Genomic DNA, 144,179 nt, shown 5'->3' on the forward strand with positions numbered 1-144,179 from the left:
TATAATTTTGAAGACTGTAATAGAATATATTTTATATGATTGTAAAGAATGATTTTTAAAAGTGTTCTCTGTTTAAAAACAATTTTTTTTGACTTCCAAGAATTTGGTTGTCAACCCGTAGCTTTCACTAGACTGATAAATAGGAAACTCCCAGAAATATATCCATATACGGTGGTGTAGAGTTGAGGGCAATTTTTTAAAAATTTTCCCTAAAAGATTATCTTAATATAATATTTTTTGTGGAGATGGTGACAATATAGTGTAGCAGAGGCTGCTGTTGCCCAGCCTGTATCCTTGCTACCTCACTACTTCAGTGCATTTCTGCAGACTTCCAATAGCTATCATCTGCATCTCCTTGCCTGAAAGTGAATCTCTGACTGCTAAAACTTAAATTGTTTTTGTACACTGCAGACTTGGTATCACAGAATTAATGGCTGACCAAAACAGCCCTCTACCTATAATTGATCTGAGTTGGTGTATAAATACCCCAACTCCCTCACCCATCGGGGAAATGACCTTTAGGTTTCCCCAGGTAAGTTAAGCTCCAGTTGCCCACAAAGATAACTTGTTTCATAATGTCCCCTCGTTGGCTTATTTTCTGCCCTGCCCGATGCCTACTTTATTACTTTAATTTCCTGAAATATCTCACAAATAAACTACTGACTCTCGAATCATTTTCTAAGTGTCAGCTTCTGGGGTAACCCAAATTAAGACAATTGGTACTGTAAGTGGTTTTAGAAAGCAGATACTCAGGCTAAAATTCTGAAGTTGAATCATTAACTGGCTAGATACTTCTAGAACCCCATTACTGGTAGTAAATTGGGTGACAATAACCTTGAAAATGCTGTGGCATTACAATAACCAAGACTCTCACATGTGGTGAATTAGGATACAAATGTAACTAAATGCATGGGCTCATGCAATATCTCGAGAGATGTGGGGACAATGATTATTATAGGAGCTGTGGAATTTTTTTGGTCATTAAATAATTAAAAACAAAAACCTGAAGGTCAAGTTAACTCACGGTATTATTAGAGTAAGGTATAAAACGGTAAACCATAAAGCACTGGTAATATTAAAGAGCTTCTCACCTCCTGCAACAAAGAGAGCACACTGTGCTGCAAATCAGGCCCAGAATATGAGTCTGAGGAAAAAACAAAGTTATAAATTTATAGAGAAGACCAAATTCACACCCTGACAACTCTTATGACTCAAGTCAGAGCCCTGATAAAAGAAGAGTGACCTTTAAGACCTTGGATGAGAGATCTAGGTAGACTGTTTGAGGCCCTTAACCCCCAAGAATTTCCAGAATAGAAGTGGTACACTCCTCTTATCACACAATAACAGTATCCCTTTTACTGGAGACAATGTCTGATGTCTTATACAATTATATGTTTTTCTCTTTCAGAGCTTCTCCTAAATTCCCTCATTGCTTCTGTACCAAGAACTATGATTATAACTCAGTGTGGCCCAACTGGGGAAGTGCAATCTCTGTCATGTCAGTTATCTATTGCAGCATAACAATTCACTACAAACTTAACAGCTTAAAACAACAGATACATATCATAGTTTCTTTGTGTCATGTTAAACAGGTAAGGAAGACTTAATTCAAGACTATCTCAATAAGTGAAAGAAATAGAACTCAATTCCATTGAAACAAAAAGCAGGAGAGTTCTTAAGTGCTAGGAGGAGCTAGTGAAAAAGTACTGGAGGATCTTATGGGGGAGGTTGGTCAATGTAATCACCCCATTGATGTTTGCTAATTGGTATTTAGTTTATGGAAATTAGGCTCCTACCCTCTCACAGAAATTAGGATTAACGGCACTATTTTCCTTGATGATTACATTTCAAATGGTTCGCAGGACCTTTAGAAAGTAGATCTTTAGAGTCTCAAGAAGATTTGCATCTCAAAGATACAGAGAAGGTTTTACAATTACAACTTTTCTAAAGTAAATGCCTATAGTCAGGAAAAAAACCTGTGAGAAGTTTAGTCCTGCTAAGGAGAATGTTGACACTGTCTCGGCCAGGGCTCACAGAGTGACTGATTTATTGTCAGTGGATCCCATATGTTACCTTGGATCAAGGAACCCATTTTACAGAAAATAACAGGAACAATAGACACAGGAGCTCATGGGATCTTTCAGTCCCAAATATACTTCATCACTTAGAAGCTGTCAGCCTAAGTTATGGCCTCTTAAATGCATAGCTGAAACACCAGCGTGAGGATGATGCTAATTCAGGGTCGGATGCTTCCTTCAAATTGTGGCATATAGTTGAACCATAGGACATAACATGGTGTTATAGCTCTATTTATTAAAATAAATAAATCTCAGAAACAGAGGATAGAAACAGTGGTTCTTTTTACCACACTTTCTGGGGCTCACATAAGGAATTTGTACTTTCTGTGCCAATAACTTTAAACCCTGCTGAACCAGAGGTCCTGGTTTCCACGGGGATTCTTATAATAGGTAAAACAGTAAAAGTTCCAGAAAATCTAATTGCAAGACTGCTCCCTGATCATTTGGGGCTTCTCCTGACTAAAGACCATTAAGCAAAACAAACAAAATGTTACTATGCTAACGTGATTATCATGAGGAGATAGGACTGTTGCTATGCGGTAGAAGTGGGGAGAATTATGCCTAGAATTGAAGATATTCCTTGGGCAGTCTCCTGGTGCTTCCATGCTGATTGTTATTTATTGATGAGTAATTATGGTAAATAGGCATTACAAGAGCATGTTATTCAGGGAAACAGATCTCATGGGTGAAGGTGTACGTTTACCTACTGGGCAAGCAACCAGAGCAGTGAAAAGGCTGGCAGAGAGTAATGGGAATATAGAATCATAGTTGAGGGGGTTGTGACAGGGTTAGTTTGTTCCACTCCTCCTTCCATTATATTGTTTTCATGAAACTGTGACTGGCCACTGCATGAAGAAACAGAGATAATATTGAGATAGTGAGTGAAATTAACATGGGGCATGGGAAGATCTGGCCAGGGCAAGTCAACTGTTACAGATGCTTTAGTGCCCCACCCATACACCTTCAAGCCTTGTCATTTCAGTGCATACTAATTGATTTCTAAATGCAATCATTAGTATCTCTTTAACTAAGGGCTTTATTTGCAAGCTTTACTGCCCTGGTACACAGTAGGCAGGAAATGACAGAAAAAGAACACTTCTCAGGTTAGTCCTCAACCATTGACTCTGAGAGTTAATTTGGAAATAATAAAACAAAAAAACAAACAAAACAAAACAAACAAACAAACAAACAAACCAAAAAAAAACCAGCTCCCATGGTCCTAAAAGGAAACATGTGAGCCCAATCTACAATGTTTCCCAGACTTCTCTGGTTGTGTACAGTGGCAACTTGCGTGATTAAATGCTTGTCTCAAGCTCTGGCCCTGGGAAAATCTAAATTAAAACAGTTTGATAGCAAACTGACTGGGGGTCTGAATTTCATTTGGAAACATTTCTTTGTAGTGCCTTTTCCCCTCTTCTTTCTAATTTTCCCCTCCTTCATTTTGCAAACCAAATTTATGTTAGACTATAATTCATTTTTGCAACTTGATAGTGGTAAAATCTTTATAATATTAACTAGATAATTTCTAATTTGTTATTCCAATATCTTCCTTTTCCTCATCTGTAAAATTGTATGCTAACATTCATTTTACAGAATATTTATCAGTAATAAATAAAGTATCTAGTTCTACATGTGGCATATACTGGACTCTCATTTTAAAGAGTCTATATTTATTTAATGATAAATATCTTGCTTTAATACATTACAATCTAAAGAAAAGGTATTTCATACTTATACCTGAATAATAGATACAGTTAACATTAATTGTGTATTATATGATAATATATACAGCATATGTAAAAAGTAGTTTGTATTGGAATATATTCACTAGAAGACATGTATTTGAATGTTCATAGCAGTGTTATTTATTATAGCACCTAGTGAAGCTACCCAAAAGGTCGTTAAGAGTAGAGTGAACAAACAAATTGTAGAATGGTTATCTAACGGAATAAATACTATCCAGCAATAAAATTAACAGTGTACGACTATTAGCAACAATATGGAATATTCCCACAAATATTCCATACTGAGTGAAAGAAGCCAGTCACACAAAACATTACTTATTGTCTTTTTTGTTCCATTAACATAAAATGCAAAAATAGGCAAAATAATCTATGCTGTCAGAATAATAATAACTTTGAAAGGCAGACAGAGGTAAGAAGAGGGCTTGGGGGCTTTTGGCGTGTTGATAATGTTCTGTTTTTTGATCTGGGTATTGGTTGTAGAGGGGTGTTCAGTTTGTGAAAATTTAGTGAGCTTTGCACTTAAAATATATGTACGTGTGTGTGTGTGTGTGTGTGTGTGTGTGTGCATGTTAATAAAAAGTTAAGGAAAGTAGACCAGAGTTAAAATCAGAAATGTTATTCTACAACTTATATGGCATAACCAGGTTTTACAAACAGTAGAGTACCTTATTTAAATACATCAAAATATTTCCTTTGACATTTATCATGATTTCAACTGAAACACTTTATTACTGCCAGGTAATTGATTTCTATTGTGTCATCATTTCTTAGGTCGTTATATGGTATTTGAAACTCCAACATCTATACAATATGCATCGGAATACTTTTTTAACTCAGTTAAAATTCATGACAAGCTTGACAGATTCTGATTCAAAACAGTAAATGTATCCTTCAAATTAATTTCCCTGATATTACTTTGAAATGCTTTAAAATTGGCTTTCAACTTTTTAATTTCATTACATAAATCATAAGAGACAGACAATATTTCTTGGCTACTTACATTCTCATTATATTCTCCTTTCTTCTTTTGACTTTTTTCTTACATTTTGGTAAAAAAAAAAAAAAGAACAAAAAAAACCCCCCAAATTAGTAAAAGTATAGCAAAAATTATACTACATCTCAGTTGTCTTTCTAGAGGTGCTAAGTAGAGGTTTAAATAGTTTCTAGGCAAGCACTCATAAGACTTTCTGGGTTATAAAGTGATTATTCTTTTTATCAGATTTTATTTAGGTATTTTAGACAAATTAGTGATGACTTGTCATCTTCTACTTGTCATTCATTCATTCATTCATTCATTCATTCATTCATTCATTCATCTATTCGTTCATTCATGTTTTAGCCCCAGGTTTTCTTCTCCATGCAAGGTCAGCTCCTGGAGCATTTTGCTTCCAACTGCAGAAGGCCACACCTAAATTTATGCTGCTTTCTTCACCTAAAAAAACTGCCAACACAAGATCCAAAATTTATTTCCTCCATTAGTTTAACAAAGACTCGATCTCTTTGGGGTTTTAAATGACACACCAGGCACTAGACAGAGATCATGGGGAAACAACAACAAAAAAACCCACTTTCCAAACAAAGTGATAGGAGCTAAAACTAAGTTATGTATGGAGAACAGAAGCTCTTAAAGGTATGAATAAGTGCTGGGTGGCAGAGGAGAGGGGATGGTGGTGTTGGGAAAAGAGATCTGGAAAATTTTTACTAAAGTGATAAACTTGTTGAAAAAAGGCTTCCTTCCCAAGTGGTAATGACCTCTTTGAGAATAGCCAATGTAATATAGAAAGGCATACAGCAAGCTTTATATGCCACTTAGACCATTATACCAAAGGGATGGATTTGCTTTGTATCAGTCTGCCTGCAGTTGTTTACATACCATTAAACCAATTTGTCACCATGGGAATCATGTTGTTAGGAAGCATAGACCACATGGAGAGGCCAGGGATAGATACTCTGGTCAAGAGTTTCAGCTAAGTAAGGTCTCAGCTAACAGCCAGTATCACCATTAGATTGTGAATGAGCAAGTCTTCAGATGTTTCCAGAACCCAGACTTCCAGCTACCCCAGCTGACACCTAGTAGAACAAGTATGAGCTATTCCCACTGAGCCCTGGAACCCGTTCCAAATGATAGGTTGATGAGTGCAATAAATGTTTTTGTTGTGGTAAGCCACTAAGTTTGTGGTAGATTTTATAAACCTGGCTGTAGTAGCTAGAATGATACATATGACCACGTGAGGCAAAGTAGCTCTGAAATGAAAATCTGAACTTTCTCTTGAAAAAGCTTGCAGAATAGTAAAACAATATATAGTAATACCTCGGTTTTCAAACACCATAAACCCAGAAGTTAATGCTTCGGTTTTCGAACACGCCTCAGAAGTCGAACACGTCACTTGGCTTTCACTAAGTACAAGATCCCGAGGCCTCGCTGTCAGCTGTTTTTGAACGTTTCAGAACTCGAACAGTCTTCTGGAATGGATTACGTTAAAAAACTGAGGTACCAATGTAAAAATAAACGGATGAATTTCTATAGTATAAGGCATAATATATTTGAAATGTGTAATCATAAAGGCACAATAGTCAGGAAGGTTTTTAGTTTGAGACAGGAAATGTAGAGTCTGCAAAGAGATAAGAGGTATTTGCTTCACATCTTTCACCAGGGCTTCGGAAACACTTAGGGCACCTGAAAAGTGTGTATGCAATTGGATTGGAGTCCTATTAGAAAAATGAGCTGCCCTATTGTGTGTTTATTACAAACACTAAGATAAATAACACTGTCGCTGTAACTTGAGGGTTTAACCCACATGTATGAAATATCCCCTATCAGAGCAATTTATGGGATGGGTAGTTAAGGAAGAGTAGAACTCAAAGCTGCTGAGAATTAGAAATACAGATTTTATTCTTCTCTTTTCAATTTCCAGCTGAGTGCTTCTCACTTGCTGGTTCCAGTGTGGATGCCTCTAGGAGAATTACCTTATGACTACTAAACCAGAGTCATTATTTTGAATTGCCTTACATTTCTAAGATGTTAATTCACAACTAGAATTTTCCAAGTGATGAAGTGGTCTCTAGGCTAGTCAGAACACAAAGTGTAAGAGATTCACAACTTAGGCATTTCTCAAAAAACATTAGAAAGCCAAACCTGAGAACTATACAGACTGTATAATGCCTTTTCAGGCAAAATTTTCTTAAATAATTTTTGCATGGTTGAAGTTCACCAGATAATTGTCTATTTTTCAACATTGAATTAAAAACAGAATTGAAATATCTAAAGAATAATTTTCAATACTTCAACATTTAGGTATAACTAAGCAATATGACTCTTAACTTTCTTATTCAATGTGCCCCTCCCTTGGCCCCCATTCTAAGAGCAAAACACTAAGAAACCATTGATCCAATTTGTTCTATCATGATAATTTGTTGATATTTTAGCACTTACTTTGGCTTAACCACTCTAAAAACATGGTTTTTTTCCATTATAAAAGCTAAACCTGATGAATTAGCCCACAGAGTCTCATTCAGTATAGACTTGCCTAAGGTCCCATATTGATGAACAGCTGTATAAACATATAAACAATTCTGCCCTCTAGATGGTGAATTACTGCAATGAGAGATGTGATATTTCATCAAGAGTTAAGAGCATATATGTGAATATTTGCCCTATTTTTGATGAAAATAATAAAAATTAGTTATAATGCCCAGTGTTTGTCAACTGAAGCAATTTTGCCTCCCCCCAGGGGACATTTGGCAATATCTGCTGACATTTTAGATTGTCCGAACTGATTTTCATCTAGTATATAGAGGCCAGGAATCCTGCTAATATCCTGTAATATAAGAACAGCCCTCCATAACAAAGATTTGTCTATTCCAAAATGTCAATGATGCTAAAGTTGAAAAACTCTGCTACATACCTCCTGTTAAAATGGATTATAAACAATATATTTACTTACACTTTCCATTTTTAGATGACATAGTTTGTCTTTTAAGATAATTCAGAATGAGTTTGAATAATAATATTTCTTAAAACAAGAGCTATTTATTGATCTACTGACGTTCCAAAGGCATTTGAAAGAAAAATAAAAGGTAATTTAGGTGAATAGAGATAAGTGCAATTTATGTCTGAAGTTTGCTAGTTGAACTTCTAGGCATAACACTAAGTGGAGGAATATTGAAAAGATTAATTTGATACTCTTTGTAAAGTGGTTTGAGTGTAACTCCTCTTGAGTGTAGAGGAGAACCTACTCCAAATAAGGAGGAATGCAGGGGATGACCTTAGCAGCCTTGTCAAGGTATCACTACTCCCTAGTGACAGAGATTCTTATTTAGGTGAAAGCATGCACATGGCTTCCTTTCCCATCATTTCAGGCAGTTAATTTAAGAATCCACTGGAAGAAGCAATTTAAAGACTTGATAAATTGGGGGTTGGTGGTGGTGGTGGGGGGTGATGAAAGAAAGAAAAGAAAAGGAAATAAGGAGCTTACAAATGTTAATATTTAAAAGAGTCTCTGCCTGGAGATATTCCTTTCTAAGTGATGGTGTTTGAGAAATCTGCCTCATGGCCCAGGTTTTCTTCTGTATTCTGCACTTGGCTTACCTCTCCTCTATGACTTAAATGAACTAACCTTGAAGACAGATGACTCTTTTGTATAAAAGACTGGAAAATGAATTGGATGAGAAAGTTATAAATAAATTTCTATTTTTAAAAAGACAGTTACCTTTTCACAATAATGAAAAATGGCTCTCTTTGAACTCTAAACATTTGAAATTCTGAGAAAGCCCATTTTATAATGTAAGGTGTACACTATAGATTTATATTTTAAATGTAATTTTAATAGAATTGAGAAATCCTGCATAATAATTCCATTTACCTCTGTAAACATTCTCATTTTCTCCTTTAACTCAGTAGTTGGATAAAAACAGACCCCCAGGACCTCATTTACTTGTTATACCTATCTTATTTACAAGCCAATTAATTTACATTTTTAGCATTTCAATTATGGAGTTCCATTAATGCCCTGTAAATAATCTATAGTGAATAGCTTTCTAAATTCAAACTATTCTGAAACTAAAATTTTAAGTGTTCTGTCATTTGATATAAACCAAACTATGCTAATAAGATACGTGACATACACCTAAATATGTACTAAAATATATTTTTAATCCAAATGAAACAATGTATTATTCTAAAAAAATCATGCAATTGTATTTTTGGATCCTTAAAAAAACACAATATACAAATGTATATGTACCAGTGTCTAGAACAGTGCTTTGCCCATAACAGAAGCTCAGTATTCATGTGTTATTCTGATGGGGACGATTCTTACCTGTTCCCAAAGCCTTATCCCTCTTCTTACTGAGCACTTGCCTGGATAAGTGAATACAGCCATGTAATGGAAACCTAGCTAATGGATGTGAGCAATGTGCACTTCCTGGTCTGGCACATAAAAACTTCCCCAGGCATGTGAATTTCCCTTCCAGTTGCCCATCAACCACCGGGAGAGATCCCAGGGTTACGTGGATCCTTGAATTTCTGCCTGAAGGAGAACTGGATGGCTAAGAGCACTTCCTTCGGTCTGTTACATGAGTGAGAAATGAACTTGTAGAGTACAAGTCATGAAACGTGAGGGTTTATGGGCTTTTATCTGTGAAAGCATTCAGCCTTGTGTTACCCTGGCACTTTAGAAATTAAAAATCTCAAGTAAATTTTCTCTTACATATGGAATCATGGAAATAAACTGTTTGGGAAGTGTGTGTGTGTGTGTGTGTGTGTGTGTGTGTGTGCGTGCGTGCGTGCGCCTGTGTATGTGTGCGTGTGTGTTGTGTGTGTGTAAAGGACACACACACAACACACACATATCAAATATATAATATATGTATCAAAACATACATATTTACATATCTATGTTTTGATAATTTCAACAAATATTCTTTTTATGATATTTATTATTGTTCATTGTAGAAAGCTTACCAAATCTAAATTCAACGAGCTAAGGGTTAAAAGTCTGTTTTATTTCACTGCTCTTCTTTCCACAATGAATTTTAGAATCCTCTTGTTCATATAAAGCTGCCTGTTTAATCCTTACGCTGTTTTGTTCTCTCCGATTTTTTCTTCATTCCTAATGACTCAACTTCTAGGACTTCCACTTGGTTTCACTTTTTATTCCAACTTTAACTTTTCTGCCCTTGACTTTTCTGCCGCTAGTAGTCGGGTATCATAAAACTTTTACCACAAAAGTACTAAGCATTTGACTTATTCTAAATATTACATAAACCTGGACTATATTCATTTTGAATGTTCTCTTTTGATTAGATCAGTATCTCAGAAACGACTCACCTGATATTCACCTTCATAGAGAAGTTTTCTTTTTTTCCATTTAAAGCAGTTGAACTGAACAAAATGGTTTCTGTTTTTCTTTTATTGTCTCAGAACTGTTAACCCAAGTACCGTATATAAAACCATAGGTAAGAATTTCAAAATTATATGCATCTGGTGACATTTCTCTTCACAACGTGAACACTACTGCATGTTCTTTCCCACTGTAGTAGCTTTTACAAGGCACACAATGTCACTGGCTTTTATTTCACTGAGAAACTCCCATGCTCACAAAAGGCTGACAGTTCTCCAACTAGTGAGATTTCAGAGGAGATGGTGACAGCGTGGTTAAGCCAAGCTTCACAATGGATCGTCCTTACAGTGTTAACATGAAAAGTCGGAGAGCAGAAGTTAGACTGAATAGAGTCCCAGATAAAAAAGGAAATAAAGCCCTAAAACTTGTGTCACATAACACTTATTTTCCTGAGTAAAAGTTACTGAGATATAATAAAGAACAATGGCTTTAAAGTCAAAAAAACCTAGATTCACATATTTTAATGCTCTCAGTTTTAGTGTTTTCATCTTAAAAAAAGAGGAGACAAGAGTATCTATATAATAGGATCATTATGAAGGTTAAGTGAAAAATAATGTGTGAACAGTCCAACTCTGCATCAGTCACTCAGCACTAATACTTATTAAACGCTGTTATGTGCCAAGTACTCTTCTAGGCACATAGACAATCACCAAGGTCCCATGGGGCATACTTTCTATGGGAGAAAGTGAGAAAAAAAGAAGACAGATAAGTGAAATGTATAATATATTCAATAATGAAAAGAAAAGGAGATAGTGAAAAGGAAGGAGGAAAATAATGTAGAGAAGGGGTAGAAAGAGTTGCATTTGGAATGACAGCATGGCTTTCGAGTCAGGATAATCTCACAAAAAGGCGACAGTGTAGTAAAGTGAGAGTGAGCCATGTGGATACTGGAAGACAAGCATTTTAAAGAGAAGAAAGAACAAATACAAAAAAGCATGCCTGACATATTTCTGGGAACAGCAAGGCAGTCTTGACTCCATCTGAGTGAGTGAGGGTAGAAATACTGGGAAATGAGGGTCAGAAGTATCATGTATGGTCTTGTAGTTCTTTGTCAGGGCGTTGGCTTCTCTTGTGATGGAGATGACATGCCTCGAGAATATTGAGCAGAAAAGTGACACGATTTGACTTACCTTTTCATAGGATCTCCCTGGCTGCTGCTGTGAGGATATGGATAGAACGGAAACAAGTACAAAAGCAGATCAGTTTAAAAGGTTTTTTGTAATCCTGGTAAAAGTTGAGGATCATTTGGCCCAGAAGGGTAGCACTACAAGTGATAGGAAGTAGTTGCATTTTGTATATAATTCAAAGGTAGAATAGGCAGGACTATCTAATAGGCAGGGATTGTATATGGAACTTGAGAGACAGAGAGGGGTCAGGGATGACTCTTTTTACATTAATAACTGAAAGAATATTAGTTCTTTTCTCTTTTCCTTTTTTGTCTTTCTCATATTCGGGGCTTACTGATTGACACAAAATGAAAATTTATCTTCTCAAAACTGGATTTCCAAAAAGTGTATAAATGGACAGTCTGCTAGTAAGTGACATAACCAGAGGACTCTAGGTGGGAATTGGAGGGACAAAGGCCTCGACCACATTGTTTTTTTGTTTTTCTAAAATTTCAAGTTGCTTTATTGATTTGAGATTTTCTGGTTAAACACAGGAGTTCACAGCTATAAATCTCCATTTAAGCACTGTTTATGGTTGCATTCCATTTGTTTTTGTACGTGTTGTTTCCATTTATCTGAGTATTTTCCAACCTAACTTGTGATTTTTTTCCCTTGTTCATTGGATATTTAGAAGAGTGTTTTTAACTTCTGAAGTCATTTTTTTTATTTCCTTTTTTATTATTCCTCTATGGTTGGGAAAAGTACTTGGTATGACTTCTATCATTTTTAAGTTTATTTAGGTTTGTTTTATGACCTAATGTATGGTAAATTCTGCATAATGGTTCATTTGCAATTGAAAAGAATGTGTATCCTGCTTTTATTGGATGAAGTGTTCCATAGATATCTGTTAAGTGTATTGGGTTTATAGTTTTCCCCATGTCCTCTTTTTCCATGTTAATCTTCTGCCTAATTTCCCTGTGCTTTCTTTTTTATTATTATTATTACTTTCAGATATACAAAGCAAAATAATAGTTAGACATTCACAACCATCACAAAGTGATAACTCCCTTTCCCCAAGCTACTACGCTCTGACATCTTATACAGCCGTTATAATCGACTGTCTTCCTTATGCTATACTTCCCCTCCCATGACTACATACATATCTATTAATTATAGTTGACATACAATATTATTCTACTTCAGTTTCAGGTGTACAGCACAGTGGTCAGGCATCTACACAATCTATGAAGTGATTCCCTGCTAAGTCCAGTGCCCATCTGACACCCTACATAATCTTTACAACATTGTTGATTATATTCCCCATACTGTATTTCATATCCCCATGACTATATTGTATCTGCTAATTTGCTGTTTCTAATACCTTCACTTTCTCCCCAATCCCCACCCCCTTCCCATCTAGCAGCCCTGTACATTCTTAAAGGTAGAGTATTGAAGTCTTCACCTATATGGTAGAATCATCCATTTCTCTCTTCAATTTCATCACTTCTACTTTATCTATTTTGGATTTCTTCTGTTAGGTGTGTATAAGTCTATAATCTTTATGTATTTAAGATGGATTAATCCTTTTATCTTGTTTCTTTGACTTAAAATTCTTAAAATTTTTGTGACAATCTGTCTTAAATTCTATTTTTGTGTGATGTTAGTATAACCAGTCCAGCTCTCTTTGGGGTCCTTTATGAATGGTATATCTTTTTTATTTTTTATCCTTTTGCTTTGAACCTATTTGTTTATATGAGATTAAATTTTGTGTCATGAATACAGTGTACAGTTGGATCATATGCCTTCATATATCCTTCCAATCTCTGTCCTTTGATTGCAGTATTTAGTCCATTCACTTTAATTATCATTACTAATAAGGGGGGTTATGTATGCAAAGTTGCTATTTATATATTTTAAGTCTTTTTTGTTTGTTTGTTTTCTCTGTGCCTATTTACTTTCTTCTTTTGTTTTCAAAAGAACATATGTTCTGGTATACCATTCTAATATCCTTGATTTCTTTACTTTTTTATTTTTGGATTATTTCTTAGTGGCCACCCTGGGAATTACTTAACTTAAACAATCTTGTTCATATTAAAACCAACATAATTTCAAAAGTATACAAACTTTTTCTCCTATTAGCTCTATAACTTTCTCCCTTCCATGTGCTATTATTGCAGTACAAAGTCCATCTTTACATGTTATAAGTCTATCCTTAAACAAACTCTAAATAAGTAGCTATTTACAGTAAAGTGGATTTCAGGAAGTATTTTGACCTCTAAGGCCATGAAGAATGTAATGAACTCTCAGAAACTAATTTGGTACTAGTCTAGTCTGCTCCACAAAAGAAAACAGATTTTTGTTTGACTTTAATATACATTAAGATTCACCATTTAACCTGAAAGTAGAGTTCAGTGTCATGCACGCATAAGTTATCATCCAAGGTCCAGAAAATTCTACAGGGGGTTAGGGAAAAGGATTGTTAAATTGCAGCCATATAATACAATTTCCAAATCTTGACCTACTTATGCAAAGGTAACAAGGCGCTTTAAGGTAAGATAGCCACAAATGATCAGAAGTTTCTCTGTTCTTCTTAACCCTTCAGATCCTATGTTTGAGGGTCCAAAAGACCTCACTCAGGTTCAATGATTACTAAAGGAACTCATGGAACTCAGAAACACTATTCATTATAACAAATTACAGTTGCAGTTCATTATAACAAAGGGGAAAAAGATGGTAGATCAAGTTCAAGGAGACACCAGGCTCAAGCTTCTAACTTTCCTCTCACAGTACGATCATGTGCACAAAACTTATTTCTCCCAGAAACAATATGTGAAAACATACACAGAGCATTGCAAACCAGGAAAGTTCACCTGAACCTTGGTGTGACCCATCACAAAGGTATGGTTGACCTTCATCTCCAGCCCCTTTAGAGGTCAAGTTAATTCTGTGTGGCCCAAGGCCCCCACAATAAATGATGATGTCCGCATGAACTCTCTGGTGTGACCGACCCAAGCGCCCCCATGTGAACCAAGGCACACTTAGCAGGGAGGATATTACAAGAGCTTAAAAGTTACCTCCCAGGAGCGGAGCAAGGACTAAACCTTTCTTTGGAATGTATAGAGTATATGAATACCCAGACTTGCTGAAGTAATCCTTTACTGCATAGGATCCCAGCATGAGAAGCCGTGAGACTGATCTGAGTTTCAGGTAAGTGGCCCATACTCTTATAGAGCCTGAGGTCTCACATTTATGCCATAAGAAATCTTTTTCATCACGCTAGGACAAAAATGTTTCACCAGATTTTCATAGTCAAGAAGGCGATTTATTTCCCTGGGCAATTCATTTCCTGAAATTCAATGGCTTTGTGGTGAACTCCATAAGCCATCTACAAAATAAATGCTGACTATATACCTACTTATTGGGTATCTGGAAATAAAAGCAATGCAGTCCCTTCCCTCAAGAAAGCCATAGTCAGGTGTAAAGACAGCCAAGAAAAAGTGCTTAAGTACGACAATGGAGGTGCTGTGTAAAGCAAAAGCAAAGGGCATAATGATACACAGTGGAACTGTCCCTAACTTGGTTAGAGGAGGCAGAGATCACTGCTAATAAGAAGTAACATTTTGTGCTTTAGATTCCACATATGAGTGAGATCACATGGTATTTGTCTTTCTGACTTATTTCAATTAACATGATACCCTCTCGGTCCAACCATGTTGTCACAAATGGTAACATTTCATTTTTTATGGCCTAATAATACTCCATTTTATGTATGTACCACACCTTTTTTATCCAATCATCTATTGATGGGTATTCGGGTGGTTCCCATATCTTGGCTATTGTTAATAACACAACAATGAACATAGGGGTGCATGTATCTTTTCAAATTAGCATTTTGAATTTCTTCAGATAAATATGAGAACTGGAATTGCTAGGTCACAAACAGAACAGAAAGAGACGCACAGATTCAGAGAACAAACTGATGGTTGCCAGATGGGAAGGGGGTTGGGGAGCTGAGTGGAAAAGGTGAAGGGATTAAGAAGTACAAATTGATAGTTACAAAATAGTCATGGGGATGTAAAATATAGGATAAAGAATATTGTAATAGCTACATATGGTGCCAAGCGGGTACTAGACTGACGGGGGGGATCACTTCATAAGTCATATAAATGTCTAAGCACTATGCTGTACACCTGAAACTAATATAAAATACTATTCAATGTGAACTGTAATTTTAAAAAAATAAATTATTAAAAAAGAAAGAAAAAGACCAAAAAAAGCATTACAAAATCCTTAACACTTTTGCTACATCAAAAAACAAAACAAAATAAACAAACAAACAACAACAAAAAAGTGACATTAACTCTGAAGTTTAAAAGACAAATAGGAGAAGGAGAGAAACAGAAAAGCACATAATTGTTGGAAATCAGTCCCTCCACATTCATGGAGTTATGAGATAAAGTGAAGTGCTTGGGGGGAACTTTGAGAATGTTTGTTTGGATGAGGAGAGGCGTGCTGGTACCACCTAAAGCATGACGACCATAGAATCTTGTGGAAGAGCCAGAACCGTGCAGTATCTAAGGCTGATCTATTCTCTGACATACTAAACTTTTAGCTGTATTATTCCCTCACCAAAAAAAGTGGAAATTCAAATAAATAGCAACAATGAAGTTTTAATTGAATAGTAACTGATTATTCTAAAGTTATTTAAGCACAGTCTTTTACTTTGTTTCTCAATATAATCCATGATTTTGTTCTAGAGTATTACATTTTCTGTTTGTACACATATAAACAAACGTAGAAATCAGTACAATAATTTGAGAGAGACTGACAATATTCTTGGTGTGATTAAAAAGGGACAGAGCAAGTGAAGCATTTTGCCTGGGTGATGAGACTGGGCTGTACAGGTCGAGCCCTTAGATTTCTCCTCTATCCTAGGTTCTCAAGTTCTGGGTTTTGAAGTCTGCTTCCAATTTCTATCTTTACTTCATGTATTTGAGCCCATGACAGTCAAAATCCTAAAATAAGCACAAAGTAAGTAAAGGGACATCTCTGAATCTCTGCACACAAAAGACTGAAGGGTTTTGAAATTTATTTCTTTAGCAAAAACGTTAAATAACATCTATTGCAAGATTAGTTTCTTCTCCCAACGGAGCTGAAATGATTGCCAGAATGAACTTCAGAGATTTTCTCAATGTCTCAACTTTAGATAACAATTAGAACAAGTTAATTGGTTCTGCATACTCTTATCCAACTCTTGCAATAGCTCTGGAAAGATTTAAACATGATGACGAATACATTTTAACAAATATGGGTAATTCTCCTTATTGGTCTTTAAATGAATATGTGCTGTCAGCTGAATTCAGTGGCTGTTTGCTGTTTTTGAAAGCCAGAGATTAATAATAGCCTACTTGAAAGAATAGATTTATTCTCTGGCCTTGCTGGCAGAATAAAAATGTTAAAGGCTGATTGTCAAATTCATTGGTAACAATTAATTCCCCTGGATAATGCATGTGTTGTGGCCTGTTGTGAGTGCAAACGGTCAGTGTTCATATTAATCTGAAACACCAGCCCTGTAAGTGATGTTAGAGCTTGGTTCAAAACATCCACAGTGTTCACAGCTGACTGAGGAGGAGACAGAGGTGGTCAGCGGAGATGGGAGCAATTCTTAAACCCAGGTGTAATTTATCGGGAAAGGAAATGATTTTGAATGACTGTTTGATTCCTTATCCATCAAAAATGATTTCCTGTCAGTCCGATAGATTCTACCTCATGCTGAGAATAAGCAACAACAGGTGATCTTTATAGGAAAGCAATGAATAGCATAGGCTCTAATATAAAAAGTAACATAACAACGACAACAAAGCAAAAATCAAGATTTAATGAAAACTTATCCAGGCTGGTTTGCAGCAACATGTGCCGAATTACTCTGGACTTCCAGAATAATATAAGTTAACTCTGAAACAAGTAGTTAAGTTAGTGTCAATAAAGTTGTTAGAAGCTCTCCTTCCACACAGACAAATGTCTGTACTTTGTGTCAGTAACACAGAGGGAGATGAGGCTGTACTAGAGAACAGGAAGACACCACAACAGGTATAGCTGTTTGTAGTCTCTGTGAGGCTTTTAAAAATCTCTAGTGAAAAAATTACTGTGTAAAACTGGTTTTGACAAACTATGGCTCACAGTGCAGATCTGTCCTGGTGCCTGTTTTAGTAGACAGCTTTCTTAGAACACAACCACCCTTGTTCATTTTGTGTTTTATCTGTGGATGCTTTCACACTACATAGGCAGAGTTGAGTAGTTGCAACAGAGACTGAAGGCTGCAAAGACTAACATATACACTATTTGACCCTTTTCAGAAAAAGATTGCTGGCCCTAGTCCAGCATTCGTACACGGCATTGTAATGTAGTCACCCATCATCCTGCAGCCCTAGGCAGTTGAGGCCCTGAACTGAAGTGAAGCAGCTCTACACTAGAGATTTCCATGGGAGGGTGGTGAGGGTCTCTCGAAGATGAGGGCACGCTGTCTCCAGCATTACTGATTGCCTATCATGAGCTGACTGTGACGTCATCAAACAGAGTGTCCAAAGTAGGAGAGAGCCACAGTCCTGTCATGGACTTACATGCTTGTGGGAAGACATATATTCAATACACAATTACACAGTACTTGCTCTCTTAAAAATGGCATTTTAAAATGTTTATTGCACAATGAGAGTTATAACGTAGTCTGTGTTGGGGTCAGTGACAGAAATGAGAATGATGCCTGAAGGGTGAGTAGGAGATCAAACGGGAAGTGTGTTAGACAGAAAAAGTCAGTTTGACAGAGGAGTTTGGTAACTTCAAAGAAGAAATGATGTGTCAAAAAAATAGAAATGTGTTAAAAAGCATGGTTAGATAGGTCTAAAACATTGTCTCAGAAAGGAAAGAAAGAAAGGGACAGAGGGAGGGAGGGAGGAAGGGAGGGAGGGAGGGAGGGAGGGAGCGTGGGAGGGAGGGGGAAGAGAGAGAGAGAGAGAGAGAGAGAGAGAGGGAGAGAGAGAGAGAGAGAGAGAGAGAGAGAGAGAGAGAGAGAGAGAGAGAGAGAGAAAGAAAGAAAGAAAGAAAGAAAGAAAGAAAGAAAGAAAGAAAGAAAGAAAGAAAGAAAGAAAGAAAGAAAGACCCAAAACAGAAGCCCTTTAGAGTCTGTGGAGAAGGGAGTTGGCCTAAAATCCCCCTATGGCCTTCTCAATAAAAACTGGAGGCTAATTGTATAAAGAATCTCCACGCCTAATCCACTTTCTAACCTCTAAGGAAGAGTCACAAATAAAAAATTCACAAGTTTGCCTTGAATTAAATGGACTTTAAGCACCCAACAGTTTTCATCTTTCTACCCTTCACAGATTAGCTGCCATAAATATAATAGTTACGTGAGATAAATAGTTCAATGAGTGAGTTCCCAAATATAAACCTAGAATCCTGTAAGGAATGAGGGAATAAATAACTATAGCAGTTATTCAAGCAACTTGTTTTTAATTGGTCCTCACTTTCAGTTTAAGCAAAGTTATTTGCTGTACCTGGAGGGGAAATTTCCAAAAAATGGTAAGACTCTTTGGACAATGACTTCTCTAATTAGAAAAATTATATTCCTTTGTCATTCTTCTTACACCAGAGCCCTCCTTGCCTAGAGTAAGAAATTTGCCCTGGTTATCTCCTTGAAGAGGGCTGAGTGGGTCAACATAGAATTGAGGCTTGATTTAAGGGACAGTATCTGTCTCCTTAAGGTACAAATGGATGACCTAAAACTATAAGAAAACAAGCAAAACAAACACTAATGAAATAAAGGGAAGTCACAGTTCATCCATTTGGATGCATAAGGGATCAGATCAGGGTCTGTTTCTCCTGTGTTGAAATAATGTCTTCTACCCAGCCTTAGTTTATTTATCCATCAACCTGCCTGAGGTTTCTCAGCAAACCCTCAGTCAACCTTCCTCCCAAACATGGTTTCTAATTTGCATCTTGCCCTTTCCCAAGCTCTGAATTTCTCTTCTTTCCCCCTTTCTACTTTTCTCAAGTCATCTCTTCTCTCTACCTTTTTTTTTTTTTTTACAATTACAGTTCCGAGGAGCATTTGAAATCTTGTTCCCCAGCATATGTCATCAGTTTAGCTCAAATAAGATTATAGATCCTATTATTTTCTCCATTTACCCTACTTCTGTTGTATATCAAAATGCAAAACCATGAACATCCACAGTGGCTCAGATCATTCAATGACCCATCACTGGGTCTTTGAACAAAGCAACATGTTTTTTTTTTTTTGTATAGAAATATGTCATTATAATCTCGATTTTGAGATTGCATCTAGATCAGAGGCATCCCTAAGCTCCCTAAACACAATCGATAAGTATTGGTTTCCTAGGGCTGCTGTAACAAATTACCACAAACTGAGTGACTTAAAATAAGAGAAATGTATGCTCTCACAGTTCTGGAGGCCAGAAGTCCTAAATCAAGGTGTCAGCAGTGTCAATATTTTCTCTGAAAGCTCTAGAGGAGGATTCTTCCTTGCCTCTTCCTAGCTCTCATGGTTGCTGGCAATCCTTGGGGGTCGTTGGTTTGTAGATGCATCACCCCTTTCTCTACCTCCATCATCACATGGCCTTCTCCCTGTGTATCTTCACATCATCTTCCCCCTGTACTTCTCTACCATGTTCTCTTTTCTCCTTTTGAAACTTCTAATAAGCTGAAACTTTATATGTCATATTTTTTACCCTCTTTTCCCACATTTTCCTTTCCTTTAAGTTTTTGTTTGTACTACAGAAGCACTCAGATCTGTCTTTAGACAGTTATTTTTTTTGATGGTTTATCAACCATTGTTCAACCCTTCTATTCAGACTTTTTCCTATAACTATATTACTTTTTTTTATTGATGGTAGAATATGTATTTGCTTCTTTCTTAATTATTTTTATGTTTTGTATACCATACTCGTCTTTTGATCGCTATAAATTCTTCTAACCATTTGGACATTTTTACTTTTCATTCAGCTTATGCTAGTGTCTCAAGGTCATGGGCTTTGCATTTTCTCCTGCATTTCATGTACTGATTCCTTATTGTGATGGTGTCTTTTCTTGGCTAGTTTGTAAGTTTGACTCTATCTTATCGCAATGATAGTGTTTCCAGGGATTCCATGTGTCCAGGTCTGTGGGAGCATCCCAACAGCACCAATACATGATCATGATGCTTTTGCCTAACATTAGAGATATCGCTGCTGCAGAACAAGTTTTTGTTGTTGTTGTTGTTGTTTTGTTTGTTTGTTTTGTCTTTTTGTCTTAAAGGGTCTGAAACACATAGTTGTTATGAATTCAGATTCTATTCCCAAGGTTGGTATGAACCAGAAGAATGGTCTCCACTGGGTGTCTCTGAGCCCCTGAGCCCTGAGTGGGGGAATCTTCCATGCTGCTTCCCAGGACTAATGGGTGTTGTTTTAAGCTCTCTTTCTTTTATGTGGCAGGCTTTGTGACTCTTGATACATGCTTTTGACTTAATTCCCCTCTTCATCTCAGATTTAGATCTTTTTCTTTTATCAGTTTAATAATGGCTAATGTATTCTAAAATACTTTTATTTTATATATTTTTTTACCTGTCCATGGGTTGAGGGTGGCTTTTGAATCAGCTTGGATTGCCATATTAATTGATAATATATGCCAGACAATTTGAAGTCACGTTCAAACTGGTCAGCCAATATTCAGCTGTAGCTCTTTAGATAGAGACGCTGAAAGTGGCATAACCAGAAGTGTAGTCACTATGAGCCTAATAAATCTAAGCTTCAGAGGCCCCTGCATGGGCTATTTTTACAGTCCTATAAAATAGTGAAAATAGATGTTTTGTGTTATTTTTTTTTTAAAGACACCACACACACGCACACACACACAATTGTATAAGTGCCAGGCCCGGTAAAACCTGGAACTTCTCCTGGGTATGCTTTTGAGAGATTGAAGTTTTAAACCAGAAAATTCTAAATACTAACAATCATCAATGCAAGCAATTATAGATCTATAGAGAGTGCCCATGACAGTGGATAGAATCTTAGATTTTCAAAATCTTTGTAAGATGGAAAGAGAAATACATTTTCAGTCACAAATGAGCACTAAAAGTTGGCATGATTAAGAGAGAATTTGTTCAAGAAGAGTATGCCAGAATGAGTGGAAGTCTCAAGAAAAGTGCCAAGAAAAAGAAATATATCACACTACACACATACACACACACACACACACACACACAGAGGGTGTCAAAAATGTATATATCTTTGTATATTATTACAATTTTAATACAGTTTTTTTCCTTTTCTTAAAATGATTTTAAGAAAGGAAAAAACTATATTAAAATTGTAATAATATACAAAGATAACAAAAGATGAATGCAAGTCATGTGTATACATTTTTTGACACCCCTAGTGTATACATATATATATACATATATGAACTAGAAAGTCATAATCCTAGTGCTAAAGGAAAGTGATAAAATGCTAGCAGTTGAAGAGGAATGCACTCCTACTCAAATCCAATTTTAGTTCAGTCTTTTGAATCACAAAAATAATCTTTATAATAGAAATGTATTGCAGGCCACAACCAAGTGATAAAATAATCTAAGATTTCCAGCTAGCGAGTGAAGAAGCACATAACAAGATACTAAAGAGACTCCAAATAGTTGGAACAATTACGACAATGAGGGAGAGAGAAAGAGGGCACACTCAGAAAATGGGAGATTAAGCAAATGTTCTGAGTTTTCAAAAGGAGGAGAGAACACATAAGCTAATTGAGAAAATTACAATCTGAGAGTGAGAAACTATTCAAGTAAAATTTTAAATAATTAAAGAATCTGAATGGATTTTATAAAAGTGTATGATAATCTTTGTTATCTAGCTGAATACAAAGCAGTAAGTATATAATGACAAGCCTCCCTCATTCATGTTTCAGATAAAATTTCTAGGAGGCTCTTAGGTAGTAAATACATTCACTGGTCAGTAATATCAATCCACATGGATATAATGGGAACGTCTTTCGTGGAAAACAAAACAGGGTGATTTTAAGAAACCTATTTATTGTTGATTAAATTCTGTTGAAACCTAGAGGGGGAGTTGCTGGTGGAAAGCCATGTGGCTGTTTGAGGCTTTATAATAGTGCTTTGAGTTTTTGTTTTGAGGGTTGATTTTTTTTTTGTCTTGTTTTGTTTTTTTGCTTTTTCAAATTATTCCAATTCAAAAACATTGAAGGCAGAGTTGTCAAATTTTTAAGGGCTACGAAATGTGGAAAAAGCTAATTTAGTAGGAGTAAGATCAACATTCTTTTATTTAGGTCAAAACTAAAGAGAGAGAATTTGTAAAGACCTGTCTTAAAACAACAGTTGACAAACTAAGTAGACACAGCCTCTGGGAGAAACAAAAAGTGGGATCCACCAAATAAAGGAGAGGTCACCTCTTACAGAGAATTTTCCTGACCGCAGTTCTCATTTTGGTCAGTCTCGTGTAAATGAGGTTTCCAAATTGTGCAGTTTGGCTGGGTTAGTATGTATGCAAATAAGGGTACATTCTGTATAGTTCTGATTGGTCAGGACAAATCACAGTCTATTGGTTGAATGACAGCATAGCAATGAGGGAATAAAGAACTTCCTGGTAGCAGTTTACTCAGAGGGTATAAACAAGCTGGGCACAGTGCAGGAAGCAGGGAGTTCAGTCTGAGGTTCTTCCCAGTATATAAAATACGTGAGAGGCACCTGTCAGCAAATGGCCGCTAGACTCTAGTTATTTCTAAAGTCTGGGCTCTCCATCGACCATGGGGAGTCCATCTCAGCAGGCATATTTCTTTTGGGGGTTCATTTTAAATACATGTTTCTTCTCAGAGTCCAGAGACCTTTGGTAATTCTCTTAGCTTCTATTAGTCTAATGCTGAATTATAGTAAAGTTCAATTAGGGTCATTATTGTAGGGGAATCTATAGGTGTCATACAAATATTAAGTAGTAGTATTAAGTATTATTTTAGCATTGTTCTATCTTTGTTGCCCTCAGTGTAAGATGACTGGCAGTCCTTTTCTATGGAGAGGAGTGTATTTAAGAAATAGTGGCTACATCTGATACCCAGCTTCTCTTCCTTCATCTGCATATAAGGATGTTTCCCTGTCTCGGAAAAACATAAGAGAGAACTTTAGTATCATTTAGTGCATAGACTCTGGTGTCTATGCACTAAATGATACTAAAATTGCACATTTCTATTAGAAAATACTCTAACCACTCTGTTTTGCCTTCAGTGAGTAGGATTGATGGCACGTCACTCTGAAGAGGCCTGATTCTCTCTATCATCCCCAATCTCCTTGTCAAAATAAGCACACATATCCAAGTGCTAGAGACTTTGGTCTGGTGTCTTTGGAGTTCATCCAGACCCTTGAAGACTTACTGTCCTTCTTGTCAAGTGACAGAACTGGCTACATCATTTGCAGGGCCCAGTGCAAAATGAGAACACAGGGCTCCTTGTTCAATAATTATTAAGAATCTCAAAATGGCAACAATGGAGCATTAAGCCAAGTACAAGAGCATTGGACCTTGTGCAGCTGCACAGGTCACACACCCGTGAAACCCAACCTGCCAAGTGTCAATTGAATCATGGAGGTGAAACCGGTGTAAACCACTAAAAAAGGTTAAGGGAACATTTTTTGCCAATTTTTTAAACATTCGAATCAATGCAACAAGAAGTTTGTAAGGGAACACAGCCTTGAAATAACTTCAGAAACAATTCAAAATACAGTTACAGCTGAGAGAAATTCTGCTTTAACTCTCTTTGAAGGCAAGACTGAGTATCTGCAATTCTCCCTTCCCCAGGTAGACCTGAACACCAGCGAGCGATGAGTTGCTACTAAATAGCTCTTGTCTTGCACCAGGGAGGGTTCTACTTCTGAGGACAAGGTGATCTTGCAGTGAAAAGTATATTGTTCAATTTGAAAATGATTTTGAGACAAAAACATCCTTCTCTTAATATGTTATTATTTTGTATAATAGGCTCTACTAAAGATTCTGTTAGTCATTTCTTATTCACAGCAAAATAAATTTAAAAAGAAAGCAAAGGAGGAGGAAGGAAAGGAAGAGGAGGAGAAGAGTCTGTGGAGGGAAACTTCAGTGCTTGGGCCACATTCCTTACTTTTTATGAGACGCTAAATGCTAGAATCTAGGAAACACACTTTTGACCAGATCACAGCTGACTATCTAAACTACAAACTGGGAATTTTCAAGAAGAGTTTTACATAACAGTAATTTCATTTGGATTAATAGAAAGGACTTTGGTGTTTTACAAACTACTCAAAAGGCAGGAATTCTCAAACCAGACCTTGATTTTCTCATATTTTATAACATTATTCACTGATCTAATCATCCCACTGTTTTCTTCTTCATTCATCATAATGATCCATGACTTATTTCAAATGCAAATTTAAAGAAGACAAGAAACGTGCCTATTCCTGCTGAATTGCAAGTTTTTAGGCCATTCTAAAATATTTTCTTGAATAAGTATTCAGACTTTAATTTAGTGGTGAAGGAAATCATGTAATTTTCTCCTGAAATGTTTTCTATAACTAATATTCCATTTATATAGAAGAAATTAGAATCAATATCATGTTACATATGAATCCCTTACAATGCTAACCTTAGCCATACCACATCCCTAATTTAACAGACATTATAGAGTACTTGCACACAAACGCACATCTCACTTGAAAAGGAGATTACTTGAACACAGACTTATAGATGATATATATTATATATAATATTGCTTTAGGAAAGAGATGTAACTTGATACTTTGATAGCATCCCCTCTGTCATTGGTTTATATGGGAAAGTATTTCAAATAAGTTTTATGTTATACGTTTCAAAATGACACAATTTTCAAAACAGAGGTCTGTAGAAGCTCCACATCTTATTTAAAAGCCAGAAAATGTGTGTTTTTAATTCATGGTGCTGCTATCCTCTGAAAATAATATTTTATGTGACATCTATCCTAACCTCATTCATTCAATATTTATCGAGAAAATGCCACGTGCTGGATACTGTGTCAAGAAGTTTTGATATTAATATAAGTATTAAATGGAAACTTTCAGACGAAAAGCAAGCCTTTTCATCTTCCTTTGGATCAAACAAAATTTGCTGTAGCCTAGTAACATAATTTCTAGCACATTCAAATGGGCTGAAAGTCTAATAAAAATATTTTGAAACATCAAAATTAATTGGTGCCTATCAAAATATTAACACACATAAGATATATATTAGATACATTTTATCAAAGTAAACAGAACATCATGGTAACAATTCTTTAAATTTGAGAAATATGATATTTCTCTTCTACTTGCAATGCAGATTTATTTGTTTATTTACAGGTCAATTTCCCCCCTAAAATTCAACCAAAAATTCAAACACTAGGAAATGATTAGTTACATTTATTGAAGAGGACTGGACAAATCTGTACACTTGAGATAAAGTTCTACTTCCCTTCTCACACTTTATGTTCAAAAGTGACAGCTGTCATCTCTGAAGCTTCACACTTTTATGTCTGAAATAAAATAAGACTTTTAAGCTAAAATAATTTATCTTAACTAATTTCAAACTGTCCTTACTGTGTTCAAAAATATCTTTGAATTGTATTTATTGTTGGTGTCTTCAAAAATTAATTAGTGTATGCACACATTCATTTATTCTTTCTGGGCTTTAGACATTTGAAATGTCAGGATATGAGTTCACAGAAGAGATGGGTCTGGCTTCATTATCTAGAGCCAGAACACACCATGCCTGTATATCCGTGGTGATTTGGGACTAACAGCAAAATTCTCAATAATGCCTAAAACATCCCAGCTTCAGAGAAAGAAATAGCTTTTGAAAAATCTAAAATCAGCCTGTGATGGGTCTTTTCCCTAAGCAAAACGAGTAAACAAACAAAATGTTTTATTATCAGTGACCCTCCTCCCTTTCCTGTCTAATTTTTTTCTTTCTCTTTCACCAGACTCCCATGCTCTTGACATTCCTAGTGCCTTATCCGCACAGTTTTGGATCTCTTAATATTAATATAGCTATCTCCCTGCTTTCTAGAGAGCCCCTCCCCTCCCTGCCTCCTACACACCCAACAGTTCCTGGGCATGTCCTTCCCCTTACAGCCCAGCTATTTACCCACATAAATCACCATAGAAATTATTGTCAGCTTAGACCCTAACCCTTCTGCTATAGACTGACTATTTGTGCGCAGCCGCCCCCCCCCCCCCGAACCCTGCACCACCACCAGATCCATATGTTGAAGCCTAACTCTCCAATATAATGGTATGTGGAGGTGAGGCCTTTGGGAAGTAATTAGGATTAGATTAGGTCACAAGGATAGAGCCTTCATGATGTGGTTAATGCATTTATAAAAAGAGAACATTTGAGATGTGCTCTTACCCTGAGAGCACACAGGGAGACTGCAAGCCAGGAAGCCAGGAAGCGTACTCTTAACAGAACCCGACTACACTAATACCTTGATCTCAGACATGCGGCCTGCAGAACTGTGAGAAATAGATGTTTAGCTGTTTAAACCATTCGTCTTTCCTTACAGCAGCCTGAGCAGACTAACACAATTTCCATATGACATTTACATTGTAATTAAAACTTCTGGAAAGTGATGTGGGATGGGGCACCGTGATAGCACAAATGCACGCACTTGGGAAAGAGGGGCTTCAAAATTACTTCACTTCAAGGCAGAGAATAGCAAAAGCCCATTTTCTTCTACTCTACACAAACCATGCTTCTTTTTTAAAAGTTCTATTTTAAGGAAAGGAAGAAAAAGAGGGAGAGAGAAAGAGACCGAGATAGAGAAAGAAAAGAAAGAAAGATGGAAGGAAGGAAGGAAGGAAGGAAGGAAGGAAGGAAGGAAGGAAGGAAGGAAGGAAGGAAGGAAGGAAGGAAAGAAGGATGGGGAGAGAGGGAGGAAGGCAAAAGAGAAAAAAGAGGCTTCCTTAAATATACTAAAAAGTTAATATATGCATATAGTAGAACTCGGGCTTCCTCGCCCATGTCAGCAACGTTTTTTCATTTGTTTGTTTTCTCGTTTGGTGTTTCAATGTGATTTTTCTTCTCTTGGACTTTCCTTTACCTTGGAAACAACTTTTCTTTTTCTATAATGTGATTTTTTGGCGGATTTTTTTCTGTATTTCATTAAAAAAAGGAAAGGATTTTATGTTTTCCCATATTTTTCCCTCCTCAATAAAACTAAACCTGGACTAGATTTTATTATTATTGTTATTATTCTCTAAGGAGATAGGTTTGTATTTTCCAACGCAGTAGGCTAGCTCTGAATGCCAAGGAGAGCCTTGTACCAGCCGTGAGGAGAAAACACTGGTGCCTGCAGGGCCCCTGCAGCAGATGCTAACTAAAACGAGCATTTAACTTAGCATGTGTGTCCTTACCAGCAAATGTTAGGAAATGCTGAAGCTTGATTTCCCCCATTTAATGTCTCACTCTGCTGATGACAGTTTTTTATCTGCAGTGTATTTTGCTGTGGGTATTTTGGACACATTTCCTTTTTTTCTGGCTACCCAAAAGAGACAGTCACATTATGCTGAGGCCACAGTTGCTGGGCTTCCTTCTGTCCCTTACACAGTGAGTGGAAATCTCCATGCAGGGGTGAGAGCTGCTGCTGTCCAGCCCAGAGCCACCTGAACCCTGGAGGGACCAGCCTGCCTGTGGCCCATTAGAGAAGAATTCCTCACCTAGGCAGAGATTGGGACATGATTCCTTTGCCATGAAATACTGTATTCTATTGTTTTAACTTAAATTTTCATAAGCAGCTTTTCCATCGAAATTATGAGTACAAAGATTCATATAATGTATTACCATTGCTTCAGAAAGCTCACCATCTCATTACTCGTGCACAGCTCTCTATATGCCCATTCTTGAATATCAGGTCCACAATATGTTACAATGACAACTGGCATGTCCTAAAGACTTCACCAAACTCTGTCTGTGTTTTCTCCCTCCAAATCTACCAGAGCAATTCCAAGATTACTGACTGGGGTTTTATCCAATGAACCTTCACATGCTGACTTTTAAAGAAGTGTCTAAATTACCTGGAAGTTATTGGAAGTTGAGACAGACATAATGGTGCGGGGGAGAGGAGGGAGCTCCTGGCTGACTGAAAAATAATTGTGAATTATTTTAATATGTTTATATGGCTTGATTAGGAAAAATTTCCTGCGAAAACATAAACCTGCAGGGTTAGTTAAAAACTCACTGAAGCAAAAAAATTGGCAGAACAGCTTTTTGAAACTTTGTAGTCAATAGAGACGAACTACAAAGACTAGGTGTATTTTAAACCAATGCTTGATTCCCGAAAAGCATTGAAGATGACAGTAATAGAAATAAATAAGATCCCCCAGATTTCTTTTTAAATGTCCTTGGTAGGCAAAAAATGAGATGGTAAACAAATTGTTTGGCTATTCCTAAGTATTTCCTCATTGGTAATGCATCTCATGCTGTAAGTCCTTTTGTTTTTAAATCAGTATTGCGTTGAAGTAATGTTCCATTTACTAAATATTCCCACAATACAGTTAGCTTAACACATAGGCCTTCCTGATGTGATTAATGAGATCAGGAAAACTTCAGCCTAAAAATATGTCCCTTTCTAATGCCTGGAATTGCTCAATTAGTAATGTCTTTACTTTGCTTTAGTTCATTGACCTTTCTCAACTCATTTTTATTGAAAAATCAAAGAGTATTTTCAAATACCATCCATTTCTTTTTCCATATCTCTCCAAATTTTTCCTCAGTGTTCCCTTTTTTCTTCTATGTCTTTGTCTATATATTGTGGAATAATATATATAAAATAATTTTTTAATTGACAAGAATCTTATCTTTCCTATTCCTACTGCAAGCATCATATTTTGGACCATTTAACATCTCTTGAACATATTAATAAGTTGGGTAAAAATGTAATACATGAAATAGCATCAACAGACCCTTAATAGGATTAAATAAAGCAGGTAAGGTAGACTCTCTTTGGAAGCTGTATAATTTTTTACCTTTTCATATGTATAAGTTAAGAAGAATCTTGTAAATGGAATCTTGACATAGTGCTTAAGGGTAAGAAGTAGGAATGGAGGACATTTTCTGATCAGTAATAATACAGTAATACAAACTAATAAGGGCCACATAGGTAAAAAAAAAACAACATAAAATGGTCCGAAATATGCTTGCAGTATGAATTTTTCTTGTGCCCATTTTCAGTCTCTCCTTTCTGTTGACCCCACTCCCTGTTCCCAGCCAAACACCATCGGCTTTTCTGTAATCATAGATGTGTTCGTTTTTTCGATATTATAAGATGGAATCATATATATACTCTTTTATTGGAGGGCAGTCTGGCTGTTTTCTCTCAGTAAAATTATTTTGAGATTCATCCCTCTTGTTGCATGTATCAATAGTTCATTCTTTTTTTTTTATTTCTAAGTAATATTTAATTATATTAGAATACCACAATCTATGTATACATTCATCTGTTAATGGGAAGTTGGGGTTTTTCTTTTCTCCACATTATTTTCAAATGCAGGCAAATATTTATTGATTCGCTACCAAGTACAAGTCATTATTTCAGATGCATAAACTGCTTCAAAATGTCTGTCAGGAAAAAGATTCCTCTTCTCATGTTCTCTAAATATAGCCTTTACAAAAATTCTGCAGAGAAAACAAACATGTCCATCAGAATAACGTACTTCAAAATATGGGGCATATCTTTGAATATGGTTGCAGAACCTCTATGTTTTATGAATGGACAGCAAATGGACAGTATAAGATTGCTGTCTATATAATCGACTTCTTTAAAACATGAGTAAGGTGGGAGTGGGTGATTCAGGTGATGTTCTGGAAAAAGGAGGAATGCAATCAGCAAAGACTGATACATCACAGTAGCTTCCACAGGAAGCTGCCCTCCCTTTTTGAGACCTGTTAGGTATTATTACTCTGAAGACAGTCAATGCAGGAATCCAGCATTGATTTCAACGGTCTGCATTTTTTTCATTTTGAGACACTTGTTCTTAGCAGAGCAAAGCCCTATGGAGCAGTGGCCAGGCAGGGGATAAAAATATCCCATCTGAGTCTGAGTCTAGTTGACATAGCCTGCATCTGATTCTTCTCACTTCTGCCTCATCCCTCCTTCTCTCCTACCTAGATATGCCAGGTCAAGCAAGGCAATGATCCGGGGAAAGAATCTAGCAATGAAAGGACAAATCTCTTGACTCTGAGCCTCAAGAAGTTTCAGCAAATGTGCTTGTTTATCAGAAGTGTAACATAACCTGTCATCTATACCTCCCATGGGATCAAACAGCATTCTCTCTAAGGCAGCTGTGTGTGCATTTTTTTCTTCACAAGAATCACATAGGAGTAGCCAACAACTATGTGTTTTAAGAGCTGTAGGGTAACTTGGAGTTACATTCTAGTGAGATGTAACACAGAGCCATGCTCTTCTCTAAATCTGGTGTTGGGGAGGAACAATTTTTCTTCTACCCTTCTAGGTTCTTTGACTGGTCTAATAAACGAATTAATCTAAAACAGATTAAGAGAAGAACAACAAATTGAATTACAAACATACCAGGGCCCTGTAAGAATGTGAGACCCAAGGTCAAATAGGGGCTTTGAGGTTCATATGCCATCCTGAACTAAGGAATGGGATAGGGGTCTGGAGCTTCAAAGGGGAATAAGGTAATTCAAGGACAATAAGAAGAGCAGGTGTATGGCAATTAGATGTTTGCCCTGCCATACAGGTAGGTCATTCAGGTAAAAAATTATGTCTGGTAATAGCTCTCTCTCTGGGCCAGACTCTCAATCTGAAATTATTTTGTTGGTAGTTAAGGGAGAGGTAAAAGTTTTTAATTGAATCTGCTGGGTTTTGATTGTCTTCCATTCAAATAGTTTATATGTCAAAGAGGTATGTTTGGGGGAGACTTGTTCTGAACCCCTTCACTTGTCAGATAGGAGAGGAGAGTTTTTCCTCCCAAAGCTAGAAGGGCCTCTGAAACACACTCGCCCTTACTTTCCAATAGTAACTTCCAGAAATGGTGCTTTGGATAAAGAAAGACTAATTATATTTATTTATGTGAATTACATACTATTTATGCCTTATTAACTAGCATACCCTAATAATATGCATAATGATTTAATATCTATCAGTATAAGTTTTTTTTTTTTGGTCCTGTTGAATTTCTAAAATTTTCTCTGATTATGTACATTTAGTTTTATCTTCATAGGCAGTAACTTATGTAGCGTGGTGACCTGCTTACAACTTAAGAAGAAAAGTAAGAGGATATTGCCAGACATATAACAGCACACCCTTACAGGGTTCCCCCCAAGAGAGCAACAGTCCAAATGCTGGTTTCTGACAGGATTTTCTACTTCAAAAGAAGACCACCTTTTCCATTTCACTGAGGAAATACCTATTGTTTGCTCAGCAATCTCTGGGTGCTGTGGAACCACACATCTGGGTAATTAGGCGTTAATCTCAGGTAATGGAATAGCCCAGCTTATCCTGGACTCCATCCGCTCACATCAGGAAGGCTTTGTTAATTTTTAGCAAGACTTGTTCTGTTTCTTTTCTTGCTCTGCGTCTTGTCAAATGGGAGAAACATAGTGTCCCCTTTATTGGATCTGCACTCTCGGGATGCTCTTGTCTGTAGTCATGGGAATAGTTGAAGATACAAAGAAATCCAGACACAAAATACTGCTACTTTCACAGAAAATATCCTGTGGAGAAATAGCATTGATTATCCCTGGGGACATTTTAAGAAGGTTTAATTATGGCTCTTGGAACATCTTTCCTTTCCATTTTGTGTTGTACATGAATAGAAGTGAAAGATGTTTTCACACAGCAAACCCTACCTGAGAAATTCTGTTTGTATGATAATTGAAACAATGAGGAAAAAGGGAAGGGCAATGATAAATAACCCTAATAACATATGGGAGGTAGTGCTTTATATTGACATTTGGGATGATCTTGTAAAAGCTTATTAGAAGAACTGACTAGGAGTTCTTTTTCATGGATTGGGACAAGTCAACCAACACACTTCAGTTTGCCCTGCATGGGTGGGGAGTATACAGGCATCCTGTAACCATTAAACCACCTGTTTTAAGCCCAAATAAGATGTTTACCTGAAGTCCTCACAACCCCCCCACCCCCCATATGTAGATTGTTCAGTTACTTTAGAAAGCAGATCACCAGTCTTCATCTTGGGGCTCATCTCTCTAAGAATGCATGGTGAGAAGATGTGGTCATTGGCCTTTGTCAGTATTAATAAAAGCATAAATGTACAACCCTGGTCTATAGCCTGTTCCTTTTCTCTAAGCTTGAAGACTCCTTAGGGCTCTGCTGGGAAATAGGTTTTCTCTTTCTGCTACCGTTTCCTCTTCTCCGTATTTCTAGATTTCTACTAGATTCCTCCACTGTTCTTTATACTCTACATTTCAAAGTCTCTAATCCATTGATGAGACCCCTCTCATTATACAAGCAGTTACTAATTAATTTCCTTTTGTATAACTTCACTGTCATTTCATGAAATTTAAGGTGAGAAGTGGGGTAAATGTAGGTACTTAGCCAATCTGAACTGTAGCACAGCCACCATACTGCTTTAATAATATCCATTTGCCAAGGCTGCAATAGGGCAGGGTTGGCACTGCCATGATGCAAGGATAACAAATTGTCTAACTTCCTGCCTGAAATCTCACCTTTTGGTCAACAGTAAATATAAGTTGTGGCCCTGGTAATGCCTATCTGTGTAAATATTCATGTATATATCTCATTGCACTCAAGTTGCATCTGTAGGTATGTAACTATTACATCTTAGTCTTGAATTTGATAGCAACAGCTCCCCAAATGTTTATTCAAGTTGCTAGCCAATGTTCATACTTATCAAGCTGAAAAAGCCATTTGGTGATGGAAACTATTTTCTGGTGTCACATAAGAGACAGTGCCCCCTGCAATGAACACAGTCTGTGATGACTCTGCTAATATCTGTCCTCCAGAGTTTTTGCTTGCTTTCAACATGTTTTCTTTTAGTATTATTTTAATTTATTCAACACTGGTTCTAATTTGCCAGGCCAGTGAGAATAAATTTGAAGTCTAACAATTATAAATAAAGTGATGTTAATTATGAGTACAAATAATTATAATTTCTTGAGTAGCAGAATTTCTACTCCAATTACAAAGGGGTTCAAAGCAGTTTAGAACCATTACTAATTGACTGCATGTGTGATCTTTGGTTTTATAGATCTCTTCATTCATTCTTCTATTTTTATACTGGTCTGGCATAATCGTGAGACAATCTTCCAAATATGAGATGCAGGAAATTATCTGGTGTTAATAATAATAATAATAATAAATGTCTTACTGTGTTTCCTCTGTACTAGTGTTGATTAGTGTTCATAAATTCAAATACCTACAGTATGCTAGACGGTGAAGTAAGTGAGTGGGGTTGCTAATAATAAATAAACTTATTTTTAAAAATACCTTATTCTCCCCTCAGTATTGCATTAGGAAAAAACAACAGTCTAAGTTTACTCATTCGAATTCAGTATCAGATTGGAGAGAAGTGGGTCAGCGGTGAATCAGAGAGTAGAAACCTTGTGTGTGTTTATGTTGTTTTAAAATATATTGTGAAATATTGCATATGCACCAGAAATAATAAATAACATTAAAGTAAAAGCTTATGCATCCATTATTTAGTTTTAGAAGCAAAACATTATAAATGCTTTTGATTCCTGAGTATCCAACCTTCCCTCCTCACCCACCTACCCCCAGACATATTCATTATATCAATTTTGGTTGTTACTAGTTCTTTGCATTTTTATAAGTATTTATTTCATAATTAATTGTCTTGAAATAATGAATATAATCATTTTTCATATTTAAAAATTTATATACATGGTGTCATATTGTATGTGTTCTCTTGCTGACTGTTTGGTCTACTGACGTCAGTTGTTTGAAGTGTGTTGAGACTTTCTTTATAGTCTAGTGTGTGGTCAGTTTTCTCAAATGTTTCATGTGCATTTTTTTCAAATGTGTAGCCTATAATTAATGGATATAGGTTTTATATGTGTCTATTAAAACAGGCTTATTAAGTTGTTCAAGTATTCTCTTTCTTTTCTCATGCTTGATTTATCACTTACAAAAACAGGGTATGTTAAAATCTTTCCCTCTAATGGGGATTTGTAAATTTATTTTTGTGATTTCTGTTCAAATTTGCTTTACATATTGAGAGGGAGAAGAATATGCCACCCCAGAATATATCACAAGTACTGTCTCTATAACAGGAGATAGAGAGACATCTTTATCACCAAGATAGAGAACTTACAGCTGAGAAGGTGATATGAACAAACTTTGTTACTTCTTCACTAATTTAATGCCCCAAGCCCAAACTTCTTTGTCTTGTCAATTCTTCACAAATGTATTGTCTCTTTGTCTAAAGGTTTAAAAGCTGCCTACTTTGGCTACTTCTTTGAGTCTCATATTTCTATGATCTCCTGTAGGTACAAAATTATTTTTTTTTCCTCCTGTTAACCTGTCTTTTATCAATTTAATTACTGGACCAGCCTAAGAACCTAGAAGGGAAAAATGGAAAATGTTTCCTCCCTTGCAGTTTGTCGAAGCAATTTGGTATATAGAACTTAGAATTTTAACATAACATAATAATATCTGTTGCACTAAACATGAATTTTTTGTAGTTATTAAAAATCTATATTAAATATAGGTCCAGAAGATTTCTGTTGGTTAATATTTGCTTGGAATAGTTTTTCTATCATTTAACTTTCAATATTTTTATGTTCTTATATTTTAGCTGTGTCTTATATCTATATTTTTATACCCATTCTAATTCTACAGCCATTTTTCTCACATTCTTTCACCAAATTGCAGAGTTATTTTGATTTATGATCAGTTTTGATTACTTATACTTCATAGTTTATTCTTTCATTTCTTCTACTGGCCCATCTTTCTTTTGCCCATCTTTCCCGTCTTCTTTTAAAGTAATCAGTTATTTTTTATTCCACTTACATATATATTTTTCTATGTCTTTAGAATTTGTACATTGTCTTTTCTCTTCTCTTTCTTATGTTCTCTCTTCCTTCCTTTTTTCCTTCCTTCCTTCCTTCCTTCCTTCCTTCCTTCTTTCCTTCCTTCCTTCCTTCCTTCTGTATTCTTCCCTTCCTTTTAATTTCCTTTCATACCTGTGTAAAGGGGCACCTGCTAATAATTCCAAACTATGGCCATGTGGAAATCTATTTGCCAGAGACTCTTGCCTCGTGTATATTTCCTTAACTTTTTATTTTGAAATGAACTTCTCTAGGAAGTTCCAAAGTACTAGGCAATCTTGTGCTCCCTTTACCCAGCCTTTCCCAACAGCAACATCTTGCTTTACTATAGTACATTATCAAAACCAGGAAGTCAACATTGGTGTATAATCTACAGAGTTTATTCAGATTTCACCAGTTTTGCAAGCATACATTTGAGTGTGTATATAGTTTTATACAATTTGATTACATCTGTAGCTTTGCGTAATCACTACATTCAAGATGAAAAACTGTTTCATTACCATAGGACTCTCTTGTGCTACCCGTTGATTTGTCTTACTTTTTTTTAAATAAACCATTTATTAGATGTGTCTTTCTAGGCCTGCGTAGTGCTGAATGAGATAGTAGCTTATATATTTTGCTTTTTTTGAACTCTGAAAAAATAAGATATTTTATATATATACAGATGGATATATATAAATATATATATATTTATATATAAACATAAGTAATCAAAATATATATTTATATATATCCAGATGGATAGATATAAAATAACTTATTTTTCCAGCGTTCAAAAATAATCAAAATATATAAGCTACTATCTCATTCAACACTATGCAGGCCTAGAAAGACACGTCTATTGCCTGAAACCAGCCTGGAGCTGCCTGCTTGCCATTTGGTACACATTACAACTCAGTTAAATAAAACTGTATCTGACGATATGTTGTATGTCTTCATCTAGCATTTGGTGTTTGTTTATCAGGAGATGTAGACATTGGCATTCTGTACTTCTTACTCTTTAGACACTGAAGAAAAAAAGGTAAACATTGTTCATTTTCAGACTTTATCAATTTACTATGTAGAATACTTAGTGTTAAACACAGTAAAGCAAGGTCATCTTTTCCTTCTGGCAATCTGCACATGCCATCCGTAAATCTCTTTCCTCAGGCTCCTGACTCTTGTGAATGTGTCAATGTATATGAATTTCAACTGTGATTCTCCACCAAGGAAGTCCAATACTTATCATTCCCACTGTAGCACAACCCCAGACCTGAAAGTCTGCCCTGGGTCTCTGTGTGTTTATTAACTTATAACTCAACATTAAATACACTTCCTGGGGAAACAACACTGTGTTTACTTTTCTGGCTCTCAACCTCTGAAGAACCATCATAATCTTTTGTGGAAGGATCTCACTTCACATTTCTAAGGTCATAATAACAATACTGACAGAAATTGTGTTCTGGTCCCTTCCTGTGTATGTGGAACTCTGCAACCCACTTAACAAGGATTATTCCATTTCATCCTCACAGCAAGCCTATGGGGTAGGTAACATTAGTGACCCTGTTTTACCAATGAGGAAAGTGAGGCTTCTGGAAGTCAGTGTGCCTGGTAAAGATCACGCAGAGAAATGGAGCTGAATTTTAAGTGAGATGTGAATATATGTAGTCTCATACCCTGTTATGCTCTGGAGAGCTAGTTTTTAGACTTTGTATATTAAAAATGAGAAAATGATGGAATAAATGATAAAAGAGTAAGATTCGGGTCACATTGAATCTGGGAGATGAATACCACACATTCTCTTCTGATCAAGTTCATACAGAGTTTTATTTAAAAAATAACAAAAATCTACAGACCAAATGGCCTTTGAAGTATTACTATTTGGAAAGATAAGCTACATGCAAAATATATTTTCTTCATTAAATTCAAAGGGTAGAAACTGGTCAGTGTATCCTACTATAGCTAAATACAGGGACATAGAAAGGTTTAGTATTGCTACAACACCATATCGTTGGACTGGACAAAAGCTGATAAAGACCATCGTCCATTAAAAGAATAAATCAAAGGATGGTAATTGATTTATATTTAACAGTGAATTAAACACAGCAAATTTCATATTATATCCAACTAAGGTGTGAATAAAGAACAGTTAATGAACAAGGTGATAGTTGGCTAATAGATTCTTTCATGAGATCCGAGATGAGTGCAGGCTCATTATAAAGTGTCTGTTTAGAGTCCATTTTAAAAGATGTGGAATTTGGCAGGCAGTTATCCTGCTAGAAGCATTCATAGTTATTCCCGGTCACGTAGGAAGAATGTAGTGTCTGACAATGATGGACAGTGCAGCAACCTTGCTGCTTGGAAATTAATCTGAAGTCCTCTTCTCGAGAGCTGCTATCTTTTGTTACTACACAGAAGCTTGATTGTACTAATAATGTGTGCCCAACTCCATAAGAGACACAGTGCAAGGCAGAAGCCTAGAATTTCCAAAGAAAAGCAAAACATTACAAAAAAATAACTAAAGAGGAAATTTTAGAGGAATGTATTAATTTTAATTATCAGGGTATTTAATAAATGTTCTGTGGCTATACATCAAATTGCAATAAATAGCTTTAAGCAACACAATATGCAATATAGGAACATATATTCTACATTAGGAAATGTGTCATATGTGCTTGATTAATACCAAAATCAATACTAATACTAATCATAACTCATCAAATATTTATTGAAATTGGTCTAATAATAATAAAAATGATAATAATAATAAAGGAAGCATATAGTTATTGAGCTCTTAGTATAGGCTAGGTATTATGCCAGGTAGTTTATAGATATTAAATCATTTAATCTTCATAATGAGAATGTAAATAATGTTATCATCTCAGTTTTATAAGTGAGACAGCAAAGTCTTTTAAAGGTTGAATTGCCCAAAGCAGTTTTACTTCAGAGCCTATATATTTAATCACTAAATAATATGGTCTCTTTCTCTCCCTAGCTGTATAATGAGCTCATTGACAGTGAAGGATAAAAACAAATAATAATATAGCAGACACCTACTTAGTATTTATATGTGTATGTGCAAGGCATTATTATTTATATATATGTGTGTGTGTATGTGTATATATATGTGTGTGTGTGCATGTATGTATGTATCTTAAAGAATATGTATACATACATTTACATGTATTTTCTATAAGCATACACGATAAATATAAATTGCATGCAATACTAGTATAATTTATAGATACATATAAAAATGGATGTATGTGTATTCATTTGATTTTCACCTCCTATGAGGCATGGATTATTATTATTATTATTACCTGTGAGCTACAGATGAGAAAACTGAAGCACTGAAAGAACGGATCACTTGGCCAAGTTGGCCCAATGACTTACCCCAGGGCCAGAGCCAGACAGGCCCAGTGCTGCACTGCTACCCACAATGCTCTGCTACCCATGCTAGTGATAAGGATCCAAAAACAGAATGAGATTGATTCCAGGGCAGCAAAGTTGTGTGAGAGATTTTCAAAACAAGGACATTTGTTGCTCAGGTTTTGACACCTTTTCTGAATCCCTTCTCCACATTTTCATGAAGAAATCAGTTATCAGGTGCTATGGTCTGAATGTTTGTGACCCCACGATGTTCCTATGTTGAAATGCTAATGCTCAAGGTGATAGTATTAGGAGCTGGGACCTTTGGCAATTGCTTAAACTATGAAGGTAGAGCCCCCAGGACTGGGATTAGTGTCTTTATAAAACAGACTCCAGATAGCTCCCACGCCCCTTCTGCCATGTGAAGACACAGTGGGGAGGAACCGGGAAGAGGGCTCGCTCCAGAATGCAACCACACTGGCATCTTGATCTTGGACTTCTAGCCCCAGAACTGTGAAAAATAAATGTCTTTTGTTTATATGCCACCCAGCCTGTGGTATTTTGCTAATAGCAGCCCAAACAGTCTGTTTAACATAAGGTTAAACAGAGAAAATTTCTTGTGACCGACATGTAACCAGGGCTCGTACAAGACCAATGAAACATAGCAAGGCACCGCAGAGTGAAAGCGAGAGCAGTGGCGCCCTCTGGAGGAGAGGAGTGTCATCACAACCTTGGATCTGACTGGATTGCTTAGGCTATGTATGCTTTTTGGAGGAATAAGACAGAATAATTTTTTTTAAAACAAGGGTTTACATATATCTATACAGTGTATATGTATACAAATATACAAACATATATGCTGTGTATGTGTGTAATGTGTATATGTATATCCATTCTTATCACACACACATTTGATTTTTTTGGGAAAAAAATTAAAAATTACTCCAGCTCTTCTAGAAAAAGGAAAGACCTGAGATTCTCTTTTTAAACTATTGCATTCCTGGATTTTTTTTTCAATTACCGTTGACATGCAATACTATTTTAAATTAGTTTCATGTGTACAGCATAGTGGTTAAACGTTACATTCCTGGGATTTTTGAGAATACATTTTAATCCCACTTAAAATTTATTTGTAGAAAAACTGTCATCGATTGAGAGCCTTAGGAAATACACTCCTGTTTGAGGTATTCAGGAGATTATCTATTTAGGAGTAACAACAATTCTGGGTTAATATCATCACCCAGCTAGCTTCTATTTACTGGGCTAGGTGAGTGCAATCGTGGTGGTGTCCAGGGCGAAATAGAATAGCTCACGTGGAAGTATTGTATCTTACCAACATGGCACCATGAACTCTGTCATTGGGATCCAAATAGATTTTTTTTTTTTTAAGGGGCAGTTAGGAAGGCCAAGTGTTGTATTGTTGGGTCTGGTAGTAGTTGCTGATAGAAGTTTAATGATTAAGAGCAAAGAAGCTGTTGTGACTCCCACTTATCTGCTTTGTGGACTTGCACATGTGTAATTTATTTGTGACTCAGCTTCTTTGTTTGAGATGTAAATAATAGTTTCTATATCATAGAGTTGTTATAATGATTACATCAGTTTCTACCTGTAAAGATCTCAAAACATCCATACCACCTAATTGGATATATATATATATACATATATTCTCTCACTAAAATTACTGGAAAACCCCAGCCCTTCCTTGGTATTTAAAAGCATAAAGAACATTAGCAACATTTCTCTGGAGATTAGAGGTTTGATCAAGGACATTTCCTCTTCTAGTACTGATGAGAGAGTAATGTATGAATCCTCAGGGCTCCATATGCAAAGCTGTAGGGAGGCTTGGCCTGTTTTGTTCCGAGGAATGATGAGAATGTACGTGGATGTGTTATGCTGTACCCCAAAGAGTTTGTTAGTGTGAGGTTATAGCTAATAAATTACTGAAGCAAAACAAAACTTCCCTGGGAAAGTGACCAGCTAGGTACATTTTGCTTTCAGGATGCATGGACCACTGCTGTCTGCATCTGTCTCATCATCTCCTCCCTTCTTACTCCATCGTCCTGGGGCTCTGATGCTGGCAGCTACCCAGGGTTGCCCAACACAATGTTCCCAACCCCATCACTGGAATCTGTTTTCTTGTGTGCGTAACAAATGTGTTGTTTCATCCTAAACCTCATCAAAGTATATTTTTCCTTAACGTCCTGTTTTCGCTGGCTGAGGAAAAGCATGATTTGCTTATACAATAAAGACCGCATCAACTTAGTACATAAGTACTTATGCTTTCCCGAAATACTCCTAGACCACTGCTTTTGCTCAGAGGGTAAGTGTCTAATGCTAATTCTAGGAACAAAGGAATTGACTTCTTTCAAAGTAGGATAAAAGAAGGAAGTTAGCAAGCGGTTTGCATATAAAGGTAGCCGCCTCTGCCATCCTGTTATCTCATAGGTTCTAAAGCATAATAATTAAAATAATCGTTAACATTTTCTGTGTTCCAGGTACTATGCTAACTGCTTATGGACATGGCTTTATTTCCTTCTCACAATTCAGACCCCTGAGGTGGGAGGTGTGAATCATTATTGTGCTTATAGATGTGGAAACTGAGGTTTACAGCAAGTAAGGATTTTGCCAAAGGAAAGCAACTAAGAAATTGGGGAGCCAGTAATCTAATCCAAACGGTTGGAGTCAAAAGCTCTTATGAGTAAGAACAGCCTTGGTTCTGTTATTTCCTCAGTTGGAAGAGAGTGTTTTCAAAAGACACCTAATTCTATTACTCAAAACATATCCTTTATGTACAGAATACCGACACAATGGACGAACTAGATTATGTTACTCTGGAGCACAATTGCTTCAGATCTTTCTGGGGAAGGAGGCAATTTCCTATCAAACAATATGATTATTTTCATGCCAAAACATCATGTTTGCATATAGTCACATTCAGTTTTTATGTGCTGACTTCCCAAATTAGAAGAAATAATACTACGTCTAAGGGACCCTCCTGAGCTACCTGGCTCTGTCTCTTGTGCTCTGACCCTGGGTCTCCAGTCTGCCCCAACCAGGCTCACATACTCGTCCCTGTATTTTCATGTGTCCCCCATCTCCGTTTCGCCAGCACCCACCTATTCAGCAAGGCTCACCTCCATGCAGACTTCTCTTCTTCCTCCACCTAGAAACAAACACACAGAAAACCTCTCTCTCTTCTCTAAACTCCCAAAGTCAGCTAACTGTTCCTCTCTGATGATATCAGGTGTATTAGTCTTCTCGGGCTGACATAACAAAATACCACAGACAGGGTGTCTTAAACAACGGGAATTTATTTTCTCCCAGTTCTGCAGGCTGGAAATCCAAGATCAAGGTGCTGGCAATGTTCGTATCTTCTGAGGCCTCTCTGAGAAGGTTATCTTCTTGCTGTGACCTCGCATGGCCTTTCCTCTGTGTGTGTGCACTCCTGGTGTCTCTTCTTCCTATAAGGACACCAGTCCTATTGGATTAGGGCCCCACCCTGATGACCTCAGTTAACCTTAATCACCACCTTAATGCAGTCACATTGGGGGTTAGAGCTGCAAGCATGAGAATTTGGAGGAGACACAATTTAGTCCATAACACCAGATTTTACTTGATATTCAGGATCATAGTTGTTGCAGCAGTAGCTTAATTCACCAATAGTGTGGGAGCATCATAGAGAAAGTAAGTCTATGCAATTCATCTCTATAACTCCTGCAACATTCGGAACAATGCTCTACAAATAATACTAATAAGCTACTATTGAGTGAGCACAGAGCATTTAATACACCACTAGGCACTTCACACGGGTAGCATCCCATCCCAGCAATAACATTTTGAGGTAAATCAGATCCCCTGACATTAGAGAGGATGAAACTGAAGACTGGATAGATCGGGCATCCTGGTAAAACTCTCATGATTGGTAAAGGGCAGAACTGAAACAGACCTGGGTCTATTCTAAAGCAAACCTCAGTCTCTTTTTCCTCCAAATCTGCCTTTCGTGACATTTGTTGATGCAGACACATGTCACTAGAGTAGGCCATTGGTGGTGACATTTTCTTTTTCCCATTTCCTATGATCAGGAAAATTGAGGGGATTTTCTTTGATCACTTTTGTTCGGACAGGCAGAAGAGGAAGAGATAGAAATGTTAGAAAGTTAAGTATAGCAGGAGCAAAAGGAACTCCTTTTTCAGGAAGCAATATTGAAGTAAATAATAAAGGTGAGAGAAGTGAGGAAGGTGTAAAGAAGGTGACTGACATAAGATTGACTGCATATTTCAACCCAGAATAAAATGGTAAGAATTAACAAACACGCAGGTAGATGCATGGCCTCACAGGGGGTGTTTTTCAGGCAGTAAGAGTCCACCTGCCCCATAACATCCCTCATTATCCACCAATAGTGCCTGAACTGACCATATTGTTGTACCCCCAGTGGTCTGAGATCTTAGAAGATACCAGCCCGGTTGCAGTCCAATCCCCTTTAAAATGTATAAATCTAACCTGTAGGATAATGGTTAACCCATTAAAGTACTAAGATATCACATTGAATGCGAGCTGCAAGATAAACATGTTTTTATTGTTGTTGTTGTTTTTGTTTTTATAATATGACAGTAAATTGTACATCATGACAAAGCAGGTACATATCACAGTTCACAGACCTAGATGTCCAGGCAAAACATGACATCTTGGGAGGCCAGGGAAGGGTTTATCATGGGGTGCATTGGGAGTGCATGGGAAAATGGAAGAAAAGGAAAGGAACCTGGAGGAACAACGGAGAGAAAGACATTTAAACTGAGGGTAGGATGTTACCAAAAAACCATCTGCTAATTTCCTGCAAGAGTAGATCCCTAAAACACTTAGTACATAATAGTTGAGAGTTTTGTGGGTCTAGGATTTCTCAGAGGCAAAGCAGAGAGTGGGGGTGGACTGGGGCCAAAAGTTTGAGACTAGTAGGTTTGAGTCAAGCAGGATAAATAAGTGGCCTTCAGTGACTTTTTCTCTCTTTGCCATTTACACTCAGGAACATGATTTATACAGCCTTCTTCCATGCAAGATCTGAACTCTGGTGAGAAGTCATGCCTTCCATTTTTCATGCATTAATTTTCTATTTGGCTCATATAAGAGTCCAGAAACTCTTACCTGTCTTTCCCTAAACTGTCTGGATAATTGCTTCTATTCTCTGCTTTGCTTGGACTGTGGGAACCTAGCCCATTTAAGGCATTTTTCTTTCAGCTCACACTCACTTGGCTTAAAAAGGTGCTGCTACTGAAGCAAGGTCAAGATGGACAATTAGTCCTGACAATTCACATTGCCCAAGTTTCTGACTCAGTTACTTGACGTTTGTTAAGAGGGAGAGAGAAAAAAAAAAATGGCAGAGACCTCATTCTTCTTAGCTACTTTAAAGTGTAAATCATTAACCACCTGTCTAAGTCTGCTGCAGCTGGCTGCCTCTTTCTGCTCACACCTTCCTTTTTAATGAATTGTGTCATACCATGAGTCTGTGGGTGGGAAGATTTCTCTAATAGCCTCATGGCTAATCCTCTCCACAGCTCTGTGGTGGCTTGGAGCCAATATCCTGCTGTCTCTTGAAATCCAGCACAGTTATTCTAGAGGATCAATTAAGACTGTGCAGCAAATTAGAGGACCAGGGTGGAAGCTTAAAGCAGACTCTTGTACGGCGAGCATCTACCATTGGCTTCAAACTTATTTGGAGACTGTGTTCATTGTAGCGAAGACAATATTGGCAATAAAGGGATTGCGACCTATGTAAAACAAAGGGGGAAGTGATGGAACTATATTTCACTTGCATTCTTCAGAGCTTGAAGAAGAATTTATTTTTATGAGTGAAAATACAGTGATCAGACTTCAACACCCTTGCATATAAATTAAATTTATAGAATTAGAAACTTTTCATACTACTAAGACTATAGTTTTAAAAATTAAAACTGTCAGAAGGTATTTTAAGCAGTCTGTTTATTGGCGAGCAAAAGTGTCTGGATTCCAAAAATTTAAATCAGAAGTTATGGGTATTCTCATATACATATCTACCACTAGGTTAGAAGCCCATTTAGTAGCATTTTAATTGTGTAAAACGCCTGAGAGATCCATATAAATTAGAGAAATGTAAAAATTTCCTCAGAGAATTAGAGAACAATTCTTGTCAATACAAAGTATTTTTACCATGTAGTTGCACAAAACATGTTTATGATAGTTCTTGCAATATAGAAGATAAGACAGATGCAATATAAGCTAGCATATGCAAGGTGATGTATGAATAAGGCAAAAGAAAAAAAAGCGTTAAGGAAATTCCAAGAAACAACAAATTACTTCTAACTGCAGTGTTTTAAAAATGGGAGAACTGGAATTTTTAATTTTAATTTTTTAATTTGAACCTTGAAGCATTGTAGCTTTTGAAGATTTTTAACAGAAACTTCAAGTCTGAAAAATGTCCAGATGTAAAAAAGAGTACAGTTGAACCTGCCATTTTGGCTGGAGCATCTTTGGGCACCAATGGGAGATCAGCTTAGTAAGGTGGACAGCAGTCCAATCTTGCTGGGCATATAATGGCAAAGTATCTAGAGGTATATTTCTTCATCTCCGTTAAAACCGATCACAATCATTGATAGCCAGGCTAAATTTTTTTGTTGTTTTCCTCTGGATTTAGGAGATTTTTCAATACATGGTACCATGGTATGAATGTTTATGTTTCCCACAGAATTCATGTGTTGAAATTTTAACTCCTGAAGTGATGGAATTAGGAGGAAAGGCTTTGGGAGGTGATTAGGCCATTAGCCCTTATAAATGGAATTCATGTCTTATCAAAGAGGCTTCAGAGAGAGTCTCTTTTCTGCAATGAGGGGATATAGTGAAAAGACCTGTCTGTGAACCAGCACATCCTCCCCAAACATCAAATGCTGGTGCCATAATCGTGGACTTCCTAGCCTCCAGACTGTGAGAAATAAATGTCTGTTGTTTATAAGCTATAGTGTCTTGTTATAGTAGCCCTAACAATCTAAGACATACAGGATCTAAAAGCATTCTGTAATTCAGCAAAGCTTTTGTTGACAATCCATCCTGCAAAACTTCACTTATAAATTAAAAAAAAAAAGCAGTTTTCCAAAATTTAAAGGAAAATACATAGCAGTTTAAATAAATAAAGGCATATCCATAAAATAAAATAATAGACATTTATTCTGGTAGGATTGAAGAAAAATATTCAAAATGATTCAAAGATGCTCAGACAGTTTTGGTAAGTAAAGTAGGTACATTATAAAGCAGGTAGTACAGTAAAAATTTCTTGATTTAAAAAATATATGTACATACACACAAGAAAAGGTTAAAAGAGTATAAATATATATCAAAATGTTATCAATGGTTTTCTCCAAGTAGTAGGATTACAGGATTTATTTTACTTTTTTTCAAATTTATATGCATTTAAACGTATTTTACAGTAAACATTTTGTAACATAATGTGAACTTATTTTTTCAATAGCATGATTTATAGTAAAACTATTTCACACTGTTTGCAGTGGTCATGTAGGTTAAGTCTGTGAACACGGGTCACTCTTTACTCCAAGACACAACCCCAAAGTCCTCTGAAATGAAAACGAAAACACAAGGACATCCAATCAAAGACTTTCAGCAACTTACAATTGTCTCAGTTTCCTATCTATAAAAATAGGGACTAACAATTAACTTTCCATGTTCCCTGAAGGTTAAGGATGCCTTATCTTTATTTATCTGCTTCAATTATGTTAAACTATATTACTCATTTTAAAATCATGCATTGGGCACTGGCTATACAGCAAACACTGTTAAAGCAAGAGGGTTGCAGATGAGTGCCAAAGTGAAGCTATTCCATTTGGTTTTTCAAAAGTAATCTCTGTAGCTTCTCAAATTTGAAAAAGTACACTACTTATGTAGATACACCTCAGTTTGTGTATTACATACTCTTGCACAATGGAGAATAACCAGTTTATGCCACAGATATGGGAAAAAATAATTATAACTACATATTTGTAAGTCTGAATATAATAATTGCTAAGGTTTAGAAAAATAATATTTGAAATCAATTTGGACTTTAAAAGGTTTCCATTTTTTCAACAATGTGGTTTTAATTTTTTATAAAAGTGATGCATGTGTGTGTGAGGACAGAGCCAGGAGAGCAGTTTCCAGGCTCTCGGCCTCACGTGGAAAGGTGCTGGCTCAGGTAGTAAATGGCCATCAACTGTGATTGGATGGCCATCAGCTGTGGCTAGTTGGCTGTCAGCAGTAACCAGTGAGCCATTGGCCACTGATATAAAGGCCGTGGCTAAGCTAGCAAGCGCAGAGTGTGGATTGTGGATTGCAGAGAGGCGGGTTGCCGTTACCAAGTGAGATTGGTTGGCAGAGAAGCAGACGGTGGGTTGCGGATCTATGGCTCCTGCTTCCTGTGTCTCCAACCCAGCTGCCAGCGAGACTACAGTGGTATGACTCCCCTATCTATAGTTCGGTGAGTGTTCCTTTTTGTCCTCACCATGTCCTGCGTTCTTATGAGGGGAGCAGGACCAGAGACCCCGCATGATACCCAGGGTTAGGGTTAGGGTTAATGTTAGGGTTATAATACATTCAAACAATAGTGAAAAGTAGAAAAGCACCTATCAACTTTTAAAAGAAAATCACAAAATACTTTTCCAATAATTATTTGTAATATATATGAATATATAAGTAAATATAATTGGGTTATATCAAACTTCTCTTTTTGTAATGCTTTTAAATATCAACATATCACGAACATCTTAATGTTAATAAATATGAATTTATATAATAATTATATTGACTGCTAGTGTCCAATGTCATGAATATAGAAGATAACAAAGTGATAGGAAAGTTGAAAAGTGCATTACAAGATAAAAATTATATTCTCAATTTGGGATGCCTCTATTTATCACTGTATAAAGTTGAAAAGTCAGAATAATTTGGACTAAAGCATAAAGGAATACTTTTTATTTCTGTGTTTGCCTGAACTCTGCAAATAGCAATTCAAGCTCCTACCAGTAAAGATTCTCCTTATAGGTAGAAATCATGGGAAGATATTAAAAATGTGTATATCTTATTTTGCTAACTTGTAAAAGAATTGGAGTGTCTTTAGAGATAGTGAAGTACAAAGGAAGTAGTGCTGGGGTAAGTGAAGCCTTGAAACTGAAAAAAACAGGTGTGGGTGAATGTCTAATTATTACATTGTTTTGTACACCTGAAACTAATAAACAAACAAACAAATGAAAAACAGGTGTGTCTCATTCTGAGCACTAAAATCAGAAGGCATCTTAGAAGGATGCATATTCAACCCAGTATTATGGGTCAGAAAATAGGGGACTATATAGAAGTTAGGTGGCTTATTATAGACACAGACAATGAGAGGATCATGGAGCATCACAACCACGATCTCCCAACTTGAAGTAGAAGATTCTTTTGAGTACACACCACAAATTCTCTTTTGCCTTCCTTTTGCAGGTGAACTTTCTTTTATGTTGTCCTTTATCCTTCTAGCCTGCTCAAAATAAGATTATTTAAAGATGATGAATATTTGCCCTTGACCTAAGAATATTTATTTGGACAAGGACATTTATAAGAATAGCACATCGATCTCTGTGCAAGGCATTTATGGACTTCTTTAGCATATGTTTATATTTTGTTGTTGTATTGTTTATTTGTTTATTTGTGTTTTTTGTTTGTTTGTTTGTTGTTGTTTTGTAATGCTATTCCAACATTCCCAGCTCATCAGATTGAAAGCTTTCTCTTTATCAGGAGTCACTGAATACTGCTATCTGAATCTGTCTGCTTTGATTGAGGAGGTCATTTGTGTAACCATGGAGTAAGAAACTGTGGTTTTCTGCAGCCTGAAACAAGCTTTATCAGAAAGCAAAATTGTCTGAGTGACTAGGACAGATTTGGGAGACCGATAGGGGTCTGTGGTACACAGTGAGCCACTAGGCTGGCATCAGTGATGCAAGATGGCATTTAAGGTAATGAAAACCTCGAATAACATGGTTAAAATGCTTGCCACACTTGTAACAGGCATGACAATGTACATGAAAGCTTTTTAAGATATTGTTCTTGTCACAGGTGAGATGAATTCATAACTCGCCACTGCCTCCCATAAGGGTTTGCTACGTTATTAGTAATACCAGAGAAATATCTTTGTAGCTTTGCAGTGTATTCACCTATCATAATGGTTAGCTGAACAATGCACCTTTAGCATTATCTTTTTGCTTGTGAAACAGAATGTTTAATTAAAATATTTTAACAAAATATGTAAAATTTTCTAATCAGTGTGTTGTATTAAATATTATAAACAATTGTATAAATAACGTGGAAAGTTCAAATAACCCCATGAAATTAAATAATTCAGTTCATTGTTTTTCTCAATATAACCTTGATTTATTTCTGCTATCTTGATTAAACACTAGGATATGATTTATCTTGAGACTGTCCATGGTTCTGAAAGTTCTTCTAGGGATATAATGAAACATCACAGCAGTATTATGGCAGAATCCTCCTCAAGTAATTTTTTTCCAGTTTTATTGAGATATTATTGATAAATAACACATGGAAGTTTAAGATGTATAATGTGATGATTTGATAGATAGATATATTATGAAATGATTACCACATTATTAGTTAATACTTCCATCCTCTCACATAATTCATTATCATGTATGTATGGTGATAACATTTAATATCTGCTCTTTTAACCATTTTCAATCTTATGGTACAGTATTGTTAACTGTAGTCACCATGCTATACATTAGATAGCTTGATGTTATCCATCTTATAACTGCAAGTTTGTACCCTTTGACCAACATGTCCCCAATCTCCTCACCCCCTGGCCCCTGGAAACCATGATTGTACTCTCTGTTTCTAAGAGTTTGGCTATATTTTTACTTATTCCACAAATAAGTGAGAACATACAGTATTTGTCTTCCTTTATCTGACTTATTTCACTTCACATAATGCCTCAAGGTCTTTCCATGTTGTTGCAAATGGCAGAATTTCCTTCTTTCTCATGGCTGATATCTTATTGCTAATAATCCATTGCCAAGCCATGAGAACAACCCAAATATCCATCCATGGATGAGTGCATAAAGAAAATATGGAGATATATGTTTATATATGGACATGTAAGGCCTGAGATTGGGGAAAGAATATTTAAATGGTATGGTTTGTTTTGTGGGTTTTTTTTAAATAGTATATTAGACTATAATTTTTATAGCCTAAATAAAGGAGCCTATAAATTTATTCATAGAAAGTAACTAAATACCCACTGAATCCTGCCAGAGATTATAACCAGTTTTAGGGAAGAATATAAAGATAGTGGTTTTGAAAGGAAGTTTGAAAACAGATTAAGATTCTAATGCTTGTACAATATAAATACAACTCATTATCTGACCTTTTATACATTTATATATTGATTTTTCTCACTATATGACTAACTTTTCTTTCTTCCTTGATTTCAAATCAGAGCAGGGTCCGTATCTGATTTGTTGATAACATTGCCCCTGGCATTTAATAGGTCTGCATAAATATTTTTGAATGATTATATGAGAAGACCTCAATTATCCATCTTTGTACTTTGTAACTAAATTGCCTTTGGTGAACTAAGTATTATTGTCTTCAAGTTGTCTTGGTTAAAAGGTAATTATATGCCATTTCAAAAATCTGTGGGTTTTTTTACACATAATTTTTATTGTGACAAAGTATACATAACATCAAATAATGTTCACCAGCATTGAGTACATTCACATTACTGTGTACACAACCATTACATTTTGGTTATCAATTCTTCCATTGATGTACACTGGGGTTGCTTCCACCTTTTGACTATGTAAATAGTGCTGCTATGAACATGGGTATACAAATAGCTGTTGACTCCCTGCTTTCACTTCTTTTGGGTAATACCCAGAGGTAGAATTACTTGATTATATGGTAATTCTGTGTTTAATTTTTTTGAGCAATTGCCATATGTTCCCCACAGCAGTTTCACCATTTTGCTTCCCCAACAGCAGTGGGGGTTTATTACAGTTTATCCACATCCTCACGAACATTGTTCTTTTCTGGTTTTTGTTTGTTTGCTTTGTTTTTAGTTTTTTTTGTTTGTTTGTTTGTTTTTAAATAAAATTCACCTGAATGGTATGAAACGGCATTTGCTGGTGGTTTCAATTTGCATTTCCATAATGATTACTGATGTTGAACATCTTTTCATGCACTTATTGGCATTTTGTGTATTCTTCCTTAGAATTCTTCCTTCCATTTAAGTCCTTCACCTATTTTTTTTAATTGGGTTGTTTGGTTTTATGTTGTTGAATTGTAAGTGCTCTTAATACATTCTGGATATCAATCCCTTATCTGAATATGATTTGCAAATATTTCCGCCCAATCTGTGGGTTGCCTTTTCACTTTCTTGATAGTGTCCTTGGATTCACAAAAGTTTATTAATATTGATGAAGTCCAATTTATATATTTTCTTTTCCTTTTGTTTCCTGTGTTTTTTGTGTAATAGCCAAGAAATCATTGCTAAGTCCAATGCCATGTGGACTTCTCCCTATGTTTTCTTCTCAGGGTTCTAATTTTAGCTCTTACATTTTTATCTAATTGATCCATATTGAGTTAATTTTTGAACATAGAGTAAGGTAGGTGCACAAGTTCATTTGTTTGCATAGGGATGTCCAGTTTTATGAACATCATTTGTGAAAAATATTGTCCTTGCCCCATAATGATCTTGGTACTGGTAATTTGGCCACATATGTGGAAGTTTATTTCTGGGCTCTGTATTTTACTTTTACCAAGCCATTTTTTTTTTTTTTTTTTTTTTTTTTTTTTTTTTTTAGTTAGTGTGTATCGTCCCTTGAGAAACAAAATATTTCTCTAGGTTAAGGTCAAGATGTTTATTTCCCTTTTCCTTGGAATAGGAAAAAATAAGGAGGCACCATTGTGATCTGAGTAATAAGGAAGAAAAATTGATGAAAAACAAACCAAACAAAAAAGCCACAAATAGAAAAGGGACACTGCTGGGGGGCGGGGGTAGCACTCATCTGAAACGTGAGTTAGGCAGACAAAAGATTGTTTATATTTTTATGTTCTCCGCATTATAAGTTCTCCTCTTCTTTACTTTTGTTATTGAGATATCAATGCTGAGCTTGGTACCAGGGACAGCTCCAGGCTGGCTAACAATGTGGATCAGTCAGGTCTTTCGTTTCTTCTGCTTCTTATTTTATTTATTTGTTTGTTTGTTTTTAAGGTGCCCAAATCACATTGTTTATTGGATCAATATAAAACATGCATAAGAGTAGCAAGGGAAAAGAGATATGGGATAAGTTTACACACTTCAGATGGTGTGGAAGGAACACATTATTGAGTCCTGTGTTACACAATTGTTTCTATGTCCTCTCTCTTTTCTCCTCTCCTTCTCTCTCTTCCTCTCCCCTCTCCCCACTGCCTCCCCCTCTCCCCACTCTCTCTCTGTACCTGCTTCTCATTTTACAATCACCCATCCTCTACTTTCATTCCAAACTCACAGACATACACTATTTTACATGTAAACTAAAGAACAAACAACCTGGTACCCATCCCTTGGAGGAAAAGAAAAGTTTACAAGATGAGACATTAGGCTTTGCCATAGTCATTCAGTGATATCTGTGTTGTTTTACATAAATGTGAATTTCTTTGAAATCTGCTAAAAGCTAGGTAACTGCAGTTTGTGTAGGATTATGCTTCAATCTACGTGCAAGTCAGGATGTTAATTATGCTCTTGATCAGAGCAATAAGACTTGCTAGAGCATGACATCAGAAAAGTGGTTGGCAGCTGAAGAGCCTTAGGTAGGAGTAGTATCCCACATGATGACAGCAATAGAGTTCTAGCTGTCAGCGGGGTATCACCACCCCCATCAGGGTTATAGATCAAAGCATCAGATGAATAAGGCAGCAGCAGGAAAGCATCTGAGAAAGATAAGTTCAGAAAATACTGTAGCCTGAATGATTTTTATAGTCCTTTATATTAACTGAGTTTAATATTTGATAATGTAAATGACCATTAAAAGCTCTATGGCTCATGTCATTTTAAGGAATTTGAGAAATTCAAGATACATAGTTTTGAGAAAAAAAAAAAAAAAAAGAGTCCAGATGAGTATTGACTCAAATAGGTACTAACATAATTGAGGAAAACAATCACATCTTGCTACTGAGGAAAATTTAGTCCTCAAATAGTTAAAACTTGAATATCTGTTATGTAAATGTATAAGTAAATCTCTTCTCTTATGATTTCTTTCCCAGCAAGAACACAGTTAAATCCACTTGATCATAAGAGGTAGTATCATGACAACTTTAAAGAATGTGTGGTAGTTATTTTTTTAAACATAGAGATCTACACACATGCATTTATCTCCCCTCTTTCTATAGTGCTCATTACCATAATACTAAAGGAAGGTAAAAGTTGTAATTCTTCATTAAAAAGGAGTAAGACATTTCATTAATTTTTACACAATAGGAGCAAACAGAGAGAAGAACAGAGGAGACTTCAGCGTAGAACATTCAGGAGGTCTGCAGAGAAAATAAGCCCAACATAGCTCCTGAACTGTTTCAGCTCTGAAAGGGCATAGAGGACAGAAGGAAAAAGAGAGGGTTAATGAGGCTGAAAACAAGTGATTCATTAAAGTCTACTTCTTTGTTCCTCACTACAACAAAGAAAAGAATGCAATGAGCAAACACATTGCAAACAAAATCTGTCAAAGAAATTGTAGTCCATGTATCAGTTGTATTAAGACATAATTTAGAGAAACTGATGGGAGGTAAGGAAGAATATTTGACAGAGCTCTTTTCCTTTCCTAATGAAAGATCATGAAAATAAGAATTCCAGGGAGATTAAAGAACTTAAAGAATTAAATCTATGAAGAGAATAATAAAAAAATAAATAGGAGAATGTGTTTAGGGCTTTGGAATAAGAGGGGCAATCCCCAAAATAATGCATACAGGAAAAGCCAAAATTGCTAAATGAAACTAAATTAGTTTGAGATAAAATTTTAAAGAAGAAAGAACATGGAAAAGTTAGATACTAAGTGGTAGCTTAGCTGAAAACATTTACAACATTTGTGAAGCAAAGGGTTAATATCTGAAATGTATCCAGAACTCCTAAAAATCAATAAAATGAGACAAATAACTAAATAAAATTCGAGCAAAGAATATAAACAGGCAGGGTGTGGATGGTGGGTATGGAAGTCGTTTCCAGTTCTTCCTAGTGCAAACAATGCTGCAGTAAATACCTCACGCATGTCTCCAGGGTGATGTCTTCAAGGGCTTCTGTGTAGGATCCAGTGCAGTGAAACACTGGTAGCAGCAGAGTGTGCATATATTTTGCTTATTTCTTTATTTGTTTTTGTTTTAGTAGATTTTCCTCCAAATTTCCCTCCAAAGTGACTGTGCTAATTTACACTCCTTTCAACAGTGCACATCCATATCCCGGCATCCAAACATTCATACATGTTTTGCCTTTTTCTAGTGTAATGGCTCAAAATGGGATCTCACTAATCGGTTTTGCATATTCCTGATTCGTAGTTGTGGTGAGAATAGTTTTTGTGTCGAGTGGACCACTGTATTTTCTCTTGTCAGGAGTATTATTTTCTGTTGAGTTATTTGTCCTTTTACAGTATTCTGCAATTTATTCTTAGCCCGTTTATTGTTCTTTGTTTGAAGAAGAATGGTTATCTATTGTTTATAATCCACTGAGAGAGTAGTCTATGCATATTATCTGGAAACACGGAGCTAGCTGTTAGAATAAGTAGAAAGAGCAATCTTTAACATACAAGGAATCCTGGCTCTAACTTTTGTTTCCTGTAAGAAATTAACCCCCTGTAAACTTCAGGTCCCTCATGGGTAAAATAAGAATGATAATGCTCACCTCGTAGCTGTGTTCTGAACAATAACTTTTTAAAAATGTCCAGCTATTATTGGCCTATTTTCCTTCCCTTCTCCTTTAAGTAACTTTATCTTTTTTTCAAGTAATCTGTTAGATTACTTTTGAACTTCATTAAACCAAGGTTGAGTCAGTACATTTATTCATTACCTACTAAGTATAAGTTAGTAATTTTTAAGACTATGTGTGATTTCCCATCAAGGACATTACAGTGAGGTTGGAGATAGATTATATAATTGCATTACAGAATAAATTCAGAACTTTAAACCAACAGTAAGAAAAATAACTATGTCTATATTTCTTAATCACTGCACCCTATTAAGAAATATATATTCAATTAGATGTTCAATTAGAGAGGATGCTGAGATGAATAAGACACATACCATCAAAGCACTTAAATTTCAGAAAAAAACAACAACAACACAAGGCTGACTTTGAAAAGTACTGTTGAAGATGAGCAAAAGGACATTCTAAGGAAAAGGAAGAGGGAAAAATTACTCATCTATAGAAATCTTGAAATAGTAATAACAGTATTGTTTGGGCAGGGCCAATACAGGAAGGAAGGCTTTTGTTAAATAAAGATACAGGAGAAGCAAAAGTTCCAGAAACCAGTGGCCTGGAAGGCTTATAGCACTCATGGAGAACGATGAGAATTTCAGGGCTGCATGAACAAGAAGAGGCAGTTGGTGGTGATACTGAAAAAGGCTGTGCTGAACTGCATGTGTCTTGCATGTGGAGACCTGTCTCTCATGCATGTGGGTGTCACTGTCTCCTTCTGCAAGCAACAGCAGAGTAGTTTTCTTTAGGGATGCTTCACTCGTCTCATCTTATGGTCCAGTTAGGATTATCAATAGCATTACCCTTCATTCTTTTCCTCCCCCAACCTCTCTACCAAGTGGTAGAAATGTAACCCAATCTAGGCCAATCAGTCCTCACTTGGTCATTTGAGTCACAATCAAGGAGGCACATGGAGGCTGTTGGAGCTGTCAGCTGATTACAGCACCTTCATGCAAAGGTTCTCAAATCTCACCATCAGCATCTGCCCACCTTCTCATCCTTCTCAAGGCCTTGCTTCTCCTTTACATCAGCGAGCTCTTAACTATCCTGCCAATAAACCTCTGTGTGTGTGTGTGTGGTATTTTTATGAATTTTTTTCCTCATTTTGTTTTGCTTAATCAGAATCAGTTTCTGTTGACAGCAAGCCAAGAGCTGTAACTGTTGAACTTGTCGAATGGACCTGTCATTTGTAAACATTGGGGAACAATTAAAGTTGACTGAAGAGTCCTATGAGAATGACATACTTTAGGGAAACTTGAATCAGCAAGGAATCAGAGTCATAGTACAAGCAAGAGAAAGTGCAGTTATGTGAAATTAGGAGGATTAGGAAGGAGTAGAGGGATGCAAGACATTATGGAGATAAAAATTATGTAATTTAATGGAATGAAAACTAGACAACACTATAAAAGAATGGGTTTGAATCCCAGGTTCTGCTCAGTTTCTGACTTGCTTATGTAATTCATTTATACACAATGAATGCTTTTTTCCAAAATTTTATAGTATGGACAATAATAGCCTTTGTTTCATGTTTTGAGAATTTAAATCATAATATATGCAAAGTGCTAAAAGTTGTGTCTGTCACATTGTAGGTGTCAAATTAATGTTCTATATTAGTTTATAAATTCTATAGGACTAGGCAAGTGATTGACTCTTACATAGGCTGAAGGGCAAAGTCAACACTGACCTCAAGTTTTTGAAACTGGAAGACATAGTAGGTGATGATAACATTCAGAGAGGGTGGAGAAGTTGGTTTGGAAGAGGGTGGGTGATAAAAAAGACTTGTTAAAAATAAGAAATACACTTTTATCATGTAGATTTTTGAAGTAGCCAGGAAATAATTTTCTCAAGACTTAAGAGAATGCTGGGACTTAAAGAAAAGAACTTTAGAATCATCCTCATAACTGTAGAAAATTGAAAGATCTAATAACCATGTGAGTAACTACAGAAAAAGAAAACACTGATGGCACATTCTAATGTGTGTTTATATAAAGGGTGGGCGAAAACAGAGAGTAAGTGAAGGAGACAGAAGGGAACATATCACAACAGCACAGAAGCCAAAAAAAGACTTCCAGACACAAGGTTTTCTTACCCCACTACCTCAAATGTCTCAAGTGCTGCAGAAAGTACAGAAAGTGTGGGGATTAAAAGTAATCCATTAAATTGTCTCATTAGTGAGTCTTCTCAGAGATTTCATTCAGTGATGTCATAAAAATGGACTTAGATATAAGGAACTGTGAGAATAATGCCTCATTTATGTTTCAGGATAGTTCTTATTTATGTCTCAGAAGTTGTTTGTAGTGTGGTATATGGTATAGAAAAAAAAAAAGAAAGAAAGATTGCCCACAAGTAAAATAGTCAGTACCGGAATAATTAGAACTGATTTGAGAATATCACAGCAATTATACAGTTTTATGTAGTCAACAAAATTAATATGTGAACAAACCCTATGAAAATGAAAGGCATTTAGAAGTCACATACCCCAATGCCAACACAGTGATTGAATTATAACTGCCCCAATGTTCACAACATTACAAATGTTGGTAATAATTTTTACAATAAAAATATTTCATCTTAATAAACTCAAAATAAACCCTAGAATCATAGTCTTTAATACTGGCATTTTGGGATCCTGGTAAACACTGGAATTTAAAGACATATTTTGACAAAATTTCCAAGACAGTTCATTTCTTTCCCAGGTCAGCTTTCTCTATAGATAATTATTTTTCTCCTTTCAAAGAACCCATCAGTATTTATTTTCATCGTGATGACTCATTTTTTTCTGTCTGTATATTTTTAGCTCCCTGAATGCAATCATGATATATAAGGGTCACTTCTGAACATTCTTAATGTACTTTGTATTTAGCTCAGCATAAACTCTCAAATAAGCTGAAATGTAAAGCACACAGTTGCAATCATCTGTTCTGAACCCTGGAGAAACAGTGCCCAGCTGTGATCAGCTCTGGCGCAGGACTTGGCATTCTTGCTTGGAGAACTTGAGCCAAACTCTGACTCTGAGGAAGAAGGTCCCAGGTCGACCTCTGTGTCCCCTCATGGATAGTCATAGACTGAATCTACAATTTGTATTCTATTACCTATGTGCATCCATGATTTTCCCTGATAAATATTCAGAAGAGAAAAGACAGCTAGACTATATATATATATATATATATATATATATAAACAATACATAGAAAACTTTCAGTCCCCATATAACATTCCAGTCACATCCAGTTATTTGCATGAGAAGTTACTAATTTCTTCTAAGAGAAAAGAAATGAGTGCTGGATTTTGGATAAACTATTATGAGATTTCGTAGACATGATTAATTATTTTAAATGAAACTCTAAATTAAATATTTTCTGTTTGTTTGCTTTCTTCCTTTTCTTTTCCTTCTTTCTTGTGGCTAAATCCTATACTCTTGTGATCTGAAACCTAAGGTATTTATTTACAAGGAATGTGATGGTAAAGTGTAGCACTAAGGTCACGTTTGCACTGACAAAAAAAAGGACATAGTGATTAGCTAATTATCTTATATATACAAAGGTCATTATATATATATATATATATATATATATATATATATATATATATATATATTATACATATAACATATAATGGATGTTAATGCATTATATATAAAGGACATTAGATATATTATACATATAATATATATAAAGGACATTAATCACCTAATAACTATGTCCTTTGTTTTGTTCATATATATGTATATATATACATTTATATACACATATATTAATATATATAGCTTTTGAGTCTAGCTCTGAGTGTTTAAAATGTGTGTATTAGTGATATTCAACAAAATCAAGTCAATAGGAATACCGGATCTGATTAATTTTATGTTCTTGTTAACTTTTTTTCCTTTCATTCACTTATGCATTCATTGACTTAGCTAACATTTATTTTGCATGTAAGCTACTCTAGAAAACTGGGAAGGTACAGACAAGGGCAATAGATGGCTCTGCCTGAAGGAGCATAATGTTAGGAAAAGTTTCACCGAGAGGAGCCTAATGAAACTGGGTCTTGAATTTTTTATAAAATGCATCTCCTTCTACAAAGACAGTAATGGAATTTTCTTCCTGTTCATTGCTTCTATCTCCTAAATCCTGGTGAAAAAAAGATAACAATAACAACAACAAAAAAAGCTAATTCTTCCTAAATACTCATCGTATGCCATATATGATTTGGTCACTCTGATCTAATGTACCAAATTTCTGTAGTAAAACATTTTGTAAACATTTTGTACGAGTAACCTTGGCAGAGGCCTCTAATGTGAGTTCTACCAGCTTGCGGTGACTCTACACTTTTTGATTCATCAGACATTTTTATTCTACAAAGAAACTGTATGTGTGTTGAACCTAGTGTGCATGCAATAACCTTTTAACACTGAAAAGCTAATACAACTTGTAAATATGAAATGAAGACCTCCTTAACTTTTCCATGCAGTTCCCCATTCCTGCTAACCTACCTCCCATTTCTGTTTTTGTCATGTTTTTAGGACAATGAAAAATTAAAGAGTTTAAACTGGATATATAATGCAAAGAGACTAAAAGGAAGAAGAAAGAGAGTGTGAGGGTGGGGACGTCTAAGACAGGTATTGGTGTTGTGCAACCAAAGACATGATTTGCAGGGAGAAACATAGTCCACAGATCTATCCATTTCCTTCCCCACAGCAGCATTTTAAAAGTGAGATACACGTGGAAACCGTCTCCCCAGAGAACTGCTGCAGCCTGGGAGTGGGCCCCCCTCACTAGTTCCCATTATCTATGCAGTGTGATGATGGCAGGCCTTGGGTTTAGATTTTCAAAATCTGAGCTCTAGGCTCATTTTGGCTCCCTAGCGAGTCTCCTTTGTTTCAAATTTTAGAAATACACTTGTATTCAGTTCTCATCCAGGTAGAACAAAAGCTGTGCTGGCAGGGAGACACAGTTGAAGAAGTTGCAGGTAAACCTTTGTCCTCCTTTCTTCTGTCACATGGGTGGGAATACAAACTATGGATTTCTCTTGTGATCTTTTGTTCTAAGCCACTGGGAGTGGATGTACTTTTCTTTGAATTTTCTAGTTTGTCTCAATTTTATCTGGTTTTCATTTGTTCCCATAATCCAAATACCAGGGGTGCCAAAGAAGTCTAAATGCATGACTTGCATTCAGTACTGATGACTTTTGTTATCAGTATATATTACAATTTTAATAGAGTTTTTTTCCTTTCTTAAAATGGCACCCTCTGTATATATAAACTTATATGATCTTTAAAAAAAAGATGCAATTAATTAAGGAGAAACAAACTTCACTAATTCAAATGTTTTCAACTTAGGAGTTTCCATATCAGAAACATCTCTTTAGCATGAAGGCTAGTGAGCTACAGTCCAGATATTTAGGTAGTTTGGTATTGGGTAGTATGTATGATTCTCCTTTCTTCTCCTTTATCCCACTTGTGTTTCAGGATCCTTGCCTGATGTAGAAGTAAATCTGAAAGTAGAAAAGGCATTAAAAATATATAACTCCACAAAATGGAATTACTTATGTCAAGCACATAAAGTACTTTTTGAAAGCAAACCTTTATTTCATCTCCAGGTGCATGGGAAGGACAAAGAAAATTTATTTTCCATAGGATATCGGAGAAATAAAATAAAATAACCTGTAATATCACAGAAAAATTTACAGTATGTTCAGATACATAACCAGAACCCAAAGGATATAATTTCATAAAATATTGAATGATGCTCATCTCACTTATGATTAAAAAATAATTCCTGGCAATCTGTTCAAATACCCAGGAAAACAGGAACAGTGGTATGCTACCACTTAGTCATTAAACAGTTACCATTAAGAGCAAAACATTAGTCTGATAATTATCATTTTTCCTCTCTCATTTTATCTGATGCACTGAGTTCTTTAATGAATTCAACAAAGTGCGCGTGCAATGACTGAAAAATTCCATTTAGATGCAAGTGCAGGAATGCTGTCATGCACAAACATCTCAAATTATAGGATCTTGTCTCCCTAACTCCCCACTTCACTTTTTTCAACTATAGTTTGCAACCCACTGGTAGATAAATGTAGTGGTGCAGAAGCATATTTTTCTTTTCCATGAAATAGACAAAGTAGAATAGAAAGTTGTAGAGTGCATTACATGTAGAAAGGTAAATACACTTTCCAAAATTGTCTGTTTCAGACATGCACACCTGTCTGTGTGTGTATTGGGTGTCAATATAAAATATATGTCTCACTGTGGATCATCTCAAAAAGGTTTGGAAGCTGCTGCTTATACCACATATTAGCTCTTCAGTCAAATAACTAATTATGATGTCTGTTTTATATATACATATATATATATTTTTAATATATATATATAAATATATATATATATATATATATATATATATATATATATATGAGGAAATATATATATATATATATATGAGGAAACTGAGCCTCAGAAAGGAAAGTAAATTGTTCATTATCTCCCAGGTGTCATTAGAAAAAATTCAGATTCCATTTGTATTTTTAAAATAAAGAATAATCTCTATGTTTTCAAAATACAGACCTATCTTATCAGACATGTAAACCTATCGTAGCAGGTATATCTCAGTCACGTGTGTGTGTGTGTGTATCTCTAACTAAAAAGAAAACCAGAACAGACCCTATGCATTTCTATCATAAGTAGCTCCTAATTATTTTCTTATTCCTAAAGTTGATGCAAACCTATTTGTCCATTATTTTTCATCGATTTTTTTACATTGCTATCAGTCTAATAAATCGTCAGAAAATCTCATCTATTACAATGATAAAATTCTTAGTATGGATTATTTTAAAATGAAGAGGGCCTATAAATATCAAGTCTGACTTTTGCATTTTAGCTTTAGACCTTCTAGAAACTTGGAAAACCACTATAAGTATAACTAATATTTAGGGTTACTCATGTAAATTTCATGAAGTTTAGAAATTTTCCCTTTTAATTCTTATTGAATGACCTAAAAATACTTTCATCTTCTTGATTACCCATTCTGAGCTCCTCTTCTCTGTAGCCTTTTCATTCATTCACTTAAGTTGCCAAAACTTCTATTAAGCATTCTTCCCTGAAAGGCATCGTGCTCATCACTGGACTGATACAAGTAACTAAGACATGTTTATGTAGAACTTTCTGTCTAAGGGTTGGAATATTCAGTGGTTGATTATGAAAATACAAAAATCTGCAAGTAACAGTTCTGTTGCAATTTTCTTTTCTATTTCAGAAATGTTTTCTGTAAAATTCTCTTCTATTTCTATGTATGCCTTGCTATGATGCTAGGATAGCCAGTGTGTGCCCCTCATCATTCATTCCTTTCTCTATATGGTAGGACAATCTCCATAGATGGTTTCTTAATTAAAATTGTTGAATCTTTTTAAGAACCTGCAAAGCAAAATATATTGCAAGAAAAAAAAAAAAAGAAAAAAAACATAGCTAGAATAAAATCAAGGACACTTCTAGAAATTATTTATATCATTATTAATTTGGATATCCAGTGTGCCTTCATGACAGATCCACGGTGGGTGGGAGGCTCAAAGACTCATGCTGTTTTATTATCGCTTGATATTTAAAAAACTCAAAGCCATTTATTTAAGATCATTTCATGGCTTCATTCTCTCCTTCCACATGTATAGCTCCGAAACCAAGAAAGAAGTGGACTAGTTGCTAAGCAACAACTAAAGTATTAGGAGTGGATCTGGAGATGCATCTCTTGTGGCAAGTAATTCATTAACAGGTTTTAAAAACTAAAATGTGCAGTAATGAAAGCACACATTATGTCATATATGTTTTAAGGAAAAGGTGGAACTAAATTCCAGTTTAGCTGTAGGATAATTTCATACTAATAACTTTGTTTCCTTTAAGGGCACATACGAGATATGATCAACAAATATAGTGAATGTTTAAATTAAAAAAAAATTATTACAGTAAAAGATACATTGCCATTAATCCCCCTCAAAATACTCCCCCTCTCTTTGAACACACTCATCCCATCGTTTTGCCACTTTCTGAAGCAGTTCTGGACGTCCTCTTTCAAGAGTGTCTTTAGTTGCACTATCGTGGTTGCCTTGAGGTCCTGAATCGATTCAAAACACTTACTTTTTATGGTCATTTGACTTTGGGGAAGAACCAGAAGTCACACAGTGCCAGATCCAATGAATAAGGTGGAAGAGGACACACCATGTTGTTTTTATTTGGTAGAAATTGCCGTACCAGAAGTGCTGTGTGACACAGAGCCTTTCGGTTGTGATTACAAAATATGGCGAATGCTGCTGTCGAGTGCCATCCAACAGAAAGTCAGGGATCTTCAATATGGGAAGTGGCACATTGAACTTTAGTAACAGTGTGTGACGAGTTTCAACTTGTTCAGAGCAGCCAGTCATGTGTGAGCTACAGTTGACAGAAGGTGTGTTTTAAAATGTGCAATAAATCATCCTCCATCATAACAACACTGTGTCACACATCACTTCTGGTACAGCAATTTTTATCAAATAAAAACATTACAATGTGTCCTCATCCACCTTATTAATTGGATCTGGCACCGGGAGTCTTCTGGCTCTTTCCCAAAGTCAAAATTATTCAGGACATCGAGGAAGCTATGACAGTGCAAATAAAGATACTCATGAAAGAGGACTTCCAGAACTGCTACAGAAAGTGGCATGAACGATGGGATAAGTGTGTTCGAACCTAGGGGGGGTATTTTGAGGGAGATTAATGCAATGTGTCCTTTACCATAATATTTTTTTTTTTATTATTTAAACATTCACCGTATTGTTTGATCATACCTTGTATTCATGGGTTTTGGAGATTCATAAAAGAAAATGCCAGATCACATACCTGTATTGTCTTGAGCGTCAGACATTCTAAATTTATAAGATTAAACTTAAATGGCACAGATGGAAACTGAGATAATTTGGTTGATATCTGATATATCAATAGCCACAGGATAAAGCAGGGGGGAGAATTAAAAGGGGTAGGTTAGAACCTGGAGTCCAGGGTGCCTATGGCTGACACCAGAGGTAAGAAACTGCTATGGTGATAGAGAAAGGAGAGACCAGGAATCAGTGAGGGTGTGGAGGATTTTCTGAGTAGGAGGTGCTGACATGCTTTCATATAGGAATGCAAGTCCATTGGGAGAGATAGCAGCATATTGGTTAAGAAGATTGCTGGTTTTGGGGGTCAGAGAGGTTCAAACCCTGGCTCTTGCACACAGTTTTTGTGTATTTGAGCAAATTACCTAAGCTCTCCTTAAGTTTTAGCTATCTTTGGTGTGGTTGTTTTATTATAATGTTGCTATTGTTATTAATATATTTTAGATCACCAAAGAGAATGAAGGAAACATAAGTCAATAAAATTAGTGCTAGTAATCAAAGTTAATGTCTCTGATATAAAACAGAGAGGGTTTTCTACTCAGGGTAAAGATTCCCCAGAATGTAGATGAATGGCAATTTTGTGTGTGTTTGAGGCCAAGAAAGGAAAAAGACTGCAGATATTTGTACAAATAATTCAATTCATAAGAAAGTTCATGTAACAAGCATGTTCTGATCATTGTAAGAAAATGCATCAAAAGACTTATTTCCATTTATTTCATCAATGAGGGAAATTTAAAACTCTGATTACACATTGCCTTAGGACTTACCAAACATATTGTTCTAAGTAACAACAACAAAAAGTATAGCTCCAGATGGGATTGCAAATGTTTTGGTGATGCTTTGACTTTAAATTGAAGAGGAATCAGTCTGAAAAAAGTCCTAAGACCCAAATCCTAAAACACTATCAGAAATATTTAAGGTTCCTCCTGCCTTCATCCTCATGGCCACTATATATTTATGCAGGCTTTGGCCACTCATTTCTGGAACTTCTTAAAATTTTATATTTTTATATTAGTTGCAGGTGTATAACACATCATAGATTGTGTAGATGCCTGACCACTGTACTGCACACCTGAAGCTGATGTAGAATAATATTGAATGTCAACTATAATTAAATATAGATAGATTATTAATGGAATGTAAAGTACAGCATAGGGAATATAGTCAATGGTGCTGTAACAGCTATATACACTGTCAGAGGGGTAGTAGACTGGGGGAGCTATCACTTTGTGAGGGGTGTAAATGTCTAAACATTATGATGTTTTATACATCTGGAATCATTTATTGTTCTAAATTTATTTTTAATTATAAAAATTCACCTCACTGTAAATTTTTAATAAGATCAGATTTAAAAAATATCCTTCATGACATGTTTCCCACTGTTTTCTATGTGTATATGAGTATTTTTACAGTCGTCTTGAAAAAATAAAATGTGAACAGCTTGTTTCCAAATTCTTCGGTATTTCAAATGATATTACAATGTATGCAATTGTATACTTCTGGGTGTACAAGTTAAATGTTTCTCTATAAATTGGAATGGCCATACTCCCAGTATTTCTTTCTATCTATCTATCTATCTATCTATCTATCTATCTATCTATCTATCTATCTATCTATATCACTCTATTATCTATCTAATCATTCTAAAATTCTATTCAAAGTCAATGCACAATCACTGTATATGAGAGGTTCAATTCCAACATAATTAACTCACAATAGATATTTTCATTATTATTACTACTTTTTTGCCAATCTTATGGTAGAAAATACTATCTCATCGGCTTTATTTATATTTCCTTAATTGCTATTTGTGGTAAGAAATTCATAGTTATTAGTAACTTTAATTTTCCATTCTGTGCTTTGTTTAATATATTACACACTCTCACTAATTTGTTTTTTTTTAATGAATATGTAAGTTTTTTATAGTGGTCTTTTTCTGCTACTATATAATTTATTTTGTGGATTGCAAATAATTCTCGAGTGTTTTGTTTAGCCTTTTAATTTTCTATATTTCTTACAGAGTTACATTTTGAGACAGCCAACTTCTTGTTTTCTATTATGCCTTTTGTATATTGTGACTTGCAAAAGAAAACCTTATACACCCCTAACCATATAGACACATTTACTATTTACCTTTACTTTCTGCTAATGAGTGAAAGGTTATTTTAAATGTTTATCTATTAGTCAGATATGAGTTTTACTTGAGAATAATGAGATGTAGGTAAACAGCTTTCTTTTTCTTGACAGTCAATTATTGCAACATAATTTATTGATAGTTCACATTTATCTCCATGAATTGACAATGCCAATATTATTGTTCATCTCTCTCTATATATATTATATGATAAATATATGATATATATCATACATAATATATATAATGTATATTACATAACATATGTGATATACATAATTATGTACATATAATGTTTAAAGATTATTGAACACATCTGATAATACATTTGTCCATTTTGGGCCTAATTTCATGCTTTTTAAAAATTGCTTTATTGAAATATAATTTACATAACATAAAATTCACTTCTTTAAAGTGTACAACTCATTGGGTGTGTATTCACAGATTCTACAACCATCCATCATCACTATCTAATTGCAGAACATTTTCATCACCTCACACAGAACCCAAAACCCATTAGCAGTCAGTTCCCACTCCCCTCTAATCCCAGACTCTGGGAATCACTAATCTATTTTCTATCTCTATTGATTCACCTATTCTGGACATTTCATATAAGTAAAATGATACAATGTATGATCTTTTGTGTTAGCTTTTTCACTTAGCATGTTTTCAAGGTTCATCCACATTGCAGGGTGTATTAAGAGGCCATTTCCATGTATTTATTATAGTTTTATATAGTATTCTGATACATCTCACAGGATAAATTATCCATCATTGTTCTTGTTAAAAATGTTCTTAGCTATAAGTATACATTTCTTTTTTCCAGTTTCATTTTTATATGTGTGTATCAATAAGTTTGGGGGCTTGTTTTGAATTTATAGATTAATTTGAGTAAATCTGTTACCTTTGCAATAGCAACACTTCTTATCTATGTACATGAAATATTCCTTATCAATCAGAATTACTTTTAAGGATTTATAATTTTCATCACTGAAGATTTCTTCTCAAGTGAATTACTAAGCATTATATAGTTTTGCTTACTATTGGGATCATGTATTTTGTTTCTGTAATGTATTTTAATTGGCTATATCAATGCTATTATCTGAAAATAATGTTTATTCCTTTCCAATATTTTTATACTTTGTATTTTTTATATAGTGTCTTTTTTCATTGATAAATCAGTAGTTATAAATTGGGTACAGTTTGCACTCCCTAGGGGATATTGGTTAATGTCCAGAGACATTCTTGATTGTCACAACAAGAATGCTACTCACATGTAGTGATCGGAGGCCAAAGATGCCAGCAAACATCCTACAATGTACAGAACAGCATCCCATAACTCAGAATTATCTGTTCTAAAATAGTAGTGCCAAAGTTGAGAAATCCTGAGTTAAAGCATTCAGCACCATGTCATATAGCAGTAATGACAGCAGGCACTTTATATTGCTCCTGGATTTAATAGGAATACTTACCATATCAGTAATGCTTGTTTTAGGTTGCTCATAGATGAGCTTTATGAAATTTAAAATGTTTCCTTCTGTTCCTAGTTTGCTAACATAAGCCTATGTGTTTGTGTTTTGATCAAGAATGGGTGTTAAATTTATCATTATTCCTGTAGCTAATAAGATAGTCATATTTTTTCTACCTTAATGTATTATTAAGGTAGAAAATAAATGAACTATAGTGTAATAAATTAGCAGATTTCCTAATTTTTTCCCAAACTCTTATCCCTGGGATAAATCTTGTTCACTTCTCTAAAATTAGTGCTAGATTATATATGCCTTTATTTTAAAAATCTATATTTATAAGCAAAAATGGCCGGTAGTGTGTGTGTGTGTGTATGCATATGTGTGTTTGTGTACATATGTATACCCTCACATATCCATGTGTTCATATTCTTTCTTAGTTTGATTTAGAAGTTGTTTGCACTTTGTTAAATGAGTTGTTAATATAGTATTCTATGCACTGAAAGATTTCTATAATATGAATAACAAGTTCCTCGAGGATTGTTAAAACTTATTTATAAAACTGTTTGGTAATTATGCCATTTTTAAGGACAGATTTTTTAATAAAAATAATACAGAAAATACATTATACAACTTTATTATACATTAGCACTTTAAATGTTCTAATTAAACGTTTTACATATATTAAGGCATTTACTCCTCACAACTTCTTATGAGATAGATAATTGCATTATTCCGATTATACAGATGAGAAACTATTATACTATACCTAGAACTTAAGTAAGTCTGTTTTTAAATGTCTTTGTCCATGTTATTAACCAGCCCAATTATTCAAATTCTTGTTTATTGAATCCCAATGACAAACAACTATGGGAATTTTCTATCTGGAGACATCTCTTCATCAAGTTAGGATACAAAAATGTAACTTGAATTAGATTTTAGTGAAATTAACTCTTCCAAAGCCCTAGGTTCCACATTTGACTGTGCCATGTGTAGTATCTTGATCAAGGCCTTTCCCCTATATGAGCTCAACTTTCTCACGTGTAACATGAGATGCAAGAATAGATGATGTCTTGGGAGCCTTCTAGCTCCAGATACATAAACTTTAATAGATTTTCAGTTAGTGCTGGCAGTAAGATTTATGCAACAAATATATGACAAATAGACAAATATGTGAGCCAGACATGCAATCGATTCAACTAAAGATGGCCCATGCCTTATGTGGGCAGTGATTTAATACTTAGCCAGAATTCCAAGGTGGTTTAGAAATCAGATGTAATATATACATATGATTAGCACAAGAATACTCTTTTAATTCCCAGGTTAACTTCCATTGTTATGTAGCATTTTGTGAAAAAATCTGAGGTTACTTCTGGGCTTGGGGGAAAGTAATATCTGTCATGAGCATGGAATGTGAAATTAGTAGCACATTGTCATTTATTTGCGATCTCTACCCCAGATTTATATACCAGGGGTGCCAAAAAAATGTATACACATTTTAAGACATGTTATCTATGTTCAAGCAGTAGTTCACCATAATCGGAAGTGTCTGGACGCTGATGGTAACCACTTTGAGCACCTCTTTTATTGCAGAAGTCAAACGTGACTTGTATTCATTCATCTTTTGTTATCAGTATATACTGAGTATTACAATTTTAATAGTTTTTTTTCCCTTTCTTAAAATGTGTATACATTTTGGCACCCCCTGTATATATGTAAATATTAATATATTATTTGATGCTATGGTAATAAAAATAGCAGGTCACATATTGTGAGTGATAACAATATGCAAAGAGTCCTTCGGTACCTCAGAAAAAATAAGTAATGAGTCAGTCCTGGAGAGAAATTAGTTTTATTGTTTACATGTGAGTTCATCAGAGTCATGATTTATGATGCATTCACTTTTTGGCAGAAACAGCATTGTCCTTTAGAAAGAAACTACAGAGTAGCTTATTCTATGACATAGTCAAAAGGTAATTCTCTCTTTCTAACTGCTCAGCCAACATAAATATCATGCTTTTTAAAAGTAGTTGAGTTTTGAACAGAGAAATGTTCAAAGGGTTCTCTAGAGTCCACTCCCTTAATCAAATGTTTGATGAGGAGAATGTTTATTTTCTTGTTGGAGATTATGGCTCTTGCTAGAGTAGTAGAAGAATTTTCCTGGCTTAAAATGATAAGCAGTAACACTGTACTAAGAACATATTGGGTGCTAGGATTTTATAAGAATTATCTTTTTTCAATACCTGTAATTAACCATCTTCTAAATGTAATACTGAAAAAGTATGAAATGTTCTTCATATTTGATTAGGGCAGATTGTTTTCTTTCTTTCTTACTCTACATTGAATAGGGAACCTGGTTTACTATAAGCTTATAAGTACCATTTTGAAATATAGAACATTTAAAAGATAATTTATATGAGACATCAAAACCAGAAGTAGTAAATACACATATGTGTGTCTCAGTGTTGCACTTCTTTATTCATACTTAAGTCTTAGGGTCTGCATTTAACTATTTGGGGATAGCAGAAGAACAGAAACAGAAAAACTAACACAATCCCAACCCATCATATAAATAGCTTACCCATAAGAATGACACAAACAGTTTTGCTCCTTTGTAAAGCCACATTAATAATAAATTTCATTTTTTTTAAATTTATTGTGGTGACAATTGTTAGTAAAATTACATAGATTTCAGGTGTACAATTCTGCATTACATCATCTATAAATCCCATTGTGTGTTCACCACCCAGAGTCAGTTCTCCTTCCATCACCATATATTTGATCCCACTTACCCTCATCTCCCACCCCCCACCCCCCTTACCCTCTGGTAACCACTAAACTATTGTCTGTGTCTATGAGTTTCTGTTTCTCATTTGTTTGTCTTGCTCTTTTGTTGTTTTTGGTTTATATACCACATATCAGTGAAATCACATGGTTCTCTGCTTTTTCTGTCTGACTTATTTTGCTCAGCATCATTTTTTCTTGCAGCAGAAATTAATGTAGAAATCCTTGTTGTAATCATTTTCAAAATAAAATGAAATATTTCTCTCACCTGAATATTAGTAACAAGTTAATTGTGGGAATCACTAATTAGGAGTTAAAATCAAATATAGTTTTAATTATGTGTGAATAATAGTTGCCAAGAAGGGCTTAAAAATATGGGATTGTTGCAGAGTATACGCATGGGTAGATTCTCTATAGTATGAAGAGAATCTACCTGTAACTCATCGGTACCCGGTAAGGCCTTTTAAGAGTATTGACATAGAAAAGGAGAGGATCCCTTTGCTTCAAAACTTTTTTTTTCTTTTTGAATTTCCTGGATTGAGTTCCAAACTACTTATCATTCAAAGTTCTCTAACATTTGATCTCAGCTTGTCTATCCATCATTAGTTTCCATTAATTCCCTACTCAAATACTTAAGTCCGTTTTTTGTACCCTAACCAATTGAGGTATTAGTGGTTTAGTTTGAGATATCTTCCCACCTCTATCTGATTTTCAGTGTTGCATCCTTTTTTAAGGAGTATTGTCAGGAACTATAAAAGATCTAAGAATTTTCTCTACTTGAAAGCTAAGAAGTTAGCCTACCACAATTTCATGGATGCTGGAAGAAGACACAAGACTCCTATGTCAGAGAGAAAGGACTTTTTATTACTCATGGCACAGCAAGCATCATTAGGTTTATGTTTGCACTGGTTCTCCTTGCCCCCAAGTCCCATAGAAGCAACATGGAGCAACCCAGGGGGATATTATGTATGCAGAGCATTTGTGTCACAGCCAAGGAACTCCAAGATTTTTGTAATTAATGCAAGAAAGCCTGCCCAAACTTTGTTCCAGAAGGAAGCATTATCTTTATCAATTGGACAGCCTTCTGTTCTGGAAGAAGGGATATACTTCATCTATCTTCCATGGCTATTTAGTGTGCAAAAATCCTTGTAAAAATAGTCCAGAACAAAAGCTGTTTGTACAAACAGCCTCTGTGCCCATAACCCATGAGAAATAAACGAGACCCATGGAGAAATGTCTCCCAATAAGCATTACCCTCATGAAGACTGCCATTTACTACCCAAACCCTTAGTGCAGACTCTCACATTTGTACTTTATCATCAATGAGAGTGTGCTTAGAACAATACCTGGCACCTCCTGAGCATGCAATACATGTCAGTTGTCATCATCGATTGCATTTGTTTCATTCCAAGTATATGGCTATCTCACAAAAGAGAGAATAAATCTTTGATGGTAAGGGCAGTATATTTTAGTATTCTCATGACTGGCATAGGCAGAACAAGTGTACACAGAAGTGCTTCAGACTCTCCCTCTAACTAAAATTATCCCCAAGCTTCTCAGGATGTCTTTCTAAAAGTGTGAGCATCTAAAGTGCAAATATTCTCTGCTCCAGAATTCGACTCCTTTAATTGCTGATGTCAGAACTTTCCACTCCTCGGCCTTCAGTTTGCCTGTCTCTTTTGTACACTGGATAGATGTCAGCTCTAGCCTCTGATATATGCCTAATCCTTTTGGTCTGCTGAGATTTCCTAGATGTATGACCCTAGATACCTCTGTATCTCACATATAGTCCTGAATTTGTCTAGAAATCCTATTCATCCACTGCCCTTCTAGACTGCGTGTATATCTTTCTGGATACATTTTTACCTCACTAGACTTACCTAAACTCTAGTTCAAACTCACCAGTTAGTAAATTGAGTCAAATTCTCCAGGTCCTACCATCTTATTTTTCTGCCATATTCAGCTTTTCCTTTCCAGCAGCAATATAAAATGGTGCCTAAAATTTCACACCCTGGGCACTGTGCCTGGTATCATATCCTGTTTCTGCCACTAGCTTGGCTTTTGGGGAAGTAATCATGCTGTACTAAGTTTCCTCATGTATAACATGTAGATAAAGTTTTCCACTTTATAGACCTATTGTGACATAATATATGTAAAGCCTTTAACAAATTATCAGCACATGGTAATTGCTCAATACATATTAAGTATTATTCCTTACTACTGTTATTATCATTCCCTGCAGAACTTTGATTGTAACTCATAGAAGTGTGTCAGTTACTATTCATATGATTAATCAAATAAAACAAGTCATAATCCTGCCACAATTTCAATGCCCAGCAACCCTAATCAAGCCAGAGAGATTGATTAAGCCACTGGACTGAATGTCTGCTGCAAAGTTGTTAGAATCTCCTATTGCTAAATGGATTCTATTCTTGACCCTGGTCCAACAGAAACTTTGGGATACATGTGTCCTTGCTCATGCTGTATCCCTCCAATTGGGACACATGCTTTTCTGAGAAGTGGCTGCTGGGAAGGATCTGGAAAGGGACCAGAAGCAGTGATGGCTGAACCATCTCATGAAGTAAGATAGAAATTGAACATATTTTCCAAGGAAAATAAAAAGGGCAGATTGTTTCATAACTATCTCTATCATTTCAAATGGTAATCATCTCTCTTCAAGATAGAAAGATAAGAAAATAAGATTACAATATAATAAGAAGAAATTTAGGAGTTTTTTAATAATGTAGTTTGAAAAACAGCATGACTCAAATTCCTCCATGTAGAGGGAAGAGAATCAGGGAGTATAAAGATGTCCTGGTATTGTTTATAAATTTTATGCATTATCCACTTCTTACTTACCTCTCAAATGTCTCTGGTAAAGATAAGTATCATTGTGTATGCAAATAAGAGAAACTGGGCCATGAAAAATAATTCTTATGCTGCTCTTACTGTTAAGTGTTTTTAATAATTGAATCATTTGAAGTATTCACAAAGGCCTAATTAAGAGAAAACATATGAAAACAATAGAAAAAAGTACACACTTAGTAATTAAACTTTTACCTCTGTTGTATTGCCCTTGATTGAAATCAAAGTATCACTCAAGAACGATAAGGAGGCAATATTATGATTTAAATTTTTGAAATGCAAAATTGTATTTTCTGTTCATTTTTCTCTTCTTGTTTTATGTGAAAGATAATACTATTGAATGAATGTATTGCTTGTGTCCAAATAGATGCCTGAAACAAGGCCTATTCTTGGTTCATTTACCATTGAGAGAATTGTGGCCTCATTTTCTTTTTCACTGTAGTTAATATTTGGCTGCAGCTGCTCTTTGGCAGTAGGTAAGGTATTTGATGATTCTTCTGTGTTACATAAACATTTTTACTTCAAAGAGATTGCCTGTTCATATCCCACTGGATCAAGCCAGATGTCTAATTCTATCCAACATCTTTAATGTTTTCAAAATCATCTGGGGTGTTGTTAATGGAGTATCATTAGGTACAATCTGAAACTTTTTAATGGGCAGTACATGCATTCAGTCTATTTGTGCAACATAAGCTCTTGCTTCTGAAGTCTTGGGGATATTTCCTTTCATATACTGTTCTCCTACTATCTCATTTTCTTCTCCAGGTGACTTAATTATAGAATCATGGTAAATATTATCTTTCCTTTTGACAAATTTTTATTAAAACTATAATAGTTTCCAAACATCGCATAAACCACTGGAATAAGATACAATGCCTGCATCACAGAAGCTATGGTCTAGTTAGGAAGGAAGAGGACACTGTAGAAACAAAATCTAGTTCAGAATCAATGAGCCCTGAAAGCGCAGATCTGGGAGCTCTATATTTTGTTGGGTGGGAGAAGAAACATTTTGATCAAGGCCTCAGTTTCTCAGATGCGCAAGGAAAATAACCCCAAGAAGGAGGGTGTACTTAAAGAAAGGTACGTATGGATATGTTTTTTTCCAAAGCAGAGAGTAGTTCTGCATCACGTGAAGGCAGCTTGGGAGAGAGCAGTGTGCACTATGCCAAGATAGCTGGCTTTATCCCACAGAACAAGAAAACTATTAAAATCTAAAGCAGTGTAGCATGGTCTGATTTATATTTGACAAACATAAATCTGAAAGCTCTTATCTCCCATGCAGATTGTATGGGAGATAAACTTAAGTCACTATATCAGTTAGGAAGTCCTTGAGTCACTACACATGAGGAATTGAACTAGCACTAGAAATGGAAAGAAGAGAAATAATTCAAAAATATAATAGAATATAGTATCCCCCCCTTATCCGCGGTTTCACTTTCATGGTTTCAGTTACCCATGGTCAACCATGGCTGAAAATATTAAATGGAAAATTCAGAAATAAAGAATTCCTTAGTTTTAAACTGCATGCCATTCTGAGTAATTTGATGAAATCTTACACCATCCTGCTCTGTCCTGCCTGGGATGTTTCATCCATTAGGTTGGTGCAAAAGTAATTGTGGTTTAAAAGGTTAAAAATAATTGCAAAAACAGCAATTACTTTTGCACCAACCTAATATAAGCTACCTGTCTGTTAGTCATTAGTAGCCATCTAGGTTATCAGATCATCTATCATGGGATCTCAGTGCTTGTGTTCATGTAACCCTTATTTTACTTAATAATGACCCCAAAGTGCAAGAATAGTGATTTTGGAAATTCAGATATGCCAAGAAGAAGCCATAAAATGCTTCCTTTAAGTGAAAAGGTACGTATGTATTGGGGGAAGAAACAATATATAGAGAGTTTGTTATTATATGCAATTGCAGTCATCCACTGGGGGTCTTGGAATGCATTCCCCTAAAGATAAGGGACAGTGGACTACTGTACTCAAAAGCTACATCAACTCAGCCTTTAATACATAACAATAGAAAGGCTCAATAAGTGCCACTTGAATGAAAAAACAAAAAATTAATGCATTAAACATGGATTTTAAGTGTAACATTGCCAGAGCTTTGAATATGATAGAGTCATATTATATATATATATATATATATATATATATATATATATATATATAATGACTAAAGGAGGCTGAAAATATATATATATATATATCACCCTTTTTCCTGTGCACTGAAAGCAGGGATATTTCAAATTATATACAATGTATTCATATTTGTAGGTTTGTGACAGACTGGTGGGCTTTCTGAATTAGAATGTCTGTATTGTATAGGGAGAGGCCCCTCAGGCTATCCTGAGATCACACTGCTTCTCAGCCTGCCAATCATTGGGTACAGGCTTTACATTTTCCCTTTTGCTGATGAGCCCAAACATTCCAATTTGGTGATGTTCCAAAAACAGTTTTGCATTATGACCAGGTTTGGGTCATAATGGGAAAAGAAAACTGGCTCTATCCCACAGCTACCTCATGTTACAAAACAAGAGGGAATCAAGAAACTGGCATAACCCAGAATTCCCAGAAATTCTTAGGGTAGGTATTTAAGAGAGAATTTATTCACACTAATACCAATCACCTCCATCCTGCTCTCATTTTATCGTTTTCCATAGCCCTCTTTACAGTCAGATACAATTGAACATGGATTTTTTTTTTAATTTAAGAAAATTTAACTTTAATACTTCTATCTAACCTACAGGCCATTTTCTACTTATCCCCATAATATCCTTTATAGAAGTTGTTTTCTAGTTTTATTTAGTGGATACGTCTTTTCAGCCTCCTTTAGTCTGAAAGTTATTTTTAGCCTTTATTTTTCACGACATGGATTTAAGGCATTTGAAGAATTTAAGGCATTTGTTTTATAGAATGTTTGTCTGATATCTTCTCAAAATTTGAATCAGGGTATGCATTTCAGGCTTGAATTTGACATTAGGCATATTATATCCTAAGGTATCACATTCCAAAACACAATATACATTTGTACTTCACTGCTGATACTGATTTTAATTACTTCATTAAGGGATTATTCAGTTTCTGCAGCACCATTTGTATGCGTTAATACAATTCTATTTTTAGAATTAATATATAATTTACAGACTATGTAAATGTCCTGTCCTCATCAAACATGATCTACCCAAAGATGCTAAATTTGATGAATGATTCTTACCTGAGTCAATTTTTACTATAATAATTATTACATTTTCTATGTTCATTATTTTTTATATTTATTAGTTGAGATTTCATTGTAAAACTTTCCCTTACCTCCTTTCTGCCTCTATCATCTATCTATCTATCTATCTATCTATCTATCATCTATTTATCTTTCATCTGTCTATCTATCTCTATCTCTATCATTCTATCATCTATCTATCATTTTATTGATCTCTCTATCTGTTAATCTTTATCTATCTATCATCATTTATCTATCTAGATAGTTACCTATCTACTTATCTAAATATCTATCAGTATGGACTCATGTATTCTGTCTTACATAGATGTTCATAGCTGTTAAATATACATTGTATATTGTATCTTTTAGAATTAAAAGGCCCCTTCTTTATCTTATTGAGTGCTTTATAAAAAATTTTTGGCTTACTTCTCCTTAGTAATCTGCTTTCTTATGGCTTTCAGTTACCCAATATATCTTTGCCCATCTCTTTATTTTTAGCCTCTTGGAATCAGTTGGTTTCAGGTATGTCATATACAGATAGAATTAGGTTTTCCTTCATGAGACAATTTGAAAATCCTTTTCTTTGCCAGGTGAGCTAAGCCAATGCCTAAATATTGACATGACTGATAAGCTTTGTCTCAATTCTGCTGTATCATTTTATGTCATGATTACTGTGTGTATTTTGTTATAGTTACTGTGTTTCTCTTCACTGTTATGTGTTCTCTTTGCCTTGGTCATTAGGAAGATTTATATTTAAAATAGTAATTGTTTTTGTATTTATACCTTTAATCTTGCCTTTAATCTCCCCTTTTAAAAATTAATCTTTTTTATCTGCATTGCCAAAACAATTAATGTTCATATTTTCCCTTTCCCTTTCTCTTTTCCTTCCATTTTTCATCTGCATTCCTTCTAAATTGTCAGAAATATGTTTTTATACTATTCTTCCACCATGTCTTCAGTCCTGTTTTAGTCTTAGATCTAAAATTAAATACATTAAATATTTACCACTGTTAAGGTTTACCAAGATGGAGCTCACCCTCTAATAGATTTTGTTGCAGGATTTCATACTTTTTTTTAATTAATGTTAATTGGGCTGACAATGGTTAGTAAAGTTACATAGATTTCAAGTGTACAATTCTGTAACATATTATCTGTACATCACATTGTGTGCTCACCACCAAGAGTCAGTTCTCCTTCCATCACCATATATTTGATCCCATTTACCTTCATCTATTCTTCTCCCCCCTATCCTCTGGTAACCACTAAACTGTTATCTGTGTCTATGAGTTTGTTTTTCTTTATTTGTTTGTCTTGTTCCTTTGTTGCTTTCAGTTTTATATCCCACATATCAGTTAAATCATATGGGTCTCAACTTTTTCTGTCTGACTTATTTCACTTAGCATAATAATCTCAAGATCCATCTATGTTGTCACAAATGAAACTATCTCATCTTTTCTTATGGCAGAATAGTATTCCATTGTGTATATACACCACATCTTCTTCATCTAATCATCGATAGAAGGACACTGGTTGTTCCCATGTCTTGGTCACCATAAATAAAGATTTCATACTTTTGATACTTGAAGAACAGGTTGGCTACATGTAAAATCTTTGGCCCACATTGTATTTTCATGAGTTTCTTGAAAATCCTTCTCCACGGCCACCTTGCCATGGCTGATGTGCACTTGAGATATCATATACCCAGGTTGCTTTCTTATTTTGATAAATAATGCAGTCATTTTGCCTGTACGCTCTAAGATTTTTTTGTCTTTACAGTCTAATAACTTTACGTTGGTATGTCACAGAGTGATTGCTCTGGCTTAATATTTCCAGGTGCACAATGAGGTCTTTCAATATGTTGATAAAGGGATTTAATTTTTGCTAGAAAATTGTTTTGAATTATTGTTATAAATATTAGTTTGGTTCCATTGTTTTGTGATTCTTAAGAGATTACAGATACATGTATGTACACTTTAATTGCATGTCCTCCATTTTAACCACTTTTCCTCTGGTAGTTATTAATTTTCTTTTTTCTCATGTTTATATGAATGGTTATTTTCCTGTTTTCTTTTAATATTGCTTATTAAATTTTCGTTCAGTTTTATTGTCCTTTGGGCATCCTGAAATTTTTATTTCTGATATTTTTTATATTTTCTTTAATTTCTTTACTGAGTTCTATCAACTTTCATTGAACTTCACATGCTTTTGTTTGTTTATTTTTGTTCTTAATTCTTAAATTTAGAGTCTATTTTTTTTTAAATATACCTGACTGATTATATAAGACTATTTAATTCATTTGAGATTGTTTTGTGATAGCTTTGTTCGCCTTTTGACTGGATATTTAGGAAAATTCCAAACAGATGAAATACCTTCTGTTTTCTTGTTCAAGTAGCTTGGTATAGAATGGCTCTGATTTTCTTCAATTTTGAGGCATTTTTGGATAGGTTACTGTCTCAAGAGTGCTCTTTTCTGCCAGCATAGTGACATGTATTTTCATTTATGGTTGGTAATGATGACGGAGGTGGAGGGTGGATTGGGTTATTTTGTAGTTCTGTGTTTCTGCAGGACCTTTAATTGTTTCTTCTCCTTCTCCTTCTTCTTCTTTTGATTTTGTTTATTTGTTTTCCATCATTGCCATGTCTCTAAGCTGCACCTCTTCTTTCCCAGCAGGAAAGCTGCTGAGGCTGCCGTCTCCAATGCCACTGTCCTTTAGGCCCCTCACTCTAGCCAGTGCTATGAACTACCAAGTCCCGGATATGTGTTCAGTATTTTGGCACCTAATGTTGGACTTTCTCTTTCTGAAATTAATTTTTTCCCCCTGAGCTTTGTATATGTTCTCATCATCCCTTTTTTCTTCACTACTGTGGTCTGTTTAGACTCTTCCTTCTCTGCACTAATTTCTGCATTCAGCAGCTTCAAGCCCTGAAGGAAGTTCCAACAACAACTGTTAGAATTTTGTATGTATTTCCCTATTCAAAAGTAACTTGAAATTCATAGTATTCTCTGACTTCTATTAATGCTGATGTCATTTTTGTGATTGTCTCTTTAAGCTTCTCCACATGTATGTTTATACTTGTATTTTTATATATTTGAAACAATAATGTATATTGAATTTTATTCTGCTTTTTTGCTTGGCCTTATATCCTATCAATGATCCTATGTTTCCATGAACTTTGCACTGCCTTTTCAAGTTTTAAAACTTTTTCAATATAGTTTTATACTTATATAAGCAATACTGATTTAGAAATCTTACAAAGTACAAAAAATAACAATGAAACTGGTAAAGAGCAATTCCATTTCCCAGAGGCAAACACCAATAACATTGAAATAGTTCCCTTCCGAGATGTTTTTCTAGACATATTGACAGAGATAGTACTGCACCTATAATTTGGCATGCTGCTTTTTTCACTTAACTGTGTTTTTTAATTATTTTTCTTTGTAATTTAAATTATTCATAAACACTATTTTTAATGTCTTCCTAGTATTCACCATATGGACATTCTCCCAATGTTGATTGCAATTTTCATTATTAACACATCTACAACAAACATTTTTGTGAATAAATTTGCATCTATATTTTAGATTATTTTCTTAGAATATATTTCTAGGAAGGGAGTATAAACCTACTACATCATTTTTACCAAATACTAAATTTTGATTCATTCTTAATTGCTGGGAAACATGATTTTAAGTCTTTTTTAATTGTGAATGGTAGTAGGTATACTTTTGCAGTCTGCACATATATAGAATTGCTTATTCTTGTCTCATATCTGATATATAATTTGATATATAATATCATATATATATATATATATATATATATATATATATATATATATATAAAATACTATCAATTATGGCATATATGTAATTTCCATACTCTACAGATATTGCCCCATTAGCTTCTGTCACTTAATAATGCAGAGACTATTAAACAGCCTATATTACTGCCTTGCAGATTTTGCATTTTTTCTGTGTGGAGTTTTATCTGTTAATAACTCACAAATGTATATCTTTAGTTCAGCGTGCTCCTTTGAACACTAAGGACATATATGCAATATTAAGTTGTCTTTTCCACTCTGGTATCTCACAGGCATCTCAATTTTAATATGTATCTCAAATTAACCAACCTCCAAAACAACACTCTTTGTTTCCCCACTTCAGCACACACACTTGACCATCCATCTAGTAACCTAAGACATCGGTTTAGGATGTCTAAACCTGCATCATCGGTTTCTTACTTTTCCTGATAGTTCACATCCAGTAGCTCACTAAATGTATGAATTGGCCCTTGAAAGTATAACCTGATGTGTTTACTTCTTTCTATCTCCACTGCTAATACACTGACTGGTCTATTATATCTATACCTGGAATACTTCACTAAACTTCTCTAAAGACCTCCTAGATAATCCCCTTGTGTTCCATTCTTCCACAGAAGCTAAGGGGATCTTTTGTTAAAAAGTCTTATTTTTTTCAATCCCAATCTTAAAAATCTTCCAGTAGCTTCCGATAGTAATGACAACTAAATTCCAAATACTGACTCTGATTTACATGGTCTTCCTCTGTTTTCTTCTTTCATCTTTATGTAACCTTTCTCTTTCACTTGCTTAGTATCGTCAAAATGTATGTGTCTTCTTTCAGTTCCTGTAAAATCCGGATTATCAATTATTTTTTACTACTGAGAATGACATATTATTTTGTTTGACTATCAAAGAAGCAATTTTTTTTTTCATCTTTAGAATTATGTTAGCTTGTTTTACAAACTTTTTGGATGTATGTGTGTATGGTTGTTTACTCATTCCTAAATTAGGAGAGATTTAGTTAGAATCGTTTGCCCCCATAAAAAAAGTGGATATATGGATTTTTCTTTGCTCTCTCTGAGTTTATTAGTTGGATAGCATTTTAATGTGTATAACTCCTGCCTGATTTTATTCTTCTTGAGCTGTGTTTTCATTCTCTAGCACAAGCTCTTACTTCTTAGTTCTGTCACTCTCTTATACTCATTGTACAGACTCTGAGACTTGAGTCTGATCCCTACTGCTTTGATTTCCCCTCTTCTCTAAGTCTCTTGTTGTCCTCCAAACTTCTCTTCCTTTTTGTCAGCCTAGTCTCCACTGTCATCACTTCCGTCTATCTTTTGTCAATGCCTTCACCTTTCTGTCCATTTGCCTCAACTTTTGCAAATGCCTAAACACTTTCCCATTCCTCCTGTGCCCGGACTGCTGAATGCTGATAAACGAAATTAGAAGATCTTAACTACCCTAACTGGAATTACTAAAATTATAGTACATCCCATCTAAGCAGTGACATCAAAATTAAAGTGTAATCCTATCACCTCCCCCTCATTAGCTGCTTCACTTTGGCACAAGATGATATAGAGACCTCTACTCTTGGAACAAATCTGTTTGACTGGTAGAATCTACCTGAATACACCGAGTATTCATCATGCCGGGAAAGGTTTTAGGCACTTGTTATACAAATAGCTACTAGAGGGTCAAGAAACAACTAGCTAATTATATGGCAGTATTATCATTGCCACAGTGGAGTGACGTAAACACTCCAGGATGGAAACATGATAAAGGCAGCCTAAATCTGATGGTAAAGGTCAAAGATGAGTTTCTGAGGAGGTAGCCCTTAAGAAGATACTTAAAGCAGGAGTTTTCATTGTATAATGCAATGTAAAGTATTCCAGGGATAGGGAACAAAGTATGCAAAGGTGCAGAGTCATTACTGAGCATGGTATACATGGCATGAGGATTATAAAGCTGCAATTGGGCTCAATTGGAAAAAGTGCTGTGATTAAACAATGGTATCTATCATGAGTGAATGAGGACAGTGATGGCTTTTTGTCATGTTTCCTTTTGCTACATTAACAGTGATTCCAAAGTTGCATTTCAAGCCTATAATCCTACCTCTTAAGAGAAGGCCTCTGTTTTCTGCAGGAAAAAAAAAAAAAAAAATGTCAGCTTTAGCTCTATTTTCTTAGTAACTCAATGTGTTTAAAAAAATTATATATATATATATATATATATATATATATACACACACACACACACACACACACACACACACACACACACACATATGTGTGTGTGTGTGTGTGTGTGTATTTCCCACTTGATGGTAAAAGGAAATACTCTTACCCCATCTGAAAACTTTCTATCCACCTCTGTCCTCAGCTCCACTTCCTCCTGCTTCCTTTTGAAATAAACCCTGATTTACTGTATATGTTTTTTCTTCTATATTTTCTCATTTTCTGAATCAGATAATCATGCTTAAGTTTACCATATGCTTTAAAAATACTCCATTACCTTTATTACCCTCTAATATCACACGATATATGATATATTAGGTTAGTGCAAAAGTACTTGTGGTTTTTGCAATTATTTTTAACCTTTTAAAGTCTAAGCTACTCCCACCATTTAACTGATATATCTTTCACTTAGATCATCAAACAATTTCAAATCTATCAAATCCAAGCAACCTCTTTTCAGTTCTCATCGTCCCTGACATAACTCAGTAACTTGACAAAGGGAGCTATGAATCTCCTTGAGACTTTTCACTTCCCAGATTACTCTCACTCGACAGTTCTCCGCATTTTCTTTTCACAGCTTTGCTCACTCATTTTCATTATCTTTTCTAGGTTTCTCTTTTTCTCCCTTCATAGCTGAGTATTGGAATAATTAAGTATTCCAATGTGATCTATTCTTGGGTTATGTTTCTCTTCCATCAAAATGGCAAGTATGGATATTTTTAGCCTTACTCATGGAGTATAAAACTTATATTGCCAGCCCAGATAGTTCTCTGAGCTTCAGACTCAGAAATATAGGAGCATACTAAATAGTTCTATTAGTTTGAATATATGGAATTTCTGTTATTGTACTCTTAAACTAAACACGCTAATTTAACTTGGTTCAATCTAAAACTTAGATGTGATGCAGGCACCTCAAATTTAACAACGGTAAAAAATGTGTAAACTTTCTTATTCCAATATCTGTCCTTATTCTACATAGTTTGATGAATATCACTACATACACTTTTTTTCCAAGCCAAAAAACAATAATTCACCTTAAAAGATTTCATTTCCTTTACTGACCATTTGCAATTAATTACTAAATTCTGACAATTTTCCACCTAAATGGTCTTATTTACATTCTTCCTTCATTTCTACTGACACTTCCTTACACAGGCTCTCAGTATTTCCTGCCAAGGTCTCATTTCTCATAAAGATCTTTCACTTTTGGTAATTTTCAATGCTTTCTCATCACAGGTGTCTTGGTAAATATTTCTAAATCTGATTCTGCAAATATGTTATGTAAAAATTGTCCAGAATTCTCCTTTGTTTACAGATTAAATCTGAATTCCCTTGTTTGGTATGTAAAAATATTCACATTTGATCTCTGCAAACTTTCCAAACTTATGTAACTATTTCTCTTGATACAAAAAAAAAAAAAAAGGAACCTCTTTTCCCATCCCATGTGTACCATGCTCAGTAATAACTCTATACCTTTGCATAATTTGTTTTCTCTCTCTGGAATAAACTACCTTGTGTTGTACAAGGAAAACTCCTGCTTCAAGTATCTTCTTAAGGGCTACCTCCTCTGAAACTCATCTTTGACCTTAACCATCAGATTTAGGCTGCCTGTATCATATTTGTGTCCTAAAGTATTTACATCACTTCACTGTGGCAGTTGTAATATTGCAATATAATTATTTAGTTGTTTCTTGACCCCTTAGTTCAGTAGTTATTTGTATGACAAGTGCTTGAAACCCCTCTTGGCACATAATGTATACTCAGTGAATACCAATTAAAAGTACAAACGAATGATTCTCAAAGATAATGCAGAGAGAATCTAAGAGGGCTTGAGTAGTCCTTATTGTCTGTCATCTGTTAATATTACACCATCTGCCCTGAGCCATGTGCCTATCTTTTCCAAGTTCTTTGTTCTTATAAGGTTAGTAATTTATAAAGATTTAATTCTTTTTTTTATTGTGAGTAGAAGAAACATCTTTACTGAGTTATTCAGTATCGAGTAAAGACAGACAAATGGACAAAAATACATAGAAGAATACTTATGAGCACTTGGAAATGAATAAGAACATTTCTGTGAAATCATTCCTTAATCTGGTTAGAGAATGAGGTGAGATAATTCATTTTTAATCACACAGTACATGTATACAAGTTATATAACGCATGTTAACAATGATAATATAGGATTATGACAGGGGTCAGATGCTTGTGTCATAGAAATATATTTAGTAAATGGTTTTGCTTTAAAAAATTTTTTTTTTTTTTTGAGGAAAATTCTGTCAGAAATAGGTAAACCTATGACTAGTTCACTAAATTAAAAGGGCAGCTCTCCACTCCAAATGCAGGGCTAGCTTGGGACTCAACTTTGCCTTGATGAAGGCGGTCAGACTGCTGTGCACAATTTGAAATGCCTGGGTGTTACAAAGCTTTGGCTGAAAGCAAAAGTGATTCTTTCTGAATAAACAATGTAGCTTGCTAGTATGTAGCAGAGAAACATGATGTTATTACTTGTACTTCCACAGCAATTTGTTTTCCAATGCAAGAGTGATCCTTTCCTCACGCTCACCAAAAAGAGATGAGAAATAAAGATGGCTTCTGCTTTCTAGACAAAGAGTATTGATTGTTCAACAAACCAGTAAGAACGAGCAAGTACTAAGTGGAAATCATAATAACACTATGATGATCTCTGTGGATAAAAATCAATAGAAAGGAAATGGTTTTATAAGAGATATACAATGTTATTATTCTAATACCTCAGGTCATAAAACGGAGGCATTTGAGTGTGACCTGAAATTAACGGAACTGATTGGGAAACTATGGTTGGCCGACGTGATCTCTGTCATTTCTGATAGTGCATATCTCACCATCCCGCCCCCCTCCTCCACAAACACACAAAATTAGGCTCCAGCTACATTTCCTTCAATTCCTAAATTTGCTGTAATTTGTTTTCACCTCAGGGCCTCTAACCTTGCTGTTTCTTCTGCCTGAAACATCAGTGACTGGTTGTTTCTCGTCATTCAGGTCTGTGCTCAAAAGCCATTTCCTAAGAGAGGATTGTCAAACCGCTGTATCTAAAAACAAACAAACAAACAAACACACAAAACCTCTACTCCACCTCCAGCTTATTGCCTTCTTTGCATTTATTTCATAACCTGTACCTCTCCTTGTAGTTGTTTCTTTGTTTATTTTCTATATCCTGCCTCAGTAGAATGTAAGCTCTGCTTTCTATCTTGTGCAATATTGTCTTCCCCAGACTCCAGAGCTTTATTTAGAATATAATAAATGAAAACTAACTAATTGTTAATGAATAGATGACTACCTTTTAATAATTTGTGTAGTATGTGTCTGTCATCTTTTCCCCCAACAGATTGCAAATTTCTTGATGGCAGGGCTTGGACAATGTTTCCTTCCACTACTTCTTCTTCCTACATGGGAAACTAGACAATCTAGCTTATCCCTTTAGATCTATCCCATTTTTTGATTCATTGAACTAACATTCTCTCTTATGGAGGAAGAGACTTGCTATTTAGAAGTGTTTATTGTTTATATTTTTGTTTGTTTCACCATTTCCTTATGGGTGTAATAAGATAGAGATGCAAATTATTGTTACTAATTTGTTTTTCTTTCCTATCTGCTGTTGCAGGAACAAGGTTACCATGTAAAAGTAATCTTCCCCCAAATAGAAAATGCTCTATACAAGGAAAAGATTCTTTGCTTTTCAATTAGAAGTAGAAACCAGGAGAAAGTAGGAGAAAAAGCAACTCAGCATTTTTAAGGCTTTAGAGCTGCATGATATTCAATTGACTAACTGGTTCTTATACTTTAGTTACTGCCTCATTAACTATAAAAGAGAAATTATCTTAGGTTCAAAGTGAAAGATAAACCATAGCTTTTATTCCATAGGGGAAAATCTAATTATAGCTGAAAGAGTCTTTGTGAGTAATATTGATATAAAATGTAGAAGAGAACTATTAAATTGCCTCACTAAAGCATTAGTAATAGATGGATTTCTTCTAGGTCTGTAACTTTTTCCCCATTTTCTCAGAGCATTCATTATTTATTCATTAGGTTCCTTTGGTAATTATGAAATTATTGCCTTTTAGTTCAATCTGTAGGTTTTCTATATTTTCTATTCCTTTATCAATTCTGGAAAGATTTTCTAAAACAAAAGCGTGCCATCTATTGCTTCAGTGTTTTTGTGGGTTCAAGACTAAAACTTAGATGCTATATACATACACCCGAGAACTCAATATCTAAATTGCAAGAAAACTTGTTAGCATTTTAAACAATTTCCCAAGTGTAAATTCAGAGAAAATCAATTTACTTTCTCTTTTTTTAACCCCAGGCTTATGTTGTAATTTTTCAGTACCCAATATCTCTCTGAAGCCCATGGTATATATATTTTTTACTTCTTTTCTAACTATGCATTTCATACCTATCCTTTGGAGTTATCTCAAAAGTAAATTAATGGGCTCCTTATTCAGTATTGCAGTGTTTCAGGTAGCAAATGCATGACAACTACTTAACCAATCCCTGAGTAGCCAACCAGTGAGTGTGGCATTAATGATTTTGGAGAAAGTTAACTAAGTACATCTATCACTTTGTCATGTGTGGTAAAAGAATGCATCAATCAGAACATAAGAGGGCTTCTGTCTCTGAGTACTACTGAAATCTGTTACAAAAAATCAATAGAACAGGTATGGTAAGCTGCATTTATGTTGAGTAAATAAAACAAATGGAAAAATAGAGGGTAGCAGACGGGTAATATAACTCCTAGAATAAAGCACAGGTTAGTTTCCTGAGATAGGAACCATCTTTATGAATCTGACATTCATTCCTGAGCGGTTTTTCCCATTATCAGTGCCTTATAAGCATGATCGAAGTGGTTGAACTATTAACTTTTTTTAAGTGCTACTTAACCTGATACAAGGACAAGCAAACTGATAATCTAATCATGGATGTTTTACTCTTACTTAATTCCACTCAGTGTGGAATTCATTTGGGAGATTTTCAGTGCACTTCCATCCAAACACAAAACCTAATGTCTGTCTTTGCAACAGTAGACCTCCTATATCTTTATCTTTTTATAATTGGAATCGCTCCATCTTGGTATATCCTATCATAGAGTTTCATTAGCAAAAGCAAATGAGGAGAACAGGACTTAACAAGGGATGAGGGGGGAAAAAAAGCGGCACTTGCTGAGTGATTAATATGAATGAAAGAATTGAAGGAGCAGATAAGATGAACAATGAGATCCAAGATATCAGTCTTTAAGGCAGGCATGGAAATTATATGAGCAAGGAAAGAATAGAATTTTGAAGTATAGTTGGAAGTTATTAAAAACCAATGACAAAGAAGGCAATAAGTTACCTTCTTCAAATAAGTATAAAACAATGGGTCAGTTATGAGTCAAAGAGAATAGCGACCCATCTTCAAATAATTCCCAAGTATATACAAATTCCCCCCAATAAATATGATAGGCACACTCTCACACACACTGAATAAAGAGCAAATTAATGCAACAACTTTGGAAGCAATTTAATAATATTCATAAAGAGCTTTAAAGTTGTTAATATCCTTTGACTCAGTAATTCCCATTCAAGAAATCTACTGGAAATCAATATTCTAAAATTAAGGAACTATACATGAAACACAATAGCAGAGTTATTTATAATAATCAAAATATTGAGGAAATTAAAATTTTCAACAACAAAGACACATTTTAATAAATATAGTACATCCATTCAATTATTTTTTGGAGAATAGAAAATAATTCATTATAAAATGTTAGGTTAATAAAAGAAAAACTGCACCTAGTCCACTGTAAATTATTATTACCATATGTTTGTTTGTTTATGAGATAGAAGCAGCTCAGTTTTCACTTGTTAAAGTAATCTTGAAAAATAATTGCATTATTGGTTGAAATGGAAATTATTGGAGAAAGCAGAGTGTGATGCTGAGGAAAGAGCTTTGTGATTTTTTTTGAATTTAACTTATTTCACTACATGGCAGAAATGTTTAGTGCTTATTGAAGTTTCCATATGCCTAACCTCCCGTTGGCTTGGGTTGGAACTATGGGAGTAGCTCAAGGTCTTGATTGAAGGACTCTGAAATACATTGCTTTTATTTCAAGAAGTTAAATGCCTGTGTGTCTCTACCATCTTTCTCTTCTTTTGCCATGGTGACCTTCCAGACTATGCAGTGCAATCATAAGACGGAGAACTGTCTAACTCGGACTGTGACATGAGTGAGAAATAGATTGACTATTTCAAGCCAGTGAGGTTTCAGGGATGGTCTGTTCCTACAGCATAAGCTAACTTATCCTGACTAACACATGTTCCTTAACAGCTCCTATGACATTGAGATATTTAATAATTTCTAAATCTCTATTCTCTCACTTGCAAATTTAATCTCGAGGATACCGAAACATATCTCATAGGGCTGCTGTAAGGATACAAAGTTTTAGTTATGGAGACAAGTAAGTCCTAGAGATCTGCTATCCTGCTAGCATAGTGCTTATAGTTATTCAGCAGTTTGCATACTAAAGAATGTGCTAAGAGGTTAGATCTTACATGAAGTGTTCTTATCACATGCACAATAATAAAAAAGAGGGCAGGAGGAAACTTTTGGAGGTGATGAATACATTTACAGCATACGTTGTCATGGTTTCACAGGTGTATTCTTATCTCCAATCTCAAGTTGTGGACATTAAATATGTATAGCTTTTTGTATGTCAGTCATACTTCAATAGTGTTTGTTTTTGGGTTTGTTTTTTTAAATTATGGGAAAATACATAGAAAATAGTTTTTTATAATATAGTTTTTGTTGAGTTTGAATTTCTTTTAGGCAAAATCATCTTTTAGGCAAAAAAAATCTGCTTCTTACAGTATTTTATTGCCTCATGCACATTGTCCTTTACAATGGAGATAAATGACTGTATGTTCATTAATTTGTTAAAGACTTGGCCAGAGTATGGGAAAAGTATAAAATAGGGAAAGTCTCAGATTCAGGAGCAAATGAAAATAGACAAAGAAGAAAAGAGAGATAGAGAGATAAGGATAGAAGTGAAAGCTGTGTGACCTCTAAAAGCGGAATTCAGTGAGCCTCATAATAACATAAAAAATAAAATTGTTTCAAAGTTCACTTAAAAATAATCGTCATTTACTTTAAATGAGTGAGAGATATGATTTCACATTCATCAGTTATTAAGTGAGCCAGCGCACAACATAGTATACATTTAAAAAGTAACAGAAGGCTTTTTTTCACTCCAAGGAAAAATTGTGTGTGGCGGCAGTGGAAATTAGCAAAATTAATTTAAAGAAAGCAAGGAGGAGCTGGAGAATAACATGGTTCAGAAAAAAGAAAAATAACCACTACCAGCATAGACACAGAATTCATTACTACAGTCTTGCAAGCTGGCCTAAACCGTTTTCATAGTGTGTTTTTCTCTGGGGTTATATGCTCCATTAACAGAAACTATGATATAACTTTGAAACTATCTATATTATCTCCAATAAATTACTTCCTTTCCCTGAACCACACGACATACTCGTAGCAGCACACCCTGGGTTGGTTAAGTAAGCACTAAAATTTTGGAAATGCAATAAATGCATCTGCAAGATTTCCAAGATTCCAACAATAATCCCAAAGGGAAAAATATACTGATCCAATCACTCTGCTACTGCATCACAAAGCACAGAACAGAAAAGTCAATAAAAGCATCGGAGCACAGACAGTCAAGCTGTAGTCAATATCAGCTTTTGAAGGGAGCTGTCAGATAAAAAGTCATTTAGATTTACCAAAATTTACTTCCTAATATTTGGTGTTTAGACTGCATGGAATTCAGACTGTACATCCAATTTTATTTTGGGGCCTTTTTTCCTTTATCCTCTCCTTAACTTTTTCCATTCACTATAGTAAGCTCTTGACATATATCCAGTTCAAGAAAAAGTTTCCGTGTCTGAGTTTTCATTTTACATACCAACATTTATTTGTAGAAAAACATTCATTATCATCAAATGTATACATTAACATCTAGTCAGGCGTAAATGAAACCCTTTATTTTATAGGACTAAAATAAGAATAACCCCAAATTATTATTAGCTACAATTATTGCCTGATAATTCGAATGCTTACTAATATCAATTTAAAACAGACAGATTAGTTAGGCCCACCATGTACAGAAGGCAATGCTTTCTGAACCAGAACATCTTCAGTCATGGTGGAACGGCGATAAGCCTAGGCCTCTGGGATCAGATGGGGCTTTACATTGAGGCATTGCTGGCTTCTCGTAAGCAAGTCCCTTACCACTCATGAAATAGGCATGATATTGCCTCTGAATGCTGTGAAGCACAGCTCTTGAGACAGTTAACACGGATAACTTAGAGTAATTGTTACTATCAATAGCTGTGCACTCTTTCTCTCAATCATTTCCCTCTCAATATAGAATGTCACATTGGTAGGGGTTAGCTTTTCCTGCCCCCAAAATTCCAATGTTCGCCCAGAACTTCAAAGTCATAGATTGAACTCAAGTAAAGACGTGGGTCTTTTAATTCTTTTAGATAGTCCCACACTCATTCTAAAGTAATTTTTGAAATCATAACATTGTGGATGTGAACACATGCAAAAATATTCACAACAGCTTTCCCCAGGGAGCTTATAATCTTATGATGTGACAAGCCCCAAACACACAGAACAGCTTAGAAAAATAAAATGAATCTAATTTGAAGGAACAACTAGAAGAATCAGAATAAACTGGAGTCCGGTGCTAAAGGAGGCTTCATTGGGGAGGTGAATCTTGCACTTAGAAAAGTAATGGGAAGGAGAGAAAATAAATGTGTCTCTTACTAGAGCAATTTAGGCATACCTGTATTGCACTTCCTGTTTCTATAAAGTGTGCAGGAGACATAGTGAATTTTATCCATCCCTGAGACTTCTTCTGGGTACAAAGAAAAAGATACTGTGCTGCACTCTTTACACTAACCCAGTAACTTGAATTGCTCCTGACTAAACACTAAACCTCAAAACAGAAGTTAAATTTGGACGTTATAAAGCATCTTTTTTTCCAAAATATAAGAAATATAGAAATACTTCATAGAAACATTTAGAAAGGAAATGTAAGCTTCAGTGAGCTACTGGTGTGTGTGTGTGGGGGGGGGGGGGGCGGGATCCTGAGAAATGAATGGCACAGGGACAATCATCAGAAAAATAGACAAAATGTGTTCATAAAAACTGAGCCATAAATATTGAGGTGACATGTGACTGATGTCAAGGGAAAAAAGTGCTAAAACAGTATAGTTTGACTATTTTAAACAGTCTTTCAAGTCTCTAGAGAATGTAACCAGTAAGGAAACAATTCTTGAAATTAGCATTTATGAATCTACATTCCAAAAAACCTCTAGGTGATCTATGGGGTGTGTGTGGGGGGGGAGTTACTGTGGTCTTATAGATTTGAAAGTGTGTGCTTTCTTAATTGTAGCATTTCTCAGAATCTTTAGTTACTATGAGTTGCTGTAAATCTCCAAAAGGTGGGGGTAGTATAAAGAGTTATAAGGTTATTTGATCAGAGTTGTTCCCAATACCCCCCAAAAAAATATTTGAAAACATCTTGAGGAACAGTAGCATTCTTTGGAACATAGTGTGGGAAATACACCACCTAACACACCAACAGTCAAAACCTATCAATTTAGCAAACTTATATCGACTGTCTAAACTAATGGAAAAGGGCTCTTTATTTCCTTATTGTCAGTCACATAACTAATTTTTTCTGTGTCCAGGTGATATGCTTTAAATGGGCTTTCTTTGCAAAAAGAATGTAGGTGAACTTCTCTTTAGCCCCGTCTGCGTTTCCAGGTTCCAGGTAAGCTGGTACACAGTAGTTTCCCCCCTCCCCGCCTTATCTGTAGTTTCGCTTTCCACAGTTTCAACATTTTCAGTCTGAAAATATTCAATGGAAAACTCCAGAAATAAGTAATCCATAAGTATTAAATTGCACACTGTTCTAAGTAGTGTGATGAAATCTCTCGTCATCCCACTTTGTCCCTGAGAGATCCCATCCACAACGTGAATCATCCCTTTGTCCAGCATGTCCACTCTGTATGTGTTCCCTGCCCCTTTGTCACGTAGAAGCTTTCTGTGTTATCAGATAGACTGTCATGGTATCACAGTGCTTGTGTTCAAGTCACCCCATTTTACTTAATAACGGCCCCAAAGCACAAGAGTAGTGGTGCTGGCAATTTGAATAAGCCGAAGAGAAGCCGAAAGTACTTCCTTTAAGTGAAAATGGTGTATGTATAGGCCAAACATAGTACATATGGACTTGGGTACTATCCGCAGTTTCAGAAATCCACTGGGGGACTTGAAACATATCCCCTTGGATAGAGGGGACCACTGTATTCAGTAACACTGCGACGAGCACAGTTTGTATAAGTATTTGACTACCCCTGACAATTCTGTTGTAGTCATGATATTAATATTGACATATTGGCAGTGCAAGGAGATGAACAGCACAGGCAGAATTGTAGAATTTGAGAGCTAGAAATCACCTTAAAGATCTTCTAGAGCAACTCTCATTTTAAAATGAACAAATTGTGTACAAGTGGTGAAATGACTTTTCCAGGGTCTCACAGTCCATTGTTGGAAATCATTTCTCCCAGTCTCATCGAGTCCATGCCTTAGTACATGCCTTAAGCAAGAGAAGATTAAAACAATTCTTTAGGTGGAAAAAAAAAGAAACATGTACTATAATTGTTTTGACATTATTTTAGACTGAGCTTCAATAAGCCTAAGGAGGAAAAATGGATACATGGTGATTAATTATACATTTTCTCACCTGTCCTGCCAAAAACCATTCTGGTATCTAGCAAATTCCGTTATACCCAATGGGTCCTCATTCATTAAGTGTCTCTTCATTAAATGCCTGTGGAGACCATAAAATGGATAACATAGTTGTTTACTTTATAAAATGATTCTTCCATAACAGGATGCTCACATCCTGAATCCCTATTGTCCCTATTGTCACCCACCAGGGTGCAGAAAGCAGAAGCCATGTGCTGAGAGCAAATCCTCAGGGGCACAGCCAGGCCAGGGCAGCATGTCTTCTGGCCTCTGCATTAAAACCTCTAGGCTGGACTTCCCATAAATTCCCACCACTGTGTGTGTGTGTAACAAACACTCCCACATGAGCCTGAAAAACAGAATGCAATTGATGTGAAACTTTCTGCCACTCCTAAGTAATTTCTGGATCGCAGGGAGCTCTCTTTAATAGTAGTAATAATAATAATAATAATAATAATAATAATAATAATAATAAAAATTAGAAGGGGACTACATTTGCAGCAGATACAATACTGTGTTTCCCAAAAGTAAGACCTAGCAGGACCATCAGCTCTAATGCATCTTTTGGAGCAAAAATTAATATAAGACCGGGTCTTATTTTATTATAAGACCCGGTCTTATATAATATAATATAATATAACATGATAATATAATATAATATAATATAATATAATATAATATAATACCCGGTCTTATATTAATTTTTGCTCCAAACTCCAAAAGACGCATTACAACTGATTGTCGGTTAGGTCTTATTTTCGGGGGGAAATGGTAAGTACATAAGCTTGACAGATAAGTTTTTTTTGTTTTGTTTTGTTTTTATCTGCTAAAGTCAGTGTTACAAAACTGTCTTCAACGGTTAAAAGCTAAGGGTTGGATATATGTCATGTTAACATTGTTCAACACTTACAACTTTTTGAGTAAAACTGAAAATGCCTTTTTCCACTTGGATACATTTTTTTAAATGGATTTTCTTTCTGTTCAAATGTTCTAGAAATATGCATCCACATATTGAAATATCTGCCATAACTTGACATCAAGAAGACAAAAAACCCACATAAATGACAAGACAATGAAAATGGAAATCTGGTTGCTGTTTTGAATTTAGCATGTTTTGAGTATGTGATTACATCAACTTTCAATGCCATAGTTATCAGAAAATTGGCCTCAACAGAACAAGAAACTCCTTGCAATTCAACAAACATTTTTTTTGAACAACTTTTCTGTGTGTGTTCTGTACATATTATTCTGCTGGAAACTATGGTACAATACAATCATGGAATGTGTTTCCTGCCTCTAAGAACAATTATTATAAGCATATACACATGTGACTATGTAAAGTGATACAAAAATCATATACACACGAATAAGATAAAATCGAAATCATGAAAGAATAACATGTATAATATAAATTGTTATGGAGTAGAGATTCTTGAAAGAGGTTGCATTAAAGATGTGCCTGGAAACCTGAATAGAATTTAAACCAATGAAGTAGCAGAAACAATAGGAATATTTCAGTCAGAAAAGGACAACAATAAAAATGGTATTGTTAAAGATAAAATTCCAAGATCTAATTGGCTTTATTAGGTAATTCACGAATCAAGTAGCATCACATCTAGCAAGCAGAAAGGCACTCAAAAGGGTTGGACAAAATGGAAGGTTTTTATAGGAAAAAGGGTGTGGCGGGGTAGTTAGTAGCAAAAAAAAAAAAAAAAAAGAAAGAAAAAGAAGAAAAGGGGGGAAAGAAAGAAAGAACTAATTTTAGACCAAGACATCTTTCTGGGGGGAAGGAGCAGCAAGGGTTTCATCAGACAGATCGCCCCTTCTTCCTAAGGGGGATGGCATTGACAAGAAAATTCTAAACTGGTTGATAACAATTACATTTCTGGTGAAGGTTGAAACTGCAGTGAAGTCAGACTTTAAGTCTAGATTTGATATCATGGGCTTTAGCACAAGTGACAGCATTTTGGGCCTGTGGTTTTCCCTTTAACAATATTTACAAGCAAAAATCAATTAATGTAATGCACTATAGTACTAAAGGACAAAAATCACATTATCATTTCAATAGATTAAAAAAATATATTTGAAAAAATCTAAAACCCTTTCATGATAAAAACACTCAACAAAATAAAGGGAGCTTCCTCAATCTGAAAAAAAAGGCATCTACAAAAACCTACAGCCAACATCATACTTAGTGGTGAAATATTGAATATTTTCCCTGTGGAGGTGGAAAAATAATGTTCCGTCTACTCTTCTAGGTTCTTGGCTAAGATACATCTGTAATAAAAAGATTAACAGGAGAAAACCAAACAGAAATGTAATAACATGTATACCTCCCGTATACATGGGAAATACCCAGGAAAACTTAGTAACTCCTCAAAATATCCCAAGCCCCACCTTAAATAACATCTCTGGCTAAAGACAAAAGTTGTTGGTGGTGGGAAGAGTCAGTTATGTAAGGTTACCAGGAAAAGAACTGTAAACAAGGATAAAATGGTTAGGCAGATTTAATCCTTGCTTTCTCCAGTGATAAGAGTTTCTAGAGATGTAGAGTCATCCTTCTCTTTGCTGGTAGAGACAGGGAGACACCTTTACAAATGAAAATTTTTCTTATAAATGTAAATGTCTCTTACAAAGGGGTAACTTTTACTCAGTTTCAGAGCTTTCCTATCTCTACCGTTTCTTAAAAATAGCCAGATTATAATAATCCTGATGCCAGAGAGCATATTTGGGGTGGCAGGTTCCGCTCCCCTTCACAATGCATGCCTTCAGCATTGCCCATCTGCAGCAGTGAGGCAGGCTGAGGAAAGTGATGCTCTCTGGTGCCTTGTAAGATGCAGTGTTAGAAATATTGAGTAATGAGGAAATTTAGATTTCTCAGAGAGATCTAAAAAGAATAAACGATACATTCGAAACCGCAAGGTGATCACAGTGAAGATGAAAGGAGAAATATACAGAGAAAGAAGCCGTGGCCGTGGATGTAGAGTTGTCAAGGAGTTGGACAGCAAGCTGTAGGAGTAGGAGAAAGTGATTACAGCACGGGACCGCCATCCATACTCACAAAAATACTTAGTGCCACGGCTTTACAGTCCTAAGACACACCTCCCCCGATTTTTAAACTATACTTTTTCCCTCTTTATAATCTTTGTTCTTTCTTCTGGCTTCTGAAGATTAGCTCTGCCACACAATTGCATCTGTTGCTTGTGGTAAAAACCAGAGATTACCAAGGGGTAGTTCAGAAGGAGGAACTATAACTGTAACAGAGTCAGAGAGAAGCTTTGTTCTTAGCAACCTGGAAACAGAGGGGCTGATAGAAAGAACTTCATTTGTGTCTCTGTATTCTTTAGTTTTCTGTAGGTGCTGCAGATTGGTAACACAGGTCTTAAAAGCTGAACCTGAGCAGGCGGAGTCTTTGCAGGTGGAGTGAGAAAGAGAAAATCAAATCACCATTCACTGAAGACCACCAATAAAATCAACAAGAATAACAGCAGGGACAGCAGCTACCCCTTATTGAAAAGCTTGTGTCCAGTCATTTTCACAGCTTCAGGTTGTTCATTTAATTTAGTAGTATTTCTAAAAGGTAGATGTTATTCTTCCTATTTTACACTAACGATGCCAAAGGCAAAACATCTTAAATAATTTGTCCAGGTTACTCAAATACTAGTTTTTAAATGCAATTCTATTGGACTCCAAAGCCCGTCTTCTTTTCACTGTTTCAAACTGTTCGCCACACAGAAAACTCTATAACTCAGACATCTTTCTACTTGTGTGTGTATGTATATTTGTTTGAATCTTCCCCACACAATAAACCTAAGAGATAAGAAAACTAGGTGTTTTTTTTTTTGACATATGAAGAGACAGAGACACAAAGACATTCAAGCAATATTAATTGATATTTTACTATAACTCTCTCGACATGAAAGAGTTAGATGTAAGCCTTTTATCCCATATGTTGAATGACTTTATTCTTAAAATTGTATGAGTTGTACACTAATATGCCTATCAGATTTAAGGAAGAGACGTAAACTGAATGCAAAGATTTGACCAGAGATGTGCAGTCCAAGAATGTAAAACATCACTGAAAAAAACTACTCAATAAATTTTATGTGTAAGAAACTGAGTGTATGAATAGCCCTTGCTCTAAATTTGTAATTACGCCAAGCCATACATTTTCTTAAACACTCTTCAGATTTGTTTAATATTTTAAATGTGCTCTTCCAAGAATTGCTTCAGGGAGAAATAGCTAATAAAGACATTAAAAAGAGATTCCTCATGACATCGCAATTTATACTGCATGTTTTACAAAGTCAGCTATAAAATTTTAAGATACCACCCTAGCATCTGAAAACTATACACCTCACATAAGGTACTGAGAGACTAAATATTGGGTTTCCAGGAAGAAGCAGATAAGAGTTTTCTTAGATGAGGTCACAACAATAAATGACTAAGCCCTGATTCCCCAAAGGTAGATTTCAGGCAATATCAGTAGGAGTATATTGGCTAATCTTCCTTATTTTGAAACTGCAGTTGGGAGCAATGATTTCTAATATAGTGAGAATTTCGAGCACTTAGAGGTTTTTAAAGCAATGCCAGTACCTTAAATTACACTCAGGAACAAGGCAGTGGCCAATGCAATATGATTTGCTATGTATTGTACAAGGCAACTATTCACGTAAACCTTATATCACACACTGGAGAACAGAAAATCACATAAATAACTCTTCCAAAAAAGTGTAGGAGACATGCAATGGGGCAACTGAGCTCAATAAACCTCAAACACTTAGGGAAATTTAACTTTGAAAAATCGTTAGTTAAAAATAAATAAAAATAAAAATTGTATGTTGATAAGGCACTAATTGAAAAATAGTGCAATTATTTAATTAATTAACATCTCAGGCTATAATGCATATATATATATATATATATATATATATATATATATATATATATACACACACACATATATTTCTCTAACAAATTCAGATTTTTTTTGGAAGAATGTAAGACATATAAATGAACGAGTTATGGGAAATTTCTCCATTTACCTGGCCATTTGTTTCTTATGTACAAGAGAGAAGGCTATAACCCTGATAAAGCAAGTTATGGAATGAAGTCTTTTCATGGAATATTATTTCTGATGGCTGTCCAATCTGAAGACATTATCCAACAAATTTAAGAGAGCATCTCTTTTACCTGGTCCCACTAGTTTGGAATAAACAACAGTGTCACCCAATATTGATACCTTTAAGTCCACAATTCTTACCTTCTACTACACCATTTAGCAATGAATCCAGCTATTTCCCTACACTCCTGATATGCCTTCTTTCCTGAGTATATTGTCCTGGCTAAAATTCTTATCAGTACAAGAGGAAGTCAAGAATGTCATTTCATGATAGAAACTCTCAGGAAACTAACATTAAAAGGAAACGTCCTTTATCTGATAAAGTGTTCCAAAAGAAAATGCAATTTTAACCCACATACTTAATAATAAAAGGGTAATTTTTTTTTCTTCTAGAATTGAGAATAAAAGAACGATATTTATTCTCACTACTCCAATTCAACATTGTGCTGGAAGTACTAGTCAGGTCAAATAAGAAAAGAAAATAAATAAAAAGCATACAGACAGGAAAGCATGAAATGAAACTCCCTATTCACAGATGTAATGATTGCCTATGTAAAAAAAAATCCCAAGGAATCTTGAAAAAAGCTCCTATAACTATTAAATGAGTTTACCATATTTGCAGAATATAAACTAAATATGGATAGATACAGATCTAAACATAATAGCACCAAAAGAGAATGATACAGGTATAATTCTCACATGATATGTGCAGAATCCGTTTGCTAAAAACTACAAACACAGATCTACATGTAAAAGATAAAACTTTAGGAAAAAACAATCACAGGGGAAAATCTGCATGACCTAAACTTTGGCAAAATGTTCTTTCATGTGACACAAGAAACATGATCTATAAAAGAACAGTTGATAAATGAGACTTCATCAAAATTTAAAAAAACAAACAAACACACAAATGTTTGCTACATGGAAGTTTTAAGAGAAAAACAAGCTACAGAGTGGGGAAAATATTGGCAAATCATATATAATCCAAGTTATATACTCTGTATTAAAGGACTTTAATACAGAGTATATAACTGATTCTCATAACCCAACAGCAAACAAACAACCCAATTGAAAATGAATAAAAGATTTGAACACTTTACCAAAAAAATACAGATGGCAAATGAGAATATTAAAAGATGCTCAGCATCATTAGCCTTTAGAAATAAATATGCAAATTAAAATTTGACAATTCCAAGTGCTGACGCTAACACAGGACAACTGAAACTCTCATATACTTCTGATACCGGTGCAACATTGTGCATTTCCTATACGTATATATCAATATATAATTTTATAAGAAATTTACACATATGTGAAATATAACTATATATGTAAAATGTATATAATTATGACATACATAATTATATATTATTTATACTATATACATAAATTTTGTATACATTTAAAGGCACTGTATGACCCAGAAATTTTGCTCATAAATATTTTCCCTAGAAAATGAAAAGTCATGTTTACACAAAACCTCTGTGCAGATATTTATAGCAGTGTAATTCATAATAGCCCTAAACCAGATATAACCCAATTGACCTTTAAAGAGTGAATGAATAAACAAAACGTGGTGTATTCATACAATGGAATAACACCCCGCAATGAAAAGGAAAGAACATTGGCACACACAGTAACATGGATGCATCTCAAAAGCATTAAGCTGAGTGAAAGAAGCAAAACTCAAAAGATTCCATCTGAATTTCTGGAAAGGGAAAACAGTAGGGATGGAGAACAGATCAGTGGCAGTCAGAGGTTAAGGATGAAGGCAGAATTTGACCACAAAGAGCATCTTTAAGGAGTTTTGGGGGACATGAAATTGTTCAGAATCCTGATTGTGGTAACCATTTACCTGCATCTATTCAGGTATTAGACTCATAGTACTATATACCAATAAAAATAATAATAAAATATTGATGATGATAATAAAGAACTTGTAAAAAAAAAAAAAAAAAAAAACAACAACAGAAATGCTGAATGAACATATACTTGCTTCTTAACAAGCCAGTAAAGGATTTCTTTGTTTCAGCCTTCTGTGGTAACCATTTTTTTTAAGATCATTAAAAAAATGATTTCAAGTAAAGAAAGGGAAAAAAATGCCCTTTCAGTGCTTCATAACAAATGGCCAGGACTTTAGTGACAAAAGAATGAATAAGCTTTACCCCCACATAGGATTGCCCTGTAGTGAAACAGCCCTTGCTCTGGCCACCATGACTTAATGCCCTTTGAGTCGTCTAATGATGACATACTTCAACAACATTGCCATTGCTGAAAGCAGTGTTGAGATTCTATGTGTTGGAATCCTAGCAATGTCAACATCAAGACATTATCAGCAGCCCCTGGTTGAGTCACTGCATCTAGTCACTGATACCCTTGGCACTATTACCACTGCCATCATTGCACAAAAACAAAGTGGTCCCTCAAGGTCACTTGTAAAGGCTCCTATCCTCAGAGACAAGTTTGCTCAAGGTTGGCACACATTAAATCAACCATACTCCCAATGGTTTAACTCACAGATTCACTTAGACAAGCCCATTCTAACATGAAGGCTAGGGAACAACAGGAACTAATCTCAGACACATCAGAGAATTAAAATAAATGTCTCTTTCCTCTGCCAGCCTTGATGCAGCGACAAAACTCTATGATATATTCTCTCTCCAGGTCTCCTGCCTTTTTTGGACATCTAGCCACGGCCAAAGTTATGTGCATATGTGTATTAGTTGCCAAAAGAGCTTTGCCCAAACCTTCCCTACAACATCCAAACATATATATTGGTAGATACAATCAGTCGAGGGATGACTAAATGCTTAAACATTACTAAAACATGAATACAAGCCTTGAATCTCTCAAACCACACTGTTATATGGGTAGCATGGATTTAGTAATTAGAAAGAACCTTAGACATCATTACATTTAACTGTCACACATGTTCCAGAAAGAGAGTCATCTACGTTCTGCTTAAATACTTGGTGTGCTGGAGGGTTCACTGAATTATAAGGCTGACTAATTCACTGTGAGTCAGCTTTAGTGGTTAGAAAGCATTTAACATTAATTTTCAGATTTAAACACCAAGTTTATAGTTATCTGTATAAATTTTTGTTGGTTGTGCCTTATTCTTCTAGCTGATTGACATTTATGGGTTCTTGATTCCATCATGTATAATATTAGTAAATCATTCAAGTCTGTTCTATTGCATAAGGATAAAATATTTATTTAAATCAATTATAACAATCATTGGAACAGGAGTCTAGCCTTTGGGTATTATCTCTCCAAAGTCCACATTCCCATTTCTTCTTTCCTGTGATAAAATTTCCATCAAAACCCACTCAGAGGACTCCTTTTTTCACCCCCATTTGATTAGCTATTGCCTTTTACTTCTGTCAGTAAACTAGTAGCTGATAACTCTCTCTCTCTCTAGAACAGCACATTCAAGTTGAAATTCATGTAGAAACACATTGCACCTTCAGGAGTGATTATGCAGTGGTTATTTTTCAAAGGCCATACAATTTTCAGGTATTAAGACAGTTTTCCTGCATCAAGATCATTAAACATGTCAGAATGCTTATCATTGCTCCTTTAAATGGAGAAAAACTACAGAGCAAGTGAATAGAAGAATAATTGCTTAATTTATGTAAATGATATGATGTTTGAAATGTTGCATTTCTAATTGTGCCTTTTTTTTTTTTTTTGATGTAAGGGTTTTCATTTATTCTGCTGCTTTGAAATTACTTCCAAATGAAGCCAATTAAAGGGACTTTTAAGTGACTCCTCGGAATATAATGCACGTACACTGGCTGTAGGGGCAGACAGCCTACATACAAATCCCAGCTCCACCATCTACTGTGAGTATAACCTTGGGCTTAGTTTATCCTCTACAAAATGGGAATAATAAATACACTAAACATTATAGTTACTGCGAGAATTAAGGTAGTTATATGTAAAGTACTTGCTGAGAGCTTCCCAAAACAGCAAAATTGTTGATAAGCTTTTGATAAGACAGAGCTGATTTTATGTTCTCTTACCCAGGGGAACAAAATCTCTGTAGTGTCTGATAGTATGTTGGAGTAGGAAGGCCAAGGTTGGATTTATTGAAAGGTTCAGTGTGGTGGCAAGCAAGCTTTTTTAGTGCAGGTCTTGATGAGGATTGGGTAAGAATCATCATAGTTTGGGATTGGCAGAAACAACAAGAAGAGTATTTTGAGGAGAGGGAATCAGGAGTCTTGGCCAGTGAACTGTTGATCCTTTCTATTGAAGAATCTTGGGAATTACTTTAATAAGCAATGTAGTTATTTCCATCTTTAATCTTCCAGGGCAAGAGTCTTCTGGAATAGGAAAGTTATGCTACTGAAAACTATGTAATAATACAATTACGTTAAAATCATTTTGGTTCTTAGTGTAAAAGTGGTCTGAAGGTATCTAAAAAGAGTACCTGGCACAAACTAAACACTATATATGTATTTATTGTTTTCATGTTTTTTGATACCATTATTATTAAAATCAAGTATGTCAATTTTTTCTTATTTCAAAACTATTAACATGCCCCATGTTTTTCTCTGGTCTAGGTTCTGATTTGTTTTAGGCTTAAGGAAGCTAAATTTCCTTTCTTTTGTACCCAACTGCTGTACACAATACTTTTCCCCCATCCAGTTTACACCTGGTGAGCAACTGTCACTCGGTTCTAAGGATGGCACGAGGTAATAAGATACACATTCTACTAGGGTAGAGGGACACATCCATGACAAATTAAAGTACAATAAATCAAATGCTCTAAAGGAGGTATGAATAAAGGATTTAAAATGCACAAAGGACAATGAGCCCAACAATTCCCAAAATGCATAGCAGCTAAGCAAGGACCACTCCTGAGTGAACCTAAACAATAATAAGTCTGATTTCTCAGGGAGCACTCAAGATATTCTTACACATCTTTCCACCAGGCTCTCCCTTGGAATACGTTGCATCCCAGTTTTGAATTTGACTGCTACAATACATTTCTTAGATAGATACCCTTTTCTTAAATCATAACTACATTACACACTGGGGAGTTGGCACAGTTAATTGTAATGTTCAAAATTTAACTTAAAAGAAATATGGTGGTAATCTCCCAGACCCTGTTTACTTATACTTTTCATCTTCTTATGCCAGAACAGTCCTGGTTTATGCCTGTTGTACAGTGTATTTATGAGTAATGCCTCATTTCTCCCTTAAAATGGTGCAAATTTTAACAATTAATGATATAGTCATCTTACTTGCACTATTTGTTGCTGTCATTCCAGTAAAAAATGGACCAGAGCCAGAAACAAGTGTCACTTACCTTAGACAAATAACATAATCTATCTGAAGTTATGATGATGATTACATATTATCACAGAAGTGACAGTGTAGAGTGCATAAAGGAGATCTACAAATGTTTCCTTAATCTGAATAATGTCATATATAATTAGCACCATAGGGTTGTAAGTAGGAAATACTTTAAGACAACTATAAATATACTTTTATAAACACTGTCTTTCTTATTCAAATGATTGCACTTGATTGTGTTACCAATTTCAATTGTTTCTGTCTCAGGTCCAGTTGACTGCCTATCCAACAAGAAGTAAAGCATAGTAAGAAACAGAGCCCACAGTTAACTCACTGTGTCATTATGGATAAGTCTTAGCTTAGAGTTTCAATTTTCTCATCTCTAAAACCATACGATGAGTTAAGTGTCCTTAAGTGAGGTGTGGAAACATTCTTCTGGTTGAGTGTGAAAGAGGTGGAGTTACAGTTTTAGGGTGGGGTCGGGAGATTTACACACAGCCTAAACTCTGTTTCATCCATTCATCTACCTGTGTCAACCTGCTCCAGCTCTTCTGGGTGCTAGAGGGCACCCAGCAGGTACATGCTGGCTCTGTGGGACCTAGCAGCCCAACTGATGTCACTGTCGGGCTGGTTAGTCTCATAGGTGGAGAGGTTGTATAAATGAGAATTTATATGTTTTTTGTTTTGTTTTTTTTAAATAACAATTCAACAAATCATCAAAATTTGTATTCATTACCTAAGATTTAAAACAACAGAAATTTATTCTCTCTTATTTCTGGAGCCCAGAAGTCCGAAATCAAGGTTTCAAGGTGTCATCAAGGCCAAATTCCCTCTGAAGGTGCTAGGTAAGAATACTTCCTTGCCTCTTGCAGTTTCTAGTGGCCCCAGGCATTACTTGGTTTATAAAATTATATCTGAGCTTCTGGCTCAGAAATGATAACTCATAGTTATCCTTTTGCCTAAAACTGAGTAATTTATATGAAGAGTGGTGTCTGGTCCCCATGAAAAATTCAATGTGTCTTAAATGGTAAGTGACAAAAAACTGTATTTTGCACATTATGTTTTTGCATTCAAAGGACTAAAACAAGTAATAATTAGGAATGAAACATCTAAAATTCAACTTTCAAATTGCAAGCTAAAGAGAAGTCAGGCAATGTTCAAGATGAAATTTAAATGTTGACATCAACTGACTCATGATGAGAAGAATAAACAGTAAATGAGTAATTGCATGCTATCCTAAATATATTGTTATGAAAATTCTACTACATTTCCAGAATAGTTTCATTATAATGATGAACTAATTATACTTGAGCATCTAATGAACAGAACCAAATGAGTTACACTGAAAGGCCACAACATTCTTGGTTCAACATACAGAGGGTGCCAAAAAAATGTATACATATCTTAAGAGAGGAAAAAACTGTATTAAAATTGTAATACTCAATATATACTAATAACAAAGGATGAATACAAGTCACGTGTATACTTTTCTTTTGGCATTCCCGGTATATCTTTGATCTTATAACAATGACTTCTTTTACAAGTAAGAAGGAATCTACGTTGCTAGGCATAGAAGTGAATATAACACTTGTTAGTTCTCTTTGCAACTGAGCATTCATAAATTTTTTGGAGATAAACAATTTTCATGGAATATTATTTTCTGTTCGTTTTGTCCCATATTTTGCATGACAAGTTTTCTCTTTCTCGTAAGTGCACAGTGGTATGATATGACTGCTATGGGAAAAGCTAAGTCTTTTATTAATCAGAAAAATAAACTACCTATTGAAAGCATTGTGGAGTTTTAATCACATTATCTTATGGGAATTATCCCCTCTTTAAAGACTGAAGTACTTAGTCCCCAGCTGATGAAGTATGAGTTATCCACAGCAGAGTCCCTTTCTGGGTCTTGCCCTGGGCCTTACCTCCCTGGGACAATCCGCATTCAATGACTTGCCTGAATATTGAGAGATAAAGGCTCAGGTCCCTTGCCTCAATTCAGGACACTTCTGAAAAATCATGCTAGTATGAGGTCCCCATAAAATTGGCAAGAGCCTTTGTTGGGACTGCATCACAGCTCAGCTTCTCTCTCTAGAGAATCCTGTATCCTTTGCATCCTCCTACTTCCACGTATATTGATTCTAAGACCACATTCCCCATAAACTACCTGCAGGAAAATCTCTGTCTTAGGGTCTGTTTCTTAGGGAAAATGAACTTGTTATATCTAGCCCAGGGAAGACAGGAAAGACTTTTTACATGTATTATAATTTGTGGCTTTTCTCTCAATACTAATAAGAGTTTGTCTAATGGAGAAGAAGAAGAAAAGTGCATTCCATGCAAATGTAAGAATAAGTAGAGATATGAAAGAATATGCCTTATTAAGGTAAATTGTGAAGTTTTGTTAGAATACTAGAGAGGCATTTTATGACCTCACAGGAGTGGGTAAGGCCCAGATTACAAAGGGTCTTGGTTGTCTATCTAAGGAACTTGGATTTTTCTCCACAGATAATACGGCATCATGTGTGGACTGCATGTATAGGATGACATAATGAGAGGAGTATAGAAGTAGTATAGAAGGTAAATAAGAAGGGAGCCAAGGACAAAAGAGGGAGGAAAACTAATAGAAGGCAACTTTAATAATTTAATCATTTTGGAAGCAAAGGTTGTCAAGGGTTAAACTGAAGCAGAGATGACGAATAGGAAAGGGATATAGGAAATGGGTGGGAGGTGGAAACAACTGTAGGAGCTTAGACGTCAGATATAAGGATGAAGGAGAGAGAGCGTTTCCTTGCTTGAGTCCCTGATGGTGGCTGTGGTTGCAAGTGGTAGGCAAAGCAACAAATGGAGGCGCTATGGTTGAGATTATGACTTTCGGAAAGAAACGAGACTAAGAAGAGCCTGATGGAGGCCCTGCTGAAAACGTCTTCTTCAGTGACTGACTTTCTGCATGGCACAAAAAGTAATGGTATTTCCTTCTACACAGTGATTTAGAAGCTGCTGGCATATGGAGAGAAGCATTAAGTTTTGTATTGGGGAGAAAAAGGCATATCTTCCAACAATAACTTTATGCAGGAACCAATAGAACATGACCTAAGATAAGGTCAAAAGTTAGCTGGACCATTTACCAGAGAGAATCGACACTGGAAGCCCAGCGAAGCAGCAACAGGCAGCACTGAATACGCTCTGCGGCAGGACCGTGGAGAAGTTCTAACTTGCTTATTTTCTCTGACAGCAGGAATCCTGGAAGCAGTTATCTGCTACAATACTTTTCTTTTGTGGGACTCTGAAGCAGACTACATCCTGTAATTGTGCAGGCATACGCCTTGACAATGGACCCGACAAGCCTGTCAGACTTGACTAGACAGCGAGGGTGTTAACCCTGGCTGGCTTCCCACCAGTCAGAATCAGTCGTGCTAGTGTTCAGTGAAGCTCTTTTTTTTTAAGTATTTCATATCAACAAGAATCATATTTATTGATGCAAAATACTTAGCATTTTAATTGAATGTTCTGTATAGCTAATCATTTTCTCATGTGATTGAATCACAGAGAAATAAAGTAATTATTGAAAGAAAAAGCTGGCATTTGGAGACTCCATGAATCATCTGTATCAGATTAGAGAGAGTACAGGGTGAAAATACAAATTCCAAGGTCCCGGTTTACCTACTGAATTAGGATCTAACAGGGTTTCTCAATGTTGGCCCTATTTACATTTGGGGCTGGGCAATGGCTTGTTGTGGGGGCTCCCCTGTGTTTCATAGGATTTTTAGCAGCATCCCTAGCTAGCAGTCACTAGATATAAGGGCACATACACACAAATACACACACACACACACACACACACACGCACACACACACATCTTTTATGACAATCAAAATATCTTTAGACATTGCCAAATGTTCCCATTGGGGTAAAATCACTCCTGTTGAGAAACACTGATCTAGAGGGATGGGCCTGGGAATCTGCTTTTCTCCTTCATAGTTGATGAAGGGTGGAATGGCGGTACCTACATCATTAGCAGGAGCACAAGCCTCTAGTCTTTTGCTACTGTGTAGAGAGTCCCTAGAAGCTGTTAGAATGAGTTTTGTGTGAGCAAGAGTAACTTCATTTTGGATATGTGCAAAGGATTTGGCAGAAAACGCCCAGGGAGCTGCTCAGTTGATCTGGTAATTGGGTATAACCAGCTACACCCTGAGGGTCTGCTAATGAAGATATGACAACCTCAGGGTCACCAGCTGGCTGCCTCGAAAAGGTGATGTCAGGAAGGCACTAAGAACTGCACAAGAACTGAGGACTTTGCAGCTCAGGGAGCCTGTCTTGACTGAGAAGTGACCACACTGCCACTCTGCTCCGAGAACCCTCCACTCTGCTCTGCTCCGCTTGGACCAAACCTCTGCTGGACCGACCTCCTGGACCAGCCATCCTTCCTCACTCCACCAGGACTCTGATTGACTTTGGGAATGGCTCCTTACTCTATTTTACCCAATTATTGTGTTACACTGTGTGCTTTACTGTTTGGTGTGTTGATGGTCGATGCTTTACTGTCTGATGTGTTAATAGTTGATGTTTGAGTAAAGAGCATATTGAAAGGCATTTAAGATATTGCGTGCTCTGTTCTTTGCTCATGCCTCAGCTACTGTAAAGGCCTGTCATTGCCAGGTAGATCCTGGGGGACTGAGAGTCTCCCAGGCATTAGTCACCCTGACTTGTAGGAAGAGACTGCAGCACAGACGTGAGCCTAGTAGTCACTGTGACAGCTACTTTCTTTCTAATAAATTAATGTGTGAGACGATGGGTGGAAGGAGAAATGTATGTGTGTGAAGGTGTCCTCTCCCCTCTTACTTCTGTATGTTTGTTTGTATAAGCCCTGAATGTTACCCAATGTCAGCTGCAAGACTTGGCATATATGCCATCCGCATTTTGTGTGGATAAGGAGAAGGCAAGACACCATCCTCTTGTGCACTGAGAAAAAGAATCAATGCATAAATTTTGCACCCAAATTATATACACAAAACTTCCAGGCACTGAGGATTTGGAAATGAATAAAACACATCTCCTGGTCTCCACAGATTTACAGGGAAAGATGATCATTAACATACAACAATGTGTGGCTCCTGCCAAAAAATTAACATGCAATGTCCAGCTTTACTTGTGATTATTAAACCAATCTGATTAAAAGATATTGGAACCAGGATATACATAATATAACTGCTCTCCAACCAGGCCACTGCTACTCAACTCTAAGGCGAGCTCTTTGTTTTTTTTTCATTTTTTTGTCCCTCAGTAAATAAATTTAACTTTCTTGGACATAATCAAGTAGTAAAAGCCTTGATAATTATCCCATTTAGAAAGACGAGAGGGAATGGATGCAGCGTAGGGGAGGCTGTGCCTGGAATAAAGGACAGACACTGGAACTGTTTGTTTATGTTTGTCGTTCATTTATTTTGGGCTTTAATCAACTGTTAAACTAATTGAAACTAATTGATGGATTTTTATTTGTTTTCAGCTTATTGTGTCTAAAACAGTTTTAGTTTTTTAGTCTAAAACAGCTATAAGCCATTGATGAAGAATTGTCACCAAGAATACTCTCGTTAATGATCTTTAAAAGCATGTATATATAGTTTATCAATATAAATAATTCATATTAAAAATTTGTTTTATTTATGGAGTGTCTAAAGTAACTTGAGTAGTTATTGTGGCAGCTGCAAGAAGAGATAAGATATAATCTCTGATAATAAGCACTTTATAAATTAGTTGGGAAGAGAGGAAATGCACTCATGTAAAGGACAATTAAAATTTTAAGGCATTATATGCAAAAACCTAAATAATCTACTATAGAAAAACAGAAGCAGGAAAGATTTGCATTATGGATGCTGACAACTTACCCAGAACATCAGAAATAAAAGAAGCTGTAAAGGATTCATTGAGTTCCTATTATATGGTAGGAAGGAGATGAGAAATCATCTACTGGGGAAACAGCATGGATAAACCATTAAACCAAGATTGGACAAAATGTCTACCTAGGACAGAACGTAATACTTGAATTGGGATATAAGTTGAAGTAAGTGGCAGGAAAGGACATTGCAGATAGACTTGCCTGTCAGGCTTTTGACTTACTGGGAGGTACGGACCATTTTTGATCATGGTCGCAGAATGATGATAACCACATTTTAGAAAATAAATCCGATAGCAGTGAAAATGGAGCACCTGATGGTGGCAATGTAAATAAAAAGAAAAGTAATTATAATTTAAAATGAAATTGGCAGATCTTAGAAACTGATGAAATAGATTTGTAGAAGAGGAAAACTAATATAGGTTGAAACTTGAGTTTCAAGACTGGGAGATTAAGGGCATTGCTAACAGAAACAAAGGGAGACCGTAATGTTTGTTAAAATAAATTTCAGAGCGAAATGAGATAGTCACTTTTTAAAATACTGAATTATCAGTTGTAGTATGTAAGATGATATTTTCTAGCAAATATTTTTGGTGAATTGAGTTTAAGAGAGAATTCAACATTCAAGATATAATTTAGGGACTCATTCATATTAGATACCTGATTAAATCATAAAATAGTATTATAGAAAATAAGAGAAAAGGGCTAAGGATAGAACTTTAAGGTGTTGCTACATCTGAAAGCATAAGAAAAAAAATAAAACAGAATTAGAGATAGAAAGATAATTAGACAATACCTCTTTTTCCTATACAGAGCTGTGGATATTTCACATATATATATATGCTTGATGATCTACTCCAAGACCAGCAGAGAATAAAAAATAAAAGGCTATGTATTGCACGTAAGTAAATTGGTTAGTTAAAGTAATCATAGGTTGTTTTCTTTTTAAAGGAAGAAGAAAAGCCATACTTGCTATTAATGATAAAGAGATACTCTGACTTTCCCCTGTCTTTTTACTAAGCATGAGCAAGCCAGACAGAACTGCAGCAGGAAACAAGAGAAAAAAAAAAAAAAAAAAAGGATTACTGTTTACTGTTTCATTTATGAAATGGTTTTTATTCTACTGGTGTCTCTTTAAAAATAAAAATCAATAAATATATGTCCATTCAAATTGATCTTTTGTTGGACTGTACTACTGGTCTGACATATAAATTAGTGTTTCTTAGATTTCACTGTCCCTCTGGGATAAGACTGAGAAACAATAATATGTTATGGAGAATGTCAAATACCTTGCCTTTACAGAAATTCTTTTCTCTGTATCTTTTTTTTTTTTTTTTTTTTTTTTTTTTTTGGTGGGGGAGGGTGGGGAAGGATGGATGATGGACATTGCTATAATCAGAAAGACACAAATATTAATTTGTATGATAAAGCAAATGTCTTTAGTCACACACTGTTATTGGAATTTAAGGACTACTACTATCTTTTGTGGAATAATTTTAAAGGAAAGTTCTTTCTGCTGATTGCCCTAAGTCTGCCCCTTATTAGACATTATCTTGAGAAACTCACAACACCTATTTAAGCCATTTTCCTGCTCTGTGAAATACCCACCCTTGTTACTCCTAGTGTTATAAGGATCACATGAGACAATCAAAGTCAGCATTTCCTGAATTGTGAAATTGTCACATGCATGTCGCTACTGTGAATTTTTCTAGACTGTGTCAGGGATGTAAAGGATGGACCTTTGATGTTTCTATGGAACTACAGTACTTCCCATACATAAGGCCTGACGTGAAGTAAGAAATCAACAACTATTTGTTGAATTCACTTCCTCCCCAAGAAATGGTTGTGTTTAAAAGTATCAATAAAATATATATGGAACCACCAAATAGAAAATTATTATGAAAATGAAGGCAGGCTCAGCACTTGCAAGAATGCTGATCCATTCCTGTGATTAACCCGGTGCTGTCTGTCCTATATCCGGAAAGCTTTCCAAAGAGACAACACAGCATCCACTCTGCTTTCCAGTTCACGTGGAACAGCCTTTCTAGCCATATCCAAAACTAGAGATTATTTATTCGTAAACCCGGAAAGTATAGCCAAAGGAACTGATAACACCCACACAACAGAGTTAATAAAAATTCAACAAAAGGCAGGGAATGAGGAACAGAAAACAGACTCAGTGTGAAAATAGGAAGGCAATACCAAACAATGTGGAAGCAAAGAATTATAAAATAAAATGTTGCATGGAAATGTCTGTTTTCACTGAAGTTCGTGGATATAATTTATTAAGACACTGGAAGCATGTCCAAATAATTTGACTTCAGAATAAAAGCAATACTCTATAGTATTTAAATGATCTCACTAGGGCTCCTAACATAGTAGCATTTATGAATGGGGGTGGGTGGGTGAATGGCCAGCTGTGAAAAGGGAGAAGGGACTGTCTAGCTAATAAAACAAAAATGCAAAACATAGTGACATAATGGAAGACCTGTTTACCCTGCGTCCTGGCTCCCAAACCAATCTCTTCGTGATGCTATTTTCAGTGGCTTATATCTCAGGATTACTCTCAGCTGACTATCAAATAATGGCTGCTTTGACATTAACTAATATTTTTTACCTGATAATAGATTTTTATTTGACCTCACTCTCACAAGGTTTGACATTATCATGCATATTAGAAACAGAAATAGTGGCATGATGGGCAACTGAGCTAATTGGGAAGAGGGCACAGCTAAAGAACCGATGGGTAGGATGCCTTCTTTCCAACATAAATTTTAGACAGGCCTTATTCTCATCTCTCATATCATCCAGTGTTCTCATAGAAAGATACCAAAGGATGCACTATAGTATCAATCACACCCTCCAGGTACAGGGACCCACTGGTAGAATGAGACCACAAACTGGGTATGGGTCAGTCAGAGAGTGAGTCAGGTCACTAAAGCCAGCACTAAACTATGTTGAGACAAGCAACAAGTCAAAAGGGTCATTTTGGTTTTAAAACATCAGGGTATGCATGTGGGATGCCCAGACATGCTTATTTCAAGGACTCTCTGAAGACCAGAAGACCTTCCTCCAGGGCATCGTTCCCTGTGCATGATGACAGCCAGTCATATTTACAGCTTAGCATTTTATCTAAGACATCTTCAGGGAGAGATGGCATTAGACAGAAGAGACATGGAGAGTTGTCCTCATGGTTGCTGAAGCTCTGCCAACTGCCTGGGCCAGTGGTAGTCAGGTATTCTAGTTCTCCCACTGAGAAGGGGCCCAGAGCACCTCTGTCTGCAGTGACTCTCAGCCTAGATGAAGGGGAACAGTGGACCTACAGGAAGACTTCCCCCATGTTTAGAGGGCTGTTTATTTCATTCTCCCAGAAGGCTAAGAGGTTTGAACTGAGAACCCTCTGGAATCGCATCCATGTTGCCTTCCTTAAGCCGAGCGACTGATAACACTCGGGAAACAGATGGGCAAATCAAAGGCAAATCATTGTTCACAACTGCATTATAAGTCACACAAACTATGGAGAAGCTTTTTTTCGTGTGTTTTTTTTTTTCCCCTCCTAAAAGCATTCTGGATTATGAATAATACCATAAAAGATCATGTTTTATTTTGCTCTCAATTTCATATGGGTTTGAAGCATATGGCTTTTATTTTATTGGTAGAGGCAGGAAAAATGAGTTGATGTGATGGTTCCTGGGAACTTTATAAAATATTTTATTAAGTCATAGTACAATGTTATCACATGTACCAAAGACCATTTCAGCATTGAACACACATTTTAAATCATGGTTGGGGAGAGGTAGGGGAGGCAGTGGTACATCTAAAGAAACTCACAGGTCAGAGATCACAAAACATGGTACAATAGCATCTATTGTGTACACCCAGCGTTAGCATTCAGTTCTGGAATGCATGGGAAGGATGCTTGTTCTCATTCATGGGACAGTCCCAAACCCCTACTTTTCTACTCTTGGATTCACTGTGTGCATTTTTGGTAGCAAAACTACACATATATATAATATATATTCTCTCCAGGAGTTCTTTTTCTCACGGATTGATCTCTGTTTTATTGATTTGTTGCATTTTGAATTATCTTTCAATTCCAGGAAATTACTCCCTTTTATTTTTTCAACAAATTTCCATTTTCCTCTCTGTTATTCATAAGCCTCTCCCAGAAGCCTGCTTCAAGAAATTGAATTCTATAATGAGAAGTGTTGCAAGATTGCCTTTCTTCTCGTAATATGAGAGAACTAAGAAAGAAATAATATTTTGTCCACTTCTGAGATTGGGAAGGGGGAAAGAGAGAGAAAGGGGGACACAGGATGACAATTCTGAGCAAGACTCCCTACCCACTTATTCTGTTGTCCTGTCATAAGTTGCGCATCAAACAAGGGCCAAGTCAGACAAGCAACTTCTAAGGAAGATATGGGTACAAATGATTCATTGTCTGACACTTTTGATTTTTCTCACAGAATTGAGTTTAAATCATTGACCTGGTATGGAGCTGTAAGGCACGTTAGGGTCTTTTAGAAAAATAGTACAATAACGATGCCAAATACATGGCAGTTTAAAGAAGTTTTTTAATAAGCACAAAAGGCAGAAAGTGCTGTCTTTATCCAAATGCCATGCCAAGATGAAAACAAAAGTGCCAGTATGTTTCAAATTATTTAGGTCAAGAGCTAGCATGCATCCTTTTACAAAATCCCTGAATTTGCACCGCCTTTAAGATATGATGGGTTGTTCTTGAATCAGCATTAAAAAAAAAAAAAAAAAAAAAAATTATGGCCAGTTTTCTTCAAGAATATGAGGCATGGGATATGTGGTGCTGGGACAGAAGAAGAGAGAACAGGGGTGAGAGAACATGCACTGACTGTATTTAATATTAATTTATCCCACCAATACTTCGTAAGCTATTGAACTAGCATGCCTTCAGAAAAGAATAGCTAGGAAACTGCTCCTAAGTTTAGTAATTTAAAGTTCATTAAAAATGTATGCTGAATACTAAGGGATAGGATCTAAGTTTGCGGTTTAAAACTCTTAGAATTTATTTTCTATAATAATGTTAATTGAATTCAAAATGTACTTATTGATCCTGTTCATGTACTTGATATGATGAGTAATACAAGGAGGATTAACTCAGGTTTCCTTCCCTCCACAACTAACCAACATGGGTATAATTCAAGTGGTAACAGGTAAAAGTCTTCAGTGAAGTCCAATAAAGTGTGAGGCAATTCCAAGATATGAAATATTACATCTAATAAATAAATCAAAAGTTTTCCCGGGGCAAACGGTGATTGACATCGATTCTGTAAATGGATAAAATTTATATAACTTTTGGAGAGTGACAGGGGCAGTATCTCTGGCACTGTACTGAGAACAAAATAAATGCTCATAAAATGCATGCCAAATGCGTTAATCCTCTTTAAACAAATGGGAGTTATAAAGCTGGTAAAAGGGTGCAATAAGAAGGGTGCTTATTCAGCTATAAGATGAATAAGGTCTGAGGTCCTAATGAAAAACTTGGTGACTAGAGTTGATAGTACTGTATTATGTAATTAAAATTTACTGAGAGTAGATTTTAAATATTCTCCAACAAAACAAAACAAAAACTTACTGATATGCACAAAATCCTTCAAAGACACAAGTTTCCAAAACTGAAATAGAAAACCTGAATAACCCAATATCAAATAAATAGAAATTGTGATTTAAAACTTTCCTTCCAAAAAAAAAAAAAATCTGTCCCAAATAGGTGATGGGTGAAGTCAATTAAAAATTTAAGGAAATAATTACAAACAATCCTATGAAAACTCTTTAAAAAAAATAGAGACTGGAGCAATGAAGTCAGCATTGTTGGTTGGTTTGTGTGATTCACAAGGCAACACAATATTGAGGAAAATAAAGCACTAGAAATGGTTAAGTAGAATTGTTGATTGTGAGGTTAAAAGAGACCAAATTAACTCTAAACATATGGGGAAATAAAGGGGATAGAGGTCATGGTGAGGATGAAGGAGAGAAAGTGATGGAGTATGAGGTGAAATCCTGGTGATCAGAAAGAGTAATTTCAAATTTTAAGATCTTAGAATAGTTATCAATGATATTATAGTCCAAATCTGGGTTGCTGATGTGATATCTATGAATGTCAGCGTAATTTTGAAGTTATCGAAAGTAATGATGGAACAAAGTAAAACAACAAATTAGGGTGCCCGTGCAAAAGTTGGTATGGAATAGAGAAGGCTGTCCTCAGCTTTGTTTAGAGACAACAACAAACATTCAGTTTCTTGGTCATGTCTGTCATTTGCGAAGAAATTACTATACGCCAGCCATTATTGTTGTCACATACCTGCATTATGCCATTTGATGCGTATCTTCACTATGGAGTAGTTAAGTAGGTGTCACGCGGGGTGTCATTCAGGGTCTCTTGTCCCGCTCCCAACATAAGAACGCAGGACATGGTGAGGCCAAAAAGGAACACCCACGGAGCCGTAGATAGGGGAGGCATACCACTACAGTCTCGCTAGCAGCTGGGTTAGAGAGCAGGAAGCAGGAGCCCCACGATCCGCAACCTGCAGTCCACTTCTCTGCGAACCAACTGATCCCTTGCTAACTGCAATCCGCTCTTGCTAGCTCAGCCACCATCTTCTTGCCTAGCTCCCATTTGCTGCTAGTGTAGCCCCAGCAGTTATATTAGTGGCCAATGGCTCACTGGTTACAGCTGATGGCCAACTAGCCACAGCTGATGGCTATCCAATCACAGTTGATGGCCATTTACTACCTGAGCCAGCACCTTTCTACATGAGGCAAAGAGCCTGGAAACTGCACTCCTGGCTCTGCCCTACAGTAGGTATTCATAACTTCAGTTTCTGAGACGCCAAGGTTAATATGTTATCCAAGCTCTACCGTCTACACAGTGATGGAGCAGAACATAAACAAATGTCTGCGCTTTAAAAGCCCATAAGGTTTTCTAAATCATCAGCCTCACCACACAAAAAACATCTGAAAACATAGTAGGATGACTAGAGAATTATGGTAACGTTTATTGAGTTCTTACTATAAGCCATAGGAAGTGCTAATTATTTTACATATATTATTTAATATTCACAAAAAAACAAAGAAGCCAATATTATGTATTTCCACTTTAGGGAAGAAAGGAATTTCTACTTAAAGAAGATTATTTTTCAAATTTTCAAGGTCTCCGAGTTGGTGAGCTAGGATTCATAACGAGGTCTGACTCCCACAGCCACTATGTTATAATCCTTTGACCATGACTGAGTTTCAATAAACAATGTGTTATTGAGCAAAGGTGATAACGTCGTCATCTGGAGATAGAAGCAGAAATGAAGAATAATGCTTTTTACCCCTTTGAAATGATGTTATGAAGAGAATCCGGGCATTAATTAAGGCAAAAACCAGAAGGTGGGGATGAAGGAAAAGGCTGGTGAGAGAAAAAAGGAAACTATTTGAACACAGAAATATTGTTTCCGGACTATGAAATGGATGGAGACATATAACACTGAGGGCTGTTTGGAAAGCCATTTGAGGGAATTGCATTCAAGTAGAGGCTAAGCACTTCCTTCAGAATGTGATACTACTTTGGGAAGAAAGGCATCATAAAAGACTGCCAGATGCCCTGAATGCCCCGGGGCAATTAAGAATGTGTCACGATTCCTAGGGAATAGCTTTCCTATTGAAAATCTAGGAGTGTTCTGATATCCACCCAAGTCATTTTTGCCATGTTCTTCTGTTTATCACAAGCAGCAGGGCACATTATATTACAGAGTTTGGAGCAAGGTAATCTAGAAGCAGTTGGTCCACTGACTATGGTGATGTGACTGAATGGAACATTTCTATTATAATAAAGAAGAAAGAATAAAAGGAGGAAGGAAGGAAGGAAGGAAGGAAGGAAGGAAGGAAGGAAGGAAGGAAGGAAGGAAGGAAGATGGAAGGAAGGAAGGAAGGAAGGAAAGAAGGAAGGAAGGAAGGAAGGAAGGAAGGAAGGAAGGAAGGAAGGAAGGAAGGGAGGGAGGGAGGGAGGGAGGAAGGAAGGAAGGGAGGAAGGAAGGGAAGAAGGAAGGAAGAGAGGAAGGAAGGAAGGAAGGAAGGAAGGAAGGAAGGAAGGAAGGAAGGGCTAGCCAGTAAAGCAATCATTTGGTTCTTGCAGCCATGGAATGTGTTAAAATGAATTTCTATTTGTTATAGAAACAGACTTATTATTTGTTTCTATCCAGGAAGGAGGTCAAAAAATAATCTGTGGGCTCAAACTGTAAAGTTCTGGCATAGAACATTTATCTCTACTGCTTTAGGTTAAGCGTAATTATGTATCTATCAACCCATAAACTCAATATATATACCTCCTTAGTCCATCTAATTTTACTTCTTGGTTGTAGCTACAGAAAAACAAAATATTTTAAGGCATTGCAAAAATTATTACCATTGGTTACTCTCACTAAACTGATAAAATAACATGATACATGAAAAAATACTGATTTTCTAACTTAGTTAGAAAAGTTAATTTTGTAATATTTATAATACAACGTATTGTAATCTGTAATATTTTGTAACTTATGATATTCAAAGTATGTAGAAATAAATCATTCCTAAAATGATCAGTAGCAATTGAAGATACGGTGTTGACACATGTGATGCTAATAATATTATTCAGTGAACACGAATCTTGAGTTTTCCATCAATGACTAGCACCAATTTATTAGATTGTTTTACTTTAGTCACTATAGAAGGCTGAAAGGGAAAATAATGATGTGAGCTAGAATTCTGAATAATTTCAGTAAAAGAGTATTTGCTAAACACAGTTTTATGTGGGCCAAAGCAGGCACATCTCTTTTAAGATGAAATAAGTGGTACCTTGGAGATCATGTTCCTCCAGCTGGTCGCTAACAAAGAATTAACAGGATGAAGATAAAATACATTTCCCCAGGTTTGTGGGCTCAAGGCCAGCATATAAAGGGCTCTGGCTCTCACCACCCAGTGTCACTCAGTTCAGGCTGGAATTCACTGGCAGGTTCAGACATACATGAATCCTCCTCTCCCCCCAACATCCTTTAAAGACACTGGCTACAGTTAGGGCACACTCGGATACACCCTGGGCCTAAAGTCTAGGATCGTGACCCAGCCCCTGCTATTCTCCATTTTTATAGGGCCAGAGTGAGAGAGAAATAATCCGAAATTCTGAACTTCTTCGACTCCTAAAAGGCTCCCTCTGTTTAGGGAAATGGTAAGTGCCCAGAGGCTGCAGAAAAAAAAAATCAGTCTGGCATTTAAAGATCTCTCTCTAACTGGCCTCCTTATAACTTTCACACTTTATGTTTTTCCTTTCACATGCCTTCAGGGCAGCTCTCTCTTAATCCCCTCCACAATTCTGTCAGCACACCTTTACATACAGGATGCTACTTCCTCACCTCCTCTTCTGCAATCTCCTTACCCTGTCTGGAATGTCTTCACCTCCTCTTTCAGAATCCATGACCTTGACCTTGCCTCTTCTCAAAACCCTTCCTTAATAGTTCAGATCAAATTAACCACTGTTCCTCTAACTTGTAAAGTGTGGACCTTGAAAGGGTCTTTCAACTGTAAATGTCATCTGGTTAGTTCTTGGCCTTAAAGAGTCATTGTGTGACTCTCTGGGGAAAGCAAGGAAGTTGTTTCCTGATGGCCAGAGAAGGAACTTGAAAGAGATTTGAGTGGATCAATAGCAGAAATGCACATCCATGGTTATACTTTGTAAAGTTTGTAGAACTCATAAGCTAAAATTATTAATAGAAGAAAACAGACAAATTAAAAATGTCTCACTTTCTCAGCATTGTACAAGGTCTGAAAATTAAGTTCATGAACTTGTTGCAATGATGTTGCTAAAGTTTTTACATCAGAGAAATTATTCATTATAAGTTTGTACCAACTGGACAAATAGTTAACCAAGTTTACTATTTGGAAGTGCTGAAAAGGCTGCGTGAAAAAGTTAGGCGACCTGAACTTTTTGCCAACAATTCACGACTCTTGCATCGCAACAGTGCACCAGCTCACTGTCCATGAGGGAGTTTGCAGCCAGTAAAGAAATAACTGTATTGGAACACCCTCCCTACTCACCTGATCTGGCCCCCAATGACTTCTTCCTTTACCAGAAGATGAAGGAAATATTGAAAGAAAGACATTTTGATGACATTCAGGACGTCAAGGGTAATATGACAACAGCTCTGATGGCCATTCCAGAAAAAGAGTTCCAAAATTGCTTTGAAGGGTGGGCTGGGTGCTAGTGTTGGTGCAGAGCTTCCCAAAGGGAATACCTCGAAGGTGACCATAGTGATATTCAACAATGAGGTAGGTAGCCCTTTTTCTGAGATGAGTTCACAAACTTAAATGTCAGACCTCGTATCAAGGTAAAAATCATTGTGAGGAATGTTGCCAGCCATATGCTGCTGTCAGTCCTATTTCTCCAAGATGGCAGCTCTATCACTCACATTTTTCTGAAGTGGATTAATTCATTCGGTGTGCATTTTGTGAGCATTTATTCTGCTCTCAGCACAGTAGAATCACAGAATTTGAGAGCTGGCAGGGACCTCAAGAATCATCTCACACCTTCTGCCCCTATTATTTTTCTGTAAAACTCACTGTGGGAGTGTGACAAGTAAAACAGTCGCGCAGCTCCTCATTTACTGCCATGTAATAGGTGAAAAAATAAACATGTTGATACTTATATTGTGCCTACCCACAGCCCTCAGGCATTTTAAAAGTGTGGAGGCCAGTTGGAGTTCAGGAGTTTTAAAAAGTCAATCACTCCTTAACCCAGCTCATCGTCCTCAGGAGAAACAGCACTGGATTATGAGGCAGACGGCCTGACCACACCTGGCTGGCTATGTGTGGAAACTTGGCAATTCATTACACAGTATCTGGCTGAGCTCAGGTTTTTCAGCTGTAAAATGGAGAAAATAGCACTTGTCCTCACAAGTTAAATTATGCCTTCTTGTACACAATGTCCAATTAAAAGGATGAACTGAGAAAACAGCAGAATCCCTCTTAGCCTTTGTAAATGCTAATTAATTGGTATAGTGAAATTTGTGTCACTACTAGTGAAGGACAATTTAAATTGCCTTCAGAGAAAATATTTTCTTATTTCCCTATATAGTTTAGTTGGGTTTGACAATAGATTGAGCTGACTTTACGTATGTGAAATATATACATATATTTTTTTCATTTTAAACCACTGTAATTTTTATAATTCTCTGTTTGGAAAATTAAATAATATTTATTTTATTCCTGGGAATGTAGCTAATTGACCAGAAAGATTAAACAGCCCTTCCTAAAACTGATGGCCATGCCTTTAGAGAACTGGAAATGTCTGAAGCATAGAAGGTGCAATTAGTTAAATTAGGGGGGAAAAAAAGAAATGTTCAAGATAAAGCATTAAAGAAAAAAAGCAATAAACAGTCTTTTACAATGGAAGAAATTTAACAAGAAGGAAAACACAGTATTTTTTTGTTATTAATAATAGAACTATAGTTTTTATTCTTTTATCTAACTGAAAGATACAGTGATTAACTACAGTTTCTGAATCAACCTGACTATAATTTGCTGATGCCATTTTGGAAGAGACTTTGCAAACAACATACACCATCAATAGTTCCAGTCTTTACCTCCCTAATTTATACTTATAGCGTCAGCAAAAAAAAAAAAAATCTCTCCTCAACTTTTGGTCTGTAGCTAATCATGTAATGTCTTCAGATATTAGTCAGGCACTGAGCACTGAAAACTGATTCCCAGTCATGAGCTTGCGTCAGACCTACCTAGTAGATGCCAGAGCCAGGTCTAAAACAACAGAACCTCAGGCCTTCCCTGGGGTTATTCCACTCAAATATACACATCAGAACTATTGATTCCATTGAAATGTCTGGGAAATGTGATATTTTGTCCAAAAGTCAGGTTATATTCTGACATAGGGAGGAATGGCTTGGTGTTTGTACTAGTTATTGACCTTAAAGAAATCATTTTTTTTTCCTTCTCTGGGTTTAGTTTTCTATTCTGTGAAAGAAATACGATGACTATCATTCCATAGCTTACAGAAAGCCAGGGGAAGACAATGAAAGGACCTGTGGGAAAGGACGGTGGAGGGGTATTCAGGGTACTGCCAGGGTTTGTTTCCTGAACTTGCAGGTTCAGACACCAAATGTCCCATCACACCATGAGTAGCTTGTTTACCAGGAAGGACTTACATGACCCAGGCTCCCAAGATCCACTCACTTGGAGCCAGTACAGGAGAATGATTACACCAAGACCAAACTACCTAGATTCACACTCCAACTCTACTACTTGCTGTCTGTGCAACCCTGGGACAAGTAGTGAACCTCTCTGAGCTATATTTCCCTGTTTATAAAATGAAGGTTTAAATAGTAACATCTTCAAATATTGTTGGGATTAAATTAGTTACAACATACGAACTGCTCAGAACAAAGTCCAGCACATAGTAAGTACTCAATAAAGTTTAGCTTTCAATTTTTAAGTTAAATCAGAAGAGTAATTTATTACTTTATAATGACAAATATAAGTGTCCCAAAAAGTTATATTCATAAAATCTAGCTAGCCTTGCCTTTATTTAGTAAACATGGACCAAGACCAAGTAGCTTCTGTCTCCACCCCTGATTCCACTGGAGTTTCAAATGCAAGTTCTTTCACTGTATTTCTAGCTCTATAACTGAAAATGGTTAACACATGATTCCTCAGAAAAAGTGTGAACGTGGTAGTCTTCCTTTGCCCATCCTACCCTTAGGCTGTTCCTCGAATATAAGAATCAAGTTTGAAATACAAGGTCTAACCAGTAACCCCATTTAATTCTTGGAGCCAATACGAAGTGGCAAAGAAATGGAATTTTCTGCTGATGTGCCTCCCTGTAGGAAGTGAATTCCTACAGAAGACAAAGAGTTTCTCTGCTGAGTCAAGGTCAGGGGTCCATCCTATGTGGTTTGGAACTTACCCTTATCATAACAGTAAGCACATTGAAAATACTTCATTCATTTCTTTGCAGAGCTGTATCACGAAAGCCCTGAGAGTAGGGTATGGAATATGATTAAACAGATTCCCAAATCAGTTGATCACCACAGCCTGGCTTGTGGCTTTTCTAGAGAGGAGAAGCATTGTTACCTTATGCTCCCTTTCTCAAGTCTCCCCATATATTCCCATCTCCATTCTCCCCCATATATTCCTCTACCCTTTCCGTCTATCTCTCTCTCTATTGCTCTGAAGCCCCATAAAAATTAACACAAAAGAGTTGGTCACTCTTGGCGTTAACTATGACTTTATTAGGTGGGAAGGTGAGTATCTCCTTTTCTAGTACATCACAATTCTCTAAAAGTATCACTGTAGTTGCAATTATGTATTGAGTATTTAATTAAATTTCTGCATAAGAATTTGATTGAGGACTTTTATACTTTGACTCAATATGTTCTGTAGAGTAACACAGCATCATGGAAAACACAATCCTTATATTAAAAATGTATCTTGACCTTTACACGTCAGCCCTTTGAAATATTTTTTTCAAGTGTTTTTGCACGCGTGGCTTTTTTATAAGTGTACGTTACATAAAGAGTCAAAAAAGAAAGAATGCTCTCGTGGGAATGTATGAAGAAGGGATCAAATTTGTATAAATAGGAAGCATATTGTAGCTTTCCCATCAGAAAATGTCAAAACTCTCATTTGCCTGTCACTTTTGCCAAGCCAGCACACAGTTATTATGCTTACCTATTGTCACCAGACTAAGGCTTGTGCTATTATCCACATCATCAAGGAGAATTCAACTGCTGCTATTGAGGAACCATGTCATTCCTCGTTCTTTTATGCAGTACACTCACGGTGACATATTTAACTAGGGTGACACAGTTATGTTTGTCAAAAGGCCCTCTAGCAATGATAATGTTAGGTTAGGGGAAATGAATAGAAAAACTAGGAACAGTCGATCACTTAGTGAACTCTTGAGTATATTTACCTGAAAGAAAAGTCAATCCAAAAGGTAGATATAATGGAGATAGTACATGCACACATGTGATAGAATAAATAATAGATATGAATGTTCAGTGACAACATATGGATCAGTAGTAAGATACTTCAGAGTTCTATGAAAGTTGCTGTCATGTTAAAATGAAAGTCCACATGGCAGTATTTCCATAGCGAAGAAATGATGAATGTCAGGTGTTAGAAACCATTTCTTTTCCATGTAACCATTGTATTAAACAACTAAGGGCAGCTTGAAATGGTTCAGACTTGGAGATAAGCCCTGTAAAGATAGGTTAGCTGTCAAACTGTCTTCGTTTTTCTGAAGATTTTGAATATAGCAAGTGTTTTAAGAGAACAAATTAAAAAAAAAATAGCTTATAACTCACCAGTGGAAAAAAAGGAGATGTGGAAGGGACTTAGTTGAGAAAGCAACAGAGATTGGACGCAAAAAGACATGAGAGAGTACACAGAACGCAAAATGACTCTTCCTCTGCCTTTTGGCCCCATAAATGGAGCGATTTCCATAAGATCAATATCAATACCTCCCGTCAATGCCTTTCCAGTTTACAGACTTTGTTGTCTACTTTTTCTCCTTGAGACATTCAACCTTGCACAGCAGGCACCAGGACCTCCTCCCTTTCAGACCAAGACAGACTAAATGATTAAACCTTTTTGTGCCTAGGACAAAATGTCCCTAAGCTAGGTGGTCTCCTTCAGCTCCATAGAATCCAATGTGAGAGCAGCTTTGACCTTTGGTCTGAATTGCTTATTAGAGGGAAAGTGCTATTGAGAATAAGAACATACCTTTTAAAGTGTTCTCTTCCCTATAGTTTAAGGCATATGCATTTCAAATTAATGCACTTTTGAAAATATACTGTTAGCTTTGCTGTCTAATACACAGCAAAAGCCATGTGCCTCTATATGTATTGTATACACGAGAGGTTTACTCTGGAATTTATCAGTGCAGAACCAGCTTGCTATGGCCAGGTAACTTATACTCTATATAAACAAGTGTCTGGACTAACAATAGGAATTATCACAGTTATGATTGATCAAATACCTCCATGTCCCAGGTATTGTACTCTGTAATCACTTTCTCCTGAATGGGATTATCCTACTCTTCTTTCCATGTGTCAACTATTAATTATACTCAATTTGCACTAATCCATCTCTTACAGGTTTTGGCTTTTTATTCTCACACAATTGGACTTCTTTTCCTTCCTATTTATTATAACTCCTCGTGAATGAATGGAAAGGGTAACCTGTCCCAGGGGAAGATTTTACTAATAGTGGATGATTCTTTTTTCACCCCACACAGTCCTCATGCCCCTTCTCTTAACTCTCAAGGAAGTGTTTTCCGACTAACAGAAATGATTACATTTGGAGAGAGATGGCTCTCAGGCAGTTATCGTTTGTCATGGGCTGGAGCCCTGCAGTTGGTGTCAGAGAGGTGGGCTTTCATCCTGAGTTAAGAAGAAATGGAGGGAGGTGATGGGTTTTGCTGAGACAGTGGAGAATACCGTGGCTTAACTTCCAGAGAGAAAACTACTGGGGAGGGGTTGCAGACTGTTCCTCAAAACTTCTTCTGCTGGAGGAAGAGGAAGTTTAGGAGCTCCTACTTCCTTCTCCTGCTTCCTGCATTTTTCACTCCTCCCAACTGTCCCCAGAAATGTTTCTTGACACTATGCAAATATTTTACTAATTCCAGGAGGCAACATGGCAGAGGGAAAACAGGAATTATAGGACACAGATTTAGGTTTAAATCCTGGGTCAATCCCTACCAGCTTTGTGACATTGACAATTTAGTAAGTTCTCTAAGCATTTGATTTCTCAGCTATAAAATGGAGATGTTAATACATACCTTGCAAAGTGATTATGAAAATAGAATGAAATGACTTTAATGAAGCACATAATACAGTTTTCATAATAAAAGATGCTCAAAATATGTTTAGTTCCCTATTCCCACTCAGTTGTTTTATAGGTGATGTTCATATTTTTTTTTGTTTCATTGTCATGCAACACAAGATTATCACAGAACACTTTCAGTGCTCTCACTGGGCTCGGTTAGATTAATTTTGTTGATGATACACCCGGAATTCTTTTCAGACTACATACAGACTTTAGACATTGTTGCTGACATGCTGTTAACACTAGGCCATAACTTTAAACTACATAGAGTTCATGGACCTGACAGGTAAGCTCATGGCAGGGCAGTGGCAGAAGCTATTTGGGGCTCATAGACTCTGACAGCCACGCAAAGGGCAGCGGGGGAAGGCCTAATTCATCCACACTTAGGGGCATCTCTGGCAATGAAGAGCAATGGAAAAGGACAGGTACCACTGACAAAAACTATCTACTAAATGTTAGCCTTGTGCCTTAGAATATGGGCTGTCTTTAAGGTTTGACAGATGCTCATTTAGGTTTATGAGATCTTGTGAGAATCTGCTGCTTCTCAGCCTAGTAAGAGAGTGCAAGATTTCTGTTCCTAAAACAACTCCTGAGAATTTGCTGTTCTACCCTGCAGGTATGAGAATTAGTGGCAAGCTGAGTAATTTAGATTATAATGTAGAAAATTCAAGATTCAATTGTCAGTTGGAGTATTTGTTTAATTTAGCTGATGCTAAATGGAACTGTTTAGTACTCTAGGTGTCTCTGAGATGGAGCATGCATATCCTGTGTCACCTAAGGCTTCTTCTATCCTTCTTCCTCCCTCCCCATCCCTCTTTACACCCTCTCTTTTATCACCTTGCCCCAAAACATGAGGGAAATCACTGGGTAGATGTTTGTAACTAGGCAACAGTACACACACCACCACTACCACTACCACTACCACCACCACCACTTCACAGCATGACTAGATTCTCAGTTCTCCCCACTTCCCCTTGTATGCCTTCATTTTTATCTGATATGGCAGGAAAATCAATGGGATAAGAGTTTGTTTGGTCCCAGAAGGAAATTTCCTGATCCCTACTCTCCAAGGAGATTCCCAGAGAGACAGTAAGATCCCAGGAAGAGAACAGATGCTTGATGCAGAAAGATAGACGAGGCCGTAGAAAACCACACAGGTTTTAGAGTGTGGCGAGGAGCCTTTCAGGAGGGCCCTGTGATTCCTACCTCATGCTGTTGTGCCTTTTAATTCTCTTCCTTTCAGTGACAGCAGGAACTATAACATGCTTCTAACCAATTGAATGGAGCAAAGGTGATGGAATGCCACTTCTGTGATGACATAAGATTGAAGCACATCTAGCTAGGAGACTCTTTTTCCTTGCTGCCTTTGAGGAAGCAAGGGGCCATGTTGGTTAGGAGCTGATGGTAGCCTCCAGATGACAGACAGCAAAGCTGTTCAACAGCCACAAGGAAATGAATGCTGAGTTCAACCACATGAGTTTGGAAGAGGCTCCTTCTACAGCTGAGCCTCCGATGAGGTTGCAACCCTGGTTGGCATCTTAATTGCAATCAGACTTAGAATCAGATGGTCCAACTAAGCTTCATAGATTCCTGATCTACAAAAAACATGACATCATAACTGGGTGCTGTGGCAACATTGTTATGCAGCACTAGATAACTAATATAGAGAGCACAAATGGAAGGAGGGAAGCAAACCTGAGAGATAGGTAGAAGGGATAGGTGGAAGGAATCCTTCAATTGGTTATGGAGAAGTAGTTAGGGCCAAAGATGTTTTTGCAGATTGTGATCCCTGGGAAGCAGGCTCTGAAATGGAGCTTAGGGTGCAGGGAGTTTATTAGGTAATACCGTTGGGATCAACACCTGTGGAAGAGAGGTAGCGGAATTGGTCAGGACACAGGGAGAAGTGCAGTTGTGATGAAAGAGCAATGAAGACATCAGCCAATCCCATAGATGCTGGAACTAGAAAGACCTTTCAAAGCTATCATGCACTGGAGCAGAATGGCTGAGCCTTTTTATCGCCGCAATGAATTATCACTGAATATATGCAGCCCCAAGAGAGTCAGGACCTTGGGTAATGTGACACCAGCTGAAGGCTGTCTCCTGATGGTAGCTGGGCAACTGGGGCTATCTGCCCTTCTTTGAGGAGGAATCTGGGCCTGGCATCACCATGTCCATTACAGATATGTAACTGAAGCACAAGTTGTTCTACCACCTGACCTGGGCTACATAGGCTCCCTTAAATCTGACACTGCTTTGGGAATGCGCTGGACTCAAATTAATGATCCACTTCCTGTTATCAAATAGGTATAGAAAACACAAACTCAAAACTCAGTTGTTATAGAAAATATATTATATTCCCTTCATGCTGAGTTCATAGACTGAGACTCCACAGCTATTGTAGTAGCTGTTATAATTACACCAAGAGCACAAAGGATAGAGGTATCAGTTCCCAATAGACAGACTGAGAAAGAGTTCATGTTTAAGAAGGAACTGATGGCACTCTCATAAAGAGAGATTGAAGAAAATCTAATGGAGAAACTAGTACAAATGTGCAGGCAGGGTTAAGGGTAAGGGGACACACAAGGGATGCTCAGCATCCTGGAGCCAACAATAACATCCCACCACGACCTTTCTTAGTGTGGTAAATTCAGGGTGAGAGAGTCATAACTGTAACTCAAAGAAAGGATTATTACAGTAGGGGAGTTGTGGCTTTGGACAGAGGGTCATCAACACTGCCAAAAAACAACCCCAAAAAACACCTTTATCTTTCCACTCCCACTCTCAGTCTCTCAGTTCTCCTGCCAATACCTCCTATGGGCCAAACCCAACAAGAAGCCAGAGAGCAAGACATCCAGGTGATGCATCCCCAAGTGGCTAGCCTCCCAGGTCACTGAGCCTCATGGAGAGCAAACCTGAAGAGGTAAATTGGAGCATGACCACTATGGAGCAGAAATTGAAGGAGAACATGTTAAACTAAGGAAATAAGATGAGTAAAGGCAGAGAAATAGGAATTTCCAGACTCTGTTTAAACAATAGTCAGTAGTCTGGTGTGTTTGGAATATGAGCACCTTGGAATGGTAGATTGGGATAAAACAGACTCGGTTCAGGAAGGAAGGAGGGAGAAGGGATCAAAAGGATCCTGGTCCAGAAGCTCACGTCAGGAAATCCAGCAGATCTGGCAAAATAGAACAGGATTGATGTCTATGTTGTAATCCAATAGTCTTATCTCCAGTATTTAGTGCAGGGAACCAGGACTGGAGAATGTGACTAACCTGGCGATCTCCTGACTGTGTAACAATGAGCTAAGTTATAACAAGTTCATATTGATTTGCACTTGGCAATCCCCATCAAGTTCTACACACTCCGTTACTTAATTTTTTCATCAGAAAGCAGCCTACTAAGACCCTTAATCATTGGTCTTGATCACTCCGATTCTTCCCTCAGTGTTGAAGGACTGAGAAGGCGCTGCTGGTATATGTGGTATTCCAGGTGCTTTCACATCATTGTCATATGGAAAAAATGCTTTGTGTGTTGTAGTCACACAGCCATGTGTTGCAGCTAATTAATTGGATGACAACCAGTCCCTGAAGTCTTTTCCAACATTATTGTTTTCCTGGCTTTTCATACCCATCATGTCAACACATGCTTCCACAGTCTGTTAGCTCATCCTTTTGATAGCATTGTAACATTAATTTACTAACAGACAGTTTTACCTTTGTCCATTCTTTTTGGTTGTTTTGCTTTCTTTGATACCTGTAGTATCTCCTGGGCAATATCTCCTTAGAATTCTATTGACATAAAACTTCCTCCATCTACTAGAACAATTTACCAATACACAGAAAGTCACATTTTTAAATGATTACATTTTTCTCCAGAACCATGCCATTTCATGAGTTAAACTTTCCTCTTTCTTCAGGATAGGAAATAAGTTACATGGGGCAACTGATTCTATTAGTTGGAATGTGTACATTTCATCTGTTAACTTGCTCCTCACAAAAGCCTCATGAAGAAAGTGTTTTGTCTCTCTTTTTCACACAAACTTATGGTTCAGTGTGATCATGTAATTTGCCCACTATCACACAACTTAATTGTTTTGGAGCCAGGATTGAAACCCAGGTTGCCCTGACACCAGAAACCATGGTCTTTGCCCCGTGCCACACTTTGTAGAACCCTCCACAAGTCTTTGCTCTCCACCAGTAGCCAATACGGTGATTCTTAGAAAAATATGGAAACATGAGCCATTAACTTTTTAATGTGAATGTATTATTAACCCTTCCAAGAGTACTTACATTTTAGAGGAGGTCTTAAGAAAAGAACTCCAAGAAATGAATCTAAGACTGCTTTTTAGGCATTGCGATAGGTTGTTGCAGTGACTTTTAAATAAAGAAGTCTTGGGGGCATTCAAAATTTGGTGGGTAGCTCTTGGGGACCGGCGGAGCAAACATGCTATGACAGCAGGTGGAAGAGCCAAGCTGGCGTGTTGAGCCCTGACCGCCCACCAGGCATGGGCGTCTCCTGCAAGCCCCCTGCGCTGTGGCCGCAGCTAGGGCTGGATAGAGCTGGATGGGGCCGCAGGACCGCAGCCCAGAGGCCCTGAGCAGCGACTCTGAGTGGACCTCTGCCTGGTCCAGCAGCTCCTACTGTGACACAGGTCCCCAGAGGGAGAAGGCTCCCATGGCGCCTCCCAGGGCTGCAGCTCTTCTGCACAGGAAAGGCATCACCTACTAGTCGGGCCTCCAGCAACTGGCACTCTCTCTTCCTGCTCCCAGGACACTGTACAGTGAGCCAAAGACGCAGAATCGGAGCACTGTGGACTGAAGTGAGCGGGTTCCATATGCGGAGCAGTTGTGGTTTGAGACCAAAGTGTCGGGGGACTTCTGCTATGTTGGGGAGCAGTACTGCATAGCTAAGATCCATAAATCAGTGTCCCGGAGAAAGTGTGCAGCCTGCAAGATTGTGGTGCACACCCTATATCGAACAACTAAAGATATGTTTCTGCTCTAAGCCGTTCTTCATGAATCCAAGAACGTGGGTGAGCCAGCCTTTGTGTGGCACCATTGTGTACACAGATGACACCAGGATGGCAAGTGGTGGCACTGTGGGAAGGGCTTCCAGCAGAAGTTCACCTTCCACAGCAAAGTGATTGGGACAATCGATTGCTCTTGGTGCAACCAAGTATATGGTAGCAAGGTGTCCTGCTTCATTCTGCAGCAGATCAAGGAACGGTGCTGCCTGGAGGTCCACGCCTCTGTTGTCATCCAACCCGCCTGGGTCCTCTGTGCCCGCAGGTCCCAGAACACCCTCAAGGCAAGCAGGAAGTAAAAGAAAGAATCCTTTAAGAGTAAATCCAGCAAGAGAGGACTCAAGGGGTGTGTGTGTGGGGGGGCTACTGCAGACCCTTCATCATCAGGCCCACCCCAACTCCTCATGGAGCTCCTGCTGGTGTTTATAAACCCCAAGAGTGGGGGCAACCAGGTCACTAAAATCATCCAGTCCTTCCTCTGGTATCTCAGTTCCTGACAAATCTTTGACCCTGGGCCTGGGGTAACGGCACCATGGGCTGGATCCTCGCTACCCTGGACCAGCTGCACTCAAATCCACCACCGGCTCATACCATCCTGCCCCTGGGCCTGGGCAACAATTTGGCCTGTATCTTCTACTGGGGCGGTGGCTACACAGATGAGCCGGAGTCCGAGATCCCCTCCCACGTGGTGCAGGTGGACCACTGGGACCTCCGCGTGGAGCCCAACCCTGAGGCAGGGCCTGAGGAGCGTGATAAGGGTGACTGACCAGCTACCGCTGGGCTTCTTCAACAACCACTTCAGCCTGGGCTTTGATGCCCGCATCACCCTGGAGTTTCACGAGAAGCCAGAGGCAAACCCAGAGAAATAGAACCGCCGCTTCCCAACAAGATGCTTTATGCCTCCCATCGCCACGTATTCTGTGCAGGGATAGCCCGATGGACAGAACTAAGGACTTTGCCAAGCACATCTGAGTGCTGTGGGACAAAACTGACTTGACCTCCAAGATTCAGGGCCTGAAACCCCAGGGCACAGTTTTCCTGAACATCCCCTGGTAATGTGCAAACAACACGTCGTGGGGCCACCCTGGGGAACACCTTGACTTGGAGCCCAAAGGCACGATGATGGCTACGGCAAGGTTATTGGCTTCACCATGACGTCCCTGGCAGCACTGCCAGTGGGCAGGCATGGTGAGCGGCTGACGCAGTGCCCTGCGGTGTTCACCATGTCCAAGGCCATCCCGGTGCAGGTGGATGCCAAGCCCTGCAAGTTTGCCACCTTGGTATTCACGTGGCCCTGAGCAACCTGGTGCAGAAGGCCAAGCACCCAGTACCTGAGCAGCTGTGGGTCCACGTGAGCACAGTCAGCACGCATGACTAGGAGAACCTGCGTTATGATAAGGAGCAACTCAAGGAGGCCTCCGTGCCACTGGGCATTGTGGTGGTCCCAGGAAACAGTGACCTAGAGCTCTGCCACGCCTACACTGTGAGGCTCCAGAAGGAGCTGGAAGGTGCCAGTGTTGAGGCAGGATAGATAGTCTAGGAAATTGACAAACCCCTCCAGGATACAACATGAGGCACCTCACTGGTTACACAAGTAACAAGTGACTGTATCTAGCTCCTGCAGCTGGAGAGGAAAAAGAACCAATTTTATCCAGCAAGGTTAATCCCTATAACTGGGACCTGACTTTTAGCTAATTATAATGTCATTATAATCTCATTTACATTGCGGATACTATAATGGGAGTCATCAAAAACCTGCCCCGGAGGTATAAATACCCATGGTCAGGACTTCCTCGCTGCACTCAATTTCTGAGTTCTCCCACACTTCCCTCTCAAGTGTGTACTTTTATTTCAATACATTCCCTGTGCTTTCCTGCATCTGTCTTGCTCTTAAATTATTTCTCCCACAAAGACGAGAACCTGGTCACCACTGCTCTGGGTCGAGTTCTCTCTTGGACATCTCTGTGAGCCTCTGGTGACAGAGCCAAGTCCCCGACATGCCAGAAACTGTCCCAAAAATGTTGCTCCCTGTATGACAGCACTGACAGCCATTTCTCCAGGACCCACCGGGCCCAAGAACATCTCAGCTATGTGACGGAGATCACACAGGATGAGATTTATTTCCTGGACCCAGAGATGTGGGGGGCATCAGCCCAGCCTGACCTCCCAACCCACACTTCCCCTCCCCCCATCTCCCCCGGCTCACCCACGCTCTGGTGAGTCCTGAGGCTCCTCCAGTCCACTGGCTAGAAGTCCCACCTATAAGCCGGCTGCGGTCAGCCCCAGCCACTTCCCTGAGCACCAGCGGCACACGTCCAGCTAGCTGCCTGCGGTCCCCACTGTCCCCTCCCCTGGCTGACTCAGGGGCAGCAAACTCTACCTGGCCAAGCACCTGGCTCCCTCCCTGACCTCTCTCCTTCCACCCCAGATTTGACTCTACAGCAAGTTCTGTCAGCTTTCCCCCAACATCCAGCAACATCCAATCACACGACCCATCCCAGCTACTATGCCCCTGGCCTCCAGCTCACACTCTCCAGCCTAAAACCTTCTCTTCCCTATGGTCATGTACCCTCCCTGGGTATCTGGTCATTTCAGGTCATTGCATCATGTGCAGCCTCAGCCTGCCCTCTCCCCTCCATCAACACCACAGTGCAGCCCCACTCAGCTCTCAGTTCTTTGAGGCCTCAGGTTTGCCCACCTGCTCTGGACTTTTCCTTGCTGCCTCAGACACATCCTTGTCCTTCACAGAGCTGCCTCTCCCATTCACACTTCAGCTGGGGGGGTTTACTCCCCAGAGACGTATTCCTGGGAACCCCATCTGAAGTTGCTGTTCAATTACACTACCGCCTCTTGTATTGTTCATTGCACTTCCTGCTCTCAAAATACTTTCTTTACTTACATACTTGTCTGCCTGGCTAGAATGTAAGCTCCTTGAGAGCCAATTCTCCATCTGCTGTGTTCACTGCTGTATCAGCATTGCCTAGAACAGCACTTGATATGCAAGAGGCACTCAAAACACTGTTGAAAGAAAAAAAAAAAATAGTAGGTAGCTCTCAATCTTCTCTATAGAACTGATTTAATGATTTTGTCAGTAAGAGTTGCCAGAGACTGAACATTTTGTTTTGCACAACATGGTAACATTTTTACTTTCTTGAACAGGATACAACTGAGTTGTTTTTCACCAAGGTATTTCAGCACTCACATTTGATTCAGTGCCAAACAACCACCACCACAGTGGCCACAGTCTCATCTCCTTAAACACACAGTGACACGCATGACCTCATAAGTTCTATATTACCAAAACACTAGGTTGTCTTCCTGGAACCATAAGAAGTGCAACACTAAGACTATGATTTTTAATAATGTTGGCTTGGAAGAAACTCCTACTTACTGTAGAGATTTCTTTTTCATAGCAGGCCTTTTCTCAAATGGATAACGGTGCCTCAGAGACTCTGTAGGTAATGCTGTCCATCTCTGGATGGCCTTGGAGGGGAGATATTTACTGGGGATTCCTTGGGAATTTCTTACTTTTTATTATGAGCTTTAGGATTTCAGTGATGCACCATGAAATGAAAAGAAAACACCAACAAAAAAAACTATGTACCTATGTTTTTTAGCCATTTCGATATTTTTGTGTGAAATGCCTGTCCAACTTTCTCACCATTTTTTTCTATTGGCTTTAAATTCTCTTTTTTTTTTAATTGTAGGGGTTATATAACAGATAAAAACTCTTTGTCAGTTATATGTATGTCAAATATATTCTCCATTTTGTGACTTACAATTACACTCTCTAAATGATGTTCTTCGATGTACAAAAGCTCCTAACGTCAGTATACTTCAATTTATCAACCTTTTCCTTTATTGCCAATGACATATCGTTATTTATCATTTCACTTTCATCATCTTGTAAGAAGCATATACCTGTCGTTTTCATTAAATCTAATAATCCTTATTATCGTGTCATTTAAATGGAGTATTTAGCCCATTTATATTTGATGCAATTACCAATATAGCTATATACAGGCCTTTCATATTATTATTTAATTTCTTTTTGTCTTATGCATTCTATTTGTTTTTGTCTATTTATTTTGGCTTCTTTGTTTTTAGAAGTAAAGTTGTTAAACTATTCTTTCCTTCCATTAGCTCATTATTACACACTCATTTAGTGTTTTTTTCTAGAGGTTACCACTTGCGTCTATGTCAGTATAATATTATGGACACTCTCTACGTTATTTGACCTTTGAATCTCTTAATTAGCCTCTGGAGTTATATGTTCTTTGTGTCAAGTAATTTGTATTTCATATTTTAATTCTCAAAGAATTTATTGTTTGATAAAATCAATACTTATTATGTATATACTTATTTAAATTGCTCTTTATTATTTCATAAATCTCTAAGCATCCACCTGGGACTGCTTTCATTCTGTGTGAAGAGCACCTCTTTTCTTTAGTACAGGTCTGCCATTTATAAAATCAATCTCTGTCTCTCTGTCTCCCTCTTCTTCTCCCTCTCCCTGTCCCTCTCTCTTTTTTTCTGCCAAAAAAATGTCTTTATTCTAACCTGCATTTTTGGAAGGATAGTTTTTCTTGATACATACAGAATTTTTCTTTTGCAACTATTATGTCGCCATCCTTTCAAAATATTATTTTGTTTTTCCTCTGGCTTCCATTATTTTGTTGATATGTCAGCTGTCAGCCTTATTGTTGCTCCTTTGAATATAACGTATTTTTTTTCCCTCTGACTGCATTCAAGATATTCTTTTTTATTTCAGAAATTTTACTATAATTATATCTAGGATTTTTGTTGCTGTTTTACAGTCTTGCTGTTTGGAAATTTGTTGGTAAGTATCTCTTCAATATTCTTTCAGCTCCACTCTCACTTTCTCATCATATACAAGATATTTCCACTCTGTTCCAAATACCATATTTTTATTTTTTGTACCTGTTTATTTTGTACCTGTTTCCTTTTGTTTCTTTTTCTAGTCATGTTTTTTACATTTATATTTCTAGCACATCTTCTGGTCTACTAATTACCATGTCAGAAGTGTCTAATGTAATGTTAATCCTGTCTACAAATTGTTTCAGTTATTATATTATTAAATTCTTAATGTTTTTATTTGATTTTTCCCAGCTTTATTGAGATATAACGGACATATAACATTGCATACGTTTAAGGTGTACAATGTGATTACTTGATTTCTTAATAGTTTTCAGTTACGTAATGAAATTCTAATTCTCAATCTTATTTTTGTAATTACTTGAGTATATTGACCATATAACATCTTAAAGATTATATAATTTTCTATAAGTCAATTTCTATTGAGTTTTTAAAATTTTTCCAGTTTAAATCAAGTCTGGTCTTCAAATGTATGTCTGATTATGTTTAACTAAGTGCTAACTCAGCATTGTTAGAGAGATAAGTTGAAGCTTTCTACATTATTATTTTCTATTTTTATTCTCCTATTCCTGTGAATCTTGACAAAGTTCTATTTAGTTCTTCAGGTTTAACAATCCATAGTCAACTCAAAGGAAAGAGTGATACAAGATACTTAATTTAACTCTCTGGGCATCTTTTGTCCTCCAGATATTATCCAAACACATTATTGCTACCTTGGTAACTCTATGATTCCCTCAAACAACTTGCTTACATTGAACATTACCTTTTAAGTTGTTCTCAGTGGAAGATTTGGTTCCAAGTCTCTTATTTCATCGTTGCCAGAAGCAGAGTTCCCTGTTGTCTTTGTTTTAAATGAATGAGAGGTTTAGATAAAAGCATCTCTTTTAGTTCTATCATTGTAAATATGCAACTTGTGAATGTAGATGGGGTGGCCAAACTCTGGGGTGACCAAAACAGAAAATTGCAACATCAGTGACTGGAGCACCACATGCAACAAGTAACCGCTATCAGAGAAATTTCTAAATAACAGTATGCTATTTTAAAATATCTGACTAACACAGCACAAAAGTTATTCTTCGTTTGACTTATGTCAAAATGATATATAAACTTTCTACAATTGCAAAAGTTTTCTTGGGCAATCATAGGCTTTTTTTTTTTTTTCCAGCAACAAATATTTTCTAGAAGGTGTTTTCAGAGCTTATGTGCACTGGAGCAAAGCCATGCCTTTGGTATGCTTGTGCATTTGTAAACCAGGAAACACAAACAGAAATAGCTAACACAGGAAGTTAAATGGATTAAACATTTGCCAGGAGAAATCATCTTTGAACAGCTAACAAAGAGAATAACACGTTCTGTACTACTGCAAGTAAATAATAGCCACATAAATAGTACAACGATACACACATTTATTGAGTGCTTTCTGCAAGCCAGAAGTTCTGAGTTCATGAACAATACCCCCACTTAATCCTCACAATAGATCTGTGAAATAGCTGTTGTTTTTTTCATCTTACAAATAACAATGATAAAACTCAGATACCAAATCCCTTGCCAAGTCATGAACTGCAGGTGCATAAAACCCTGAAGATAAACTCCTAACCATTATGCTCTAGAGCCTATTTTAATGAAGCAACCAAGGCACCATCGAGTCACGTGGCAAATCATAACTTAAAGAATAGAGTCACAGAACAGAAGAGCATTTGGATCAAATCCAGATTCTCACTGTCATGGTTCCTCCTAGCTAAGGGCCAGAATTAGCATTAGATGCCTCTTTGAACATTAGTGTATATCCTCTCCATCTATACATCTACGTGAGTGTGTGCACACGCGCATTTGCCATTCATAGTGTTCATAATCCATTTACTTGTCTAAAATTCAGTCAATTTTCATATAATAACTTTGAAGTTAATTGTCATGTGTTGTATGAGGCAGACAATTTTTTTTTCTGATTCCAGCATTTATTAATAGGCAATCTCAGTTATTTAACCTTTTTCACCTAAAAGTCGGTTTCCTCAGTTAAAAATATAAAGATGATAATACTGCTCTCTCATGGCTGTGATTATATTAATTAAGAAAAAGTTTCCTGTATACCTACTATATACATTTCAGGGACTCAATATTCTAGGTACCATTTTACCTTTGAAATGCATGGTTAAATCAATACTCCATGTATAAATTAAGAAAGACATCTGGCCTTCATGGACCCCACTTATCTGGTTCTCATTCTTAAGAAAAAGGAAAGGTCCCAAGATCGGTACTTATGTGAGGGTGGTGTTGGGGGAGGCAGGCTGGCTGTTCACTGAAACAGCACAGCCTTGGAAGAAGCACTTCCACTGTGGTCTTTGCGGCAAACTAAAGTGTTAGCCGAGAAAAGAATGTTAAGCACTTGGATAAAAGGTCCCATATTGAATTCTAAAATGAGGAAAAATACAGATCAGAAGCTAAAGAATCGATATTAGAATGTACTGTCAATTATGGCAGCTGTACAAACGTAAAAGCTTGATCAAAAAAATCATGCATATGTTCCTATTTATTTGGCTCCAGGGAAGCGGAATGAGGACAAGGGACGATGCTGGGCTGGAAACCTCTAAAAAGCATAGTAAAGACCTTTGTGCCCAGGTTGGGTAAGCAGTGGAAGCACCACCTTTGCCTGAGTGCTGTGGAATAGTGCCTATTGTTTTAGAAATACGTATGTCATCAGCATCACTCCACTTTTCTAAGTGCGATGGTGCTTTTCCCGGGGAGATAACCACAACCCATATCCTCTCCTTCTGAATATCTGATCTGATCTGAAGAGTTCCCAACTTGGCAGAAGTAACCTGAATGTTAGATATCTTCTTTTTAAAATGAGTTAGAAACTTAAGATAAATGTTCTCTTTATAAACACTCCTAGGATATAGGCGGAGATATTTTTGTCATGTTCCCATGACCTTCTCTCTGTAGTGCAGGACACAGCAAACATGAGGATTTAGTCCCCGTGATGTGTACCACAGGGTCCCAGACAGACGCACAGGAGAGCTGTGTGTCTCAGCAACAGTGGTTCGTGTTACTTGGACATTTTGTTTTTCAGAAGCGTACTTTGGCCAGGAATGCAAGCCCAACTGTTATTATTAATAACTTAACACAATTAGGTTTATTTATAAAACATGTGGCTTAATAACTAGACTGTAATAAAAGGAATCTAAAATAAGCAGTATTTCCAACAACAACAAACACTCTATGAGCCTGTCTAAACATTCTCTGCGAGGGTATTTTCTCAATAATTCATTATAAAAAATAACTTTCAACAGGACAGACCTTGCGATCTGCCCCTTTGCTGGGTGTCTCTGCCTCTATTCACTAATGCCGTTATGGGCTCCGTGGCTGCCTTCAGGAGCCATGGTCAACACTTTATTTTCAGCTGCTCTTTACACTGGGCTGCTCTCAGCCAATCAGCACCGGAGAGAGTAAGATAGGATTTTCATGGCCTTCTGAAACCTTCTCAGTTCCTCTAAAAACATTTATTATCTGCATAAGCAATTGCCATGCTTCTTAGTATTTGTCTGTTTGACTTTTTGTTCCAATTAAGAGAATTGTGAAGTAGTTACAGGTACCGTTCTAACCCTAGTAAATCTTCATGGTCTAGGCAAAGTGTAGGCAATTTTTAGTATCCCATTCGCAATATAATGGGTCAGTTCTTTGGATTCCTTAGCTTTTCCAGAATCTGACAGGAAAAAGTAATGGTTGTCACTCGAGAATGATTTCTTAGAGCCAATACATCTAATAAAAAAAAGGACATAAGTTAAATAGATATCATGTGATATGCCTTGTATTTGTTTTTTTTGTTTTTTTTTTCTCATTGTTATAAACCCTCTATAATGAATGCCTGAACATATAATATGTGTTATTTCCATTATAATGTATATTGGCACCATATCGTAGGCAAAATTTTTAAACAATAGTTTCTCTGCTTTAGTTTCTGTTCAATTGAAATAGTAAAGAGTTATTCCTTGGTGTTTGCTGCTCTAGAGAGTTAAAGCAAGTGAAATGTATCATAAAATATGTATACAACATAGGCACAGCAGTATATCATCATTGTGTCATTCTGTTTTCATGTTTAAGCCATTTGCATGCATTACTAAAAACACATTTTTAAAATTATGGAAACATTGAGAATATGGTACATGTTTCACAATACATTTTTTGTGGCCTAGACAAAATTTTTCTAATAGAAAAACAAGGTTGACTTTTGATATTAAGAAATAGTGTATGCTTTTATTTCTAGAGTGAACTATTTTGTATTTTAAATCTAACATACATTGACTTACTCCTGTGTGAATGTCATAGCTGGAGTTCTATTTTTAATTTGCCAGGCTCTAGGCTTATGTTTTGAGAAGCTACATGTATTTAATGTATTTAAGTTCATATAATTTCTCCTTTATTATTAATTAATAACCTTGAAATGACCCCAGGAATGCAATTTCTACAAGGCACAATGTACCACATTGCTAACAAGGAGGAGATGTGATGCTCATTACTTCTCATCTAGTCCTTAGTCCTTTTCAACACAAAACCAGCTGCCATTAGCCAGGTCTGTTCCTGGCAATTTCCCAAAAGATCTCTCCCTATACCATTGATTTCCCATATGGACTTGCTGTTCTTTACACTGGGCTGTCTTCCTAACTCTCACTTTCTCTGGCTTCTGGTTTTTATATTAGCCCCCTAATTTGGGGTTCACAATCCTCCTTGACTTTGATACCATCGTATTCTTGGCTCTGTGTCCTCCCCAGCATATGGTATTTCCTAAATATTTTATGAGACTTCTAATGTCAGCCATGGGCTCCCATGGTCTTACTGCCTGCACTAACCTCTAGCTAGAAACTGGTTTAGATATGGGACACTTAACATCCATGCTTTAGAAAATAAAATAAATGTGTAAGCTAAAATCAACTAGCAATCCTTAAGCAATGTTTTCAGGCTCATCACATAGGGTGGGCTGGTGGTCCACGCAGAATGTACCCACCACAGCTACCTCTGAGACAGCAAAAAAGACAAGCGCAAAGAGAATGATTCCCAACGATTGATCAACGAAGAGATCATTACCAATACATTTATATCTGGAATCAATGTTCTGGATGGAAATAACTAACCTTTAGAGATAAGGTGAACTTAACAGAACATACTCAAATAGGCCTCAAAACTGGAAGCCTAGAAACTTCCAGGAGCACAGCAGGCTGGGAAGTGTTGGCCATTGGGGGAGAACCGAATGTGAACCGAGGTATGGAGTAAGGAAAGCAGATTCAGCAACACATCTGCAAACGTGGTGGAGAATTTGGGAAATTTACATACAAGGCCCTGAAGAGCATGGGTAGGCTGTATTCTCCAAGAAGCAAAGATAGTCCAGACCCTGGTTGAGCCTGTTCACAGGCTGTAAGTCAGAACACTTGGGTACAAGTCTCCAGTCAGCTCCTTATCAGTGAGCACAGCACACCCCTGTTACTTAACCTCTTCAAGTGTCAGTTCTCCTGGGTAAATGTGGACAATAAAATTGTCTCTATCGTCATCACAGCACCATTGGGAAGGTCAAATAAAACAGTAGAAGTAGAGAGGCTTTGGGGGGATAAAGAGGCTTTATAAATGTAAGCCACCTTCATGACTTAGGCAAAGTTATAGCATCAAGAATCCCTTTTCCAGTTTATCCTCCTGCTGGGGGGTGTCGACAGGCTAACACCTGAGCTTTTGCAAAATACAGCAATTATCTTCTGAGGAATACAAAGACCAAGATCAGGGAACACAATCATTAACTGTCCATGTACTATCTGGTGTGTAGACATAAAATCATTAAGGCTGTGTATATAAACGCCACATTGCCGGCTCTAATTCCAGAACAATGAGGAAATTGTATTGAACATATGATTACGCGTATCATGTCCTCTTCTTGGTCATAGCCCAAATACAGCTTGTGTGTTGTTCCATAAAATGTAAATATCTTTGAAAGATAAGACATTTTACTAACATTTGGATCTTTAAAGCTTATAAAATTCTTTCAAATTCCTTGTTACTATTTTCAAGTGCATTTAAGATCTAACTATCAGTTGTGGTACAGACGCATAATAGATGTCCACTTGACATCATTGTATGGAGATATGTGTATGTACAGAGAAGTTTTAAGAGTGTGTCACTGTTTCAACTTTAGAGAGAAAATAAGCTGGAGTAACTTTGACTGCATTATGAGATATAGCCAAGTGAATGAAATCATAAAATGGTCAAGAGAAGGGGCTCCGATTCTTCAGTGTGTACAATTAACGGGGTACTTCAGCCCCTTTCCCCTTAGATTCCTCATGTACAAACCAGAGATAATAATGGTACCCACTTTTAAAATTTTTCTGTGAATTAATTAAATGTAGTAGTCTATGTAAACAATTAGAGTGTGGCAAAGCCATTATTTGAGACTTTTAAGACTTTCTGTGATCTTAACATCACAAGATTGATGGGAAGACTGTAGCTAGAGTACTGATCAAATGTATTTTTTTTTTTTTTCATGCCTGCTTTATGCACGGTGTGAGCAAGATGGGATAGTGGGCTTAGCAAATGTTGCAACCTTATGTGGGAAAGGGTAGCAAAGTAAAACTGTTCAAGGTCTAGGATTTATGAGAAGCACCATGAAAATTTCTGTGAAATTGTAGTTTAGAATAAATAGTATCTTAAAAACAAAAACAACAACAACAACAAAAAGCTGAAACAGCTGAGATCTTGCCTCCCTAGACCTATCCCTTTTAAGGAAGTCCTTGATTGATATGAAGGAGGTTTCCTTCTCATCTGCCCAGCGGCCTCAGAGTCGATGGGGAGGGATAGTACCTAAGGCATATTTGAAATGTAGTTGGGGAAAGTGGGGCCCTATTGACACTCTGGTAGAGTCAGTTTTCAGCAGCAGCTATGATCTGCAGCCTCGTCTGAGCTGAGCAGCAGATGGACCAGACTGTGAATCAGCAGGTGTGGCCCAGTGACAGCCATGGACAATATGATGTAGGAACTAAAGAAATGAAGCTGATCTGATGTGAGTTTTAGAAAAATCCCTCTGGAGCCACGTGGAGAACAGAATGGTGCGAATACAGCTGGAGACAGGGGACTAGATAGGGACCTGTCGTAAGATACATTGAAGGCCAGGACTAGGACAGTAGCAATGGGGTCTCCAGATCAGGTCAGCACACTATGGCTCACGAGCCAAATCCAGCCCATCACTCGTTTTTGAAAATAAAGTTTTATGGGAATGCAGCCACACCTCTTTGTTTATGCATTGTCTCTAAATGCTGTTATTCTGCAAGGGCAGAGTCACGTAGTTAGAAATAAGACTGTATTTCTAGATATAAGTCTAGAAATAAGACTGTATTTGCCTGCAAATCCTAAAATATTTACTATCTGGCCCTTTATAGCAAGAATTTGCAGATCCTGGCTGCCCCAGAAGGTAGGCCTCCTGACACTTTGACCCAGGCCACTTTCTGGGCCAGTCCACTCAACTTAATTCCTCAGTAAGATATTCTCAGTACTCTGAACTGGTACCAGTACCCTGCTCTGGTATTGTAGCTGGCAATCACTACATGATTCTCATCATGAAACCTTTTAGTCAAAGAGAAAGGACACTGACGCAGAGCACCAATAGAAATCAAAAGCAAAACAACGGAAAGAGAGTGTTTCGGGTACCTTTGCTGTTGTTTAGAGCCAAAGAGTTCAAAGTACAATATTGTTTCTTGCCCAGGACCTGCCCTAAAGATGATCACCATATGTTTCATGTTATTCAAGGAAATGTCTGTACAGTAAAAGCCCCCCGCTTAGGCACTCTAACATATGACTACACATGAATTATTTCCATAGTTTCCCCCAAAGAACTACTCTTTAGGCTAAAACACTCTCAAGTCTTTCTGGTGCTATGAAATAGTAACATGTTGGGCAAAGGGAACAGAGGGTGGCGGGGGGTGGGGGAGCATTCACATTCTATTTCATCAGCCCCTTAACTATTTTCTATTCTAAATATTCTATATTTATACTGTACATATTTATTTTGTATATATGTATGTACATATGTATGTGTGTCTGTTTGTATTTTGTTGGTGTTCGAAAGCATTTATTTAGGCAGGAGCCAGTTCCCTCCAGTTTACCATAGGTTCCACCTGGATTTCTTGGGCCCTCACCGTATCTCGAATCTGAGTTTGACAGCCTCCATGCCCAAGAAGTGCAAGTGCCCTTCCTGAGTGCCTCCCTCTCTTTTCTCACTGCCTCTGTCTCCCTGTCCGTCTGTCTCTCTCTCTCCTGATTGTCATCCTTAAAATAGCAAATCTCACCTATACCAAACCCCATCCTAGCCAGCAGCCCCATCCTCCCTCACTGCATTTACCACGACCTCACATATTTATTTGTTTGTTTATTGTCTGCATTTCCTTAGTACCACACATACTTCATGAAGGCGGAGGAGAGGGTTTTTGTTCTTTTTTCCGTTGTATCCCCAGCACATTTCCAGGTGCCTGCCACATAAAAAGTGTGCAATAAATTCTTGGAGAATGGCTGAATGAATGAACTACAACAGCATGAGTCTGTCACTCTCATGTGATGTCCATCACATGACTGTTTTTAATTATGTATGTATATGTCTTCTCTGCTATCAGAAAGGAAGCTTCTTGAGGACGGAAGTCAGATGATTTTCATCTTTGTGTTCCCATTATCTAGGAAATTGCATGCAAACAGCAGATGCTCAGTTAATGTTTGAATAAATGAATTAACAAGATTTTCTAAGTTAACCTATAACACAGACGTGGTGTGAAAACAGACCCAAGCATGTTTTTGCTTGTCTCTTTGTAGGAAAACAGGTTGTAGGAGAATAAATTTAATTAGAAATGATAGCCAGCAGCTTGAAAGCACAAACATTTCAGTTATGGTGTGTGTGTGTGTGTATACATAATTTTTTTTTTCTATCTGGAATTTTGCATTCTGATTCCCTTAGGGTAAGAGCCTACTGAATTAAGAGGCTGGAGGCTGGAATGATGTCTTCCAAACCACACCTCTGAAAGGAGAAG

At 36.5% G+C, this 144,179-nt stretch overlaps 2 long non-coding RNA genes and 1 pseudogene across 2 annotated transcripts; all 3 read left to right on the plus strand.

Moving 5' to 3' along the window:
• The first annotated feature begins 48,032 nt into the window (after nucleotides 1-48,032).
• LOC141571816 (uncharacterized) lies at nucleotides 48,033-94,290 on the plus strand. Its single transcript, XR_012496875.2, has 3 exons — nucleotides 48,033-48,271; nucleotides 91,955-92,037; nucleotides 94,009-94,290. It is a non-coding gene; the product is annotated as an uncharacterized LOC141571816 (long non-coding RNA).
• Nucleotides 94,291-101,842: 7,552 nt separating this feature from the next.
• LOC148758948 (uncharacterized) lies at nucleotides 101,843-107,966 on the plus strand. Its single transcript, XR_016019857.1, has 3 exons — nucleotides 101,843-101,981; nucleotides 102,702-104,282; nucleotides 105,940-107,966. It is a non-coding gene; the product is annotated as an uncharacterized LOC148758948 (long non-coding RNA).
• Nucleotides 107,967-129,779: 21,813 nt separating this feature from the next.
• LOC109452541 (diacylglycerol kinase zeta-like) lies at nucleotides 129,780-132,919 on the plus strand (annotated as a pseudogene).
• The last annotated feature ends 11,260 nt before the right edge of the window (nucleotides 132,920-144,179 follow it).

This window comes from Rhinolophus sinicus, chromosome 2 (genome assembly GCF_057876585.1).
Source record: "Rhinolophus sinicus isolate RSI-liver-muscle chromosome 2, RSI-T2T, whole genome shotgun sequence".
NCBI lineage: Eukaryota > Metazoa > Chordata > Mammalia > Chiroptera > Rhinolophidae > Rhinolophus > Rhinolophus sinicus.